The sequence below is a fragment of the Diospyros lotus genome, chromosome 13 (assembly GCF_014633365.1).
Source record: "Diospyros lotus cultivar Yz01 chromosome 13, ASM1463336v1, whole genome shotgun sequence".
NCBI classification, from domain to species: Eukaryota; Viridiplantae; Streptophyta; class Magnoliopsida; order Ericales; family Ebenaceae; genus Diospyros; species Diospyros lotus.
Window position 1 is genome coordinate 14,458,617 of NC_068350.1, and position 144,179 is coordinate 14,602,795.

At 38.3% G+C, this 144,179-nt stretch overlaps 2 protein-coding genes across 11 annotated transcripts; one reads left to right on the top strand and one right to left on the bottom strand.

Moving 5' to 3' along the window:
• Positions 1-2,014: 2,014 nt before the first annotated feature.
• On the top strand, positions 2,015-5,610 carry LOC127789349 (uncharacterized). Its single transcript, XM_052318313.1, has 5 exons — positions 2,015-2,499; positions 3,300-3,333; positions 3,418-3,578; positions 3,758-4,411; positions 5,016-5,610. Exons 1-5 carry the CDS (start codon positions 2,287-2,289, stop codon positions 5,268-5,270), a joined length of 1,317 nt encoding a protein of 438 aa, XP_052174273.1. The 5' UTR covers positions 2,015-2,286; the 3' UTR covers positions 5,271-5,610.
• A 32,264-nt stretch (positions 5,611-37,874) lies between these two features.
• Positions 37,875-93,508, bottom strand: LOC127788400 (RNA polymerase II C-terminal domain phosphatase-like 2). 10 transcript variants are annotated; one of them, XM_052316603.1, is made up of 18 exons: positions 93,047-93,508; positions 92,485-92,955; positions 91,126-91,336; positions 90,671-90,828; positions 90,500-90,570; positions 90,297-90,402; positions 90,123-90,212; positions 89,779-89,923; positions 89,311-89,675; positions 89,088-89,130; positions 84,111-84,244; positions 83,975-84,028; positions 71,941-72,037; positions 49,968-50,147; positions 49,737-49,807; positions 49,019-49,095; positions 39,346-39,435; positions 37,875-38,318 (listed from the first exon to the last, which is right to left on the bottom strand). In XM_052316603.1, the coding sequence occupies exons 1-17, from the start codon at positions 93,314-93,316 to the stop codon at positions 39,363-39,365; spliced, it is 2,616 nt and encodes an 871-aa protein (XP_052172563.1). In that variant the 5' UTR covers positions 93,317-93,508; the 3' UTR covers positions 37,875-38,318; positions 39,346-39,362. The 10 variants fall into 10 exon arrangements, 5 of the variants coding, with proteins under 5 accessions (XP_052172563.1, XP_052172565.1, XP_052172562.1 ...); XM_052316605.1 differs by lacking the exon at positions 49,737-49,807 and having other exon boundaries at positions 49,987-50,147; positions 93,047-93,507; XM_052316602.1 differs by lacking the exon at positions 39,346-39,435 and having other exon boundaries at positions 93,047-93,507.
• Positions 93,509-144,179: the final 50,671 nt, after the last annotated feature.

The window sequence follows — 144,179 nt, forward strand, 5'->3', positions numbered from 1 at the left end:
TGTTTTAAATATAAGATTTAAAAAGTTTTGCTCATAAATTTATATATATCATCTAAACAAAAAATATGTTTATATATGTTTTAAAAATATATTTATTTTTAAAATATAACTATATTTTATATATATATATATTTATGCTTTTGGGAGGAGAGTAGCAACAAGCAGCAGCTAGCAGCAAGCAACCAACCAACAACAGCAGCGGCAGCGGGAATCGGACCTGACCCAAAACTGACTATTGCATTTGAATAGATTAAAGGATTAATTTATGTTCTCCGAGTTCTCGAAGAAGGATAAAAAGATTAAAATATCTTTGTTTACTTTGTAAATTTGCAAAGTCTGTTATTGGCTGTTGCTCTCTCTTCTCTCTTTTCATGAATGTCAATGCAAACTCTGCTTTCGCCTTGCTTTGCTGTCTCGTCTCGTCAATTGTCGCTGCATTTTTCTTTCATTGAGGATGTAGTAGTGATTGCCGAGGCGAGACGACGGCAACGACGAGAAGGCAATGATGAGGCGACGGTTGCATCGAAAACCATGGGAAGGGAGAGGAGATAGTAATGGGTAGTAACACACTTTGCAAATTTGTAAAATAGGTGAGGGTATTTTGATCTTTTTATAACCTTTCAATAAGTGCCTCTTTCAATCTTTTGAGCAAATTAACATTGCCCTAGAGTAAAAGCTAAATTATTGCGTACGTATGTTGTTCATTTCCCTTTCCAGATGAAGTCCACTGATGGCTTCTTCAATGATGGATGGTAATTGGGCTGAGGATTCAAATTTGGGCCTGAACGTTCGGGCCAGAAGCCATTTGGTTGAAATCCCCTTTGAAATTTACATATTTTTGGATCTCATTTTGATAAGCCATTTGGGCCTTCAGATATATAACATTAAATCTCTTGAACTTTCTATTACTCAAAAATTAAAAAATTGAAAAAAAAAATGGTGACTATAAATGAGTAATGTTAACAATTATCTTACGAGTAATGGCTAAATTTTGATAAATACATATTATTCTTAGATAAGATGTACTAATTTTAATTTAAAATAATTTTATTAATTGAAAATAAATACATTTTTATAATATTTTATTAATTAATAAAATTATTTTAAAACTAAAAATAAAACAAGTTACTAAAAAATAAAATATATTTATTGAGACTCAGTAATAAATTCACTGCTGAAAAGGTTCCCTTCCCACAATAGTGTTATCTTATTTCTGTCAGTGGGAAAATAATAAATCTCGAAAAGCTAAATGGTGGCTTGAGATTCCAACATCCAAAAGATTCAACGCCTGGTGATTCGCACTCTGCCACCTGTTTTCCCCCCAAATTCATATATTGAATCAAAAATTAAAAAAAAAAAAATCATGGTATAGTGTTTAAAAATTAATTATTATTTAAAAATGATGAATTTAAATTTCATTTTTTAAACAAGATAGATACTAAGGTTATGGGTTAATTATACCAATAATCACTTAACTTTACATTCTGTTACTATTTGCTCACTGAACTTTAAAATATTACCAATTAGTTACTAATATTTCAAAAGAGCTATTATTTAGTCACTGAACTTTAAAATGTTATCTATTAGTCATTAATATTTTAAATTTGTTTCTCATCTATCACTCATGAAATTAAAATTCAGTAACTAACTAGTGACGAGTGAGAAACGATTTTAAAATATTAATAACTAGTAGGTAACATTTTAAAATTCAGTGATTAAACAATAATTGTTTTGAAATATTAGTGACTAACAAGTAATATTTTAAAATATAGTGACTAGTAACAGAACGTAGAGTTGAGTGATTATTGGTGTAATTAACCCTAAAGTTAATGTAGTTAATTTTTTTTATATAATAAATATTAAACATAAAAAATTAAATTATACTAAAATCTTTTAAATCCAAACTTGTTCTCTTAATAATAAAATAAATTGACACGACCTCCGTCAGCAGCGACAGCACAACACCACACCACACCCTGGGCGACACATACTGATTTAACTCCACCGATGTGAAGAAGAAGCCATACAAATCACTGGCCATGAATGAATTATGAAGAGTCCCAGAGCAATCACGCCCACCCGTATTAGATCACAATATATATATATATATACACACACACATACATACAATACAACAATAATGACAGAAAATCATGAAACAAGCGATGATTCCACAATCGTTGAGAGCTCATTTGCCCTGTTTTCTGCGTCTGCTTTTCTAGAACACTAAAACTTCAATTCAACCCAACTGTACCTGCAATCAATCGTTGTATAGAGGTAACTCCGATGGGGTCGGCGGCGCCGGCGAACTGCAGATGCAGAGGAGAGCTGATAAGATTTTACTATCCGAGAGAGGTTCTGGGGAGGTCAGAAATTCGTTTCTTCTTCTCCTATCCTAAGAAGCTCGTCGGTGTCAGATACTCTCAGTCGATTTCTCTGCCGCACAGAAAGATTCAACCCGTTTCCTTATCTTCTTCTCCATCATCGTCTCAGACCCAGGTCTCTCTCTCTCTCTCTCTCTCTCTCTCTCTCTCTCTCTCTCTCTCATATGTGTGTACATACACGTGTTCATATGCATAGAAATCTTAGTTTTCACATGAGATGGATTCTTTTTCAGATGTGTGGTTGCTCTCTAGTTTGATCCCTGAGAAAAGAGAGGAAATGGAAGTAGTCTGTTTTCTTCCGCCCTTCGTGGTTTTGTTTTCTGTTTCATGGTTGTTCTTGTTTGCAGAACCAATAGTGGTAACAATTTTTAGAAAACCCCCATTTTGTTTCAAATAATTTCTGCAGAAATAGATTGCCAAATCAGTTCATTGGGGTGGATTCTCCCAATTTTGTTTTTGGTTTGTGTTTTTATTTGATTAAGTACGGTTATACCACTTGCGACCTAGTCAAGGAATAACTCAAGCTTATAAGAATCAACTTCGAAATCTTGGGCTCATCAATGCTATCATCTACCACTAGATTACAATTCTAATTATTTGATTCTTCCTTTATGCATTCTTGGTTGTGTATACGCTTCTTATGAGTAGCTTTCTAACCCAAACAAAATGTTCTTTGCGGATCATTTTCTTTTCTTTCTTTTGCCTCCACAAGCTTCAAGTTCCAACTGTAGTTATCCTTTCCCCCCCTCAAAAAAACACAATTAGAGACCAGAATTTGCTTCTAAAAATTATGATCCTTCAAATGTTAATCATTGGTATCGATAATATAGTGACTGTGATGATGAAGTCCAACAGCCCAGTGTTCAAACTTCAACGATTTATATTTTGATATAATCTACATTTGCAACTTTGCAGAAACTTATGCTGAATGAGGAAACTCAAAATCAAGGTAAATTCTAGTGAATATGCTTAAATTAGCCGGGCATATATTAATTTCGGTGCATTGTCTCAATATATTGCTTTTGCTGCGTAGATGCATCAAGAACTGTTCATGTCAAATTCCGGATGCAGAGACGGTGTGCTTTCGGGGAGCAATTTCACATAGTTGGAGATGATCCTATATTTGGTTCTTGGGACCCTTCAAGCGCGACACCATTGGATTGGTCAGAGGGACATATATGGACTGTCGAGCTGGTGAGGAGGATTTATCCGAGTAGTACTAAAGGAGTTTAAATGACTAGCAAGTTAAAATTCATGTAGCGGATACCACTAATGGAATAAAGGCTCAACATATTGTTCTTGTTGTAGTATTGAAGGAGTTTATGCGCTTAATGTGAGATAAGAGTAGTGAAATGTGTTATCTATTTGCACAGGATTTGCCCGCTGGGAAGACAATCCAGTTCAAGTTCATAGTAAAAGGAACCACCGGGAATATCTTGTGGCAGCCAGGGCCAAATCGGATTCTTCAGACATGGGAAACAAATAACACGATCTCAGTTTCCGAGGATTGGGACAATGCTGAACTTCAAATGATCATGGAGGAAGAACCAACTTCTAGTGAACAGCCAGAGTCCACTAACTCAATTGCGGAAAATTTGGCTCAGCCAAGAGCGGGACTGACTGCTGCTGCAGAGAGTGAGTCGCCTAGTACTGAAGTGATTGTTAGTCCTCTGGCGAAGCCACTGCCAGAAAGTCCTATGCCTGTTGTTGCAGAAAATATCGCTGATCTGGTGGGAGAGCCCCAGAGGGATTCAAATGAAGAGTCTATGGATTTGAGAATTGTGGCTAATGATGACAAAAAACTTGTTCCTGATTCGAACAAGGACATAACTTCAGAAGAAAACATTTTCGAGGACAATGGCCGAACTGTGACTCTCAAGACTTGGGCCAGCACAAAAGAAGAGGGAAACCTTGTTTTCTATGAAGGTGATCCGCTGCTAGTACCGGGCTTGCCTCCATTGACAACAGTGGACAACGACAAAACAATCACATCTGAAGCTACAAATGACAACGGGCCAGGGCCAGAGGTAAATGCTTGACCCGCATCTTTCCTGCTCTTCTTTTATCCTGGCAAGAAATGATTCTCCACTTCATTTCCATGAAGTAGGGTCCTTAAACCTGTGGAGATTCTCTACTGGAATAGCTTCTATCTTTGGCTTGTTTCATCTTGAATCATATGTTCAGTAGCGATAAAGATGGACTTTATGTTTGCATATCGTGAGCTGGGAGATTCCAGCAAGGAGAGGGTGATCTCGTGAACTTGTTCATTTGTCGTGCACATAGCAATCGAATGAATAGTCAGATCATCTTTACGGGAAGAAGTCTGCATCTAAGATCTGTAATACAACTCATGATATTCACAACTTAGAACAGGGGCACGATAGGTTTGATTTAATCGTTCTTAATTCACTGCTCTTCCCGAAATCCAAATTTAGAACTTTGATCTGCCTTTTGAAATATGGAACAAACGGCATTTCCAATGCGTGAGACTCCCCAATTTGCAATATAAATGTGCACCTACGAGTACCATGTCTTTCATGAAATAAGCATTCACTGCATCCTCCAAATGTATAGTTCCTTCATCACAAGAAGTTAATGATGTTCTTCAATTTTTGTTATTTTGCCATGTAGTGTAACCAAATAATCCAGCCAGTTTTGAAGAAAGAGCTCAAAGATGAGTCCCCACATTCCAGAGATTCAGCTGAAATGATGTCTATCGAAGAGGAGGAAGCACATGGCAACCAGAATCAAGTAGAAAATCCAGATTCAGTCAAGGAACAAAACCAGGGCAACTCAAAGCCCGTTGAAGACAATGTCCTGGAAAGCGACATTCAATGGGGGCGGCGAACTCTGCAGAAACTTCTTACTAGTTTCGGCTTCCTTTAGAACAAACAAGATGGAGGACAAAGACCCCAAATTGGGAAAATCTCTTAATGGGTTGAAGCCTCTACTTGCCTCTACTTGATATGCTGATCCTTGGTGGAACTAATGCATAGCGTGGAGATAGAGACGATTCGATGGTGGCCTATATTTTGATCTTGATATGAATTTGGCTTCAGTAAAATCTTCATCTTTGCTGTTTGTTGGGTTGTATCTCAGGGGTTGCGTGGGTTTTTGTCGTCCCCTGTTATTTGATGCATATGTAAGGCCTCTTAGCGTCAGGAGTTGAAATTCCTTATTATTTGTAGACCTGTTAAACTGTACACTGGTGAGAGCTAAAGTAAAATATCTATTAATTTCTTTTCTTCGTTTATATAAAGTGAAGAATCTTATGCATTGTATAAAATTATTTTATAATAATAACATCACTTGATCATTTTTAATACGATAGTGAAACCATCCTTAATGGTCTTAATAGTTCTCTAACTTGTACTAATAAATTATATGATATGACACCATTGCCACCCCAAAGAGAAATAATACAACTCGAATTCCACAATGTCATGCATGCAAAAGTGATGTATCTATCTACCTGACTTGATCTGATCACTAAAGTCAAGACCAGAGGTCCAGAATGCAGGATAAGACAGGAAAAGAGGGAGCATCAGTCGAGCAGAGTTTGTGGAAGGTGTTTGGATTGACGATGGGCGGTGATGCATCCATCGCCATCATTATCCAATAATAGTAATTAAGACTCAGAGAAGCCACGCCCAAGCTTGCGCACTTTCCAACGCCATCTCATTTTCACTTGGACCCTTTAAATTAAAAAAAGTATTTTCGTAACATTTTAAATTAGAAAATATATTTTGTGTTTATACCTAATAACGAGCCTAACTATGATAAAATGGGCCCACAGTAGGTTGGGTAAGCCTATTGCGAGTCAGAATGATGGGAGAGGAAAAGCAGGGCTGAATGTTTACGTGAAGGGTGAGGGACGAAAGTCAAAAGCAGGGTGCAATCAAACAGTAGTAGTGATAGGCCATTACCTAAAATTATAAGAATATCTCTACGTACTAGTAGTCTCGTTCGTTATCATGTGAATTGTTCGAAAAACTAATACATGGTAATTCAACAATTCGATGTGGAGTCCAAAAAGTTCGGATTCAACCGCAAGACCCGTTTCAGCTTGATTGGGGTCCTCGGGAGTCGTGCCCGCCCATCTCGAGTTTATCTCAGGTATCCCATAACGGCTCCGCCTATAAAAAATAGAGGTTCTCATCAGGTATGGACAAGCTCTCCAACTCTTACATTTATTACTACTTGCATTTACTTTATTGATTTGAGCGTTGGAGTCCACCCCGGGGGACCCTAACCCCGTCACTCTGTTATTTTGCAGGTTTTATCACCGGGGTTTGACATCGCCAAGTCCGAGGTTCTATTCTCGAGGTCCATTCGCAGAGGTGGGATGTGGTGGTCGGTCCCAAAAGTCATCATCATTTGGCGCCCACCGTGGGGCCGACGTCTATACTCGCCAACCTCTTATTTCCTTACTTTGTGCTTCAGACTATTACTCCTCACCTCGGACCTCGTTCTTTCCACGAGTGTTAACGACTTTTGCTCCTTGCCATAACTAATTACATGGCTCCCCGAAGAGACATGACTCGTAGCCAGGCTAGTGCCAATCTAGAGGTCTCACCGCAGGAGGAGAATCCACCACCTCCGGCCAATCCAACGCTAGAAGACCGACTCGTCAGGCTGGAAAATCAGGTCCAACAGTTAATTGAGTTGTTGACTGGTTATCTACACCAGAATGAACAACATCGTCCATGCGTGCCCTCTCAGTGGGAGGAGCACCAGTCACCTCCTCCTACTCGGGAGCCTCGTCAATCCTGCCAATCAGGCCAGGAAATCCATCCCTTTGAGGCGGTAGGATCTATTTCTTCCCTCTCACGAGAATGAGGGACTTCGTAGGAAAGGCAGTTGCATTTCTTGGAGAGGCAAGTCCAGGAACTCAAGAAAGGGAAAGGAAGAGCTGCCGCACCTTGGCTCTAACCAACCCCTGAGCAAGGGCATCATGGCAGAGGTTCCACCAGGGAGGTTTCGTATCCCATCCATCAAGCTCTATGACCGAAACGCAGACCCCTATAATCATGTAGAGCTTTTCTCCTCTCACATGCTGGTGCAACCGGGGTCAAACGTGATGTGGTACCGGGCCTTTTCGGCTACTTTGGGAGGTCATGCTCGGACTTGGTACTCCTGCCCCGTCAGTTGATGAGTTTCCTGGATGCATTTCAAGGGTACCATCAAATCCCACTACACCATGAAGATCAGGAAAAAACTGCCTTTATCATAGATAAGGCCACCTATTGTTATCAAGACATGCCCTTTGGGCTGAAGAACACTGGAGCTACATATCAGAGGTTGGTCAACAAGCTGTTTAAGGCTCAGCTCGGTCGAAACATGGAACATGGATGATATGTTAGTCAAGAGTCTCTTGGCTGAGCAGTATCCGGATGACTTGGAGGAGTGCCTTCGAACCTTGTGCCAGTATCAGATGAAGCTCAACCAGGACAAGTGTGCCTTCGGGGTTATAGTTGGTAAATTCTTGGGGTTTATGGTGCATTACCGGGGAATTGAGGTCAACCCCTCGAAGATAAAGGCCATTCTCGAAATGCCTCATCCTTGGAGTATTAAGGAGGTACAGAGACTAACTGGGACGATGACAGCATTAGGAAGGTTCTTATCAAGATCAGCGAAAAAGCAATTGCCATTTTTTAAGGCCTTGACTCAAGTCCGGGATTTTGCATGGACAGAAGAAGCCAAGAGACGTTTGAGCAGTTGAAGCAGTGTCTAGTCTCCCCTCGAGTCTGACTAAGCCACAGTCGGGAGAGTCACTGTATATTTATTTGGCTGCTTTGAATGAGGCTGTTAGTTCAGTTTTGGTACGGAAGGAGGACAAAGTTCAAAAGCCAGTCTACTATGTGAGCAAGAGGTTGGCTGGAGTTAAGATTCGCTACACTCTAACAGAGAAGCTAGCCTATGCCCTAGTCATCTCCGCTCGAAAGTTGAGGCCCTACTTTGAGACACACCACATTATCGTCCTATCAAGTCAGTCATTGAGGCAAGTGTTGGGAAAGCTGATTTGTCGGGGAGGATGCTCAAATAGGCGATGGAGCTAAGTGCTTTCGACATCGACTATCGACCTCAGCTGGCCATCAAGGCGTAAGCTCTTGCTGACTTCATCGTGGAGGGCACCCTACTAGAGGAAGCAGATGGAGGGGTTTCCCAAACCTGGACTCTCTCTATGGATGGCAGCTCCAGTGTTGGAGGCAATGGTGCTGGATTACTGCTCCAGGGCCCCGATGGCCAGGTTTAGCTATATGCCCTCCACTTTGAGTTTAGTGCCTCTAACAATGAGGCAAAGTACGAGGTGCTCATTGCCAGCCTCAGACTAGCGGAACAGATGGGAGTTAGGGATTTGGAGGTATATTCTGACTCGAATTTAATTATGCAGCAGGTTACAGGGGAGTTCGAGGCCCGGGAGGACGCTATGGCCCAGTACTTGGTGATAGCCAAGGATCTTATGGCACGGTTTCGAGCGCGAAAATCAATTATGTCCCACGTGCACAGAATGCAGTGGCGGATGCTCTCTCGAGGATAACTGCTTCATCCTTCCCCAGGAATTCCCGAGCTATCTACATAGAGTCGTTATCCCAGAGGAGCATAGAGACAGAAAAAGAGCAACTTTGTGTGGAAGGGGTAGAAAATTGGATGGATCCCATCATTGCACATCTGACCAAGGGATGGCTATCAGAGGAGGAACAAGAGAGTCAGAAACTCAAGTGCCAGGCTGCCAAGTTTCTACTGGTCGAATCAGACCTTTACAAGAAATCCTTCACTTAGCCGCTGCTGAAGTGTATTGGGCCTGTCGAGGCTGACTACATCTTAAGGGAGATTCACTAGGGGATTTGCGGTAGTCACATCGGAGTTCGGTCTCTTTCCTAGAAGGCATTTCGTTAGGGGTATTACTAGCCGATAATGATGAGCAACGCTGTGTAATTGGTCCAAACTTGTGAGAGATGCCAAAGAACTTCCAACCTAGTTCACACCCTGGCAGCTGAACTTACCCACCTGGCTTCGCCTTGTCCATTTGTCAAGTGGGGAGTCGACATCCTTGGGCCCTTTCCACTAGCGGCTGGACAGAACAAGTACTTGATAGCAGCCATCGACTACTCCATTAAGTGGGTGGAGGCCGAGCTTGCGACGACTATTACCTGTCGGAGGGTAAAATAATTCCTTTGGAAATCCATCATCTGCCGGTTCGATATTCTAAGGGTGATAATAACGGATAATGGCACCCAATTTAAAGATCGATCTGTGCAAAAATGGTGCCATCAGTTGGGGATTAAGCATCATTTTACCTCGGTGGCCCATCCTCAAGCTAATGGGCAAGTGGAGCTAACAAACAGGACCATTCTGCAAGGATTCTAAGCTCGGGTTGAGAAGGCTAACAGTCGATGGGTAGATGAGCTCCCCAGTATACTATGATCCTATCGAACCACATCGTGAACGGCTATAAGAGAATGCCCTTTGACATTATGTTATGGCTCGGAGGCTCTTATCCATGTCGAGATTGGGGTGGTGAGCTACCAAGTGGAGCATTTCGATCTTGAGGTTAACGAGCAAGGGATAAGATGCAACTTGGATTTGAGGGATGAGCTCCAAGACCTGGCGTGAATTTGACAAGCCGCGTATAATCTGCGCATTGCTAGGTATTACAATCGACAAGTCCAAGCTAGGAGTTTCATTCCAGGAGATCTTGTATTGCGATGGTTCGACGTGAGTCATCCTCAAGACACGAATAAACTAACTTCGAATTGGGAAGGACCGTACCGGGTGGTGGAATCCTCAAGTCTAGGGGCATATCGACTAGAAGACATGGAAGGCAAGCCCTTGAAGCATACATGAAATGTGCAGAACTTAAGGAAGTTTTATTAATGAGCAGGGGAATTCCCCGATCCTCTTTGTACTCTTTTTACGACTAATGGCAAGATTTTGGATTCTCTCCATCTAATAGCAATTTCACAAGGGATAACACTTCGTCAAAGAAAAATCCAAGGGTCACGAGCCCTAACCCGTCCCCAAAGGTGGACTAATGGCCATGAAAAAATTCAACCAAGGGTCATGAGCCTTAGGCTGTCCTCAAAAGTGGACTAATGGCCACGGAAAAACTCAACCAAGGGTCACGAGTCCTAGGCCATCCCCAAAAGTGGACTAATGGCCACGGAAAAACTCAACCAAGGGTCACGACCCCTAGGTCGTCCCCAAAAGTGGACTAATGGCCACGAAAAAACGCAACCAAGGGTCACGAGCCCTAGGCCGTCCCCAAAAGTGGACTAATGGCTACGAAAAAACTCATCCAAGGGTCACGAGCCTTAAGCCGTCCCCAAAAGTGGACTAATGGCTAAGAAAAAACTCTAGCCCAACACCCATCTCCGCGAGGGAGTGGCTAAAATCTAAGGGTCACAATCCCTAAGCTGTCTCCAAAGGTGAACTAATAGCCAAGAAAAAACTTTAGCCCAACACCCTTCTCTGCGAGGGAGTGGCTAAAATCCAAGTCACGAGCCCTAGGCTGTCCCCAATGGTGGACTAATGGCCAAGAAAAAACTCTACCCCAATGGCTGCACTCCCACCCTGCAATTAAAACACAAAACAAAACACAATAAAAATTTTATATTTTTTTCTTTATTTAGGTGAGAGGTTTATACTCGTCAGTGTACGAGTGCAGTTGTAGTCCAAACTTAAATTTATATTTTCTGAATGAGTCCAGGTCGTCCACTGAGAGATTTATTTATGGCAAAATAAAAAGAATGTCACACAAGCACACACGCATTTGGACAAATTGGCAACAAGGTTTTTTTATGGTTTTTTAAACAATAGATACTAGGAAATAAATTAAGGCAGTAATTGAAATAAATACTTTGAGTGAGAATATAAAATTGGATAGTACTTGAGTTAAGACAATTTCAGTGCCAACCCGTTGATTCCCAAATTTTAACAAATAAGGTTAGTAACATTAATTTAATTTCAGATATGAGGGTTTGTTATTAAATGCAATTAGAGATTATGATAGTTCTAGTTTAAGCAATCCCCATACATGATATTTGAGATTCTAATTTAAGCAACTACCATAAATCCAATTACAATTAATATACAAGACAACTAAATTAATCATCCGGGTTTGGGTATGATAGCGTTTCCAATTCTAGTAACTCTCATGCGTGACATGAAAGCTCTAAGTTAGGCTTACGCTCCAATCCAAACCTAGTGATTTCTCAATAATTAAGATACACTCATACTGAAATTTAAATTAATGTTACTCATTTAAAGCGTAGCTTTCTTTGGGAATCATTGGCGTTGGACACTGTTCTTGCCTTAACCCAAAATTAGATTTAGCTACTCATTTCCATTTAAAAGTTAATTGACATGAATTTAAACGACGTAATTTAAATAATAGAAATTAAAATAGCAGAAACTAACCGGCCATTTAGACGGTGGATAATTAAAAGACAAGAATTAAAATTACAAAAATTTAAAGGCATAAACTAACCGGCCATTTAGGTGGTGAATAATTAAATAACAAGAATTAAAATTACAGAAATTTAAAGGCATAAACTAACCGGCCATTTAGGCGGTGAATAATAAAGTAATAATAAATGACATAAGAATTTAAAAGAAAAAAGGAAGAAATAAGATCACAAGAGAAAAAACTAAAGAAAATGAGAGAGAACAAAAGCAATTCTCAAAGAGAGAATTCTAAGGAAATAACTAAACTTTGATTCAAGAATAATAATCACACTTACAAATGCAATCAAGTGAGCTATTTATAGGCCACAAGATGCAATACAAATCACACAATTTTAATTATTCAATTAGACATAATTATATCTAATGGACACTCACACACTTAAAGTTAAATGGATTTTAGCTATAATACACACTTAATATTAAATGGATTTTAGCTAAAATACATATCTAATAAAGCACTCATAAAGTTAAATAGATTTTAGCTATAATATCCACCTAATAATTAAATGGATTTTAGCTAAAAAACACACCTAATAAAGCTCTCACATAAAAAATAAAAATAGATTTCTATAAATTGGTTTTTTAATCTTCATTAGGATTAAAAATAATCCTTGGGTCTTCTCCAAATAATATCTTCTATGGGTTGCTCAAATTGGGCCTTAATTCTTCATGGGCTTGAATTCTTCATGGGTTTGATTTCTTCATGGGTTTGATTTCTTCATGGACTTTAAGTCTTCATGGGTTTGATTTCTTCATGCCTAAAAAAAAAAATAATAATAATTTAATGTTATTAATAAATTATATATTATATATATTACACATGGCACACACATATATATTAGATTATATTATATATATATTACATGCATGCATATAATAATGTATATGTATTATATATAATTTTATATATTATTATTATTTACTTTAGAACTTCATTTCATTCATCTTTCAATTTAAACTTGCATATAACCATAAAATATATATTAATATCTAATTTAAGCCATTTTTAAGATCAAAAGAAGGGTATAATTATAACAAATTTTTTACAAAATTAACCACTAATCATACCCCACAACTTAAACATTGCTAGTCCCTTAGCAATCAGACTATACACATGCCAAGCTTTAATAACTGTATGAATGTAAAAATTTCAAATTCGAAACCGAAATGCATAAAATTAAATAAATAATTTAGCATTCTAAATCAGATTTTTTTTGTTAAAGGTCATACAATCTCAAGAATAGCAATTAGGATAACCAACACACAGATTTACTCCCTCAAAATTTTGACTTCAAACCTTACTATGGATTTTCCCTCCGATAAAAAGGATTCCTCAGGTGTACACACAAGGGGGTGCACCATTATAAGAGTAAATGCAGAACAAGTTCAAAACTCGGTGTCATCCCAAATACAAGGAACGTATTTTCATGAAAGAACAAGGAAATTGACATAGCTTCATGATTGGAATAATGCTCTAGATGAGTAACTTCTGAATTTAAACATGATTCCCTACTCCAAACTCGAATTCTGAGATCACATGATTTATAGCATCAAAAGGGACCAGATTGGGTTGTAATAGGGTTATGAGGTTAATATGGGTTGTCAAAGAAAAGGTAGATTGTGCAAAGGGTGTATCGAGATATATATATATATATATTTAGCATTTATTTTGAAACAATTATGCTGAATAGCTAAGAGAATTTGCCCATTTTTTTTTCACTTTTTTTTTCTTTTTTTTTCTTTTTCTTTTTTTTTTCTTTTTTTTTTCTTTTCTCTTTTTTTTCTTTTTTTTTTCTCTTTAAATATGAAAATAGATAGACAGATTAATTCTCAAAAACACACCAGGTTGGTCAAAATACATATGGTTTTGGGTAAAACGAGGGTAGCGAAGGAAGTTGTACTACAAATGGCTCAAATGGGCTACCAAAGGAGGTTAATTTAAATAAAGAAAAAGGTTTAATAAGCTCAAAATGAAAGAAATTGATCCCTCTATCATGCTTCTACAAAACAATGATACTTAGTCATCTAATTCAGAGTTTGAAACTAGTTAAACTTATCCGCTATCATACTAGACATTCAAAGCAAATTGATGTTTTGAAGCCATTGAAAAGATAAGATAAACAATAAAGCATATTTAGAGTAAGTGTTATTTCACTTAGAATTAACGGTTATTAGGCTCAAACACTCACTTGGGTAATAGTCTCCACTTCTGTTGAGGGATCATACAGTGTACTAATCAGCTAATTACTGTTACCTTTGACTTTATAACCGATAACCAATTTTTAAATTTTGAATCCCCGATGAATGCAAATTACTTATTCTAATGCATATACGTTTTCAAATAAGAAATCAATGCATTCATGTTTCGTATTGCAAACTTAACTGGCTATCAGTGCATAACTTCAAAACTTTAGGAATAACGTTATTTAAAATATATATATTTTTTAATAAGAGCAGATAAAGATAATCAATTCACACAAGACTACAAACTAGCAATAGCAAACTCACAGTTAAATATGAACCAGATAATTCATAACTAAACCTTACACCCCCCAACTTGAATTGCAGTAATAAATTAGGGTTGTTAGGAATACCTGTAACTCCACAAGTCCATAGATTTGCTGTGAACTGCTAAAACTTAAACAACAAATGAACATACCATATAGATATATATTTATATTTTCAAACCAAAATAAAAATTTCATGCAAGTCATAAGATAAAAAAATGTGTCTCAAGAGTACAAAAAGTACTCCTTACTCAGCCATCTTATCAAAGACTTTGCCCAACAACATTCCACAGTTTTTTTTTTTTTTAAGAACACAACCAAGAAAAATCCTGCAAGTTGTACAATAACTAGATGCGTCTCAAGAGTACAAAAAGTACTCCTTACTCAGCCATCTTAATAAAGAGTATTTCTCACAGTGATAAATCTAAATTAATCGGACCCCTTTGGCGCTTGTTATTAATTGCCTTAGACTAGTCTATCTGAGGCTCATGAGGATCGTACTGTGGAACATAAGCGTGTAATTTCTCTAGCAGCTTATCAATGGTGGATGCAGAAATGAGAATCTTTCTTGCTGAACGAGTGCAGTTGTAGTACAAACTTAAATTTATATTTTCTGAATGAGTCCAGGTCGTCCACTGAGAGATTTATTTATGGCAAAATAAAACGAATGTCACACAAGCACACACGCATTTGAACAAATTGGCAACAAGGTTTTTTTATGGTTTTTAAACAACAGATACTAGGAAATAAATTAAGGCAGTAATTGAAATAAATACTTTGAGTGAGAATATAAAATTGGATAGTACTTGAGTTAAGACAATTTCAGTGCCAACCCGTTGATTCCCAAATTTTAACAGATAAGGTTAGTAACATTAATTTAATTTCAGATATGAGGGTTTGTTATTAAATGCAATTAGAGATTATGATAGTTCTAGTTTAAGCAATCCCCATACATGATATGTGAGATTCTAATTTAAGCAACTACCATAAATCCAATTACAATTAATATACAAGACAACTAAATTAATCATCCGGGTTTGGGTATGATAGCGTTTCCAGTTCTAGTAACTCTCATGCGTGACATGAAAGCTCTAAGTTAGGCTTACGCTCCAATCCAAACCTAGTGATTTCTCAATAATTAAGATACACTCATACTAAATTTAAATTAATGTTACTCATTTAAAGCGCAGCTTTCTTTGGGAATCATTGGCGTTGGACACTGTCCTTGCCTTAACCCAAGATTAAATTTAGCTACTCATTTCCATTTAAAAGTTAATTGACATGAATTTAAACGACGTAATTTAAATAACAGAATTTAAATGACAAGAATTAAAATAGCAGAAACTAACCGGCCATTTAGGTGGTGGATAATTAAAAGACAAGAATTAAAATTGTAAAAATTTAAAGGCATAAACTAACCGGCCATTTAGGCGGTGAATAATTAAATGACAAGAATTAAAATTACAGAAATTTAAAGGCATAAACTAACCGGCCATTTAGGCGGTGAATAATAAAGTAATAATAAATGATATAAGAATTTAAAAGAAGAAAGGAAGAAATAAGATCACAAGAGAAAAAACTAAAGAAAATGAGAGAGAACAAAAGCAATTCTCAAAGAGAGAATTCTAAGGAAATAACTAAACTTTGATTCAAGAATAATAATCACACTTACAAATGCAATCAAGTGAGCTATTTATAGGCCACAAGATTCAATATAAACCACACAATTTCAATTATTCAATTAGACATAATTATATCTAATGGGCACTCACACACTTAAAGTTAAATGGATTTTAGCTATAATACACACCTAATATTAAATGGATTTTAGCTAAAATACATATCTAATAAAGCACTCATAAAGTTAAATGGATTTTAGCTATAATATCCACCTAATAGTTAAATGGATTTTAGCTAAAAAACACACCTAATAAAGCTCTCACATAAAAAATAAAAATAGATTTCTATAAATTGGTTTTTTAATCTTCATTAGGATTAAAAATAATCCTTGGGCCTTCTCCAAATAATATCTTCTATGGGTTGCTCAAATTGGGCCTTAATTCTTCATGGGCTTGAATTCTTCATGGGTTTGATTTCTTCATGGGTTTGATTTCTTCATGGACTTTAAGTCTTCATGGGCTTGAATTCTTCATGCCTAAAAAAAAAAATAATAATTTAATGTTATTAATAAATTATATATTATATATATTACACATGGCACACACATATATATTAGATTATATTATATATATATTATATGCATGCATATAATAATGTATATGTATTATATATAATTGTATATAGTATTATTATTTACTTTAGAACTTCATTTCATTCATCTTTCAATTTAAACTTGCATATAACCATAAAATATATATTAATATCTAATTTAAGCCATTTTTAAGATCAAAAGAAGGGTATAATTATAACAAATTTTTTACAAAATTAACCACTAATCACCCAACACCCTCCTCCACGAGGGAGTGGCTAAAATCCAAGGGTCACGAGCCCTAGGATGTCCCCAAAGGTGGACTAATAGACAAGAAAAAACTCCAGTTCAACATCCGCGAGGGAGAGGCTAAAATCCAAGGGTTACGAGCCCTAGGCCATCCCCAAAGGTGGACTAATGGCCAAGGAAAAATTCTAACCCAACACCCTCCTCCGCAAAGGAGTGGCTAAAATCTAGAGGTCCAAAACCCCAGACCGTCATTTCCTATTTGTCGACTAAGGGAGCGCCAAGGGTCGAATTAGCCCTCTTCAACTATGTAATGGATCGGGGTTCAACTAGTCCTAGCCCATATGTCCGCAATAAAAAAATGAGGAGTCAAAATAAAATTATATAAAAGCAAGATGGTCTAATACATGGTGATAAAGGAAGTACGAAAAGTCCTAGCCTAGAATAGAGGAAAAACTCAAGTATCAGGAGGAGCATCGTTGTTATCGGCCATCTCCGAGTCCTCCATCTCGGCCATAATTTCTTCAACAGACCGAACATTGGACATGTCCAAGTCCGGATGAGCTCGTAACACCTTAGTCGCATGAGCTTGAAATCCCTTTGTCCAAGCTTCCTGCAAGTTATGTTGGATGAACTCCTTCACCTCAGGAAGTTTGATGGGCTCGACATACTTGCGCTCGTACTTACGAATGAGTAAGTGTGCCTGGGACAACCCTGAGTTTGCCTAGGTAGCTCTTCCTTAAGCTCCTAAATGCGTAGGCCCAAAGATTGTCACTCAAAGGACAACTCATCCAGGTTCTTCCTCTGGCTCTCTACCAACTCGTCTTTCTTATGCAACTGTGAGTCTAGTTCTAGGGTCTTTTTAGAAGCTTGGGCAAAGTGTTCAAAGAAGTTTGAAAGATGAGTAAGGGCAACATAGCTAAGCCTGAAAGATGCTGATAAAGTAAAAAGGATTACCTGGGCCAAATGCTTGCACAAGGCGGCCTCTACTGCCTCCGAGGACTGTTCACCTAGCACTTGACGGTCGGTAGGGGTGGCGAAGTGGTGAATCATGCATCTCACTACCTGATTATTTCGACTAAGGTTGTTTTCCTTCACTCCCTAGTCAAGAACATGGTTTGAATAGTGTGGGGGAGACTCAGGGGCTGGCATGAGCTGTGTCGGAGGTTGGGAAGTCCTCTTCCTCCTACTGCGGTTAGCCTCCCCTTCCCCAGCCGGAGGGGGATCCAGGGCAGCCTTTCCTCTCGTGGGAGTAGGGGCACCCTCATCCTCCACGAGTCTCCATTTGTTCTTTCCCCAGATGAAAACCGTACTCACCATCTCAGCTGCAAATGCATAGGCAAGATATTAGTGGCAAGAAAAACAAGTCAAAAAAGTTAGAAAATGGTGGGAAAATAACTACCCAGAGTGACATCGGGCTCGAAGCAAGTGTGAGTGGATAAACCCCCCAAGTACAAGGTACAGTCACATATCAAGGCCCGAGCGCTAATAGGGTTTAACTCCCTCAAGATCTGAATATTATAAAGCTCATCCTGCTTGATCTCGCGACTACGGATCTTCGAGGGCTGGAAAACCCACTCAACTGGCACCCCGAAGCTGACACCCTTGTCCTTCAGACCAACAAAGAAAAATCTACTCTTCCACCATTTTACGGATGTGGGATTATTGACTATGAACTGACGTTGGTTGAGGGGAGAGAAGGCAAATCGAGGTTCGATTATACTAATGGGGATTACCTTGAATATCCTAAAGAACAGTTGGGCAGTGGGCTCAATATATCGAGCTCGACAATAGAGAACGAAGGAAACTAGGCACCTCCAGCCATTAAGGGTCAACTGAGAGGGACATAACCCCACGACGGAGAATACCTCGACTACAGGAGCCGCGAGGGAAAACCTAAGGCCAACAGCAAGGGCTTGCTCATATACGGTGATACAACCATGGGGGGCCAGGTGAGCTTTTAGACCTCGGGGTTCACTATACCAATACTCATAAAAAATAAGGTGGTATTTTCTAAGGAGGGGAAATAACTATCTCTCGGTTATAGTGGAATGGTTCATGGTCAAATCCTTAGGTAGGTTCTCTAGGTTGGGGTCACTACTCACACGAGACTCCGAAGAGGGATGTGGAGAAACTCTTTCAAACCTCCTAAGCTTTTTGGGGCTACAAAGGGGGCCATGGGAAGGGCTGGATAACTCGATGTTCAATTACTCACTACTAGAGCTAGTACTAGAGGTTTCTGAATCTAAAGAGGAAGATGAAGAAGACATGCAAAAAATGAATAAGAATAGCCAAGAAGAAATCACTAACTAGGAGAAGGAAGGTAGAGGTCAAAGAGGGAAAACCACAGCTGGGCATGAGCCAAAGGGAGCTTAGTAGGTGAGGCTTAACTTGGGAAATCTCGAACTATGCTTGCGACAAAGAAAATCCAGATAAACGGGTTAGTCAATCAAGTTAAGGCTTATTTTGTTGGTTATTAACAATATATATATATATATATTGAATAAAAAAATGGGGGGGCAGAGCCCCAAAGTCAGCCATGGCCGACCTCAGCATGAATATATATAGATTTACATTAAAGCACATATATATATTTATATATTAAAAAAAAAGCAAGTAAAGCGAGCAGGAGGCCGGCTATGGCCGATCTCGGCTAGGTCGGTCTTAGCCGCGCCTCAGCCAGGCTAAGGAGCTCGACCCCACTAAGATTTGGCGAGGCCGAGCTCTGCCAAGGCCACCCTCAGCCAAGCAGACCTCTACCTGGCTGAGGAGGAAGATGTAATTTTAAAAAAAAAAATCAAACAGAAAAAATAGACGAGCAATAAAAGCAATGTAAAAAGAAAAGCAAAGTGTAACGACTCGTTAGTGGGTCTAGAAGTTTATTAATATTTTAATTGTGAAGATATGGAGATTTGCCCTAATAAATTGTGTTGGAAAATATTTTTAAGTGTCAAAATTTATGTATTTAAATTCATGAATTGGGTTGCCCATTTGGGCCAAGTGTTTAGGGTCAATGAATGTGATGGGTTTAGAGAAATCCCATAGGCCTAAAATGAATTGGGCAATTAGTAAAGTGGGCATGGGCATTATATATATTTATATATATATGTGTGTATATCTTTATGTGGAAAAATTTATATAAATAAATGATGTATTAAATTAATGGATTGGTCTTTGGAAACTTGGGTTGAGCCCAAGGGGAGATTTTGTATATTGCAAGTAGTATGGTTGTGAAGCCCATTGGGCTTAATGTTATGTTGAGGCCCTTTTGGTGGGCTAATGGAAATGGGCCATTATAATTAATTGAGCCAATGAGTTGGGTTTGGGCCTATGTAAGGGTATGAGTGGATTTTTGAATTGGGCTTAGGCCCATGTGTAAAATGTGAGAGATGGAATTTAATAAATTAAATTATATATATATAATTGTATTTTGTAGATTAAAAGAAAAGAAGAAAAGAATTGTAAAATGCAAAGTGACCAAATGGTCCTTGCTTTATTGAAAAAGGTAAGGGCAATTAGGGAATTTCATAAATGGTTATTATTACAAATGAATTTATAGATATTATGGAGTAGAAAGGAAAATGAAAAAGAAAAGAAAAAGAGGTAAATGACCAAAAGGGGTTTAATGAGTTGTGGATTGTGCTTAAAAGAAATGGGCAAAATGGTAATTTGGCCAAGGGGAGTGGTTGGAAATCTAATGGGCGGCCATCCCTCCCCCATGCTCCTTTCATTTCCTTGTTCTTTTTTCTCTTTTCTCTTTCCCTCTTCTCCCGATCAATCTTCTTCTTCTTCCATTTTCAATCTCCATTGAAGCTTCAAATGTGAAGTTGCAGCTGGGTGCATTCTTCTCCATTGGGTTTTCTTCATCAAAGGCAAGTTCTTCTTGCATTTCTCTTTTTGGTTATGCAAGTTATTATTTCTTCTATGTTTGTTTCGTTGCAAGATTATGTTGATCTTCCTTGTTAATAAAGCCTTGGGCCCTTTTCTCATGGGTCAAGTTGGTTTCCTTCTTGGTTTCCCTTGTCTTCAAATCTTCTATTTTATTAGAAGATCAAATCATGAGTTTATATTGATCGGTGGATTATTTTCTCATTTCTTTAACTCTTGTGTTTTATCATTGATGGGTCTTTTTGTGAGTTTTCATTAGGGTTTAGTTCACCCTAAATTCTCAAAGGAATAACACTTGATTGATTAGGAATGTTAGAGGAGCAAGATTTGGTGTATCTTGCTTGGGATGTTGATTTTTGTGGGTTGTCGTAATGATTTTTAAGTTTCAGGCCTCTGTTGGTCGACCAAGTGTTTCTGTCGGTCGACCAAGTATGTGTTTTATTCTTCAGTTGGTCGACCAAACATTTTTATCGGTCGACCAAGTAAGTGTTTTGTTCTCTGATTGGTCGACCAAGTGTTTTAGTCGGTTGACCAAGTAACAATTTAAGCTTCTGTTAGTCGACCAAGTATTTCAGTCGGTCGACCAAGTGTTTTAGTCGGTTGACCAAGTGGGCTGTTAGTCGACCAAGTGATTTCAGTCGGTCGACCAAGTGATAATATAAGCCTCTATTAGTCGACCAAGTGTTCAGTCGGTCGACCAAGTGACAATTTAAGCTTCTGTTAGTCGACCAAGTGTTTTTACTCGATCGACCAAGTCCCTATTTAGTCGACTAACTCTCCTTCATCGGTTGACTAAGTCCTCAGTCGGTTGACTAACTCTTTTATTCAGTCAACCAGCAGAATGCATTGATTCTTTCTTTTTGGTCCGATTCTTTTCTAATGCTTGAAATTCTTCCCCAAAGCTCTTGTGATGTTTTAGTTGGCTTCAAAAATCATCTCGTGGATATGTAAGTGTTCCAAAAATGGGGAGGTTATTTAATGGTGGGAATTAAAAAAATGAAAATCATGAGTTTTAATGGTGAATTCATGTAATCAATTTATTTGACCTTGGAAAATGGGTATGAAAAAGAATTCCAATGAATAATGCCAAATCATATGATAAAAATATCATTAGCTCATGTGAAGATATAACCTTCATGAGCACTTCATGACATTATCATTTATGGTATGGAAATGAATCTCAATGAATGATGCCAAATCATGTGATGAAAATACCATTGGCTCATGTGAGGAGATAACCCTGAAATGGCTAAATGTGCATAATGATTATGAGGAAAACATTGCTAATAATGTAGCATGTTTGATATGCTTACTTGAAACCTACATGATCATTGCATGGTATTATTATTTGCGCACTTATTATTTTGCGCGGCGGTTACGTACCGCGGGTTGAGAAAAAGGATATCCTAAAAAGCGCCTGACGCGGGAAAGGTGGCCATAGACCCGGTCGGTGATGCTCAAGCCAAATGAATGGCTAAATGATTTTTCTATGTATATGTATGCATGCATGTGAATGAAAGGCCTTGAGGGCCGATATGCTGCATGAAATGATGCATAAAATGCATAATGCCAATGGCATGGAAATGATCATAATGATTGAGAAATGAAATGATGCATAAAATGCATAATGCCAATGGCATGGAAATGATCATAATGATTGAGAAATGAAATGATGCATGAATTGCATAATGCCAATAGCATGAAAATGATCATAATGTTTGAGAAATGAAATGATGCATGAAATGTATAATGCCAATGGCATGGAAATGATGATAATGATTAAGCAATGAAATGATGCATAAAATGCATAATGACAATGGCATGGGAATGATAATAATAATGGGAATCTAATGGGAAATGTTACTCGTACTTGGGGAGTCGGGTCTATTCCATTTTGGGTTTATCCATGCCTTGACTCTATTGTCTTTATTTGTTGCAATATATATATATATATATATATACTTGCTGAGCCTTGTGGCTCACCTTGCTTATTCCTGTCATTCCAGGTAAGGGATAACCTATTGTTGAGGGTGAGTCCAATGAGGCTAGAGCCTGGTTTTAGTTGTGTACAGGGATGTCCCAGCCTCAAGATCTATGAGTGTAATATTGAGGGCAGGAAATAGAGGGTTCAAATTGTTGTTAGAACCTTAGTGCCCTTTTATTTGAAAAATGTATGGGCGGTAAGCTCCAGATGATAATGTAAAGAGTGTGTAATATTTATTTTGAGCTCCTATTGATAGTGAGCAAATGTGAAGATGTTTTATTTTGGCTCTTGATGATTAGTGAGCAAGTAAAAGAAAAAAAAAAGAAGAAATAATATGGTGTTTATTTTGAGTTTATTGTTCTTGTATCCATTTTGTGATGACCTCATTTCAGATTTCCTTTGCTAGCGGGATGTTCGAGAGAGGGCCGCTACACAAAGGAAGGAGGAAAAGACTAACCTCAAAGAGTTAGGAGCTTGTCTTGAAAGGATAATTAAGGGGTGGGGCCTTAGGGCTTATATAGAGGGACCCAAGCCCTCCAGCCAAATACCCTTTAAAAGTTCAAAATAACGAATGTTTCCCTCAAACAAATGTTTTCCTCCAATCAAAGACCCTTTATAATTTTAAGGTAATAGACGGGGTTTGTTAAACATTAATCTTGTGCTTAAAAACACTCATGTGCATTCTGGGAAAATCTACAGTCAAATAGCCTCAGAAATTAAGCTACTCCTCGACCTAGCATGATTTTCAGCTCAGCTCAAGGAATGGGCGGCAAGTGATGTGGCACTACCTAAAATTACAAGAATATCTCTATGCGCTAGTAGTCTCACTCGCCACATGAATTTTTTGAGAGATTGACACGTGGCAAGTCAACAATCCGGTGCAGAGTCCAAAAATCCGGACCGGATCCCAAGACCCATTCTAGCTTGACTGAGGTCCTCGGGAGTGGTGCCCGCCATCTCAGGTTTATCTCGAGTACCCCATAATGGGTCCGCCTATAAAAAACAGAGGTCCTCATCAAGTATGGACAAGCTCTCTAACTCTTACATTTATTACTACTTGCATTTACTCTACTGATTTGAGTTTCAGAGTCCATCCCGGGGGATTCTAGCCCCGTCACTCCATTGTTTTGCAGGTTCTATCACCGAGGTCCAACATCGCCAAGTCTGAGGTTCTATTCTCGAGGTCCATTCGCAGAGGTGGCACATGGTGTTCGGTCCCAAAAACCATCATCAAGTAGGCCAGGCATGAGTTGTATTAGAGGGCTAGAAAACTTCACCGAAAGACTTATAGAATGAAGTTGAAAAGACTAAAATATCCTCGTCTAAAATATAAATTTGCAAGAGATGCCATTGCCCAGGCTTCGCCTCTCTCCTTTCTCCCTTCTCCCATGGTTGCGCGATGGCCGATGCTGTGGCCTGGCCTCGCCACCATCACATCGTCGCCTCTTTGCCATCACCTCACCTTGCTGACCATCGGAGGATGCAACGACGGTCGGCGAGGCGATGGTAGAGAGGCGACGATGCGATGGTATCAAGGCGAGGTGATAGCATCGATAGTCGCGCGGCCATGGGAGAAAGAAAAGAGGCGAAGGTTGGGCAAGGGCATTTGTAACATCCTGCATCGAGCGATAGGAAGGAACGGAACAACTTACCCTGATGGGCTTACGCAAACTCCCAGAAGGTCACCCATCCTTGAGCTTCCCCAGCTCAAGCATGCTTAACCCGGGAGTTCTTTGCCTACATTCAGCCTAAAAGATATCCAGCTGGTGTTGTTTACTTCCTTACTTATCCTCGATATATACTACCCTTCTCTAGGCTCCTTGGGTATTACATTATTCCCCCTTGATCACATTATGTCCTTATCAAGTGACCTTACAACTTGTCTCAGATCTTCCCCCATTTGTATAGTTAATGTGGGATTTTCCTAAGGTGCCTACACGCACCCCACCTTAGGGACTCAGCGTCTTTGCTGAGGTTTGCCCCACCATCGCACTCAGAGACTCGGGGGTCGACTCTGATATCACCTTTAACATCCCACATCTAGCAATAGAAAGGATCGGAACAACTTACTCTGATGGGTTTACGCGAACTTCCCAGGGGGTCACCCATCCTTGAGCTTTCTCAGCTCAAACACGCTTAATCTGGGAGTTCCTTGCCTACATTCAGCCCAAAAGATATCCAACTGGTGTTGTTTCCTTCCTTACTTATCTTCAATATACACTGCCCTTCTCTAGGTTCCTTGGGGTATTACAGCATTTAGGTCTTTTTGACCCTATTCGGTAAGCCCATCTGTAAGCCCATCAGGCAAAGTAGAATAATTCAGCTAGGCATTGCAAGCAAGTAGCAGCCACATGACTTGGCATATGGGCAACAAGCGCACCCAAGAGTTAAATGGCCATGTGGTTGGGTGAGGCCACACAGCTAGGCGGGGACCTAAAGGCCCGTGTATCACGTGGCCACACGAGAACAATCAAAAGATTCTCTCAATTATGAGGTTGTGCGCAAGGCACTGAGAAATTCTCTTGGTCATGCGATCGCACGCTTGACACCAAGAGACTATGCGGCGTGTTGCATGCACCAACTGCCCTGCAGCCATGTTGTGAGAGACCTGCATTATGCAACCATGTGGCTTCCTAGCCGAGATCCATCTAGCTTGATCGAGGGCCATGCAACCATGCCACACGAAAGACTTGCTGAAGGCCATGTCACGCGTTGAACCAATCAAGCTGACCTTTGAGATGCCCATCGAAAATTATGGGTTTCCTACCACTTGTTAGTCTCATGTCTCTCTATAAATAAGAGAGCCATCCTTCTTGTTCAAGTACACCTACTACACCGTTAAAACTCTAATTCCTCTTTAAGCATGAGATTGGCTTAAGCATCAAAGGGTTCTTAGGTGACTTCACTTGTGCCCCTAATTTTTTTCTTTCTTAGCAGGTCTCTCATTACTAAGGAGGTCATGTGACTGAGGGTCAATCGCACCTCATCAAGACGATCCCCTACACCTCAAAATTAATTGTTATATCTTGTTGAGAAATTTGGTTTTTTGATTTAATGAGAAATAAATTTTGTAATTTGGTTCAATGATGATAACTAAAACATTTGAATTTTTTTTTTTTGAGTTTGGCAAAGTTTTATTTGAGTAATTCGGCCAAGATAATCGAATAATGAGCTTGGAAGAATTAAGTATTTGAATGATTTTATAGGCTTAAGCAAACTTTCCATTAATTGAGTAAGTCATGAGTGTAATAGAGTAATATTTAGCGTATTTTAAAAATATCAATTACAAATAAAGGAGTAATCAAGTAAAGATAGGAAGTACTCAACTAACTAAACTCTTGTACTCGAGTATGTAATGCATTTCTCTGTTATCTTCAAATTAATCGAGTAAAGTACTTTTTGTAATCGAGTAATAATCAATTTGTAGTCGAGTGAATCTTCTTTGTAATCGAGTAATTCTAAATGAATTTTATAGTCGAGTAATTTATACTCGAGTAGATATCCTTTGTAATTGAGTAAACATCAATTGAAAATGGGCTAAGTATCTGGACTTAATATTTAATTGAGTAAATATTACTTTGTAATCGAGTAGATAATGTATTTTTTCTGTAACTTAGAAATAATCAAGTAATGGTTTCATCATACTCGAGTAAGCATAAAAAGTAATCGATTATATAATTCATATAGTCGAGTAAAGATCAAACTTAGTCAAGCAATGACTAATTTATACTCGAGTAATGCCTATAAGATTTTGAAAAATATAGCCATTACATTGCATTTAACGAGTCTGTCTTCACTTTTCAGTGCATTAAATGTTATTTAAACAATATATGCATATTTTATGAATTGTTAACAGTTTGTTTGAGATTTATGGACAAAAAAGTGGCAATTATAACACAAATAAACATTCCATTTGTTTAATGCAAAGTCAACTGCATTCAAGGCAAAAAGCCTATAAATAGGAGAAGGAGCCTAAAGAAAAAGGTTACAAGACAATACACAAGCATGCATGATCAAATCCTCATGAATTTTTCTAAAGAGAGAGTGTTTTAATCTTTATATTCTGTAACTCTCTTTCAAGAGAAAAATTTGTTCTTTCTGTAATATCTTTATTTTTCTCCTAGGAAATATTTTTGACATTATTTGTGAAACTTTTAAAGGTTAAGCTTAGACCTATAAAAGGCATCAATTGTGGCTGATCCAAGTGTTAAGAAGCTATCTTATAAAGGTTAATAGTCGTGTTTGCTTAAAAGTTACAAAGGTAAAACTATGTTTGCCAAAATTCTTAGTGGGGAACCTAGGAAGTGGATTAAGATTTTAAAGTTAAACCACTATAAATCATTTATACTGCATTTTTACTTTGTTTATGTTCTTTAAATTTTTTTTAAAGGTTGAAAAAACTTAATTCACCCCTTCTTAAGTTAATTGTTTCATCACATCTTGACAACAACAAAACTTTATCAAAAAGTCACGAGGCCAATTTGTGATGGCCATCACAAGGAGAAACCAACAAACGTCTCTGGATGTTGAGACTTAGCCTCTTGCATACACACCCTAGAAGAATTAAGTATGTGAATGATTTTATAAGCTTAAGCAATCTTTCCATTAATCGAGTAAGCCATGAGTGTAATTGAGTAATGCTCAGTGTATTTTAAGAATAATCAATTATAAATAAAGGAGTGATTGGGTAAAGATAGGAAGAACTCGACTAACTAAACCCTTGTACTCAAGTATGTAATGCATTTATCTGTTATCTTCAAATTAATCGAGTAAAGTGTTTTTTGTAATCAAGTAATAATCAGTTTGTACTTGAGTGAATCTTCTTTGTAATCAAGTAATTTTGAATGAATTTTATAATCGAGTAATGCTTTTTTTTTATACTCGAGTAGATATCATTTGTAATTAAGTAAACATTGATTGAAAATAGGCTAAGTATCTGGACTTAATATTTAATCGAGTAATAATTTTTGTACTCAAGTAAGGATCATACTTAATCGAGTAAATATTGCTTTGTAATATAGTATATAATGCATTTTTCTATGGCTCGAAAATAATCGAGTAATGGTTTCATCATACTTGAGTAAGCATAAAAAGTAATTGATTATATAATTCATATAATCAAGTAAAGATCAAGTTTAGTTGAGTAATGGCTAATTTATATTCGAGTAATGTTTGTTGGATTTTGAAAAATATAGCCATTATACTTCATTCAATGAGTCTGTTTTCACTTTTCAGTGCATTAAATGTTCTTCAAACAACATATGCATATTTTATGAATTGTTAACAGTTTGTTTGAGGTTTATAGACAAAAAAAAAAAAAAGTGGCAATTGTAACACAAATAAACATTGCGTTTGTTTAATGCTATAAAGGTAAAATTGTGTTTGTCAAAATTCTTGGTGGGGAACTGAGGAAGTGGATTAAGCTTTTAAAGTTAAACCACTGTAAATCATTTATGCTGCATTTTTACTTTGCTTTTGTTCTTTAAAGTTTTTTTAAAGGATAAAAAACTTAATTCACCCCCTCTTAAGTTAACTGTTTCATCATATCTTGGCAACAACAATTTGCATGTTTTATGGGAAACTTTATCAAAAAGTCACGAGGCCAATTTGTGATGGCCATCATAAGGAGCAACCAACAAACTTCTCTAGACATTGAGACTCAACCTCTTGCACACTCACCCAGGCGAGAGAACTTCTCTTGTGTAGCAGGACACCCTCACTCACAAGAGACTCATTCAGAGGCATCCACTCATGTGAGGGTCAGCCACAACATCTTGGACACCCTCACCCATGTGAGACTCAACCACCCTCGCAAGACATTCAGCTTCAAAACTCATGAGAGACTTACCCAACAAGGACCCATCTCTAAGTCTCCTGAGAGACTCTCTCCCATATCCCCCAGGAGACTTACCCCTTTGGTCACCCTAGCTTATCTGAACCAGGTTCGTCAATGATCCCATGGGCGAAGTATGAAACCTTACAACAACACCATATCGAAGGAATCCAGGCACTTTGGGAATTGGGTGGGGTATTGCGAAACATGGTCCCTCACACTACACTGCCACTTGTTTTTTAAAAAAATTCTACCTAAATTAGCTCCCCCATAGAAGGGCTTTAGAAGCAGTGCCAGAAGACAACTCTTATCAAGAAGCTACACTAGAGACTTAATCGGCGTCATCTCCTTCTTGAAAGACTCAATTGAGGTCTCCCCCTAAAAGGGTGTGCTCTCAAGCTTCCTCTTCTTGACAAATTCCAAATTGAGAGAGAAAGAGATAAAGGGGGACCACTGAGCATAGAGAGATGATAGATGAAGCCCTCAAAAAGGGAAGCACCCAAAAATCGTGGTTAATACATCCACAGAAGAAGACCAAATTCCACCAAGGGGTTTACCAAGGAAGAATAATGAAATAGAAAATCCTTCGGTGGTTAATGCTTGAGAAATGATTGATGCGAAGAAAGTAATTAAAGAGATCCTGCATCACAAAAGGTTATTACCCACCTTAGAAGATTACCCTCGAAGAAGAATCCCTTTTCCCCAAGCTATACGGGATAGACCCCTACCAAGAAAATTTAAAATGTCGTAGCTTTCTACGTACTCGGCTAAAGGCGACCCTCACAATCACATTTAGAACTATGAGTCCTTGATGCTGATTTATGGATGGGAGGATGCAATTATGTGTTGGGATTTTCCTCTAACCTTAACAAATCATGCCATTGCCTGGTTCAATGGTTTTGCTAAGGGATCCATCTATTCTTTCAACTATTTGAGGGCATAATTAATCAAGGCCTTCATTATTAACAACCTTAGAAAGAAGGACTACGCATATCTACTCAGTAAACAACAAAGTGGAAAAAAAACCCTTAGACAATATGTTGATTATTTTAGAAATGCAACATTGGAAGTACAAGATTTACAAATGGGATTGGCAACCGCTACGATACTCCAAGGGACAACATCGGTACCACTACAAGAATCCTTAGCCCTGCATCAACCTACCTACGTCATTTCTAGACTTGTTTGCTCGAGTCAACAAGTATATATTACAAGCTAAAGTAATGCAAATAGTCAGAGGGAACAAAGATAGGGACAAGAAGAGAAAAGGAAAAGGCTCTGATACATGGACAAGCCAAAGGAAAGAAAAAGCCATAAGATATGATGATACTTCTTGACTCCAATTCAAAGCATATACCCCCACTCACACAATCATGTTCCAGTATTGTGGCAACCATTAAAGGATTAGGCCTTATTAAATTCCCTAAGAAGACTGACAAGCTTATGGGGAGGAAAAATGGATGCATTTTGCCAATTCCACAGTACTCATGCCACTCCATTAGAAAATGCCAAGACTTAATGAATCAAATAAAGGCTTTTATCAAGAAAGGGGAACTAGCAAAATTTGTGCACACAAAAGCCTAGAACAAAGAATAGGCTAACTACCCTAGAGACCAAGGGTATAATTTGAGGCGAAAAGAGCAATAAAAGAATAAAAGCTTTTCCAAGAAGCATGTTTCATCACTCGAAAGCCTAAAGCCCACAAAAGAATTTTGAATCCATATGTATGCTTAAGGGAAATATCTTAGGCAAGATTAAAAGTCTTTAACATTTATATATGTCATTCAATAATGCATGAATATAGTGACATTTTATCTTCTCGCAATTCCCTTTTTGTGTATTTTGTTTTTTAGGACAATGAATGCACTAAAAAATGCCAAAACTCCGATAAAAAAGTGAAACCTAGTATCAAAGCGTGGAATATGTGAGAATAATCTAGGGCTCATTATTTAACTCCTAGTATTGAAGCTTAGAATGTGTGAGAACAATATAGGGACTTATTATTTAAAACACCAAATTGAAAAAATGTGAGAATGGTCTAAAAATTGAATCACAAAAGCTTGAGAACGATCTAAAAATTGAAGTGTGAAAGTATAAGAATTGTCTAAAAATCAAAGAGTAAAAACGTAAGAACGGTCTAAAAATTAAAAACGCAAGAACCGCTAGAGTGATAGAGGGAAAACCTAGCATCATAAGTGCAAGATGCGTGAGATTGAATTAAAAACCAAAAGTGCAAAAGCACAAAGATGATCTAGAACAACCCAAAATCAAAAGCGATAAATGTGTAAGAATAACCTAAAATCAAGAGCACAAAATTCATGGGACCGGGTTAAAACTGAAAATGCAAAAGCATGAGAATGATTTAAGGCATATCATCAACAAAGAATTGAGGTGCAAGCATAATACCTGTCCATTATTCACAAAGGCCTATGGAGCAAGCACAATACCCTTCTTTTAAGTGAAAGAAAAGTATAAATGGTAAAAGTTTTGAAATATTTATGATTCAAAAGCTAAACTACAAAATTTTATATACTTTGTGAGTTATTAACATGTTACAGAGAAAATCAAACACAAGCTTAGAATCAGAAGCGCACAAAGCCTAAGAATTGCATGGAAAGACAAAAGCGAAAGCAAAAGCAATGATCTAAGGCAAACCAGACATCAAAAGTGCGAGAACACACAAACATGATATGGGGACTATCATCTAAGACAAAAAAAAAAAAAAAAGTCAAAAGGACCGATGGGTTACATAAAGCAAATACCCTCCAAAAGTACAAAGTTTGGGGATCCTTTGATAGAGAGAAGTCATCTCAAATTATTGGGGAGAAAAACCTGACTTCGGAGGGGAAGGACGCTAGAAGAAATAAGGAAGAACGTTATCTTGCAACATCCAAAGCAAAAAACCCAAAAGCTTACTCAGCTGGGCAAGAATTCCACAAATGGGATTATTGTATCAATATTATCTCTATTATCTCTTGAAAAGTAATCAAGTTCAATTTCTCATCAACTAGCAAAGATCCTCAACATTTAAATTTGTCAGTCATTTCAAAGCTCCTTTAGCCACTTGAGCAGAAAATGAGTGGAAGGTCCTTGCGATGGAGAGGGATGGTGTTAATGAAAAACCCTTGGGACAAATCTGCAAGGGAAGACAGGTCGATGATTACTCTTTCCATTGGGGAACTCAGATTAAAGAGTGGAGAAAAATTATTATGCCCAACAAAGAGCCCAAGTATGATAAAATGGGCCCATGGTACGTTGGGTAAGCCTATTGCGAAGCAAAATCAAGTGAATGGAAAAAAATGGGCTGAATGGCTAAAAGGAAGGCGAGGGACTAAAGCTGCAGTAGGGCGCAAGCAAGTAGAGGTCCAGGTGTTGCAAACAGGGAACAATTGCATGACTTGGCACACGGGTAGTAGGTGCACATAGCAGGTGTTGACAGGAGGTCACGCAGCTGGGTAAGGCTGCGTGGCTAGGCGTAGACTAAGAAATCCCCGTGACACGCGACCATGTGGGAACAATTAAGAGACTCTGTTGGTCATGCAACCGAACACATGGCACCGAGAGACTGTGCCGCGTGCCGCACGCACTGAGTACCCTGCAGCCATGCCTCTGAGAGACTTGCGCTATGCAGCCATGCAGTTAACTAGCCGAGTGCCATCCAGCTTGATCGAGGGCCATGCAGCCACGTCGCGTGAGTTTCCTCCTTTTCTATAAAAGGTTCATGGGTGACCTCACCCGAACTCCTAACTTGTTATTTTCTTAGCAGGTCTCTCGTCACTAAGTAGGTCTCTTTTCACTAAAGAGATCTCTTGTTACCTAGTTTCCTGTCATCAAGTCACGGAACTTAGGGTTACTCACACCTAAAATTAATTGTTATATTTTAGTAACAACGCTTATATTAGTAATATTTTAAATTAATTATATATTTATAAAAAAATTAAATTAATTAATATATTTGTAAAATTTATATTAGTCTTTATAATTTTTTTAAATTATGAATATAATGTAGATCTTAAAAGTATAATCAAATAATGTAAAATAAAACATCACAAAAACATTTGTATTTGATTTTAGTTTTACTCCATCACAAAAACATTCGTATTCAATTACCTATTTGAGATCAAAGACTTAGAATTTTCTTTGTAAATTATTATTTGATTGCATTTTTTTAATTTTAATCGAGTATGTTTTAACATTTACTTGATTACAAATTTGCGAATCGATTACATTGAAAGTCAAGAGATTTGACAATTCTTGGGAATTAATACTTGATTACAATTTGCATTTAATCGAGTATGTTGAGATATTCATGTGATTACTCTTGCCACTCTAAAGACTTGACATATATATTTCTTGTGAATTAATACTAGATTACAAAATAGATTCAATTGAGTATCCATTCCTATTTACTCGAATACAATTTAACTTATAATTGATTACCTTTTTATGTAAAAATGATTTACTTAAATATAACATAATTTTACTCTACTGACTAACAGGTGTACTTAATTGTATTTGATTAACTTTACTTGCTTACTCAAGTGAGTTTATGCTTACTTACAAAATTATTACTTGAGTAAAGTAATATTTTACTCAATTACAAGATAGAGTATATGAGATATACTTGATTACAATGGGTTTTTCACTCGATTAATATGATGAGTATAGAGACTTAATTACCTAATCAATATATTTTTCGAGTAACATTGAATTTCTATTTAATTAATATTTTGATATATTTGAGACAAAAACGATCTGCATTACCATGTTTTACTCAATTATACCTTTATTAACTTTCATCTTTAACATATTGTTTTGTATATCATCATCAAAATCATTTTCTCATCAACATCAAAACCTAATATATGACTTAACAACCTCAATCTGGTCTAGTCCACTCCCTTAACTTCTTATTAAGAATTTCAAAATTTACTAAAACCTCTTACTTGAAATCAAATAAACCTTGTAGCAATCAGCTAAGTAAATACAATCTCCTACTTGCACCCAAGTAGGCCTTCTAGCAAAACTACTAAAAAATACATAGAGATTACAATTGAGAATATATAAGAGTTAAATCTCTCAGTTACAATATTTCTTTAAAATATACAACAAGTCTTGAATATAGTATAACAAATGCATTATAGCTTTGGTTGAGAGAAAAATTAAAAATTTGGGCACTTGAATGAAGGATGAGATCACTTGAAATTTGTATATGCTTGATAACCTTCTTCAATGCATCCGTGGGCTAGTATTTATAAGTTTCTTCCCTGCTTTGAATTAATTAGTGATTTCAGGAGCCGTTGGGAGCATTTAATGCTACAAAAACTAGTTGTTTTAACATGTTAGTGAAGAAATCGTTGACAAATATTTAAATCGGTCTACTGTTTCCATCGAGAATTTGAAAACCTCTTATGACTTGGGGCAAATTTTCAACATCTTTAGAAAAATGGTTGACTTCTTTAAAAGTTCTATTGACAAATTACGCAACCTATCGACAGTTTCATGCAAATGGTTGACTTTTTTTTATCAAATAGGTCAACATTTTTGAGAAACTTTCGACATATTACAATGATGGTCGACATTTTTTGAACTTACAAGAAAATTACACAGAGTGTGAAAAATGCTCTATCGATAGTTCACTAGAATGGTCGACTATTTTTGCTCTCAGGCTAAAGACAATTGACTCTTTTGACAAAGAGATTGATAATTTTTGCTTGATTTATCAACCCATCTTCTAAAGCACAAAACGATTAACAGTTTCTCCGACAGAGTTGATAGTTTTGCTTTTGTGTTTTAAACGAGTCTGTATGATTTTGAAAGAATTTTAACACTTCTCTAAAATTTGTTTAATTTCAAAATAAATATTCTTTAATACCATAATATAAGCTTCCAAGTTGAAAATTTATGCAACAAAGGGATTTTTGCATATATTGAAAGTACATTAAAAATAAATCTATCATTTGATGTTATTTGGATTTTTCATTTTCTATTTCAAAGATATAAAATATATTTCATTTTCAAAATAAAAAAATATAAATTTTTTCATCATAAAAGCATAACAACATTAGTCAATTCTTTCTTTTCTCTCTCTCTCTCTCTCACACACACACACACACATAATATGTACTATTTACACATCTATGCATACATAGGTATATATGTGTACATATACTTTCATATATTTATCTAAGTACGCACATATAAATGTATGTATGTATTACATATATATATAATATACGTAAACATGCATAATATTAATATGTGGAAAATATTTTTTTGACAAGATGTGACAAATATTTAAGCATATTCTTTTTAGTTTTATTTTTATTCTTTTCACATTTTCTTTTCATTGATTAGAATGATTCTCATGCCTAATAGTTATTCAAACACTTAAATTTCAAAAAATGTCAAAGCATTTCAAATTTTGTATTTTAAATAATATTATTTAAAATCCCTACATCCAAATCCGCAGTGTAAGAAAAATTTTGGTGACCCCTTTGCCTTAACTACCATGTGGCTAGGGTTTGGCGATGATGTCTTTATTGTGAGTTTGTTAGAAGATTTTTTTTTTTTTTTTTGTTAATGCATCATTACCAGCGCCCCCGTTGTTCGGTCCCATAATATCAGTAGGAGATGTAAATCAAATGATTCAACGGCCAGTTCGATCCATATTCCTGTCGTAAATATAAGGGTGACAAACAGTTTTCAACTTTTAAAATCGCTCTAACTGTTGAGTTTCCCCCTTAAATAAGGTTGAGTACTGAATCTGGGAGCCAAAGAGCATCACCCCAAGGTGCACTTTCTTTACTAGTGAAGCTATGCCCTTGGGGGCGTTAAAAAGATATCTTTGGTCTTGTTAGATCTTGTATTTATACTGTGGTCAACACTAAGGTCCGAATGACATTCTTTGCAACGAAATCAAAGTGATTGATTGTATTAGACAACAAAGAGGTTGCCTTTTCTAACTAGGAAAGGATCATTCTGGTAAGTGATGGAGGTGCTAAGTCTATTTGCGAATGCGAGGGGAATAAGATGAAGCATCAAGCAAAGAGATATTACGAAGAGGAAATGAGAAAGCTCCATCTTCAATTCGAAACTAATTAAAATATTTGGGTCAGTCTCCTTAACTTTCCAAAACCACTATCCAATTTGATTACCCAACAGATCTGAATAGACAAATCCATCTCTAAAATCGATTAAGTTCAAGATTCATTTAAAATAAAACCTACAAGAATATATTACACCACATATGTAATCTATATTATATATAAGTATAAATTTCACGTGGAACCCCTGAGGTTTGGTTAAAAGACACTAACCATCCCTATTTTTTAAAAAATATCACTGATCTCCCTTGATATTAAGCACATCACATACCCTCCTCCGTCAAAAAACAATGGTTAATTTTTTTAAAATTCTAAAAATGCCTCCCATTTCTCTACTCTTTTTCTCTATTTTCTAAATGTTAAAAAAATAACTCAAAAAAATTATCCATTCGTAAACTCACTTGACGTTCGTGATCGAATCAAAACCCATTAATTGTCTAGGTTTCATTGAGGAATCCATATCTAACGAGTTGACAATATTGTTGAAACTCATCGATCATGGTCCATTGTTGATGGCAAGTGATGAATAACCCTTCATTGGTCATCGGTAACATGGAGAGCTGAGAAAAAAATGGATGAGAGGATAGGGAAAGAAACAAATTATATAAACATTTGTTTTGATTTGTTAACAAAAGAGGTGTATGCTTTCTTTTAAAACACAGGGGTGGTTAGTACCTTCTAGCTAAACTTCAAAGGTTTTGCATGAAATTTATCTTATTTTTAATGCATTATAATATATAGTATATATAACATACCTTGTATTATATATAATGTTTATATATTATAGATTATGTATGAGATATTATGGATTATTACATAAATGTATTTTATGCATAAAAGATAGTATAATATATTTAATTTTAATCGAGTCTAGTTCTAAATAATTTGGTCGAAAATAAAAGATTCTTATCTTATCCATTTATGATATATGTAATTGAATTGAAACTATACCTAATACTAAACCCACTTAAAACAAATTAGATCTAAATCTAGTCAGACTGCAAGTCCGGACCTGATCTTCTTATAAGCATAGATTGTGAATCGCTGTAAGACCTATAAAATTAAGGGCGCTCGAAAGGATTGGGTGTGCGACTCACGAATTGAAGAAGCTAAATCAAAAAGGGAACCCAGCGAGGCAGTCAAGGCTGAAAGTCCAACCAACCATGCCTTTCCAGCACGTAGCATTGTGTTCATCATCATCACCCCCAACGATGAATTGAAGAAGCTATAAATCAACAAGGCAACCCAGCGTGGCAGTCAAGGTTGAAAGTCCAACCAACCATGCCTTTCCAGAATGTAGCATTGTGTTCATCATCACCCCCAACGATGCTGGGTCCAGATCATGAACCCACTCCTCAAGAGGGATAGAACAAGGGCGGACATTTTTATTATTTTAAAAAATGTAATTAAGACTAAATAACTACAAAGAGGTTGGTTTATGCAACACAGTTTGTTAGTTGTAATTTTTAAAATCTAAATGATAAAAGAGTCATTAAATAACACTACGAAATGGTTAATGCAACACAATTTGTTCTGATTTTTGAAACCTTAATGACATCGTCTACAAGTGGACCGGTACTGTACATATTTCTTCCTAAAAAATTTGTATTAGCAAAAACAATAAATGCTCTTAGGAAGCACAAGTGTTTGATCAACAATCGCACTTGTCAAGCATTCTAGCTTCCCATATTGGATTGGTAATTAATATATCCATCTTATACTATTTTAGTAATTTTTTAAAAAAATAATATTAATTAAAAAAAAAAAAACCTCAATAGACATGGAACCAAATCGATTTCAATGTAGAGAAATTAGAGAAAGAGCAATACGCCAATACTCTGCTTCCACCCCAAGAGAATGCCTCTCTTCCATCTCTAAGAGGAGAACCCCCAGGGCGCGTGGAGCCTAATCTCCTGCAAATCCATCTGGTTATAATAACCAAGTACTTGAGATTCCTTAATGCAAAATGTGAAATCTCTCACCTTAAGAACCCCCCTCACACTGCCTCACGCACGTGGGAGGAGTTAATCACGGAACACGACGGCCCCCAAGATAGGAGGCACAGAACATAATGCCCACAAAGAACTACCCCGCGAGAGGATAAAATTCTCACATTGCATCTGTCATGACTCAAACCTACAATCTTGAGTGCAATCTTCTACCCTGTAAACCATCCGTGCTATGCCCGTGGAGACAATTACTTGATATTCCTAGTTGGACCAGAGGTACATAGAGCACACACGCATTAATTAAAATACCATCAAAGAAGAGAAACACTAGAAAGCCTCCTCTATCCCTTATGATTCAGATTTGGGGATATCTACCATAGATTGATTGCTAACCACAATGCTAAATACAGAAAAATTACAAACAGCAACAGACTACTATCTACCCTTATCATCCATGAACGAAAAAGGGGGCATGAACAAAAAATTTGCCCGCTTTTCTGAAAGAGAAACTAAGACAAAAAAAAAAAAAAAAAAAGGAGAATATTAACTTAACCGGCCGGACACTGTAAAACTCTTTATCGTGCAAAAATTCTGGTGTGAGAACTAAGGCTGTTTCATCCTTCTACAGTTTTCATAATTTTTCATGAAACACAATTCCCATTCTTTGGCTGTGACAAGCATGACAGACCTTGTGAACTGGGCACTTCTTCCTTTTGCCGTTTACTTGCAACGGACTGCGACAACCTGAAAATGACCAAAATAACAAACTGTGAGTGCCAACTCTAATTACCAAGAGAAGCATGTCCTCACTAGTGTATCAAGTGAAATAAAAGCGAGCGAATTAATCACATGAAATCTAAACATCAGCCGTTAAAAAGTCAATGATGAAAGAACAGGTTCTTCATAGTGTACACGATAGAACATGAAACAATTTTTGATATATATTATCAGCTTCACATGCCGCCTCCATTTCCACATTTATAAGTGAGCCCTAAAAGGCATTAAAAAAAAAAGGATAAAAACAAACACCCTCGAAAGATCACTCACCATCCCTATGGTTTGGTCAACTTGCCCGGACCACCCCTTGAAAATGCCACCAACCTCCCTCCCTATTAACAGGTTTAGTTAATTGACCATTTTCCCCAATATTTAAACTATTTTTCTCCTTTTATCTCCTCTCTCTTCTCCCACATCTCATCTCCCTTGAAATAATCAGCCAATTTATGCATATGATCCGAAGGAAGACCATCTACAGATTGTTAACCGCATCCTACATTACTTAAAGGCAACTCAAGGAAGATGAATCATGTTTCGAAACAATGGTGGCATGACTCTAGAAGCCTATTTTGACCCTAACTATGCAGGGTTACTATGGACAGACGACCCACATCAGGCTATTGTACATTTCTAGGAGAAAACTTGGTCACATGGAGGAGTAAAAAGCAAAGTGTGGTTGCGAGATCAAGTGTCGAGGCAGAGCTTAGAACTATGGCTCATGGAGTATGTAAACTTCTGTGACTGAGGATTATTTTAAATGACCTCACGAGCAAACCAGAAGAAACAATGAAATTGTATTGTGAAAATAAGTCTGCTATCAGTATTACTTATAATCTAATCCAGCATGATCATGCCAAACATATAGAGGTTGATAGATATTTCATCAAGGAAAAAATGGACAGTGGTTTAATTATTACTCCTTATATGCCAATAGAAAATCATTAGCAAACATCCTAACTAAAGGTCTTCTACCGACAAGATTTCAAGAGATTACATGCAAGCTGAGAATGGTCAACATATACTCGCCAGCTTGAAGGGGGTGTTGGAGAAACTGATTTGATTAGTAGACATCCCAATCAATGTCCTGCATGTGAGATTGATTGTTAGAATCTTTCCATGTTTATTAGTTGCCTTTTGTACATAATTGATTAGGTTTAGTTTCCTTGTTGTAATCTTTCCTACTTTGTAAGTTTCTACGTGTATATAGGGTGATTTACCCTATGAGAAATACAATTACAACTTTTCTTACATATTCCAATAGTAGTTAATTTCTATCCAGGATAAAAGGATCTCTCTCTCTCACCATTATTCAATCTGGATTCATCTTCCCCATCTTTGATCATAGGCAATGACAAAATTCTATAATTTCTTTCTCATTTTTTTATTTGTGAGATTTTAGAAAAAGGTAGAGAAAGGGAAGGGTATTTTGGGGATTTCTACACAATTAACTACCATTAATTAATGAAAGGGGGGGTATGGGTTGCACAATAATTAATCAAGGGAGGATGGCGCCATTATGGAAACACACGAGTGAAAGATGCAATTTAAGCAAACCTCAACAATTGTTTGTGAAATTGTCACATGCCAGGGGAGCTATATATTAAGCCCCAGTTGTAGGATGGAGGCATGTTTAGTAATGAATTGATATTCTATGTATCTCTATCTCTATCTCTATTATCTTCTCTCCCTTTCTCTCAAATATTCTTCACCTTGTTGTTTCTCTCCCTCCCATCTAATCTCCCCCTCCAAATTCTTCTCTTAATCTTCCCAATTGCCTTTTCATACCCTAGCTCAACCCTAGGGTGTGACAGTTGGTATTAGAGTGGGAGGTCTTGGTAGTCGAATAGAGGCGATGTGAACAGACAAGCGTTCGCGATTGGTGCGAGAGTCCATCGAAGGTGGTGATGCAGATAGCTAGGAATTTCGCGATTGGAGCAGACAACTGGTGTGGAAATTCCGAAGTGATTGCGACTCTATCGAAGGTGGTGACACAAATAGCTCAGAGGTTCACGACTGGAGTGGACAACCGGCGTAGGAGGTTTGAAGTGATCATGATTGTTGTAGTGGGTTTTTGGCAATCGCGATTGGGTCAAACGAGGAAGTGGGTGCCATGGCTGTTGTCAATTGTAGTCAATGATTAGGTAAGACCAGAGTCAGTAATTAGGCAGAACCAGAGGAAGGATTTGAGGTGAGGTGTGGTGGAAGGCACATAGATGAAACAACTAGAGTCGAGGTTGGATGCCTTGGAATTGGGCCTTTGACAGAACCATGAGCAAGTAGACGAGAGGCTAGAGATGATTGAATCAGGAATCCGACACACCTAGGAGGAAGTCAGCCACATTCGAGCAGATGTGTCAATGATGGAGAGGAACATTCGGGAAGAGTTTCCGAGGTTGAGCCAGCAGTTGTGTGCTGCCCTCGCCATGTTTTCCTGACAGCCCAACGTAAGCCTACCAGTGGATTTCCCTCCCTAAGCCATAGCAACACCCACCTTTCCCGAACCAAGGGGTCGGCCAGTAGTGGATGAATAAACAGAGTATGCTGCTGAAGGGTCTCCTCGAGGACCCCTAATGAACCTATATAATCCTCCTACATCGAGACTCGAAATCCAGATGTTTGAAGAGGATAAACCCCGATGGTGGATTGGACGATGTGAATGTTCTTTTTACCACTACTAAATAGTAGAAGAGAACAAGGTAAACACGGTAGCTGCCTATCTGAATGATGTGACAAATTCACGATTTCAAGGGTGGAGCAAACAGAGAATGGAATGGACATGGCTTGAGTTTGTAAAGGAATTTTACGCTCATTTCGGGGAACGAAACCTAACTGATATTGTGGAAGAATTAACAAATTGAAGCAAGAAGGAACAATGGAAGAGTATCTAGTAAGGTTTGAGGAGTTTTAAGTCAATAATAAGACAAGTTCACCCGACCTTGGATGAGCATTATTTTGTGTCTAACTTTCTCAGGGGATTGAGTTGAGCTAAGGCTGATGGTCAAAATATTGCAACCTACTTCGGTAAGACAAGAGGCTAAGAAGGCCCGTTTGCATGAATTATCATTGGAAGCGTTTGTTAAGAAGCACGAAATTGTAACAAAAGAGCATCCTCATGCAGCCAATTCTCCTATTATGGAGTCTCGAAGGAGACTCAAATTATGCTTTAAATGCGGGGACAAATTCAATCCCAACCACCTATGCAGAAGACAATTTGTATGGAAGGTTTAGAGGAAGACAATGAAGTAAGGGAGCCAGCTAGAATTGGATAAAGAAACAATAGATTGATGGTAATAAGTTTCTTAGGGATAAGAAACATTTCAAGGGGGAAAAATTTGTCACATGCCAAGGGTAGCTATTGTAATTTTAGTTTTTATTTTCTGTTAGGGTTATTTGTCCTGTAGTTAGAGATAATTAGAATTTGAGGTGTATTGCACATGGGTGCATGTGTATGGCTGTGAGGTTATATATTAAGCCACAGTTGTAGAATGGAGTCATGTTGAGTAATGAATTGATATTCTGTGTATCTTTCTTTGTTATCTTCTCTTCCTTTCTCTCAAATATTCTTCACCTTTTTGCTGTTTCTCTCCCTCCAAATTCTACTCTTAATCTTCCCAATTCCCTTTTCATTCCCTAGCTCAACCCCAGGGGTGTGACAAAAATTTACCCAAAGATTTATTACCAGCTCTTTCCTATGTCTTTATATTTGCATAGGAAAAATAGTTGGTCTCATCATTACAATGTGTTAGGGTAAACTAATCATTGAACTTCAGACTATTCACAATGGTTGACCAAAAACTTTAGGGTACAATTTCATTTATTAAAGCATGAGCTCCTATCAAAAGCTCAAATAAAAGCCCTTCCCAAGTGAAATTTTTATCCACCAAAAAGTAGAACTCGAAAGTGTCTACAATCATAGTCCCTAGGTTGTCTATGGGGAGAAATAAAAGCCTATCACAATATTATCAAATTGGCCATGAACATCTGATAAAAAAGATCTAAGGTTCCAGCTATAAAGCACAGACACTCCTTAACCGTTGTCGTACCGATGTTCCTAGCATGCTGAACATGCCTTCGATGCTTGTGGGACATGCCCACATGGCATGCTTGACACTTTCTTAAAATTTTTTAAAGGATACAATCGCGCACACATGACTCTCGTGTCTCCTATGCAAACACTTCAAAGACTAAAAGATAAGGGTTCTCGTGTGTCTGTTTTGATTGCACGATCATTCAATTTTTATACCCTTCATACTTCTATTTTTTAGCTCTTTAAACATCAACTAGATTATGAGGGATGAAGATGACTGGAATGTGAGTTGATTGGCAATTAGATTAGAGTTATTCATTTGAAATTTTGCCTTATGAATTTTAAATGCATATTTATGAGTTTGGAATAGCTTTTTGATACTTTATTATGCCATTAAAAGTATAAAAAATTATTCTATTAATTAATATATCTCAACCATGTCGTCTCTTAACTGTAAATTCTCCAGAATTGACAAGGGTCAGATTTGGTATATTCAGACTTAGAGAAGATGAGAGAGAGAGAGAGAGAGTAATAGAATTAGAGAGAGAGAAAAAGAGAATATTCATTCATCACATGCCCAAATTTGTGGTGGCAGCCATATATATATATATATAGCCCATAGCTGGGAGTAACTAACCGAGAATGTACACCCAGTGGAGCATGGTTGCTCATAACAGACTTGGTACAACCCTCATAACATAAAGAAGAAAATGATATTGACTATCCTACCCTTAGGAATGTGACAAACACCCCCCCCTCCCGCCGGGAAACATTTCTTGTCCTCAAGAAATTACAAAAGTTGGGCGACTCAGAAAAATTGTTTGAGAAGATCGGGTAGGTATTCCCAAATTGTGTGATCAGGGTGCAGGTGACTCCACTGCACCAAGACTTGGGTAAGGGGTAAAGAATTTTGGTGGATGACTCTTTTCCAGCACTGCAAGTGGCTCCTCCCTTGTTGCTGCATCCTCTTCCATGTGGGGCAGGTTCAAGCTAGTTCATTCCGTAGGACCCATGGACTTTTTTAACAATGACACGTGGAAAACGTGGTGAATCTTCACTCGTTCTGATAATTGCAGCTTGTATGCCACCTTCCCGATCTTGGCTAAGATAGGAAGAGACCCATAATACTTGGGACTTTAACTTTGATGTAGGGGTCATAGAAAAAACGTTGTTGCTAAAACCTTTTAACCTTCAAATAAACCATGTCGCCCACCTCGAAAGTTCTCTCACTCCTCCTCCTATTTGCCATTTGCTTCATTTGATTTTGTGCTACTGTTAACTCCTCCTTTATCACCTTCAATGCTTCTTGTTGTTGCTACGAATACTGGTTTGCAGCTGTTTCAATTCTAGAATATTGCATAACAACAGGAATTAAAGGTGGCTTATAACCAAAGAGGGCATCAAATGGGGATCTCTTTAAGGATTGGTGGAAGTTTGAATTATACCACCATTGGGCTAGTGGCAGCCACCTGTTCCAACTCTTGGGCTTAGGAAAGCAGATTCATCTTAGGTAAGTCTCGAGGCATTGATTCACCCTTTCGGTTTGTTCGTCAGTTTCGGGATGGCATGCCCTTGACATGTGCAACCCCACTCCCAATTGTTTGAACAACTCTCTCCAAAAGTTGCTGCTGATGAATACTTTGTCCTTATCCGAGATGATGGATAGGGGTAGCCCATGTATCTTCACCACAGAATCCAACAACGACCTTGCTACCTCGAGGGTTGTATAGGGGGGAGCCATGCTTATGAAATGGCCAAATTTAGTCAGCTTGTCGACTACCACTAACACAATACTCTTCCCTTCTGATTTAGGCAAACCTTCCATAAAATCTGAGGGTTGTATAGGGGGGAGCCATGCTTATGAAATGGCCAAATTTAGTCAGCTTGTCGACTACCACTAACACAACACTCTTCCTTTCTGATTTAGGCAGACCTTCCATAAAATCTATAGAGATTTGCTGCCATACCTACTCTGTAATGTCCTGTGGCTGAGGCAGGCCTGGATATGGAACCTGCTCAGGAGAGCGATTTTGTTCACCCCCTTTAACGGGGGGTGACCATCACCCTCACTATTCATGTGAGGGTGAAAAGCAACGGAATGGCAATCAAAAACTATTCCAGGTCGTTCCGTTGTTTTTCACCCTCACATGAATAGTGAGGGTGATGGTCACCCCCGTTAAAGGGGGTGAACAAAATCGCACTCACCTGCTCATGCTTGTAATGCTGACAGACCAGACACTCCAACACATATTTGGTTACATCTCTTTTCTGTCCAGGCCAATAAAACAAGTGCCTTACCTTGTGATAAGTAACATTTAAGCCCAAATGACCCCCAATAGGTGAGTGGTGCAAGGATTGTAGGACCCTTCTCTTTAGCTGTTCATCTTCTCCTATTACCAATCTCCCTTTGAACCTCAATAACCTGGATGACAAGGTGTAACTATCTCGATTAAGGGATTGAGTTGCAAGTTGAGCCACAAGATCCTTGGCCCATGCAGTTTGTTCATAACTTGTTGTGATCTCCTTCACCCAATCAGGCACTACAGGCAAAATAGCTTGGTAACTCCCTTGTTCCTCCTCCTTTGACAGTATATCTTCCACGGTGTTTTCTTTCCCTTTTCTGTATTGTATGGTATAGTCTAGCCCTAGCAGCTTAGTAACTCATTTTCTTTGCAACTGAGTGTGCAGCCTTTGTTGCAATAGGAATTTGAGGCTCATGGTCAGTCTTTATCACAAACCAGTTCCCCTGCAGATAGTATCTCCATTTGTCTATTGCCATTAACACTATAATAAGTTCCTTGTCATAAATGCTTAGTCCCAAATGCTTTGGGGCTAAAGCTTAGCTGAGAAAAGCCAAGGGTCTTCCCTCTTGTACCAACATTGCACCGACCCCCATTTCGCATGCACCCATCTCCAAAATAAAGGGCTTAGTAAAATCTGGTAGGGCTAGTATAGGGGCCTATGTCATGCCATTCTTTAATGTGTGGAAGGCTGCCTCTGCCCTTGGATTCCCTCCAAAACTGTTCTTTTTGAGTAATTTAGTTAATTGTTTGCTTATAACTCCGTAATCTTTGATGAATCTCCTATAATGCCCTGTTAAGTCTAGGAATCCTCTTAGGTTTTTGACCATGTTAAGCCTCGGCCACTCCACCATCACAACAATCTTACTCGGGTCTGTACTTACTCATTCAGCAGTAATTATGTGGCCTAAATACTCCACCTTCCTCTTAGCAAAGGTACACTTAGATCGCTTTATTTGATTAAATCTAAGGATTTTGAAAGTTGTTTCTAAGTGGCTCAAATGTTAGTCAAGAGATGGGCTATAAATGAGAATATCAACAAAAAAGACAAGTATGAATTTGCTCAGATAGGGGTTAAAAATGTGGTCCATTAAGGTTTGGAAGGTGGCAACGACATTACTAAAAACTCATATAGGCCTTGATGAGTCCTAAAGGCATTCTTGGAAATATCTGTTAGACTCATCCGAATCTGGTGATACCTTGATCTTAAGCCAAGCTTGGAGAAAACAGTGGCACCTGCCGATTCATCTAGGAGATTCTCTATTATTGGAATTGAGAATTTGTTCTTGATGGTTAGGGAATTCAATTGGCGGTAGTCAACACAAAACCACCAAGAGCCATCTTTTTTCTTGACTAGAGGAACGGGGGAAGCAAAAGGACTTTTGACTCGGCTAAATTATGGATTTCGTCATCATTTCTTTGATCAGTCTTTCCATTTTCAGCCTTTTGAAAAGAAGAATACCTATAGGACCAAACATTTACAGTCTCCATATTTGGTTTCAAATGGATAGAGGGGGTAGGCTAGAAGGTTCAGCAAACAAATCCTCAAACTTAATCAACAAGGAATGTAAAGGGTCACTAGGATGTACTTCGTTGAGCAGATGTAAAGTGGCAGTCATTTTAAGGCCTGAGTGGTCCACTCTTTCTGTTGCTGCCTTTCCTCCTGCATCTTCTTCCTCAACCCCCAACTCCATTGCATATAGGGGATGTAGCTGGGCAATGGCAGCTTCCCCATACTGAAACAAATTCTGCATCCTTCGCCCTGTCACCAGTTTACATTCCCCCTCTTCCCAACTCCCTGTCAACATGATCTTCTTCCCTGCCAATCCGAAAGTTACTTCCAGTTTAATGAAATCAAAAATCAAGGGGCTCACCGTTTTCATCCAATCCACCTCTAGCACAATGTTGCAGCCTCCTAACTTTAAAATTCACAAATCTGTAGTGAATTCATGACCTTGCATCAGCCACCTAAATTATGGACATTTGAACTACTTACCATTTGGCTGCCATTTGCAACCATTACCGCCAAGGGAAGAGTTTCTTGCATGTGACACTGTAAGTTTAAGGTGGTATCCTCATCTAGGAAGCTGTGGTGCTTCTTCATCACTCTCCTCTTCCCCACTGATCCCTTCACTTTAATTATCTTCTCGGATGGGCAGCCCTCCAAGGCATGTAAGGATATCTCTCCACCTTCTTCCCCAACAGTTCCATCCCCCACAGCCTCCAATTGACAAGCTTCTTCTGCTCCTTCTTCTTCATCTTCTTCTTGGCCTTCCATTTGCAGAAGTTGCTTTCTACATTGATGACCAGGGGAATACCTCTCCCTACAGCGGAAGCACAACCCAAGTTTCCCTTTTTGTTCCATCGAAAGGGACTTCACCAAAACTGCATTAGGATGATTCTTCGGAAGCAGATTCCCTTTATGCCCTTTTTGCTGCCCGGATTTAATTACAACTCCTCCCCCATGCTGCAGGCTGCCCCCTGCATACCCTTTAGCTGCATCCCTCTGCTTTTTAAACACCGCTTCTAATGCCAACTCCTGCAGCTGAGCCTTTTCAGGCACTTGTTCTACAGTAACTGGCTGCCGCATTTTCACCATGGGTCGAAGTTCATTGCTCAACCCGCTGATGAAACTCGAAACAAAATCTGGCTCATCCAAAGTAGGTCGGGAAATCATTAATAACAATTTCAGTTCCTCGAATCAAGTCTGATATTCTTCCACTGAACCAACCTGCCTTAGCTTGCTAAATTCCTCCACTACGTCAGCCATGGTTTTCTCCCCAAAAGGACACAAAAAGGTGCCACAAACTCCTCCCAAACCAGAACAACCCTCCTGCTACTCCAGCTTTGGAACCACGAGTCCACTGCGTCATTCAAGTAAGCGGCAACCAGATTTACCTTTTGGCTGTCCTCCACTCGATAGTGATGGAAGAATCACTCACAACGCCAGACCCACCAGCGCGGTTTGCTCCCTTTGAATGTCGGAATTTCTAACTTCGGCATCGGGGGATGGTTCAAGGTCACAGGAAGACCTCTTTGACAATTCTCCAGCCGCTCCTCCATGCCCATTGGGTTGGTGATTTGGGGCCTGTCCCTTGCTCTAGTCAATATTGGGGCCGTGGTTTGCCTTGAAGGAAAGTCCACCGGAAGGCTAGCATTTGGCAACCGTGATAATAAACTCAACACGGTGCTCAACTACTGTCCAATTCTAGCGACTTCTTCCTGAAGGCCCTGGATGCCCCCTCTAAGGTTGGTGACTTCCTCTCGTGCGGCCGCACCCTTAGCTCTAGTCCGACCCAACTCCCCCTGGGTCTGTTGAAGGCCCACGTCCATCATATCCATCTTATCATCGAGCAATTCTTGGTGTAGTCGAATTCCCTACTCCAGAGTGTCCAAACACATCTCAAATTGCTTCATCCTCGTCCCTTCTGCCATCGTTGAGCCTCCTAGTTGCCTTGATCAGAGTCACCTCTCTAGAACGGGTCGAAATCTCCTTCCGATCAAGGTGGGCAATTCTCAATGGCACACTGGTTCGCCTCACCAGTATGGGTCGGAACTTTCAATCAGAGTGGGCAGCTATCAGCGGCACACAGGTGGCTGAAAACTGGCTCTGTTACCAATTGTCAATTTTCTAGAATTGACAAGGGTCAGATTTGGTATATTCAGACTTAGAGAAAATACGCGCGAGAGAGAGAGAGAGAGAATAACATAATTAGAGAGAGAAAAATAGAATATTCATTCATCACATGCCCAAATCTGTGGCGGTGGGCATATATATATAGCCCACAGTTGGAAGTAACTAACCAAGAATGTACACCCAGTGGATCATGGTTACTTATAACAGACTCGGTACAATCCTAAGAAAATGATATTAACTATCCTACCCTTAGGAATGTGACATTAACTTTTTGAAAAATGTCATGTCTTGGTATCCCATGTCACCATGTCCCCGTATCCATGTTCGAGTCCACGCTTGTGCTTCATAGATTCTAGCAGAAACACAAATTTGGCAATCATTAATTCAAACACCATATCTACTGGCTTGGAGAAGACCGCCAAACATTTTTCAAGACTGCAAATTTGACACCACACACAAGAACCATTCTTAACATTTAAGGTCCAGTCTTCACACTTCCATCTATTTAACTTCCAACGTCATCCAGCTGGTGGACAGCTCCTAACTGTAATAGTTATGGCATCAGGTCTCCTTTCAAATTGTTGGGGTGGGGTTTCATGGAGCACCAGATCCTCTTTTTCTTAATAAGCAGTTAAGCAACTCTTTCTATCATGTCAATGGTGGCATTAAATATGGCACAGGATCTTTATTTATCATAGCTTACCCGGTAGAATTTGAATGCTTTTGTACTCGCTGGCTTGCCCCTTGAGAGGAAGTGTTGGCAAGTGCCTCTTCAGGAACCTGTAAGCATTTTTTGTTGATAAAGAGGATTAAATCCAGTTTGTGTGATAAATAAATGAATAAATAAATAGTATGAAGCTATTTATGTTTTCTTATGCTGAAAATGGAGAGGCATATGGGCTTAACTTGTAAACATATCGAGCAACTAGTTTTCTTTTGTCCAATGTTGTCTTTCAAGGTTATCCATTGGGTTCCTAGTGAAATTGTCCTAATTAAAAATTCTACCTGTATCAGCCTGAACTTACTAAAAATGGAAACATGATCCAAATCACAGGAATGAAAACCTAGAAGACATTTACAGAAAAAAAAAAAAGAAAAAAAAGAAAAACCTAGAAGATGCCAAAGTAGTCCCCAGGACTACACATAACAGATGAACTTGTAGCATTGACCAATTGACTCATATCAATGTGAAAGTCTCTTGAACTGTATTAGGAACCAGGATTTGTGGAAGTAAATGGAAAATAAAAAAAAAATTAATATCCTCATATGCATGTAAGAGTACATGCACTTAAGTAGTTTTATTATCATTTCATTTCCCTTCTGTCAAAAAATTTGGAAAATCCTAGGCCCGAACATAGCCGTATATACCACAGGAGTACTTGGACAATGGGTAGAGACTAGGTCCAACCACTGGTACTTACCTCTAAAGACAGGAACTGAGAACAGGGTGAAGGCAGCAGTAGTGAACAAGACCAGCTCACTCCACCTTTTCCTGTTTTTGTGTTCACACCTTAAGTGCAATGCAAAATTCAAAAGAGAAGTTGTTTATCTCCCAATAACCACAATCCCACATCCAAATCTCTTGCCCACATACCCTTTATCCGAGCATCACCTACGTTCTCAAGAAATGAAATGAAATCAATGACAGGTACCTTTATCACAAGTCCCCACCTCAGAAGAGCTTTCTTTAGCCAACCCATCTTCCAATACGGGTTTGTCTGATCCAGGACTGCTTATATCCCATAAAAATCCATTTTCACTTGCAAGGGAAGGCTTATGAAAATCTCCGTCCATGGCTCCAGAACAAGGTTCAATATATGATATGTATCTATCTGAAACACAATCAAAAGCATCTTGCATCAACATATTTTGCCTTAAAACAATAATGTGTGGTTCACTGAAACATAAATACTCTTATTTCCCTTTTCTTTTAGGAATTAAGTAAAATGAATTGAATATTTTACATTTTTATTTATCATTCAAGTTAGTGAACTAAACTAGAGAATTATATGAAAGGGTTTACAAACTTGCAGTCAAATATTCGCCACCATGAGTAACAGAAACAATAAATAAGAAAATGAATCAAATCATTAACACTCCAGGATATGAATCTTAACCAAAAAAAGCAAGTTCATCACCTCCAATTAGCAAAATCTAGAGAATATGCAAGACAAAAACAATAATGGTCACAATAAATGTAGCAATAAAGTCAGAAAACTTTGCACAATTATTCAGAGAAACATAAATGCTTGCAGCAACTTAGTGAAGAAAGACACTGCCGAAAGCGCAACAAGAATGGTAAGTACATCTCTACAAAACACAACTGTGTTGAATGCTTCATGCCAAAATCCCTCATAAGAACAATGGAGAAAAGAATAACCTGCCATTTGTTTACTTGACAAAATAATAAGAATAGTAATAGTTTTATATTATAGGGGAAGTTCATGTTTTATAAACATATATTTGTTGAAATAAAATAATGCAAGCTATGAAAAAGATGAAGAATAGTAAAGCAATTGGACCAAATGATATTTCAATAGAAGCATGGAAATAAATGGGAGAGCATTTTTTGGTCGAGCAAAATTATTTAATGTGATCCTTAAATCAAAGCAGGTATCATAAGTGGAGAAAGAGCACTTTAATGCCTATTTAGAAAAATAAGAAAGATTTTCAATGTTGTGAAAATTATAAAGGGATCAAGCTAACAAGTCACACTATAAAACATTGAGAGAAGATAAACGAGCAAAGATTAAGGAGAGAAACTTCAGTCTACGAAAACTTATTTGGTTTTAGGCTTGGTTGGTCAATGATTGTAAGTTATCTACTTAATGAGATGTCTAATGAAAGATTCAGCAATAAACAGGAAAAGAAATTGCAAATGGACTGTTAAAAGCCATATAGAAGGTTAGAGAAAGGGGTCCAGATTGCTCATATAGAAGTTGGAAAAATCGGGAAGATGAGATGGCCGAAAATTAAGAGTTAGGGTTGTTAGGATATTTCAAAGTTAAAAGGAGATAAGAGATAAAGAATAAAGAGTTAGGGTTGTTAGGATATTTCAAAGTTAAAAGGAGATAAGAGATAAAGAATAAAGAGTTAGGGTTGTTAGGATATTTCAAAGTTAAAAGGAGATAAGAGATAAAGAATAAAGCTTGGTTTGTGATCAGGTTGTTGAGGATAAAGTTTTAAAGTTAAAAGAGATAAAGAGATGAGAAGATAAAGCACCAAGCAGGAAGGAGATCATATAGATAATCCTATCAAAAAAATCAAGTTCAAAGTTGTTTGATTTCATTTATCATGTATTCCTGTATTTTAGGAAGAGATTAGATTTACTCATGTATAAATACCTCACTTGAGACCAAGTCTCCTCCCTACTTGTTCTAAGCTCTCGGGTACAACATTTACAGGTACCCAAGCACAATTTTTCAACCTCAAGTTATTTTTGTTCATGGTATCAGAGTAGACGATGGTTGGAGCTGATCGAACTACGACCAACTCCTCTTCATCCACATCTCACAAGGAAAACCCTTCATCCACTCCAAACTCTGTCCAGCCCTCCTCTCTTGATAATCATTCCCTCCGTATCACTCTTAACATAAGTTAAATGGAACCAATTTCAGAGAGTGTTCCAGTCTGTTTTCTTTATGCTCAAAGGGAAAGGCAAGGCCGGGTATGTCATTGGTGCCATTCCAAAGCTTGCCTCAACAACCCCGACTTATGAGGCTCGGGATGCAGAAAATTCTATTATGAGGCATGGTTGATCAACTCAATGGAACCTAAGATCAGGAGAGCCTACTTATTCCACAAAACAGCCAAAGACATTTGGGAGGCTGTCCAAGAGATCTACTCTAACTTGAAAAACACTTCACAATGTTTTGAAGTGTGATTCAAAATTCGAGATACTTGACAAGGCTATAAATCAATCACTGAATACTATAATTCATTGACTGAATTATGGCAGGAGATGGACTTGTTTTACAATATAGATTGGAATTGTCTTGAAGACGGTGTCAAGTTCACATAGCTGCTTGAAAAAGAGTGGATTTTTGAATTCCTTCTCGGATTAAACAAGGACTTGGACGAGGTACGTGGTAGGTTATTAAATACTAAGCCATTTCCTAATATTTGTGAAGTCTTTGCAGAGGTTAGAAGAGAAGAGAGTTGGAGAAGAGTGATGCTTACCAGCTCCTCTACTGAATTGGACACCACTTTATCTACCTTGACAACCCATCAAAATAGGCCACTAGCATCACATCAACGCAATCAGAAAGCTGGAAAGGAACAACAATGGTGTAGTCATTGTAATAAGCCCAACCATACCAAGCAGACATGTTGAAAACTACATGGCAAACCAGCTGACTAGAAACCACATAACCAACAAGAGACAAATCGTGAGCCCAATCGTGCCCTTACCACAGAATCAACCAATCAAAACCTACTTAAAGAAGCAGATGTTGCATCCTCGATGGCAACTATTGCTCATAAAGGTAATACTAGAATTTTGTGTCTTACAAATGGTTATATCGATGAAGGGTGGATTATTGATACTAGTGCATCAGATCATATGATCGGAAACCAAACTAATTTTTTAACCTATGAAAAATGTGATGATGATATTGAAATCACATTGGCGGATGGCACAATTTCAAAAGCAATGGGTCGAGGTTCTATTGATGTATCTTGCTTAAGATTAAATTTCGCCCTTCCTGTTCCAAAATTGAACTGCAACCTTGTGTCTATTAGTAAGCTCTCAAGAGACCAAAAATGTCCAGTAATCTTCTTTCCTTCTCTTTGTGTGTTTCAAGCCTTGTCTTCAGGATGGACGATTGGCAATGCTACGGAGAAAAATGGTCTCTACATTATCAACGGTGCTAGTTCTACTTCTATTCCATTACTTGGAAATACCTCCTTGTCAGTTTCTTCTCATTTCGAAATAATGCTTTGACATAAACACCTTGGGCATCCTAGTTTTGTTTACCTTAAATCATTATATCCAAAATTACTTAGCAATAAAGATCCTTCTTTATCTCAGTGTGAACATTGTAAAAGCACTTATCCTCCTCATCCATATCACATATCAAAACCATTTCATCTCATACATAGTGACATTTGGGGTCCTCGTTCTTCTTCCTTAACAGGTTCTAAATGGTTTATTACCTTTATTGATGACTATACTCGTGTATGTTGGGTGTACCTTGTGAAAAAAAAAAAAAATATGAGGCCACCACATTGTCAAGCAATTTCACAAACATGTTATCAATGTCTTTCAAACCAACATCCAAATCTTGCGCACTGACAATGGGAGAGAATATTTTACAAATGACTTGAACCAATACCTTACTGATCAAGGTATATTTCATCAAAACTCTTGCCCTTACACACCCCAACAAAACAATGTGGCTGAAAGAAAGAATAGACACTTGCTAGAAGTAGCCTGATCCCTTATGTTTGCTAGCCATGTACCTAATTCATTTTGGGGGAAACAGTTCTAACTGTGGCCTATCTTATCAGCCGATTACCCTAAAAAACCCTTAACCTCTGTACTTCTCTTAGCTGCCTACTTGATGCCTTCCCTCACATCTAGTTGCATAACTCATTATCTCCACGAATTTTTGGTTGTACTCTCTATGTTCATAACCAAAAGCATCAAAAGGGAAAATTTGATCCTAGTCATTAAATGTGTGTTTGTGGGATATTCACCAACTACCAAAGGGTACAAATGCTATAACCCTTCCTCAAACAAATTATATGTTACATAAGATGTTACCTTGTGTGAAAACCAAACCCTTTTTTCCCCATAGTTCTCTTTAGAGGGAGAAGGTAAGTGAAGATAACTACTAGGATCCTTCTATCTCTCTACCCATTTTGCTTCCATCTCATTCTTCTCCCTACCAAAATTCTCCTATTGTTCAAAATTCACCTTCACCTTCCCATGGCCCAACTTCTAAAGTTCTAGCACATGATCAAGAATTGACTAGAGAGGGAGAACCTAGTACTAATAAACCAACCAAGGTTTATTTGAGGAGACCAAAAGATCCACAGTTGTACAATCGTTTGAACCAAGGCATAGTCCAGAACCCACAAACAAGGAAATGATGGTTGAAGATTTAAACCTCCCAATTGCTCTCAGGAAAGGAATAAGGTCATGCACTCAATATCCTATATCAAATCATTTGACCTACTCTAAATTTTCTAATTAGTACGAGGCATTTGTTGCAAGTATGGATAGTGTGGAGATTCCAAAGAAAATTTAGGAAGCCCTACAAGATCCCAAGTGGAAAGCTATTGTGGATGAAGGAGATGAGCACTTTTGGAAAATAAAACATGGGAAATGGTTGATTTTCTCCAAGGGCAGAAAATTGTGAGTTGTAAATGGATATTATGTGTAAAGTTCAAGCCTAATGGGGAGATTGAGAGATACAAAGCAAGATTGGTGGCTCAAGGGTACACCCAAACATATGGGATTGACTATGAAGAAAAGTTTGCACCGGTAGCCAAGATGAATTCAATTAAGGTACTTTTATCTGTAGTAGTTAATTTGGACTAGGAACTTTATCAAATGGACATCAAGAATGCATTTATAAATGGAAACCAAGAGAAAGAAGTGTTTATGAGAATGCCCCCTAGATTTGAAGAGGGTGATAACAAGCTTAAGAAATCACTCTATGGATTAAAACAATCTCTTAAGAGCATGGTTTACTAGATTCAGTACTACATTAAAGGGCTTTGAATATATTCAGAGACAAGCTGATCACACATTGCTCACAAAACAATCAACAAATAAGAAAAGAACTATCCTAATTGTATACATGGATGACATTGTAATTACAGGTGATGATTATCAGGAAATTATGGCATTAAAGGCTCTCTTGAAAAATGAATCTCATGTGAAAGATTTTGGTACTCTTAAATATTTTCTCAGTATAGAAATAGCTCAGAACAAACATGGAATATTTGTTACTCAAGGGAAGTGTGTCCTAGATTTGCTAAATAAAGCAAGGAAACTTGGATGCAAACCATCCAACACTCATTTGGAGAGAAATTGGAGGCAAAAGGCCACTAAAAATGATCCACAAATAGACTGTAAACAGTACCAACGATTGGTGTCCTCATTGTGATTGAGGATACATATTGTTGGATTTGTTCCTAAACTAGCACAATGTGGTACCCCTCTCCCAGCTAGTTTCACTTTCAGGGGCATCATTTCATTTGACCAAGTAGGTTGTCCTCCTCTTTAGTGAAAAGGACAAAAGGTCTTGTGCATAAGAATTACCTAAACTTCTTGATCAAATTGCATTAAAAAAATTGGAACCTGCTGTGTAACATCCAAAAATTATTAGAAAATTTCTAAAGAAATAAGAAAGTCTAAGAAATAAGGTCAAAGGGTATTTTAATAATTTTGTCAAAGACTATAACCCTTAAGGGTATTTTGGTAATGTTCCCAAAGATTAAAACCTAACAGGGACAATTTGGGAAAATTTTTAAAGGGCATAATACAAGAACTTTCATGAAAATAGGGTGGTTGTGCCATTTTTCAAAGATCATTGGGGGGTTGGTATAATTTTTAGAACTTATTTCAGGCAGAAGTAAGAACCAAGAATGACAAGGGACATTCATCATATTCTCTAAAAGATGTGAACCAATCTGCAAGGACCAAACTGAAAGAGAAAAAGAAGTAGAGGGAGTCGAAGTGAAATTTTCAAAAAAATTGAAAATTTCACAATGCAACAATTAATCATCGCACTACCATTGTTGGACTTCGTCTCTGGCAATGGGATAGGGTTAGAAGCTACAAGGATAAGCAATGATTGGCCTAAACAGCCTTAAGAGAGAAGGCTGTAGATTGGAGGATTTAGGCGATGAATCAGACACATTGGATAGGAAGATCTCGCCGGAGACTTGCAACTTGATTTGCCATGATGAAACCTAAAATTTGGTTATGGATTTGGTAGATTCAACCTACAATTGAGCCTTGGGGAGAAAGAAAATCTCTTACTGGTCATAATTGGAGGTTTGGGCAGTTGGAATCAGCTATAAGAAAAGGCCATGGCCAAGGTTAGGGCATGAGTTTAAAGTGGGGAGAGACTACCAAGAAAAATTAAGAAAGGGCTTTGAATGGAGAAGTCCTGAGGATTTTAAAGGTGGTTTGGGAGTGATTTGGTAAGGAATGGAGAAGTTATTAGAGTGCTGATGTGAAATCGGGTATTGCCAGAAAACTCAGTCTGGTGGTCAAATTCTGGGCAAGATTTAGGCTGGGGAAGGAAGAGGAAAGGAAAGGAAAGAAGAAAAGAGAGTAGAAAGAAGAAGAAAACAGCAGAGGAAGCTATCAAAAGTGATCGATGATGCTGGGTGATCGGAGAAGGTGATCAAAGCTGACGCGTGGCATGAAGTGAGTGGTGCAAGTGCATGAGCAAGGCGTCTGCATTAAGTGAAAATTCAAGAAAACTGGGGCAAATAGGGAAAAAAAAATTCTGGATAAATTTATAACATTAACTTTGGGGAAAACATGTTGTCCAGGGGATAATTTGAATTCTATGAGCATCTCGGTCTAAACTTATGAGGTTAGCACCTTTCACGAAAAGCCCTAAAATTTATGAAAATCAAAGTGAATGGTTCTCCCCAAAAACCATATTTCATTCATGTGTATCATGTATCATGATCGTTGCATTTATTTAATGTTGATCTATCAAATTGGTTGTTTATTTGCAATGAGCATACGATTATTTGGCATAATCACATTTATGTCATCATTTGATCATAGCGAGAATGGGAAGTTAATTTAGAGGATTAATTGCATTATCCCCCAGAGCAACAATTAATGGTATGACTACCACAGTTGCATCTTAACCAAGGATAAATGCTTAGATGTTGAACCTCTAGAATAGTTTAGGAACCACCTCTACAGAGCATACCTTAGGGGTTAGGGCCAACACCTCAATATTTAAAGAACCTATCAATCACCCCCATTAGCAAAGCCATGCCATTGCCCAATGGAAAGCTAGTGATGAAATCCATGGAGACCGACATGCACAACCTTTCAACAATAGAAAAAGGTTGTAGCAACCTAGCTACTCTTACCTATCAAGCTTGTCCTATTGGAAGATCAACCATGTCTTGACATACATTTTAATGCTATCCTATCATGGGCCAATAGTAGCTCCTGCCTGGTAGGGTAAGCATCCATTCCTTCCTAGATGGCCTGACCAAGTAGGGTCACGTGTCTCCCTTAGAAGCTGATTCTGAAGCCCACTACTCTATGGAACACAAACTCTATTGCCTTTGGCATGTAGAAAGACATTGTCAAGCTAAAACCTATGGACCATACCCTCAGCTACTTGTTGCACGAATGGTGGTATGTCAAGTCTTGCTAGTTGTTCCAACTTCCTTACTCCCACAGAGCCTAATTCTTTTTGTGATTGATGGCTGCCACCATTTATTGGACTTACTTCTGGCTCAATGCATTAACCATCCAAAATTATGCTTTCTCATATTATACTCCGAATCAAAGTCATACTCGATCAAAATTCTTACCATCGAGTATACTTAGCAAACATCTCCTTGTAGGTCTTACCAAGTCTCCTGCACAAAAACTTACTGCCTAGAAAATTCACCTGCCAAACTTGTAGGTAACGCACCAGCGCCAACATTTCCCTCTCATGAGCAACAAAACACGATGGAGTGGCACTCCTGTTCCAACACCCCAACTATGGTATGGTCTAAGCATTAGTGTCCATTACAAAGGGCAGCTAGAAATTTATGCAACTGTATAATAGGTTCCTGCCACACTGCAGCCTTAAGCTTCTCAAAAGCACCTTGGCATGCATATGTCCATATCCAAGGGGCATCCTTTTTAAGATGTCTATCATCAAGGCCGCTATTTTAGCATACCCTTTACAAACTAGGTATTTCTCTATTTCTTAAAATACATAATATGTTGATTCTCTTTTCTCTGAGAATAATACAAAAGGAAAGAGGAATATATACAGAATATACATAGCTTCTAAAAATACAAAAAATATTCTATATAAAAAAATACTTCTATTTCTACCATCCCCCTCAAGCTGGCTTGAAAATATCTTCCATGGCAAGCTTGCTCACAAGTTTCTCAAACTGAGTTTTGTGTAATCCCTTTGTAAGAATATCAACCACTTGGTCAACTGTTGGGATGTAGGACATACAAATTACTCCATTATCAATTTTTTCTTTGATAAAATGTTTATCCACCTCTACATACTTTGTCCTGTCATGGAGAACTAAATTATGAGCAATAGAGATTGCAGCTTTATTATCACAATAAACTTTAGCTGGTAAAGAAGTAGAGACCCCCAAGTCTAATAGAAGCCTCTTTATCCACATGACCTCACAAATACCATGGGCAACTGCACGATATTCAGCTTCAGCACTGCTTCTGGCCACCACATTTTGTTTCTTACTCCTCCATGTAACAAGATTGCCTCCCACAAAGGTGCAGTACCTTGATGTAGATCTTCTGTCAGTTACACTGCCTGCCCAATCTGCATCTGTATAAGCCTCTATATGAAAGTGTCCACGTTTTTTTAAAAGTAGACCATTCCCAGAGGTTCCTTTAAGTACCGCAGAATTTTGTAGGTAGCTTCAAAATATTATGAACCAGGTGAGTGTATAAATTGACTTACAACACTCACAACAAAGGCTATGTCTGAACGAGTATGGGATAGATAGATAAGTCTACCCACAAGCCTTTGATATTTCTCCTTTTCTACCACATTCTTGGCCTCAATAGGTTGAAGTTTTAAGTTGGATTCTATGAGAGTTCCAGCTACCTTACACCCAAGCATTCTTGTTTCACTAAGTAAGTCTAGAATATACTTACGTTGGTTGACAAAGATCCCCTCCTTAGATCTTGCAAACTCCATCCCAAGAAAATACTTTAGAGGACCCAAGTCCTTGATCTCGAACTCATGAGATAATCTACTCTTAAGCTCTTCAATCTCTCCATTGTCATCACCAGTCATTATTATATCATCCACATAGACAATTAAAATTGCTTTCTTACCGTCACTAGCACGTTTGAAGAACAGTGTGTGATCTGCTTGACTCTGAATGTACCCATAGCTTTTCACCGCCTTTCCAAATCTTTCAAACCATGCTCTTGGAGACTGTTTTAGACCATACAAGGATTTTTTAAAACGACATACCTTGTTTGTACCAAAGCTCTTCTCAAATCCTGGTGGGAGATCCATAAACACTTCTTCTTCTAAATCACCATTTAAGAAAACATTCTTTACATCAAATTGGTGAAGTGACCAATCGAAATTCACTGCAAGGGAGAGGAGAACTCGGATGAAGTTTATTTTAGCTACTGGAGCAAATGTTTCTTGATAGTCGATGATGTATGTTTGGGTGAATCCCTTAGCAACCAGCCTTGCTTTGTATCTTTCTATGCTCCCATCTGCCTTACATTTTACAGTAAATACCCACTTACAGCCTACCGTTGTTTTGTCTTCTGGTTTGTTCACAATCTCCCAAGTTCCATTCTTTCTAAGAGCACTCATTTCCTCCTGCTAACTTCCAATCTAGGTCACCAAGGGCATCCTGAATTGTTCTTGGGACATGCAGGTTAGAAATATTTGAAAGAAAGGCCTTATGATAATTAGACAATTTTTGGTATGACAGGTATTTGGCAATCGGGTGTTTGGTACAAGATCTCACTCCTTTCCTAGTAGCAATAGGGATATCAAGATCGGACACGTCAAATGAAGAATAATCTGAGGGAGTGAGTTTAGAGTTACCATGAGAAGAAAAAGTACTGTCAGAAGACCCATCATTCGGAGACATCGATTGTTCAATTGTCATAGGAATATTCGGAGTATTCTTCAAGGTTTGTCTTCTTGTATAAAACTGAAGCTCCGGTTTTGGAATATTTTGATTCGTTTGTGGTAATTCTCCCCCTGGTTCCAATCCCATCATGCTAGGCACCTGTGAACCAGACACACCCTGTTCCACAACGTTTGGAACATTTATATCCTTGAGTTGTTTATCAGAGTGGATGGGAGTACCAATCATGGTAAGACGAGAGTCATAGAGTTTCAAGGAATTATCCTTCTCAAAATTAGAATTCAAAAAATTATCTTCTTTCTCAATATGCTTCCCCTGAAGATGATTTGTGGTAAAGTAAGGTTGAGTTTCGAGGAAAGACACATCCATACTAATATAAGTTTTTTTGGTGACATGATTAAAGCATTTGTACCCTTTCTTATTTGGTGCATAGCCCAGAAAGACACATTGTTCAGCTGTGGGATCCAATTTGGAACGAAATATTTGAGGAACATAAACGAAGCAAGTGCATCTAAAAACTTTTAAGGGTAACTCAGAATATATACGACATAGAGGAAAGAGTTGTTTTAAAGAGTGTAAGGGAGTTTGAAATTGTAAAACACGAGTGGGCATACGATTGATGAGATAGAAAGCAATTAAAATTGCATCACCCTAGAGATATTTAGGGACATTCATAGAAAACATGATGGCCCTAGCAACCTCTAGGAGGTGTCAATTTTTTCGTTCAGCAATACCATTTTGTTGGGGAGTTTCTCGACAAGTGGTTTGACGTAAAATCCCTTTTTCATTTAAAAAAAACCCCCCAAGGATTTATTAAAATATTCAGTACCATTATCAGATCGAAGAATACAGATTTTGTGTTAAATTGAACTTCAATCATATGGAAAAAATCCTTGAAAAATCTAAACACATCTGATTTTTTTGTAAGTAAATCCAACAAACTCGAATGTTGGCTCAGAATGTTGGGCAGTCAAATACCAGCATGAGCAAAAGACGAGTGTAGCGGAGATGAGGATGTTAAGATGGATGTGTGGACATACAAGAAAGGATAAAATTAGAAATGAAGTTATTCGTAATAAGGTAGGAGTAGTGCCAATCGAGGAGAAGATGAGAGAGACTAGACTAAAATGGTTTGGTCATGTGAGAAAGAGAGTAAGAGACGCACCTGTGAGGAGAGTTGATGAAATGGAACAATTAATCACAAAAAGAGATAGAGGTAGACCCAAGAAAACTTTGGGAGAGACATTAAAATTTGATATGAAATATATGGATCTAAATGAGAATATGACAAAAGACATAAATACATGGAAGTCTAGAATTCATGTAGCCGACCCCACATAGTGGGATAAAGGCTGGATATGTTGTTGTTGTTGTTTTTAAATCCAACAAACTCGAGTATGATAATCAATAAAAGTAACAAACCATTTTTTACCAGACAAAGTAGATACCTTAGAAGGGCCCCAAACATCACTGTGTATCAAATAGAATGGTTTTGAAGGACAATAGGGTTTTGGATGAAATTTAACACGATGATCTTTGGATAAATGACAACTCTCGCATTAAAACATAGAAGGATCCACTCCTTTAAACAACGTAAGAAATAAATACTTCAAGTAAGAAAACTGGGATGGCTTAGCCTAAGATGCCATTGCATTATTTGATTAGAAACAGAACTGTTGTGACCCACGAATCTGGACCTAGTAGTGACCCACGGATCTGGGCACACCAGTAGTGACCCACGATCTGGGCGCTTGGATCTAGATGCCTAATCTGAACAATAACTGAACTGGGCGCTTGGATCTGGGCACTTCAGAGGATGAGAGAGACTCTGATGTGCGAACAGGGGTGGCTCACAAACGGCGACCAGGGATGGTGCTGAACGGTGGATGGGAGCGGATCTGATGTGCGGACAGGAGCGGCTTTTGATTCACGATGCCGAGGCAACAAGAGCAGCGATAGGTCTAACGAATGGAGGCCAACTTTCGCGAGGGGCTAGGAGACCGCGGTGGCGACAGCAACAAGGATGTCGGATCGCAGAGGCGGCGGTCAGTGTAAGGGCGACGGCAGCCTGAGGATTGAGCGATGATTGGCGACAGATCTTGGGTAAGCAAAGGAATAGGAGAAGCTAGGGTTTCACAGTGGACGGCAGTGATTTAATCCCTAATTCCCGCTCTGATACCATATAAACTAAGTATTTCTCTATTTCTTAAGATACATAATATGTTGATTCTCTTTTCTCTTTATAGAGGAAGAGAATAATACAAAAGGAAAGAAGAATATACACAGAATATACATAGCTTCTAAAAATACAAAGAATATTCTACATCAAAAAATACTTCTATTTCTACACCCTTGGATAAACTTATGATGATAATTGGGTAATCCTCAATTCTATAATTTTGGTAGGGGATGGCCAATGGACAATAGCCCATCCTTTTGCTCTGCTCTACTATAGCTCACTAAGTGACCCAAAAACCTCACTTCCCAACAATCAAATTCACACTTTTACTTCTTAACAAAAAGAATATTCTCCCACAATTGGTCAAGAACTTTCCACAATGACATCATCGAGGTACCCCATAACAAAATCACTAACATATTCATTCAAACCAATGTTCATCAATTCACATAAAGCAACAAGGGCATTGGTTAACTCAAATGACATGACCAAAAACTCATAAACCTTGTACTTTCTTACACAGGTTGTTTTCCCCTAATTCTCACCTATCAATAGCCCAAACAAAAATCTATCTTATTGAAGGTGGCATGACTTAGCCTATTGCACAAGTCTACAATGAATAGGATTGGATACTTGTTTTTCACCATGACCTAGTTCAAAACTCTATGGTCAACACACATACGTAGTCATTCAACCTTCTTCATCCAAAGCAACACCAATGCACCATAAGGAGCCTTCAAAGGCTAGATCAAGCCTGCATTCAATAACTCCATCAGTTGTCTCTGCAACTCTAGTAGTTCCAATGGAGGTATGCAACATAGGGCACAAGCTAGAGGCTCCATATTCAACAGCAAAACAATGTGATTGTTCAAAGCACATCTAGGCAGTAGACTCCTAGGGAGTTCTAAAGGCATCATGTCTACATAATCCTCTAGCAAGTTCACAATCTCAGCCAACCTCTATTCTCCCTACTTGGCTCTTTCTCCAAAAGTGCGCCAAGTATGTTAGCTCACCACATTTCAACCCATTCTTCACTTGGATGGTCAAAAGTAAACCACATCCTTCCTTGTTCCATTGATTCGGAACATTCACCCCCAAAATGAAGCAAGGATTTGCCTCATCTATGATGAATATGTCACCCATATGGGATCAATGCTAAGGATGATATCAAACTCATGCAAAGGCAAAACCATGAAACTTAGCCTACCAAATCACAAGCCAATGATGGATTGAACATTTGCAGCCATCCTAGCACATTTTGAACAGTAGAGTTCATTGCCTTTATCTGTCTTGGGCACTTAGCTAGCTTCAACCCCAGCACTGTTACCATTCTTCAAAGCTGTGGGTCACCTTCTTGTCCAACACGGTCAGGCAATCAACATTGTTCACTCATAGTTTTACATGAATCAAGCTGCTCATTATGCAAAGCAGTCAACAACTGAAAGTTTACCCAAACAGAGTTAGCCATGTCCTGACCTTCTGCCTCCTCTCTTACAACAATGTCTTACTGTTTTTCATGCTTGAGATAATCTCAATCTCGATGAAGAACATCATAGATGAAGCACCCAATATTGCTTTTATTTTTGCTCTTTTCCCAACTAATGACTTTACCCTTCACTTTTGCACTATCTTTACCTAGTTTTTCCTTCTTGCCATCTTATTTTCAATTGCCCTTGTCCTTGGGGTTATTGTCTCTCCTTCTAAAGACTTGCTAAATCAAAAATCAACAAGCCCATCTATTGCAACCATGGCAGGAGAAAGTTTGAACTCCCGGCCTATGAAGCTCAAGTTAAGCCCATGGTTGCAAACCTAACATAAAAATAGAAGAACTTATCCTCCTCTTAACATATTCTTGATGTCAAACATCAATGACCTGAACTTCTTGACATGGTCTCCCACTGTGCCCCTCTATCTCAACCTTTTAAAGGCATCCCACCTGTTGAGTTGTATATAGAGAGTTAGCATAATGTCATGGCTTATGTCATGGGGTAGCATGATGTCATGATAGTTGTATATATATGTGTTCCATCTCTTAGTTTGAAAATAATAGAGATACTCTCTACACGATCTCTCTCTCTCTCTAAATTCTCACATAGTATCAAAGACACTAGTGAGAAAATCATAAGCCGCCGCTATGTATCCTTCTCCAGTGGCCTCCAAACCCTAAACTTACTTCTTTTCTCTCTCCTCACTGCCTCTATCAAGATCAAACCTCCACTGTCCAATCATCATTTGCCAACACCACTGCCACCACAGTGTTCGCCATCATCATATTAGCCCAATCCCGCTGCCACGCGCCGTCACGAGTTTTCTACCCATCTTTCACGTGTTGCCCATTAACCCACTTTCCGACCACCATCTGCTCATGCCACTGCCACTGTTGCATCGCTAGCCCCAGATCGGCCCAATCCTAGAGCCGCACCGTTGCCGTCGCTGCCATGTGTCACCCATCAGATTTGCCAGATTTGAACCATCAACACGTGCACCCACTTTCGCCCACCCCCGTTGCATCACCGACCTCAAATCGGCCTAGCCCTGGAGCCTGGCTATCGCCACGCGCTGCCCAACAGATCTGTTTGTTGAGATGTTTTTGCCCCAATCTCTCTCCAGTGCTCCAATCGCGACGTCGTCACCACCATTGGACTCATCTCCCTAAGTCCATCCAAATCTTAGTGGTTTCGTCGCTGCTGTCCATTGCCACTGAATAGTCTAGTTCTAATTGTGTGTAGCACCGGGGTACGGGGGAGGCCGGGGGGGGGGGATGATTGGTGTCGGGCATGAGTCATGAGGCCACTATCATCTTGTTGTGCCTAGTTTGCCAATAGCCTGCACTAGTGCGACTTCCCTAGATCTCCTCCACTCTCGTCTCGATCATCCTAGCATCCCCAAACTAAAGAAATTAGTTCTAGTTTGTCATCATTATCCACCGTTAATTGTGAGTCATGTTAGCATGGTAAACACGCTTGTAGTTCTTTTCCTAGTCACGTCCATAATAGGGTTGAGGCTGCCTTTTCCCTTGTACACTCTAATGTATGGGGGGCCAGTTGAGTCAACTCTATTCTAGGTTTTTCATATTTCGTTACTTTTATTAATGACCTTTCTCGTTGCACTTGGTTGTTTCTCATAAAAAAATCGGTCCGAATTGTTTTTTATCTTTCAAACATTTACTGCTGAAATAAAAACACAATTTGGAGTTTCTATACATGCTTTCCGTGGTGATAATGCCATTGAGTACTTTTCCTCTCAATTTACTACCTTCATGACTACTAATGGCATCTTACATCAATTTTCTTGTTCTTACACACCTCAACAAAATGGTGTTACTGAGCAAAAAAATCATCATCTCATTGAAACTGCATGAACACTACTTTTACATGTCAATCTTCCCACCAAATTTTGAGGTGATGTTGTTCTTACTGCTTGTTATCTGATCAATCGCATGTCATCTTCCGTGCGACCAAATTCCTCATTCTCTTTTGTTCCCTAAACAACCACTTTATTCTATTCCCCTTCATGTATTTGGATGTATTTATTTTGTGCTTTTTTTTTTTACCTGGATAGGATAAACTTGCTACCAAATCTCTCAAATGTATCTTTCTAAGCGACTCCTGATTGCAAAAAAGGCTATAAGTGTTACTCTCTTGAGTTGAACCACTATCTTATATCTGCTGATATCACCTTCTTTGAACAACATTCTTTCTTCTCAGTTGTTCAACCCAATTCACAGTGTCTTAACCAGGTATTGCCTATTCCTTTTTCTTCTCTTTCATTACCCTCTCCGGGTCCATCTGTCTCCTCCTCTGTAGACCCCCACCCCCCCATTGCTATCTTCAAGTCTACACTCCACAGATCCTCCACTTCTTACATATCATCGTCGTCCTTAGCCTATTGTCGACGCCAACATTCCTTCGGAACAGGACTCTTCTGACTCACTCTCTTCGTTAGTGGTTCCTCCTGCCACGGATCCTGCGCTAGCTAGCCTTTTTGTTGCTCTCTGCAAAGGTACACTGTCCACTCGTAATCCACGCCCTCTTTATAACTTTTTGTGCTATGAGCATTTCACTTGCTTTTAGTGCCTTTGTTTTGAGTATTTCCTTTGTTTATGTTTCTAAAACCATAGGTGAAGCTTTGTTGCATCTAGGTCAGCGCCAAGCTATGTTCGATAAGATTGAAGCCTTACACTCAAATGGTACTTGAGATTCGGTGCCTCTACCACCAAGAAAGACCCCCGTTGGTTGCCAGTGAGTGTTCACCCCAAAACTAGGCCCCGATAGACAGGTGAATCGTCTTAAGGCTCGCTTGATTACTAAAAGTTTTACACAGATCTATGGGCTAGATTATAGTGATACCTTCTCTCCTATTGCTAAAATGGCCTTTGTTCACCTATCTCTCTATGGCTGCTATGCGTCATTGACTGCTCTATCAATTGGATATTAAAAACAACTTCCTCCATGGTGATCTACAAAAGGAGGTTTATATGGAGCAACCATCTAGTTTTGTTGCTTAGGGGGAGTTTAATGTAGTCTGCAAACTCAAAAAGTTTCTCTATGGTCTAAAACAATCTCCACAAGCGTAGTTCGGAAGGTTCAAAACTGTAGTTTAAACCTTTGATCTCACCTGGAATGAAGCTAATCATTCAGTCTTCTATCGACACTCCTCTTTTTTATGCATCTACCTTATTTATAAGAATGATATTGTTATCGCAGGGAGTGATCAAGTTGGCATACAAAAGTTGAAGAAACATCTATATCAATACTTTTAGACCAAAGACCTAGGCAGACTCCGGCATTTATTGGGTATTGAGGTCGAACCATCAATAGATGGTATCTCAATTTCTCAGAGGAAGTATGCCCTTGACATCTTAGAAGAAACTGGCATGGTGAACTATAAATCGGATGACACTCCAATGGACCCAAATATCAAACACTTGCTAGGACTGGGGGAGCCCCTTTTAGATCTTGAAAGGTATCGAAGACTGCTAGGCAAGCTGAACTATCTCACCATCACTTATCCTGACATTGCTTTTGTTGTGACTGTAGTTAGTTAGTTCCTTAGTTCTCCATATGATTCTCATTGGGATGCTGTTATCCAGATTCTGAGATATATCGAAAGAGCATCAGGTAAAGAGCTACTCTATGAGGATAAGGAACACAAAAATTTGTTGTTATGCAGATGCGGATTGGGCAAGATCTCCTTTTGATCTTAGGTCAACTTCTGGGTATTGTGTTCTTATGGGAGGAAATCTAATTTCTTGGAAAAGTAAGAAACAAAATGTAGCAGCTAGATCACGTGCAGAGACAGAGTATCAAGATATGGCTAATGCAACTTGTAAGCTCATCTGGCTTAAGCAACTCCTGCAGGAACTTAAGTTTTGTGAAGTGTCCCTTATGAAGCTTGTTTGTGAAAATTAGGTTGCCTTGCACATTGCTTCCAATCCAGTGTTCCATGAACGAACCAAACATGACTGTCACTTTATTAGAGAAAAGTTGGTTGAAGGTGTTATTTATAGAGTTTGTTAACTCCAATGATCAACTTGCAGATGTCTTCACCAAGTCTCTGAAGAGTCATCGGGAAGAATATATTTGTAACAAGCTTGGTGCATATGATATCTATGCTCCAGCTTGAGGTGGAGTGTTGAGTTGTATATAGAGATAGTTAGCATGATGTCATGGGGTAGCATGATGTAATGGCTTATGTCATGATAATGTCATGATTGTTGTATATATATGTGTTTCATATCTTAGTTTGAAAATAATAGAGATACTCTTCAAACGACCTCTCTCTCTCTCTCTCTCTCTAAATTCTCACAAGTACCTTTAGTACCTTTTCCAACTCATCCTAAGTCAAGACCACAAGTTTTTGCCTATCCTTGCCATCCTCCAACAACATATCCAACCGTGTCGTCCACCATAGTTTCTCATCCCTAGCAAGATATATTATGGTGATTTCTACCTTCTCATTTTCTAGCACTCAAGCAACCTTGAATACTACTCTATATCCTAAAAGAAACTCTCCAACATTTTTACATATCAAACACCCCCGAAAGACTTAAGACTTAGGAATTCAAATCTTGGAAGATGTTGCCTCACCAATACTGCCAATGGATTGAGTCGCAACAAGCCATCTCAACCTTTTAACTTGTTCCAAGGTCACTTCTTTCATTGACAGCTAGGGACAACTTTTTGAAATCCTCTTACAGCTTCTCAAATGACTTGATTGCCTCAAGCATGTGAGCAATCAAAGATTGTACCTGCTCTGCACTAGGATCTAGCAAACCCACAAGGTCATTCAACTTGGCAACTAGATCTTTCAAGGACTCTTGATGTCCACCAACCCTAGTGATAAATCTTCTCAAAAGAGCACAACCAGGCTTTGTAACCATGACAGGGCCAAAGTTACAACAAATTTTTTACCTTGTGATGGCACCAAGTCATGCGCTTGGTCTCAGCCAAATAGGTTAAGACAGTAGGGCTAAGCCACAAAGGCACACAAGCACAAGTAACAAAGGCACAAAAACAAAAAGATGTTTGGTTCAACACCCTCCTTTATTACTCCTGCCAAAAAGAACAAAGGAAACTCAAGGCCTTCTCATGTTACATTCTCTAACCAACCAAAATCAACCTACCATGATCCATTTATAACCAACCACCGAGCAAGGCTTTGGCAGTTGACACTTGCCAAAGGGAAACCCACTAAGCTGAAACTCCCCACAAACCTACTTTGCCCATGGCTAGCAATTTCTGTCCACAACTAAGTAACTGCCCCCATCTGTAACACCCATTCATGCAAATTCCTATATGGAGTTGCCCCATGTATATAACTACCTATGGTGATTGTCTCAGCTACAACTACTCAAGGAAGAGACAACATATGCAATCACCCAACACATGACTTATGCACGCAACAAGCTCTAAGAAGCTAGGAGCACTCCTGCATAACCCTCACTCAAGCTAGCTTGCATAGCTCATTTTCATGTCACACTTGCCTTCCTACTGTCTATTGCCTTCTTGCCTGTTGCTTGCCAGCAACCTTCTTGCCTACTGCTTGCCTTTGCACACTAGGGTACAGCTTGTCCAACTTCTACATCCACCTTGGTGTGTGCCTCCCTCATGCCTGTGGTTGGCTTGTCCTCAAGGTGCAATGCAGCCATGCATGTCTAAATGTCAAGGCACTAACAGTTAGCAATTAAATCATATACTTATAATGCACACCAAAGGAAGACTAGTCTAAACATAAGTTACATTGCAAGTTGTCATCTTTTTTCCACTTCATAAGTTTTATTTTTCTTTCGCTTTCATTAGATCATAAGAGATCATGATAAAGTAAATGTACCAAGATAGCCTCATGTTGGAACCCAAACAAAACAAATACACATGAGAGCCTAACAAGAACATAAAGACCTACAAAACCAAACAGAATGAGAGCCCCGACACTAAAACAAGACAACAACCATGACTCTCCAACCAAGCTCTAGTGTAAACAAATTACAAAACCAAACCAGAGCCTCAAACAACCAAATCAAAGCAAATTTAAAACCTTTAATGGCTCTTCCTCGAAAGTATGATGCACCGTGTCAATCTTCATCATTATCCTACAGCCACCAAACATCCAACCCTCATAACCAATCCATACCCGAAAACCACATTTAACATCCATGGTCACAACAGAGAATGGGTTCCCTCTACAAGTTAATGTGAAGACAAAGAGCAATGTCTATTAGCAATTGCCCAAATTCCATGGCCAATGTCGCAATATAGACCCCATTACTTTCAACAAGGAAAGTACAATAGTCTCAACTTCAGCAAAAAGACAAGCAAGGACCAAAAACCCAGGGGGTTCATGAGAAGAGGGGGATCCAGTGCAAGAAAGTGGAATGGACAATGAGTGGTGGGATTGAGATACCAATAAGCATGAAAGAGGGATGGAGAAGATCAAAACCTAAGCAAAAAACTAGGGTATGATAGACAAATTTGTAAAAAGGCAAAGCAATTGTGGGGGACAAAAGAAGCAACGAGTGGAGGGCATGAAGAGAAACAAATGCTGGGAATAATACCCACATGTTGAAGTTGATGTCAATGAGGCTATGGGAGAGACAAAAAGGCAAGCAAGACCAAAATGAGAAGGGAAGGGAAAGAAAATAGAGAAGTGCTAAGAAAGAACCTAAGGCGTTAGAATTGGAGGCCAACAACAGTGAATAGCCAAACAAATGCTGATGGCGGCAAAACACCACTCCACTCCCCAAAGAACACTAGAGAGAGAGAGAGCCCTCCACTGCATGCAAGTCAAGTGTATGCATTTATTTACATCTATGATCCCTACGCTCTTCGCTTTCAGATGATGGTGGTCTCACTTCATCAAGCTATTTTACCTTATAAAGGTTTTTCTCCACCTCTCCTAATAATTCTACCACTGAATGCATGCATTCTATTTATCAGTAGATTTCATAATAGTTCATTAAAAATCTCATCAATTACAAAATATTGCGATATAGCTCACCCAATATGAAACATCAAAGACTAAAGTTTCATCTTTCTTGCACCTCAATTAACAATAAGTCCTACACTAGAACACTTATCCTCAACAAATAAAGAATGGGTGATCAGGATAATAGTTATCAACATCATTAGCAAGTGAGTTTTTCTTAATTGAAGTAAAGCATTATTGGAAAATGGAGAGAGAGCTAAGACTAAGCCAATACCTACCACCAATTTTGAAGGTGAAGATACCGTATAGGCCTTATTTCATTTTCTTTTTCTTGGATCAATCATCCAAAAGAATGTGGAGATTAAGGAGGATACTACCAATAAAATTAAGGCAAAATGGTTAAAAAAGGAAATTCCTTCCAACATTTTATGTGATAATAAGATTCCATTAAAGTTCAAAGGAAAATCTTTATAAGATGGCTCTAAAACCAGCTTTGTTGCATGGCACCAAACATTGGTTAGTAAAACACCAGCATGTGCAAAATATGAATGGAAGATGTTAGGATGAATGTGTGACTATATAAGAAAAGATAAAATTTGTAACAAGGTTGGAGTGGCCATTATTGGAGATAAGATGTATGGGGCATGATTAACATAATTTGATCATATGAGAAAAAGACCAATAGAGGCTCTAGTGAAGGGAGTGGATGGAATGAAACAAGTCTTTAGGAAAAGAGGTAAGAAAGGCCAAAAAGAACTTGGTCAAAGACTCTTGGGTATGACATAAGTTATAAGGGATATATAGAAGATTAGACCAAAGACAGCAATGATTAGACATTTAGAATCCTGTACCAACCGCACAAAAAATGAATTCAGACTTCATATGTTGTTGTTTTTAAAGTATTTTGCTATGTATTGGTTTTTCTCCAAAAAAAAAAAATTGTTGATTCAAAACACAAAAATGAAAAAAGAAATGCAAATAAGAAAGATCTGTTCAGTTTAATACATTATAGATAGAAACTGCATCAGACAAACTTGAATATTCATGTCTATGCCACATCATACCAGCTCTGGCCATAACAACCATCTAAAATATAAGACATCAAAATTTATTAGAACTGCCGCCACATCAATCACAAGTAACAAGATAATAAAAAGCCCATTTTATGACAAACCTAAATAGGAAAGTTAAGATGGAGGATGTCTTACCAGCCAGGCTGTGGAGGGCATTCTCAGCAGCCTGTTGCTGGGCATCCTTCCTTGTCTTGCCCATCCCAAACCCAATCTTTTCACCAGTGAACAAAACCTACAACATTAAGTAAGCTCTTCAAAGTCCAAATTGCACGCCTTATGCTTTCTAAATTTGGAGAAGGCAAGACAGAGATTCAACACAACAAAGCACATGATTTCAACCTCCTCCTCAAAGCAAACTCATATTTCTGAAGTAATTCCTATGCCATTAGCCTTAATCGTGTACCCAAGTTAACTGTTGACAATCACTCCATTCCAAGCTTGTCCACAGTTCAATATTTGAAACCAAGGATAGAAATGCACGACTCTAGTAATAAGATGCACATTAAGGCAGCATATATGGTGCAAGGTATTTCTGCAGCAGCATAAAAGCATTTGCTCTTATTAGCTTCAAGTTTGAAGCATTTAAATGTCCCAAACAAACATTTAAGTGCGTGGATCTGTAGTATTTTACAGTTAGTATTTCAAATGAAAAGTTTATTCTATGTTTCAAATTATAAGGCCACTCTTTGTGCGATATTTTGAATTTAATGGTTAAAGAATAGGAAGAAGCAAATGTGAACCTGAAGCAATCGCCAATATTACTTTCTGGGAACATGAGCTTCTGAAATTAAATGCCTCCTCATTTACTTGGACCATTAAGTGGCAAGTCATTCTTTGGCTCCAGCAAGTTGAAATCAAATGAGAGAATAATGCAGGACTTTAGGAGGACACATGAAGTTCCAACTCCAAAGAAGAATATCAACCAAACTAGAGAAACTTTGCATTGTAAGGCTGTATGTGTTAGAATTATTAGCATAATTATATATATTGTAATTATTGTATGTGTGTGTTTTATTTGTAATTAGATTAAACTCATAGGTTAAACCCGTAGATGTTTAAAGCTCGTTATGCCTATTATAAATAACAAGATAAGAGAAACTAATCTCTTAAGTTTTTCTCTCATAATTATTTTCTCATATGGTATCAGAGCCACTGGTGAGAAAAACCTAGCCGTCGTTGTATATCTTTTTCCAGCGACATTCAAACCCTAGCCACTGTTACTACCCATGCTAGATTACCACTGTTCGGCCACCACTTGCTAACACCGCCATCACCCTAGGGTTCGCCGCCATCAGATTGACCGACCGCCAAAAACCCCTCGCCAACGGACCACCCATGCGCCTTCGTCATGAGCTACCTCTACCTCCACATGCCGGCGTGTGACAGTGCGTCCTCCGGTCGTTTCTCTCTGGCTTCTCCAAATCTAATCTCCGACGACCCCTCAAGCTGTTTCCGGTGTCAAAAGTTCTCGCTATGTCTGATCCCAGTGACATGGTTTCTGCCGATGCTACTCCCGCTCCGGCATCTAGTGTCTCTCAATCCTTTACTGTCTCCAATCTTGGGACAACCAATATTACCACTGTCAAGTTGATAGGATCTGCCAATTATCTCTCATGGGCAGTCTCTGTCAAAATGTGGTTCAAAGGGCAAGGCCAAGCGGATCATCTTACCACAAAGGCTAAAAGTGTGCCAGAAGCTAATCAGGCTAAATGGGAACAAGTTGATGCCCAGTTATGTAGCCTCCTCTGGCAGTCTATTGATCTGTCCACATGCAGCTCTTTCGCCCCTTTGAAACTTATGTTGATGTGTGGAAGGAAGCTGAAGAGTGTTATACAAACAACATCCAACGTTTGTACACTGTGGTCTTTAATATCAAGAATCTCAAGCAGGAGTTGCCATGAAATCTTATTTGGGGCAAGTTCGGCCTCTCATGTAAGAATTTGATGCTCTTCTTCCTCTTACTACGACCCGCACTAAACAGATTGCTCAATGAAAGAAGTTTTTATGATTATTGCTCTCTCCAGCCTAAAACCAGAGTTTGACGCCATCAAACATCAAATCTTGACCAACTCCGCTAGTCTTACCATGAAGAACACTCTTTTAAAAGGTTGTTGAATATAACAGGTGCGCATGGTATGTCCACTTCTTATCATGTTGTTCCTACAGCCGAATCTTCAGCTCTTGTGTCTCAGGCTTCCACCTTAGGAGGAAATAGAGGACACAATAATAGTCACCCACGTCCACAGTATACATTTTGTAAGAAACTAGGTCATCTTGAGGACAAATGCTGAAAAAAACATGGTCGGCTAGCTGCTTCACTTGCATCATCTACCAATGCAGCTCATGTATTTCAGAGCGATCATAGTCCTACTCAATCTCCACTAGGTTCGCAATTAGTACCTATGTTTGCAGCTAAGTATGATGCTTTCTTGTTGCTCAATGTCAAATCCTAAATCTGACAATGAGAATTCTCTTTGATTAAGAGAAAAACTTGTGGGAAGTAAGAAGGAAGATAGAGTCAAAAATTTGGAGGGAAAAGTTAGAGAGAAAGAGAAAACGAAAGAGAGTTGAAAAGGAACTAATACTGATTTGAATATCCAGAAGTGATTACAATTGGGCTGAAGCAGGGTAGTTATACTGCTCAGCTGGGGAATAGGCACCAAAACGGTTGCCCAAATCCCTTCTAGAATCAGCAACTTGCCTACCCACTTGTAGGCGTTAGCTTTGCCGCACATGCTGCCAGCAAGCTCAATCCTCTCCTAATCAACGAAATAGCTACGACTATAGCTACTAATTATTACAATATATCCCATGTAGTAGCTAGGTACGTGACATCTTCTCCCCCCTTCAAACATTTCTTGTCCTCAAGAAATGTGCAATAGGCTGGCTGTGTTTGGGAATTGCTTCAGTAAATCTGGGAGGTACTCCCGTGTGTTATTGTTCGAGTGTAGAGAGGACCATTTTACCAACACTTGGATGATAGGAGCCCCTTGCTTGTAGATGACACACCTATCCAGGATAGCCATAGGAACTGTTGACTCTACTTCTTCATAGAGACTAGACGGAAGGGAAGGATTGGTGACTTGTGACCCCACACCTTTCTTGAGAAGAGAGACATGGAAGACCGGATGCATTTGGGTTCCCTCCGGTAGTTGTAGGCTGCCACTGGCCTTGCCTTTGCCAGCACTGGAAATGGACCGTAGAATTTGGGGCTCAATTTCGATACTGGTTGGCAAGAGAGAGCTTTGAGGTGTTGATGGCTAAGTTTCAAGTACACCTCCTCCCCTTCTGAGAATTCCCTCTCACTTCTTCTTCTTCTGTTCACCATCTGTTTCATCCTATTCTGGGCCTTGGTCAATTCTGTCGTCAGTAGCCTTAGGATTTCTTGTCTTTGTTGCATGTAGGCTTCCATTGCCACCACTGCTATTGGTTCTTCCACCGCTGGCAATAATACTGGCTTATAACCGTATAGGGCCTCAAAAGGAGTCATGTTAATAGAGCTGTGGTGGCATGAATTGTACCACCATTGAGTCACGTCTAACCACTTGCGCCACCCCTTTTGCCTTAGGAAACAGAGGCACCTTAGATAAGACTCAAGGCACTGGTTTACTCGTTCAGATTGTCCATCCATTTGAGGATGGTAAGCAGTTGACATATGTAGCTTAGTAACCAAAGATTTCATTACCTCCTTCCAAAATAAGCTAGTGAATATCTTGTCTCTGTCAGATACAATGGACTGTGGCACTCCATGAAACTTCACCCATGTTATCCAAAAACATTCTTGCAACCTCTTGGGCTGTGAAAGGGCGGGATAAACCAAGGAAATGACTGAACTTAGTGAATCTGTTGACCACCACTAAGATGCAATCATTTCCTTCTGATTTTGGTAACCTTTCAATGAAATCCATGATAACATTGGTCCAAGCCTTTTCGGGAATGGCCAAAGGATGGAGTAACCCTAGTTGGGGCACCGTTTCGTGTTTGCATCTTCAGCAAATATCACATTTCATCACATACTCCATCACAAACTTCTTAAGCTGCGGCCAATAGAAAATTTGCTTAACTCTTCTATAGGTATTCTAAATTCCGAAATGGCCTCCAAGCGGGGAGTTATGTAAGGATTGCAATATCTAATTCTTTAAGGCTTCACTCTCTCCAATCACTAGTCTACCCTTGTATCTCATTAACCCGTTGGACAACGTATAATCAGGCATGCAGTTCCCATTTATACTTAGTTGCTCTAGAAGCTCTCTTGCCCATGTTCCTTGGTTATAACTATCAGTTACTTCCTATAACAAATCAGGCACCATCGATGTTATAGCAGCTAGCACCCCTCATTCTTAGCAGCAAGATAAAGCATTTGCTGCCACATTCTCCTTTCCTCTTCTAAATTGAATGACATAGTCCTGCCCCATTAACTTTGTCGTTCCTTTCTTATGTAAGTGGGAGTGCAGTTTCTGTTGTAGAGAAACTTGAGGCTTTCATGGTCCATTTTGATAATGAACCTGCCCCTTTCCAAGTAATGCTGCCACTTGTCCACTGCTATAAGTTCTGCTAGCAGTTCCTTGTCGTATATGCTGAGCCCTTGGTGTCTGGGGCTCAAAGCCTAGCTAAGGAAGGCTATAGGTCTACCTTCTTAAGATAGGACTGCTCCTATTCCCTCCCCACTTGTATCCGTTTCCAGTGTAAAAGGTTTGTTGAAGTTAGGCATTCCAAGCACTAGTACCTCACTCATGGCCTTCTTGAGTAGTTCAAATGCTTCATCTGCCTTCTGATCCCACCTAAACCCTTCCTTCTTCAACTGTTCTGTTAATGGCTTGTTGATCTGACTGTAATTCCTTACAAACTGACTGTAATTCCTTATAAACTTTCTATAATATCTTGTAAATCCCAAGAATCCCCGTAGTGATCTGACATTATTGGGCTTCAGCCAAGCTGTGATGGCCTCAATCTTGTTGGAATCAGTAACTACACCCTCCTTAGATATAATGTGCCCCAAGCATTCAATCTGAGTTTGTGCAAAAGCACACTTGGACCTTTTGAGGTACAACTGCTTGAATCGCAAGACCTTAAAAGTAGTCCTAAGGTGTTCTATGTGAAGGTTAAATGTAGGATTGTATATTAGAATATCATCAAAGAATACTAGCACAAATTTTTAGAGATAGGGTTCAAATATTTGGTTCATCAAAGCTTGAAAAGTGGCTAGGGCATTAGTAAGGCCAAATGGCATAACAGTGAACTCGTAGTGGCCATGATGGGTTCTAAAGGCGATTTTGGCAATGTCTGTTAGGTCCATTCTTATTTGATAGTACCCAGATCTTAAGTCTAATTTGGAGAAAATAGAGGCATCTTTGAGTTCATCGAGAAGGTCTTCAATAATGGGTATGGGAAATTTATGTTTGATGGTGATGGCGTTTAGTTGTCTATAATAAATACAAAAACACCATGTTCCATCTTTCTTTTTTACCAAGAGGACAGGGGATGCAAATGGGTTGCGGTTGGGTCTTATGATAGATTGGGATAGCATGTCTTTCAGCAATCTTTCAATTTTTATTTTTAGCTTTGGAGGATATCTGTAAGACCTGATATTAACAGGTTCAGCTTGAGGTATAAATGGCATAGAATGGTCTAGGGATCTTTGAGGAGGTAAGGACTTAGGCTCTACAAATAGGTCTTCATATTCAATCAGTAATAACTCAAGTAAGGCCAACTCAGATACTTGCCATGGGTTGTGAGAATGCTGGTGGTTGAATTTTGAGCTATCTTCCTCCAATTCCCCATAGGTTGCTCCCATCTCCCTAGTCTCAATGGCAAAGAGATGAGCCACTTGAGACATTTTCTTTAGGAACAGTTGGCGCAGCTTCTTACCTCTTATCAGTTTGCATGATCCCGTCTCCAAATTACCTTGGAGAACTACCCTCCTTCCTTCTTTCTCTAGGGAGACCTCAATTTTATTAAAATCAAAACTGATTGGACTTACTACCTTCATCCAATCTACCCAAGTACTATCTGGAAGCCACCCAATTTCAATAACCTCATATCAGCTTCAAATAATTCACCTTGCATTTCCTAACAGAATCCTAAGCAAGCGAATTTGCTTATCACTTTTCTCTATTGTCCACTGTAACTGACAGTGGTTGTGTGTTGGACAAAGGATACTTCATCTTCTTGGTTGTACCCTCGTCAATGAAGTTATGGGTACTCCCACTATCGATTAGCACCATCAAGGTCCCCTCCTGAGCTTGACCCTCTACCTTTATTATCTTGCTACTAGCCACTCCTTTGATGGAATGCAGCAAAATTGCTCCATTGTCCTCTTTTTGCACCTCAGCTATGATTGCCATATCCTCTTCCTCTTCCTCTTCTCCTCCTTCCAACAACAATAGTTGCTTCTTACATTGATGTCCCACTGGATACTTGTCTCCACATTTGAAACACAACCCTATCAATCTCCTTTGTTCCAACAATTTCTCTCTATTTTGAAAATTTTGGAAAACTGGGGGTAGCGTGGGATACCTTACTCCTAGTCCAGTCCTCATGAGTTCCTTGCCCGTAAGCCTTCCCCCATATGGCATTGCTTTGGTCATAACTCCTTTGTTCTATCCTATTTGCTTCTTCAGTAGTGCTTCAAATGTCATCTCTTGTAGGAAGGCCTCTTTTGATGCCTCTTGCATTGTCCTTGGTCGAAGAGCTTGCACCGCCGTCCTCAATTCATCGTTTAGTCCCCCTATGAAGCTTGACACGAAATATTCTTCTGTCAAGAAGGGGTTCTTGTTCAACATTGGGAATTTAAGCTCCTCAAACTTCGCCTGGTATTCCGACACCGTTCCCTCCTGCCTCAGACGGTTGAATTCTTGCACCACATCCCACCTGCTTCGTTCACCAAATCTTTCGCACAGCCCTTGTGCGAAATCCTCCCAATTATAAGTTTTCCTTACCCTGGACCACCTTTGGAACCACCCATCTCCTGCATCATGGAGGTAGGCCGAGGCTAGTGACATCCTCTGCCTCTCGGCCACTTGCTGAATTTCAAATAGCTTCTCGCACCTCCACACCCACCACCTAGGTTTGGTTCCCTCAAATACAGGCAGGGGCGGATTCAAAAATTTATGTAGGGGGAGGCTAAAAATTTTTTTTAAGGTATAAAATTACACATCACAAATTTTGGGGTGGGCTGAAAATTTTTTTGACTGAATTATTAGTAAAATTTATTATTTTTTATATTAAAAAAATAATTTTAATTGTGAGTTGCCCTGGGCTTCAGCCCAGCTGCCCAGGGCAGCTCATGCCTGCATCCGCTCCTGAATACAGGTAGTTCCAGCTTGGGAACTGGAAATTCGGATTGATGTGAGCGATTCAGTACCTCTTGTCTCCTTTTCGGTACAAAGTCTCCTTCCATGGCCGGATCTCCTTCCAATCCCGACAAACCAGCATGATGGTTACTAGCACCAATTCCTGGAAGAATTGGCTCCGATCTTTCTCTCAATGGAAAATCAAGCGAAATTCTCACCTGAGTTTGACCCGAGAACATCAACATAAACTATTGTAGTTGATTGCGCAACATGTTTCCATGCCCCCTCACCTCCTGCATCTCCTCCCTAATCTGTAGGCGCATATCTCTCCTAAGTCGTTCTACCAACGCATCCAACTTTCGATCTACCACCACCCCAACCTTCTCCTCTATCGTATCCACCCGCCCTTGGACCTCTGCCATTAACGCGGATACTTGTTGCAATTGCATCTCCATTTGCCTCATCCTTGTCCCATCCGCCATTGCTCTGTTACTTCAGCCCAAGAATTGCTCTGATACCAAGATGTTAGATCCTAAATCTGATAGAAAGAATTATCCCTAATTAAGAGAGAAACTCACGAGAAGTAAGAAGGAAGATAGAGTCAAGAATTTGGAGGGAAAAATTAGAGAGAAAGAGAGAGAACGAAAGAGAGTTGAGACAGAAATAATACTGATTTGAATATCCAAAAGTGATTGTAATTGGGCTGAAGCAGAATAGTTATACAGATCAACCGGGGAATAGGTGCCAAAAGAATTGCCCAAATCCCTTCTAGAATCAACAACTTGCCTACCCACTTGTAGGCGTTAGCTTTGCCACACATGCTGCCTGCAAGCTCAATCCTCTCCTAATCAATGAAATAGCTATATGACTATAGCTACTAATTATTACAATATATCCTATGTAGCAGCTAGGTACATGACACTCAAGGCTCATTTGTTGGTCCTTAAATTATAGATTCTGATGCCACTGACCATATGTGTGGTAATGAACTTCTTTTCTCTTCACTTACCTATTCTGATACTATCTACTGTTACCCTGGCTGATGGTATCAAAATTGCAATTAAAAGGGTCGGTCAAATCACACCCACCTTGTCTTTCTCATTAAATTATGTTTTATATGTTCCTGATAGTCCTTTTAATTTGATTTCAATTAACTAACTCACCAAAACCCTTAACTGTTATGTTCTCTTTACTCCTACCTCTTTTTGTATTCAGGACCAAGGTATGGGGCAGACGATTGGCGTTGGGCATGAGTAACAGGGTCACTATCATCTTACTGTGCCTAGTTTGCCAATAGCTTGCACCAATGCCGCTTCTCCAGATCTTCTCGTCTCGGTCATCCCAACCTCTCCAAACTAAAGAAATTAGTTTCTACTTTGTTGTCATTGTCCATGTTTAATTGAGTCGTGTCAGCGTGGTAAACACACTCGTAATTCTTTTTCTAGCCAGGTCAATAATAGAGCTGAGACTCATTTTTCCCTTATGCACTCTAATGTTTGAGGTCCTAGTCGTGTCAATTCTACTCTTGGTTTTTCATATTTCGTTACTTTTATTAATGATTTTTCTCGTTGCACCTGGTTGTTTCTTATGAAGAGTCAATCTGAGTTGTTTTCTATCCTTCAAACATTTACTGCTAAAATAAAAATACAGTTTAGAGTTTCTATACATGTCTTACGTAGTGATAATGCTCTTGAGTATTTTTCTTCTCAATTTACTATCTTTTACGACTACTAATGGCATCTTGTATCAATCCTCTTGTCCTTACACACCTCAACAAAATGGTGTTGTTGAACGTAAAAATCGTCATCTTATTGAGACTGCACGGACGCCCTTTTTACATGCCAATCTTCCCACCAAATTTTGGAAAAATGTTATTCTAACTGCATGTTATTTAATCAATCACATGCCATCTTTAGCATTACATGACCAAATTCATCATTCCCTTTTGTTCCCTACACAATCGCTTTATTCTATTCCTCTTCGTGTTTTTTGATGTATCTATTTTGTGCATTATTTTTCATCTGGACAGGATAAGCTTGCTACAAAATCTCTCAAGTGTATTTTCCTCGGCTATTCCCGATTGTAGAAAGGCTATAAGTGTTACTCTCCTGAGCTGAACTGCTATCTTATGTCTGCTAATGTCACATTCTTTGAACAACAGTCTTTCTTTTCGGTAGCTCACAGCCTGATTCACAAAGTCTTCACCAGGTTTTGCCTATTACTTTTTCCTTTCTTCCGCTGTCCTCATCGGGTCCATCTGTCTCCTCCTTTGTGGCGCCAACCCTACCATTTTCTGGTTCATCTTCCACAGCTCCTCCACTTCTTACATATCACCGTCATCCTCGTCCCGCTACTGGTGCCAGCATTCCTCCAGCCCAGGACTCTCCTAACTCGCTCTCTCCGTTTGTGGTCCCTCTTGCCCCGGATCCTGAGCCCGACAATCTCCCTGTTGCTCTACGCAAAGGTACACGGTCTACTCGTAATCCCCATTATATTTATAACTTTTTATGCTATGACCATTTGTCTCCTTCTTATAGTGCCTTTGTTTCGAATCTTTCCTCTGTTTCTATTCCTAAAACCACAAGTGAAGCTCTGTCCCATCCTGGTTAGCATCAGGCTATGGTAGATGAGATTGACAACTTACATTCGAATGGTACTTGGGATTTGGTGCCTTTACCACCAAGAAAGACTTCCGTTAGTTGCCGGTGGGTATTCACTCCCAAAGTGGGTGAACAGATGGAACATCTTAAGGCCCACTTGGTTGCCAAAGGCTTTACACAGATCTATGGGTTGGATTACAGTGATACCTTCTCTCCTGTTGCAAAAATAGCCTCTGTTCGCCTCTTTCTCTCTCTGGTTGCCACACGTCAATGGCCACTCTATTAGCTCGATATTAAAAATGTCTTTCTTCATGGTTATTTGCAGGAAGAGGTATATATGGAGTAACCATCTAGTTTTGTTGCTCCGATGGAGTCCAATGTAGTTTGCAAACTCAAGAAGTCTCTCTAAGATCTGAAACAATCTCCACAGGCGTGATTTGGCAGGTTCAGCACTGCGATTCAAGCCTTTGATCTCACTCGAAGTGAAGCTCATCATTCAATTTTCTATCACCATTCTTCTTCCTTATGTATCTACCTTGTCGTTTATGTAGATGACATTATTATCAAATGGAGTGATTAGGTTGAAATACATAAGCTGAAGGAACATCTACATCAGCACTTTCAGACCAAAAACCTAGGCCAACTTCGGTATTTCTTATGTATTGATGTTGCTTAATTAGGGTAAGCTGAAGGAACATCTACATTAGCACTTTCAGACCAAAAACCTAGGCCGACTTCGGTATTTCTTAGGTATTGATGTTGCTCAATTTCTCAAAGGAAGTATGCTCTTGACATCTTAGAAAAAACTGGTATAATGAACTGCAAACAAGTTGACACCCCAATAGATCCGAATGTTCGACTCTTGCTAGGACAGAGGGAGCTTTATTCAGATCCTGGTAGGTATAGGAGACTAGTAAGCAAGTTGAACTATCTCACAGTTACTCATCCCAACATTGCTTTTATTGTGAGTGTAGTTAGTCAGTTCCTCAGTTCTCCATGTGATTCTCACTAGGATGCTATTATCCGAATTTTGAGATATATCAAAAAGAGTACTAGGTAAAGGACTACTCTATGAGGATAAAGGACACACAGATATTGGTTGTCATACAGATACAGATTGGGCAGGATCTCCTTTTGATCGTCGGTCAACCTCCGGGTATTGTGTTCTTATGGGAAGAAATATGGTTTCTTGGAAAAGTTAGAAACAAAATGTAAAAACTAAATCTAATGCAGAGGCAGAGTATAGGGCTATGGCTAATGCAACTTGTGAGCTCATCTGGCTTAAACAACTCTTGCAGAAACTCAAGTTTTGTGAAATGTCCCCTATGAAGCTTGTTTGTGATAATCAGGTTGCCTTGCATATTGCTTCCAATCCAGTGTTCCATGAGCGGATTAAGCATATTGAAATCAACTGTCACTTTATTAGAGAAAAGCTAGTTGAAAGTGTTATTGTTACAAAATTTGTTAACTCCAATGATCAACTCGCAGATGTCTTCACCAAATCTCTAAAGGGTCCTCGAGTGGAATATATTTGTAACAAATTTGGTGCATATGATATCTATGCTCCAACTTGAGGGGAAGTGTTAAAATTATTAACATAATCGTATATATTGTAATTATTGTATGTATGTTTTATTTGTAATTAGATTAAACTCGTAAGTTAAGTCCGTAACTGTTTAAGGCCCGTTATGCATATTATAAATAACAAGCTAAGAGAGGCTAATTTCTTAGGTTTCTCTCTCATAATTATTTTCTCACAGTATGTAACTAATACAAGACAAGAAAACTACTATTCTTTATGGTTCATTTAGGCAAGGGAAACTTTCAAGTCCAAAAGCTAGAAGTTGAGGCTGGAAGACAAGCCATAGAATTTCTAGATTAGAAAGAAACAAAATGTCTTAATTTAATAATAAATTGCTGTGTGTACCAAATTCTTAACATGCTCCACAAAAGTTTTACATTTTCCTATCTGTGATTTTTGCAACCTCTAAATTAGTAGTATGTTCATTAGCATATTATGCGGGCTTGACCTACTCAACTTATTTATCAAATCAGCCATTTTCATAATTCCATGGAAGGAGAAAGCTCCAGTTATGGGTGAAACAAAGGCCACTTGCTAAGAACATTTCTGCATCAAGAATTCAATGAGTATGACCTTGTCCACCATATTGGATGTAATAATCAACAATCTACTTGAAAAAACTACCAAAAGAAAAAAGAATAAGGAGAAGATGTTCAAGATGCCAATTGAATGAATGCATGCATGCATGTACTCACCTCAACAGAAAATTGTAAATCTTTACTGGTGCTCACAACAGACCTGAACTCAACCTGCATACCATGAAACTAAAGTAGTCAACACATACGAGTAAGAAACAATGGTGTGATCCGCAGTACAACCAATTAACCACACCTTTGAGCTGCATCTTCTTCCAATTTCCTGTAAAACTCCAATACAAAAAGCAGATGATAGCGAGTTCATTTTTCCACCTTCAGTTAGAAGTTCTCTACCATTGGAGGATAGTTGATTTGGAGGTACACTACCATCTACAACCCAAGGAAATAAACAAAAAGATCAGTGTCTGGATAAAACACTGTGAAGATAAAAAGAACATATATTGGAAGCCAAAGAAAAGGAAAACAATCTTCTGCTGATTTTAATGTGTTGACCAGAGAGATACAAATGTCCTACTAGCTAAGAAACACTTTGACTGCCAAACAATTCCCATTTGTCACACCAGACTAGTATAGATACTGTGGGTTTGCATGATCCCACTAACCATTGCATTAATCTAATCAACTCCCTCCCTCTCTCCCTTTGGTTGTTCGGTCACTTCACAATATGTCGTCCTAATTATGGATTAAGGCTTTAGATAATTTGGATATTGGCATGTCACATAACTCAACAACACAGATGTATTGATATGTGAACTCATAAGTAGAACAATGGCCAGTGCAAGGGCAAAGCAAGAAACAATAATGAAATCCACAAAAACATGGAAGGCCACAACTTCAAATGCATTACTATGTAATTGTTATTTTATACAGTAGCATGACATGACAAAGAACAAAATGTTCTTTTTTGTTTCATAAAAACAGTTGAAAGGTTGCACGGGAAACCAACATGATACAGGGGAAAATCAATACCCAAGAGTTCCACTCAGTTGCACAAAGCCACCAAAACACTATGAAACATTGCAAAAACAAATCAACATCATAGCCAAACTCTTTCTCACCCCTATCAACATGTTACATCAGGTTTTTTCTTTTTTTTAGGCTGAGTAAACTTCATATGTTAACCGAGGATTTGATAAAGCTAGTGAGAATTTTATATAGAAATCAGTCAAAAACCTTGTCTTTTGTTCATTATTCATGACTCTCTTATGCCTTCCATTTCATGATATTCCCTCTAGTTCCTTTTCTCCATACATCTTGATTTACAAGATAATTTATAACCAAAGGGAGATGGAGAACATGATTTTCTCTATTTCTATCTCAAACTGATACATGGGTTCCCCTTTGGTTTTATAGAGGAAGAGAACAACATGAAAGAAAAGGATAAAAAAGGAAAGAAGAATATGCCTAAGAATATGTCTAACATATACTCTTATCAATAAAATATTTCTACACTCCCCCTCAAGCAGGCTTGAAGATATCTTTCATGACAAGGTTGCTCACTAATTTTTCAAACTAATTTTTGTATAACCCCTTTGTAAGAACATTGGCCACTTGATCAACTATTGGAATGTAGGGCATACAAATTACCCCATTATCAATTTTCTCCTTAATAAAGTGTTTATCCACCTCTACATACTTAGTCCTATCATGGAGTACAAGATTATGGGCAATGGAAATCGCAGCTTTATTATCACAATAAACCTTAGCCAGTAAGAGAGCTGAGACCCATAAGTCCTCTAGTAGTCCCTTTATCTACATGACCTCACAAATCCCATGGGCAATTGAACAAAATCCAACTTCTGCATTACTTTTGGTCACCACATTTTGTTTCTTGCTCCTCCAAGTGACAAGATTACCTCCCACAAAAGTGTAGTAGCCCGATGTAGATCTTCAATCAGTAACACTGCTTGCCCAAACTACGTCTGTATAAGACTCTATGTGAAAATGTCCATATTCTTTGAAGAGCAAACCTTTTCCAAGAGTTCCCTTTAGCTATCTTAGAATTCTATAGGCAACTTCAAAATGCTGTGAACCTGGTGAGTGCATAAATTGGCTTGCTATATCAGGTCGAGTATGGGACAGATAGATGAGTATGTCCACAAGCCTTTGATATTTCTCCCTTTCTACCACATCTTTGGCTTCAACGGGTTATAGCTTCAAATTAGGTTCGATGGAGTTTCAGATGTCTTACACCCAAGCATTCATGTTTCATTGAGTAAATCCAAAACATGTTTACGTTGGTTAACAAAAATTTCCTCCTTAGATCTTGCAAACTCCATCCCAAGGAAATACTTTAGGGGTCCCAAGTCCTTGGCCTCAAACTCGTGTATTAGTTTCCTTTTAAGTTCTTCAATCTCTCCCTTGTTATTACCAATCATTATTATATCATCCACATAAACAATTAAAATAGGTCACCATAGTGCTTGAAGAACATTGTGTGGCCTGCTTGGCTCTGAGTATAATCATAACTTTTTACTGCCTTTCCAAACCTTTCAAACCACACTCTTGGAGACTGTTTCAGACCATACAAGGTCGTTGGAACCTTTTGGTGGGGGTGGTTTGTGATGTCTCCAACAAGCTTATCAACGAGCTTCTGGCACCAGTAAGGCATGTTGGCACGAGGGTGGCGTGCCAAGGCGGGATGTTAGTGGCAAACAGCTCAAGTGTTAGATGGCACAAGGCTACCGTGCCAAGGTGGTAGCAAGCATGCAGGAGAATGGGCCTCAAGGGCTGAAGCACTCGCGAACAAGTCAGTGTGTGGCATGGTTGTGGCACACGGATGCGGGCACATGTGGGCGAATGGTCGAGGAATGCGGAAGCCACGGGGCAAGCCCCGAAACATGGGACACGAAGGTGGGCTGAGTAGGCCGACATGTACGAGACACAGGGGCAATTCACGTAGCCTTAACAGGGTCAAGGGCAGCAAATGGGAATGATTGCAGCACCCACGCAATATGCGATGCACATCTGCACGATGCTTGCCCACAAAGCCCATGCATGCACAAAGCCGAGGCAGTTAGGCCAGGTGGCCGCCTGGCGAGCCGTGTGATGCACAAAGACAATTTCCCCACGTGATGCATGCGCCCCTACTAAGTTTGATGTGACGGTTATGTGTGATAACCGCTTGTACTTTTGTAGCCTATATATATATGGCTAGATGGGCATTTTTGGTAGCTAAGATAGAGCATAAACTAAGCCATTTTCTTTGTATTCTCGAAGTTGGATATAAAGTTGGGAGTTTTCCTGTATTTCTTTGTGCGTGCTTCCGTTTATACTGTGCTTAACCCCGTAGGGTTGTTAGCTAACATAAGAAGAGGACTTAGGGCCATCACAAGTTCGCCGGCTAGATTCTAGTAAGGATAGTCTTGTGACAGTGTGTATGTTACGTGGTAATTAATCTCAAGAGACGTTAGTGGCATTTTTGAAAAGATAGGGGTGGTCAGTGCCTTTTAGCCAAACCTCATAGGTGCTATGCGAAATTTACCCTTATGAAAAAAAATGAGGAATGTACAAGAGTTTGCAAATGGCATGACAAGGCTTATTTTAACATGGTCCATCACATGCATTCACCCTATTAAAAATAGTTTGTGGCATGTGTGGTATGTATGTTAAGTGTCACTTAAGGCATACCCACTGGACACATCATTTGGAAAAAGAGAGAGAAAGAGATTAAGGAGGGAAATTTGGAGATTTTCACAAAATTAACTATCATTACTTAGTGGCAAGGGTGTAAGTGTTACATAGTAATTAACCTCAAGGGGTGTTAATGGCATTTTTGAAAACAAGGGGGTGGTCGGTGCCTTATAGCCAAACATTAGGCGTGTTGCGTGAAAATTTACCCAATAAAAAATCTAAAAACAAATTACACGTGGGTTTTGAATGCCCGTGGGTTTTCATATAGAACCCATAGGTGTTGGCTCCAAATTGGAACAAACCAGCGTGGGTCAGAACCCATGTCAATGAGTTCTAATCAAGCCACAATCGTCAATGATGAGTCTTTTCCATCACCAATGGAGATATAGATATATGTATATATATATATATAGAGAGAGAGAGAGAGGAACCCACAACGTGGGTTTGCTGTAGGTTCTAACGAACTACAAACCCTAATGAAATTGAATAGTGTGGGTTCCATGATAGAAAGAGAGAGGAGAGAACTTACCATTTCATTGTCAGAGAAAAAGGATTGCCAATGATAGCATGATCCATGGAGAGAAGAAATGGAAGACAAAAGGAAGGGTGGTGAGAAACTATGGGTGTAGCATGAAATAAGGGAAAAATAGTCAATTTGCAACGTTAATAAACCTCAAGATCAAAGGGTGGTTGGTGCCTTTTAGCCAAACCTTAAGGGTGTAGCATGAAATTCACCCTTATCATAAAAGAGCCATGAAAGCCCACTTAGCCAAGGGCTAAATACTTGGGATTGACTAAGACACACCCCCTCACAACCTGACGCCACCACCTAAGCCATCCCAAATTTAGCCTATGCACCAAATCTATCACTGCATTAGTAATTAATTTTTTGTGATAAAATGATAAATAATGGTAGAATCACTTGTATATAAAATGATATTTGAATTTGAGAATTTAATAGCAACTTTCATGTTAAATTGATGCAGTACTTTGGAGCTATTATTTTATAGATTTAGCTGATAAAATATATATAAATTTGACCTTTTTTGTTAATATCCTCCACATATCTGTATCCTCATATGTCCATCACTATACCCTATATCTGTATTCATATTTATATCCATGCTCTCTTGTATCCACATCTATAAATTCACACAATATTCTTGTAAGCCTTCTGCTTATCAAAAGGAATTGTGGTAATTCTACTTACTCTGAAAAAGGGATCAGCTAAGTGTATTTTTAGCAGCCCGCTATCTAACATATTATCTTTCAAGTAAAGTGTGGTAGTAAATTTTTAACAAATTTTGCCAAATACCCAGATTCTGTTTTTTCCACTAAAGCATGCAAAACGCATGCCAAACATGAGACATGTATGCTAATGGTCAAGAAATATGACTGTCCAACATATCTCTAACACAGATTACAGAGCTTTGTGCTTCTTTATACTTAAATGTTTGAATGCATCAGACTAGTTTTAAAATATAATCAGGCACAACATCAAAGAAAATGGATTTAATCAAAATGTGAACTTTTTAACAAGCAATCATTGCACTAAACAATATATCACCAGAAAGCTGACCTGCTGAAGGATTCTGCCTTTGTATTTCCCGTCCTGGATATCCCTGTATGTTTGTAATGCCAAACAGTAAATTATAATAATAAAACAAAATAGCAAGCCTTATTGGGACTGGCAACATGGATTCTAGTTAACCAATCATTTCAATAGATGGTCATATATTCTATAAGGCCCTTGTAACCCCATAAGTCATACTAAAAAACAAATTAAATGATTCAGAACAAACCTCTTTTCCCTTCACTTCAGACATGTGTGATAATAATCCTGCAGAAGTAGAACTCGCTGTTCCAAGATGAGATGGAGTTTGACAAGTTCGCTGTTTATCAGTTTTTAATGCATCAGACTCTTGAACAGGATTTCTGTTAGTCAAATGTCCTCTATTATTATCTTCTTCAACTAACCAGCCTCCCTGTGGTTGGGCAGGAGTAATTGGTAGTTGTGTAGGCAATCTAGACAGCAGATGAGGTTCGCCTGAGACTGTATAACGTTTATCTTGAGAAGGGTTCACTATGAGGAATCTTCTCTTTGACTCAGGATCAGATTCAGAAAAGGCACCATCTCGTCTGAAAGGAGCTCCAAGCAGACTAGGCTCTACATTGTCAACAGAACAAAGAATATGACTAGACAAATCACAACAAATAAAGTCATGCTGCATGGCTTCCAGAAACTTGAAAATTGTTAATAAGGTACATACTCTCTGAAGGTACCAATGTTCTGAAAGATGGTGAAGTAAAAAAAGTTGGAACATTTGACATGGGCAGCTTGGAGGCTTCAGATCTAAGCTCTGGATTATTTGTCATAGGATGACAAAAAGAATCTGCTGCCACAATCTTATCATCCTAAAATCAAATCTCCAACAATGAGAAGGGAAATTAACAAAATGTACTCATGTCACTCAAACAAATCAAATGTTAAAAAAGCAAACAAAATCATAAGAAGAAGATTACATCTTGCCAAATGCCAATTAGATATTCATTCAAATAGGAACACTGAAATACCCAGGGGAAAATATATAGATAGATAGCTAGTTACACCTACCGGCTGGTTCAGTCTCTGGGCAACTTCAGGACCATTCATTCCCTCAGCAATTGGGGCGTTAGTATTGCCATTTTGTAGGAAAGTATAATCCTGATATATGCCAAGTGAAAAAAATATATAGTAACTTGCATCAACAAATTGCACCATCGAGAGGCAATAATTTTACTAACATACCTCGGAGATCAAGTAGTTGCTCACATCAGGAGCAGCAGGCAAATTTACCACCTCATCTTCAAAGAACTGCTCAGAGATTCTTCTTAATATGCTCTCGTCAAACTCTCTAGTCAATATAACAGGAAAACATACCATAAGCTACATAAAACATACACCCAACAAACTAAATTGACAAGCCAACCACATAATGGAACTGCTCTTACTTGAAGAAACCACCTCTAACATTGCATGCAACATTCCTTGCCACACATAGGACTGGAACAGGATGTGCTGTCTATTTCAGAAAATAATAGTTTTGCTTCAGTTTCTGATATCAAGAAAAAGTAAATCTAATGACAAGGTTATAAAGTGCAGAACAGTGCAGAACGCCACACCTCCGCCTGAGGAGCATAATAAGGAGCAAAAGCAGGTACTACATGAACTCGAGGTTGATCCCTATCTTCCCAAACCTTCAGGCGGTCATCAATCACCATTGCCATCTTTGGAAGGCAGTTTCCATCTTGGAAGACACTGAACAAAGATTTCCTTGCACCTGCATCATATAAAGTGTGAGCAGATTAACAAATCATACCAAAAAAAAGTCAGGCAAGAGGCCCCACATATCGAGGGAAATAACAGCATCTCTAACCAAAAAACACAAAGCCAAACTACATCAAGTGGACTGAAAATTTAAACAAAAAGCAAAATTCTGTTAATCCTTCAGTCACAGGTGAAAAAGCAAACTTGTAAGTAGGAGATTTGACACTATCATTCGTTATAGAGGGTAAATAAAAAAGAATTAATACTTTTGGATGGCCAGTAGCGAAAATATTCAGTATATGGTCCTTGCCTGATTTGACACATATGACTCGATCCAATAACTGCTTTGCACTTATCAAATGGGCCTCTGGATCTAGCAGCCTCCACATCTCTAGGGCATAATCTCTTTCAGCCATGGTACAAACATAAACTTCAAATCTTTTCCGTCCTTTTGCAGTTAAATAACTTCTCAAATCCTCCCAGGCAGGTCTTAACCTAACCAGCACACTAGTATCACGAATCTGTGAATGAACACAACCAGTAATTACAAGAAATGGCAAAGGCTGTCTACCTCAGGAAAACAACTAACTTGAATCAAACAAAAAGGAGAACGACACGTCATTTATCATTCAAGTCCAATAGTATTATAAGACACAAATATCAGCAAATCATTCAAAAATACTCTAATTTGCACCATAAGTTCCAAAGACTGAAAATTCAGCAGGTGAAATACAATCAAATTTGAAGGGAAACAGCAAAACAATAAAATAACATTGCAACAACAGAAAAATTCGAGGCCAGACCTTCATTGTGCATCCAACAGACCATCAAAAAAGTACTCCACATTTTCCAACACCAACACAATCAGGCTGAGACCATGAGCTGGTGACAATACAACAATTACAGAAAGACAACATTTCTGTCTTGACTTCTAAATGAGGACTAGAAACTTCATCATGCAAACTAACATCCATAAAATGAAATGTACATTCAGCGCATCACTTTAACCCAGCCTAGCTTCATTTTTCTCTTGGACCAAACATTGATGGTATGTGAGACCAGGTCAGCAACTAAAATCTTAAAATGCTGCCCTGTATTGAATATGTGGTTTTAAGCAAGGGATAAAATTTTAATTGAAGCATTGACATCAAATCCTCATATCATTTACTTGTTGATGACATGCCATTTAACAGAACAACCATTTTATCATAGTCACAAAGGACAAGTAATGAACTATGAGACATAATAGCTATGGCCATGCAAACATGATGCCCTTTCTCGAACACAAGTTACACAACCTTCAAAAAGGAATATAGACTTTCCTAAGGCACATTTCATATACACGTTTGACTAATGTAAATCAAAAACTTGATCAAAATTATGATATAGAACATCTAAGGAAGATCTTTTAATACCCATCAACCACAGGCCTAGAAATCCATGGCATGGACTGCTTATATTAAGATGAAGATATTGACAAAACCAAGTTTAAGCAACAAGAATGCAAAAAATTGAGACGGTGAAGAAAGTTAAAACATCAATCAACATAAATTCGAGATGCATAAATCATCGCACAAGACCCAGTCGTCAATAAAGTGAGTTAAAACTATTTACACAACAGCCAGTCGTTGATTGCCTATAACTTCAGTAAAACGACAATAACTCTAACCTCCGGATTAATGCGCGTAAGGACTATATTCTTTTCAGGCAATCTTATAACCGGGCGGACGATTTTCTCCTGACTATCTGATAATGGAAGAACTTCCTCAAATTGAACCTTAAACATCTTGCCATTATCCAAAATGTAATCAGACTCTGCATACTGCTTCAACAAAGCTCGATCATCCGTGTACCGTTTCAATTCAGCCGTCATTCCTGAAACACGAACTGAATCCGTTTCGCGGGCCATCCAAACACGCAACAGCTCAATTCTGTCCTCGAATGACTTCATCGTATTCGCAACAATCAGAGTTTCATCAAGATCGAACACAATGGCGAGACACCGCAAATTCAACATCCCCAGACAAGCAGGGTACAAGCCGGATGGAACAGCATAGCACCAAAAGCACGGAAATTTCTTCAGCTTACTCGGCATTGCGACCAAGTGAAGCTCCTCGTCGCCAATCAGCACCACCGCCGTCTACAAAACCCACTCAAAACATCACTTCACATAAAATCAGACCTATATACACCATTACACATGCAAATTAGTGCGATTGAGAATTTGAGACCTGGAGTTCGTGGAAGCAAGAGGCGTGAAGATTGATCAGGTGAGGCTGTTCAATTGGCGACGACGATTCGAGCTTGCACCGGACGGAGAACGGGGAAATCGTTTGAAGGATTGAGAGGGGAGGGCATCGTTCGCTGACTGGAGACAGGTGGTGAATTCGAATCTCGTTGTTCGGGAATTGGAAATTCTGGTCCTTGACTGGCAGTGCGTCCAACTCTCCCAGACAAGAGTCGCCATGGTAGACCACGGATTTGAACCCTAAACGACTCATGAGAAATAAAAATCCAAGAACAAACAAACAGCGAATTGAGCCACAGAACAGCACAAAGACCTTCCCTGACTCTCACTTTCTCTAGCACTTCCCCTCACTTTCTTTCTTTCTTCCTTCCTCCCTTCCTCTCTCTCCCTCTTACCCCTCCCTCCCTCTCTCTGGCCACCGCTTCAAACAATGATGCAGCGGTCGGTTATATATAGAGGAGCCATGGGGCGTTCAGTTATATAGAGCGTTGATCTTGGTTGAATTTACGGAGCTGCCACTCCTGTCCGTACGGATTGTTCGGCCAGCGAAAAAACCAAGGATCACGCTTCTCGTGAGGCACCGGTACACGTGGCGCTTGCTGGGAACTTGATCTTGTAAGGGATATTTACCAATCGTGGATAAAAGACCGTGATCCAACGGTGAAGAGTAAAAGGTACAGGTACGGGTAAGTGAAAGAATTGGATATTTTTTTTGTAAGAAACCCTAGTAGTCGATACTTTCCTTATCGGATATTGAATATTTTCCCGATTATTTGCGTGAAAGATAAAGGTGAACGTGCTTTTAGCCTAAACGATGCTGGTTTACAGATCAGCCAAAATGGAAAATGGAGGTCAAAGGGAGAAAATTCTCATTTTGCCCTTCGCATTATTTTATCTATATCTATAGATTATATTTTCTTATTATATAAATAAATATTATATTTTTAGTATTATAAAATTCTCGTTTAATAAAATATTATTTATCTTGTTTAAAAATATAAATTAATTATATTAAAAATAATTAAATTCATGATTTTTAAATAATAATTCATTTATCAAATAATTTTATTGTTCTACAAATATTTATTTTTTAATTTTTTAAAAATATTTAAAATATAATTATAATTGTCAAATATCACTTAACAAATTTTTATTTAAATTTTTAATATATGTATAACAATAACCGTCTAAAATAATAAAAAAATAAAAGTATACTCTCACCATCTTAACTCAACATTCATAATCAATAAAATACATACATCTAGTTTACTTGTACTTAAATAAACTCATCAAAATATTTGCATAAGAACTCATAGCTTATGCACATTAAATAAACAATAATTTTCCTTTTTTTTTTTTAGAAAAAGTCAATGTTTGGAAGTATTAGTGATATAAAACTCAACCTATATTGGGTCACATTTACACCAATTCATTGAATTTTTGTATATTCAGTATATATATTTACAGTCATATTTAAGGTGAATTTTATCATCTTTATAAAAAAGCTATTAATCTGTCTTCTAAAAAAACTAACTATTATAGAAATATAAACAATTAAGAAATTAACTAATTAAATAGTTGATTGTACATTCTGTATTTACATTAGGAAACATAAGGGCCTGTTCTCTTTCCCGTTTTCGAGCCGTTTTCTATTTTCAATTTTTCAAAACACTCAAAATGTGTTCTTTTTGTTATTTTCAAAAACGTATTTTCAAAAACAAGTAAAAATTTTGTACAGAAAATCCAAAACAACAAAAACTCATTTTGGCTGTTTTCAGCCAAAACACGCGTAAAAGATCAAAACACGGAAAACAGATGCGTTTCTTCTCACGCAGTGCAAACGCTCCCCCCTCCCCTAGCCCCGGCCCCAACCCCAGCCTCCATTCTCTCTCTCTCTCTCTCTCTCTCTCTCTCTCTCTCTCTCTCTCGCCTCGGCCAAACATCGCGAACGCCATCTCCGTCGTTGCCAGAGCCGCCGTCGACCTTGCGCGTCATCTCCATCGCTGCCAGAGCCGCCGTCGACCTTACGCGCCACTGCCGAAAGCCGCCATCGACCCACCCCTCTCTCCCCAAATCTGGCGTACCCTATCCATTCTCTCTTTCTCCTCTCTTTTCTCCAAAACACTGAAAAATCACAAACCCAAAACACACAGCACCGCCTCTGCCACCGCCGTCGACCGCGCCCGCCACCGGCAGTGCAAGCCGCCGTCTACTGCCCACCGTCACTCCCTTTGCATCGCATCCACCATCATCGCCTCCCTTCGTGCGAGACCCCATCCATTCTGTCTTTTGAATTCTTTTTTGATTTGATTTTTTGTTTTGTTTTGTTTTATTTGAATAGGAATATGTAATATAATTTTTTGTATTAATTTTTTTAATAATTTATAATTTATTAATAATTGTTTATAATTTATTTTAAATTAAATTTATTGAATAAAATATTATAAAATGATGTTTTTCAAATTTTCAAAACAAACGCGTTTTCTAGTTTTTTTGTTTTAAAAAACAGTTTTTCAATTTAACAAAAAAAAACATGTTTTCAAAATTTTCAAAACGGACACTTAAAACACAAAACTAAAAATGAATTGAAAACTCAAAACTCAAAACTGAAACACAAAAAGAACACCACCTAATCTTCTGCATTCCTTTTGTAATATTCTAGATTTTCAATAGGGTTCAAGAGTAATTTTAACACGAGTCATAAGTGAAATTATCAAAAGATTAAGAATTTAAATATAATTTCTTACAATTATCAGTACCGAATCAACTACAAGGAATGTCCTGAAGTATAAATGTCTAAGGAAATTAATATGGTATTGTCGAGCATTTCAAGATGTGATTTATGAAGCTAAAAATGGTCAGATTGGAGACAGTTTTCGGTACAACTGTGTTTCAAACTGAAAAATCAAATGATCGAATGGAACCTCTAGAAAGCTGAGAGGACCCTAAGAGTGGTCCGATTTTGCCAGTGAGGCAACCCTGAAGTATTTTCAAATGAAGAAAAGGTCTCGTGTAGGCGTAGGGACTGTAACACCCCACTTTCTTAGGAATGTTATAAACTAGGACAATTCTGGGATAATAAATTTTTTCTATTTAAAACTATAACTAAACCATATAATTGCTCTTATCCATCCCCAAAATTTTCATACATTTATCTCAAAAGAGAATCATCATATACATCAAATACAGAAGCTAGAATCGAACATAACATCTTAACATTAATCATAAACCAACTCTTACATCACCACTTCTCGAACTTAATCCCCAATATAAGGCTACTCATCAATGGAACATAACATCTCAACATAACTTAATACATAACATAAGTTCTTAAATAACATTAACCCTAAATAGGGTTATACATTATCATTCCTTAAACATCAATTATAAATCATATATTACATCATGGACTTTCAAAACGTTCAGAGTACAAAATAACAGAACTTAAATACATGAGTTACATAACATCATTCAATTCATCATTCATTCATCATGCATGTTGCTAAGTGTCATTTCATATCTCATTCATTCTTGTATCTGCTACAATCTTTATCTAGAATGATTGAATATTCCAAGGACATTACTCGGGTTAGATGATGAATCATCTAAATAAGCATTCATTTATAAATTTGCATGCATGAGTGCCAAATACAACAATGTCCTTTACCACTTGATTGTTTGAGCCAACAAAACCTTAACAACTTTCATATCGGCTTGAGCCAACGTTGCTTATCCGTATTCTCAAGCATATGCAATGCATGATGGATGGTAATGTTTATGTATGTATGCATCTCAACATAACATGTCAATACACCTACGTGAAAACACATCGAAACATAACATGTCAACATGCTAAAACATACTTTGAAGCATACATCATATCAATATATAGTCATATTATTTCAAAGGCTTAATACATTCTTTCGTCCCTAAACTAATCAAAAAAATAGTTTTAAGGATCTGTACTAAAAAGTGCTCACTATTCATCCCTAAACTAAATTAATTTGTACACTTTTCGTCCCTAACTTAATAGTCATTAATAGAGACGTTAAATTTGCCTAGTCAGCATTGCCACATCACGCTTATTATCCTTGTCACTGGCATGTCTCTTTCTCTCTCTCTTGCCCAGATCTGTTCCCCAACCTCTAGGGGTCGGGGAAACCTGGGTTGAGGGTCGGGGACCAAGGTTCAGGGGTTCCCCGACCCCTAATAGCCAGCACCCATGGTCAAAGAAACTAGTGGCCATGGTCGAGAAGCCCAGCCATGGCTGCAGCCGTGGCCCTCAGTGACCGTTGGGTTCTCGGACCCAGCCACGATTGGGCTCCATGGTCACGGTCAGGGAGCCTAGTTGTGGCATTGGGCATGGCTGGGTGTATGCGTATATATATATATATGTTAGTGACAGTGCTGACAAAAATAATAAAAGTGACGTGACAATGCTGACGAGGCAAATTTAACGTCTCTATTGACGACTGTTAAGTCAGGGACGAAAAATGTATAAATTAATTTAGTCTAGGGATGAATAGTGAGCACCTTTTAGTGCAGGTCCTTAAAGCCATTTTTTTGATTAGTTCAGGGACGAAAGAATGTATTAAGCCTATTTCAAACAATAGGGCACGTTTTTAGAAAATACGTTTCATAAATAAATTAAATTTGAGAAAACTAACTTACCTTTGAAATTTGCTTAAGCCTCGAGAAGCGTGCTTTTAACCTCAAGTTAGCGAGTGCCTCGATTTACATGCATCATCTCGATTTGCGTGTCAATCTCAAAATTCGCACAAATCACTTCAACTTAAATCTCAAAGCACCATAATCATCATATTTATTTAAATAAGTGTTAAAACCTATTTTTTCATAATTTCTTGCATTTTCTTTATATTTTTTCCTTTTTTTCCTCAATAAATCCAAACTAAATATTTCTCAATTATTTTCTCAAATATTTCACTATGATAATACAAAAAATAATATTTTTGAATTTTTAGAATTTTTTAGAGAATTTTACTTACTTTATTTTAGCCTCTCAAACTGCCTCAATTTTCGTGTCCGACCTCGAAATGGGTACCCAAACCATTTTTCTCGCCAAAATATCTGAAATATTACTGAAACATAATCCCCTATTTTTCTAGAATCTTCTAACATTTTTTCAAAATTTTTCTTTATTTTCTTCCCTTTACTTTTCTTTTCTTTTCTTCACTTTTCTTTCTTTTTCTTTTTCTTTCACTTCGTTTTCTTCCTTCTACCTCCCCTGTTCCCGCCTGCGCGCATGGCGCCTACTGCCACCAGCTGGGCCTCCACCGGCCCCGCTTTCGCCATCGCCGGCCTGTAACAACAGCCACGCAACCACCGGAACCGATCACCGCAAGCCATCGTGGCCCCCTCTGCTCGCACGACGCCACTGCTGCCCAGCTCCATTTCGCCCGGCCATGGCTGATTGTAATGGCAGCTCCGTTGCTGCCATGGCCTCCTCCAGCCGCCCATGATCGGTCGCTCCAGCTGCTTCGCCACCACCGCGCGCCACCGCGCCTGCTCCGCCCTTCATCACGGCTGCCATGGCCGATCGAGCTTGCTGCTCGCGGCCATGGCCGCTGCCCACTCTCACGCTTGGCTGATTTTGGCCACTAACTCGGCCACCCCTCCGGCCCACTCTCTCTTTCGATCTTGCTCTCTCTTGCATTTCTCTTTTTCATTGATTTACTCGGCCAGGCTCTCTGCCAGGCGCCCACAGATCTCTCACACACACACACATATATATACATATATATATATTATACATTTGCCATCTCATCTCAGATTTCTTAGGATTTTCCTCAAATTTTGCTACCCAATCTCCCTACAAATTTCCTTCAAATCTTGGCAAATCTCGGCCGCCTCACACGCCTCCATTACGCAGCCTTTTTGCTCCTCCTTGTCATCTCACGAGCGCACACACGCACAGCTAATATACATAAATATATATATATATAACATTATATATTACACCAACTTATAAAAAAAAATTACACATTTAACTCCTAAAATTCATCTTTATTTTACTTAGGCGATTCTCTAATTGCACTTATATCCTCAAACGACAAATTAATTTGTGTTACTATAAATTAAATCCTAAATTAATAATTTCAAATTTACTTGATAAGGACAATTTCGTTCATGTGTCATCACCGGATATTTGTTTTATCCTAAAACTACTTCAGAGTTGATTGTTATGAAAAATCGAAGCTCTCTTAGGATTTCGTTGACTTCCCAAAAATCTCCTACGATGATTTGATTTTTCAAACTAAATCATAGCTGTAATTTTGCAGTATCGAAAACCATCTCAATTTCGATTTCTTTTAATACCATAAATTCTATATTGGAATGCTCATCGAGATCATATTATTTTCTATAACCAATTTCACTTCGGGGCATTCCCTATAGTCGATTTGGCAATTTATTTTGCTATCTAGCCAATTTTTCGATATTTTAATTTCACTGAAATTACGTGGCAACCTTATGCCTAAACAAGGTTTTACATTCTCCCATTCTTATAAAAATTTTCTCATCGAAATTTGTTACATATTCTAAATCTCAAAATTGTATTATCGAAATTAACACCTGACTGATCAATAACTAAGGAAGATCCTACCTCATTACCTTATTTCAAATAATCATTATGTAGCTCTTTATAAGTGATCTCATCTCTAGGAGAAACTATGCTGTCTATAATAATCTCTGGCACGTATATCCTATTTGAAACTCGAGAATACCATCATGTATCTCAGAACCCTTAAGCTGACTATGCTCATCAACCCATAGGCAAGTACACTTGCCTTTCTAATTTTTCTTTCAAAGCCCACAACCACATAACTAGGTCCTTGAGGCACGAGTCTCAACTCGAGCTCCTATCCAAGTCAGTACACACATCATTATGATGAGCCCACGGCTCTCATATCCACATCATCAATTTTCAATTTGTTTTTCACTCAATCATCCAATCGACATCCTTATTCATGATACTTCTCTAGTGTCATTTCTCTTGTACTTAATACTTTTCCAATCTTAACACAAAAGTCATTGATCTTGATACATCTTGACTTCTATCGAATTGACCCTCAATTGATCACTCGACAAGTTAATTTCATGGTAGTTAAGATCTTTTCTCCTGCCTACAACGTTGGGGCGTTCCTTCATTAATGCTATGAGAGCCGTCATTTCCCCGGGATATTTGTTAATGAAATTCCCTATGCCCTAGGGGGTAGGCCAGGTAAGAGGTAATCAGAAACAAGCCAGAGTGTGTTACGTGAGCTTTACACGAAGCACCAAGGGGAAAGAGAAAACAATGACTGAAAACACTTTAATGATCAGTGAACAAGCCTCATCCAGTAAAAATGCTTGAAGCCATCCCTCTAAGCCCCAATGATAGCAAAAGACAAATGTGTGTGGGGAGCCAACTAGAGGGTCCGGAGAAAGATGATGTCATTAGCTGTCTACGGTCCTACGAGGACATATTTGCTTGGACGCTTGCCAACATGGCTGGAATTAGTCCAGAGATCATATCTCACCGACTGAATGTCTGTTCGGAGGCCCAACCAGTCAAGTAGAAGAAAAGACACATCGCCCTAGAGAGATTGAGGTACTTAGAAGAAGAAATAGACAAACTCCTCAAGGCGAGATTCATTAAGGAGGTCCAATATCCTGAATGGCTAGAAAATGTTGTGATGGTACCTAAGGCCAATTGGAAATGAAGAGTATGTATTGATTTTACCAATCTAAATAAGGCTTACCCAAAGAACTCCTATCCGCTCCTTCGGATAAACAGGCTGGTTGATGATACCTCAGGATATGCTGTGTTGAGTTTCCTAGATGCCTTCTTGGGTTACCACCAAATCAGCATGTATCCACCCGACGCTGAGAAAACGGCATTCATCACAGGAAAAAGGGACATACTACTATCAGGTGATGCCTTTCGGCTTAAAGAATGCAAGAGCCATGTATCAAAGGATGGTCAACAAAGTATTCAAAGACCTACTGGGGGAAGTAATGAAGGCTTACGTGGATGACATGATAGTAAAAAGCAAGCAGGGTAAGTCACACGCTAGACAACTTGAGAAAGTTTTTGCTGTGTTTAGGAAAAATAATATGTGCTTGAATCTGGACAAATGCACGTTCGGGGTGAAGTCCGAAAAATTCTTGGGATACATGATTATCCACAAGGGGATAGAGGCTAACCCAGAAAAAGTGCAAGCAGTAATCGACATGGAGTCCCCCTCCTCAATAAAGGAGGTTCAGATTTTGATAGGTCTTCTAACGGCCTTAGGCAGATTTCTCTAGAAGTATGCTGAATGCAACCTTCCTTTCCTTAAGGTCTTAAAAAGGGGCAAGAACTTTCAATGGACCCTTGAGTGTGAGAAAGCCTTTCGAGAATTGAAGAAGTACCTAAAGAAGATTCTCCTGCTGACCCGACCAAAAACTGGAGAAAAGCTATACCTATATTTGGGAGTCAGTCATCAGGGGGTAAGAGATTAGTGATTAGTGATTAGTGATTTTAAATTGATTTAATTGAATAGTTATGTGTAATATAATATAATATATTATAATAAACATGTAAATATAATATATATTATAACATAATACATATACTCAATAGAGTGCATGCGTGGAACATCTATATAATATATAGATATATAATATACAATATAATATATCATATAAATATATATAATATATAATTTAATAATACATATATTGAATTTCATGCTTGTAGTGTGAAGCAGCCACGCATGAAGTCCAAATCATGGGCAATTAAAGTTTGAGCAATGTTAATTAAAGCCCATGGAAGCCCAGCCATATGTCAAATCAATTGAAGCCCAACTTGAGTAGCCTATAAAAGACATCATTTGGAAAAACCCCAAGCATTTTTAATCTTAATGAAGACCCAAGTATTTTTAATCCTGATGAAGACCAAAAACCCAATTGTAAAAATCTATTTTTATTTTTAAATATATGTTTTATGAGTGCTTTATTAGGTGTGTTTTTTTAGCTAAAATCCATTTAACTTTAGGTGTGTGAGTGCCCATTAGATATAATTATGTCTAATTGAATAATTGAAATTGTGTGTTTTGTATTGCATCTTGTGGGTTATAAATAGCTCACTTGATTGCATTTGTAAGGGGTGATTATTATTCTTGAATCAAAACTTAGTTGTTTTCTTAAATATTCTTTTTGAGAATTGCTCTTGTTCTTTCTTCTTTTCTCTATTGTTTTTTCTTGAGATCTTACTTTATTTCTTTCTTCTCTTGAATTCTTGTGTCCTTTATTGTTACTTTATCATCCACCACCTAAATGGCCGGTTAATTTCTACTATTTTAATTCTTGTCATTTAAATTTTGTTATTTAAATTACGCCATTTAAATTCCTATTAATTAACTTTTAAATGGAGATGAATAGATAAATCCAATCTTGGGTTAAGGTAAGAACAATGTTCAACGCCAATGATTCTCAAAGAAAGCTGCGCTTTAAATGAGTGACATTAATTTAAATTTCAGTATGAGTGTGTATTAATTATTTAGAAATCACTAGGTTTGAATTGGAGCATAAGCCTAACTTCGAGCTTTCATGCCACGCATGAGAGTTACTAGAACTGGAAACGCTATCATACCCAAACCCGGATGATTAATTTAGTTGTTTTGTGTATTAATTGTAATTGGATTTATGGTAGTTGCTTAAATTAGAATCCCGCATATCATGTATGAGATTGGTTAAACTATAACTATCATCATCTCTAATTACATTTAATAACAAACCCTTATATCTTAAATTAAATTAATGTTGCTAATCTTGTCTGGTAAAATTTGGTAATCAACGTGTTGGTGCTGAAATTGTCTTAACTCAAGTGTTATCTAATTTCATATTCTTACCTTTAGCGTTTATTTCAACTTCTGTCTTGCTTTATTTCCTAGTATCTGTTATCTAAAAATTCATAAAAAAATCTTGTTGCCAATTCATCCAAATGCGTGTGCGTGTGTGTGATATTCTTTTTCTTTTGCCATAAATAAATCTCTCAGTGGACGACCTAGATTCATCCAGAAAATACAAATTCAAATTTGGACTACAACTGCACTCGTACACTGATGAGTATAAACCTCTCACCAAAATAAAGAAAAAAATATAAAAGTTTTATTGTGTTTTAATTGCAGGGTGAGAGTGTAGCCAAATTTTGGCGCCGTTGCCGGGGTGATTAAGGAAAAAACAAAAAGGAAAAAAAAATAAGAATAAGCATTTCTTGATAAATCTGGTAACTTTGTTTCTTTTTACTTTATTTTTGAACATGGTGTATAAAACTTAGGTCAGATAGAATTTTAGAATATCAATCACTCATGTCTCAACACAACGAGAACATGTCACTTGCACATAACATGTCTGCACATGGTAGTGACCACTGTGACCCTGATCCCATTGATCAGGAAATGATCAGACCCCTTAGGGAGTATCTTCATCCTCCTCGGCATATAACTCCCTCATGCATTATTCTTCTCATCAACCATCATAGGTTTAATTTCAAGAGCAACACCATCCAACTGTTGCCAACTTTCCATGGCATGGATTCTGAAAACCCATACACCTATATGAAAGAGTTTGAGGAAATGTGTAGCACCTGTATGGATCATACAGTGAATGAAGATGTCATAAGATTGAAGCTCTTCCCATTTTCACTCAAGGATAAGGCTAAGATATGGTTGAGCACTCTTCCACCTAGGTCCATAGAAACCTAGAGGGAAATGCAAACGATATTTTTGAAAAAATATTTCCTAGCCAATAGGACTGCCACCCTTCAGAGGCAAATTATGAATTTTGTGTGCAAACCTAATGAAAACTTTGCTCAAACTTGGGAGAGATTTAAGGACCTTCTCCATGCTTACCCACACCATGCTTTTGAACAATGGAGAGTGGTCAGTTTCTTTCATGATGCTCTTAGTCCTCAATTGAAAATGTTAGTGTCCACCATGTGTAATAGTGAGTTTTATGATAAAACTCCAGATGAAGCATTCTAGTTCTTTAATACCTTAGCAGAAAATACTAGAAACTAAGAGGTTAGACCAATATCTTCTAATGACTCAAGAGAAAATCCACAGTCTAGAGGTAGGTACCAACTGAGTGAGAGTGATGATCAGAATGCTAGGATAGCTGCCTTGACAAGAAAGATTGAAAATCTGGAAACCAAGAGAACACAGTCTGTTAATCAAGTGGAAGTAAAATGTGCAGTTTGTGACACAACAGAGCACAAGACTGAGGAATGTCCTACATTACTTGCTTTCAAAGAGGTATTGTATGGACAAACAAATAATGCACATACACACAATTTTGAGGGTAGGCACAACCAAAATTAAGGGGGAAACTATTACGGGTATAACCAAAACTACAACTCATATCTCCCAACAATAGAAATCACCTAAATTTTTCTTGGAGAAATGATTCTGCAAGTTATTCTCAGGCACCCTTCCCTACTCAACAATCTTTTCAACCAAATCAAGGTTCCTCATCCAACACTTACCAGCCACCTCATAAAAGACCTTTAGAGGACACTCTGCATCAATTCATCCAAAGCCAAACAGGAATCAATAATCAAGTTGCCAAAACTCAGATGCAAACAAACAAAGCCATAGAAGACATTAGGAGCCAATTGACCAAGTTATCACAAACATTGAGTGTGAGAGAACCCAAAAGGTTTCCATCCCAAACTAATCCTAATCCAATTAGGCAAACCAACTAGGTAGAAGCTTCAAATAGTGAAACCAACACTCATGAACAAGTGCAAGCAGTGACTACCTTAAGAAGTAGAAGAATAATTGAAAAACCAACTGATCCTAGGATAAACCAACATGTTGTTGAAGAGGAAGAACCAAAAAATCATGAACCCACCGTGGAGAAAAATGAAAAAAATGAAAAACAAAAAGAATATGGGAAAGGTAATAACATTTCAGGAAAATAAATTCAATACAGACCCAAACCACATTTTCCACAAAGGTTAAATCATTTGAAAAAGGAGCAACAAAATACAGATATATATGAAGTGTTTAAGCAAGTGAGAATCAACATCTCGCTGTTGGATGCAATCAAACAAACACCTTCATATGCAAAATTTTTGAAAGATCTGTGCACTGTCAAAAGAAAAACAAATGTGCATGAAAAGGCATTCTTGACCGAACAAGTCAGCGCCATTCTCCAATTGAAAACTTCTCCCAAATACAAAGATCCAGGCTGTCCAACCATTACATGCATCATAGGAAGTCAAAAGGTTGATCGGACACTCTTGGATTTAGGAGCTAGTGTCAATTGTTGCCATATAGTGTGTATCAACAATTGGGATTAGGTGAGCTCAAACCCACTAGAGTGACCCTTCACCTGGATGATCGATTAGTTAAAGTTCCATGAGGAATTGTGGAGGATGTTCTAGTACAAATCGATAAGTTTTACTTTTCGGTGGACTTCATCGTTTTGGACACCAAGCCACATCAGGGGCCTCAACCTCCTGTGCCAGTCATCTTAGGTCGACCATTCATTGCCACATCAAATGCCATCATCAACTATAGGAATGGTGTATTGAAGCTATCTTTTGGGAACATGACTGTAGAAATGAATATCTTCAGGGTAGCCAAACATCAGGACACTGAGAGTGAAGTGGAGGAGGTAGACTTGATCCAAACACTGACCAATGATTATTTTGAAGAGTTCATGAGAAGACCCAAAGAAGGAAATCAAAATCTTGAGGAAATAAGAGAAGTGGAAGTCATAGGCAAAGAAAGTAAGAAGCCTACATGGATGCCTAGTTTAGAGCCATTAGGGAACTTGAATAGTAAACTCACGGCTTCTGATAGCCATCAATCCAGGCTTGAGAGAAAGCCATTGCCCAGTGATTTGAAGTATGTCTTTCTAGGAGAAGGGGAAGTATTCCCAGTGGTGATCTCTTCTAGTTTGACACCTTAGCAAGAGCAACAACTGATAGAAGTTCTGAAAGCACACATGAAGTCATTAGGATTGACCATTTCAAATTTGCAAGGTATTATCCCTTTGATTTGTACTTATAAGATATTCTTGGAAGAATGAGCAAAATTAGTTAGGCAAATGCAAAGGAGATTAAATCTCAACATGAAAGAAGTTGTTAGAAAAGAAGTGCTTAAGCTGTTGGATGCTGGAATAATTTACCCAATCTCTGATTCTAAGTGGGTAAGTCTAACATAGGTAGTACCAAAAAAGTCTGGAGTCACTGTTGTAAAAAATGAGAATAATGAGTTGATTCCCACGTGCATCTAGACAGGATGGCGTATGTGCATTGATTATAGAAAGGTCAATTCTGTGACAATGAAAGATCATTTTTCTTTACCTTTCTTGGATTAAGTTCTGGAGAGAATAGTAGGCCAAGCCTACTATTATTTCTTAGATGGGTACTTAGGGTATAATCAGATAGAAATTGCATTAGAAGATCAGGAGAAGACTACTTTCACATGTCCATTTGGGACATTTGCATACAGGCGCATGCTATTTGGGTTATGCAATGCTCCAGCCACCTTTCAAAGGTGTATGATGAGTATTTTTTGTGAAATGGTTGAGCAGATTGTTGAAGTATTCATGGATGACTTTTCTATTTATGGAAGTAACTTTAAGACATGTTTGGAGAATCTGAAAAAGGTTTTAGCAAGATGTAAGGAAACAAATCTGATACTCAACTGGGAAAAGTGTCACTTCATGGTGAAACAGGGCATAGTCTTAGGGCATATCGTTTCATCTAGGGGATGGAGGTAGACAGGTCAAAAATTGAAACCATTCAAAAACTCCCCACCCCTAGGAATGTGAAAGACATCAGAAGTTTTTTAGGACATGTAGGGTTTTATAGGAGATTCATTGCTTCCTTTAGCACCATAACAAGGCTCTTGTGCCATTTGTTATCTTAGGATGTTCCGTTTGAATGGACTCTTGCCTATCAAAATGCTTTTGATAAATTAAAAGATGCACTCATTTCAACACCTATCATTCAGTCCCCTGATTGGTTCCTCCCATTTGAATTTATGTGCGATGCTTGTGATTACGTGGTAGGAGCTGTGTTAGGGCAGAGGAAGGATAATAAATCTCATGTGATATACTATGCTAGCAAAACTCTTATTGAGGCGCAAAAGAATTATACCACTATAGAGAAAGAGTTACTAGCAGTTGTCTTTGCCCTTGACAAGTTTCGATCTTACCTCGTAGGGTCATTAGTGATCATTTTTATCGATCACGCTGCTTTGAAGTATTTATTCACAAATCAAGATGCAAAACTCCATCTCCTCCGATGGATCTTACTCTTCCAAGAGTTCAACATTGAAATCAGAGACAAGAAATGAGTAGAGAATTTGGTGGTTGATCATTTGTCAATGATTCCAGGTTAAGATCTCACACAATTTAATGAACCAATCCATGACAATTTCCTTGATGAGCAACTGTTTGAAGTGAATATTATTCCTGCATCATTTGTTGTCCCTTGGTATGCTGACATTGCGAACTACCTAGCAACTGGTTTGATCATAGACCATTGGAGTAAGCTAGATAGGCATAAATTCTTCAGAAAAGTCAGAACCTTCTTTCGGTATGAGCTCTACCTCTTCAAGTATTATCCTGACTAAATCATCCGTAGATGCATACCCAATCATGAGCAACAGAGTGTCATTAATTTTTGTCACACTCTTACATGTGGAGGCCATTTTTCTGTCTAGAAAACAGTTACAAAAATTTTTCAGAGTGGATTTTATTGGCCGACACTATTCAAGGATGTGTATAAGTTTTGTTCAAGTTACGATCAATGTCAAATGTTAGGAAGTTTGTCGAGAAAAAACATGATGACATTACATCCAATCCAAGTGTTAGAAGTCTTTGACTGTTGGGGTATGGATTTTATGGGCCCATTTGTCAATTCATTTGGTCATGAATACATCTTACTTGCTGTTGACTATGTGTCCAAATGGGTCGAAGCGATCCCGGCCAGAACAAATGACCATAGGATTGTAGTGAAATTTTTTAAAGAAAACATATTCAATCGATTTGGGATGCCACGAGCAATCATCAGTCATGGGGGTTCTCATTTTTGTAATAAAGTTGTGGCAGAATTAATGAAGAAATATGGTGTACTACACAAGGTTGCAACACCATACCATCCCCAAACTAATGGTTAAGCCGAGTTAACCAATAGGGAGATTAAGAGCATATTGGAAAAGACTGTTGCTGCTAATCATAAGGATTGATCCTTAAGACTAGTAGACGCTCTTTGGGTGTACAAGACAACGTACAAAATAATTTTAGGAATGTCTCCCTACAGGCTAGTATACAGTAAATCTTGTCATCTGCCGGTGAAAATTAAGCATAGAGCATATTGGGCAATTCAAAAGATCAATAAGAGTCTAACTGAAGCAGGCATATCTAGGAAGCTCCAATTGAATGAGCTCAAGGAAATTCGAAATGAGGCATTTGAAAATGCACTATTGGCCAAGGTTCGCATGAAAGAGTTGCATGATCGGCACATCATTCGAAAAAGCTTTCAAGTAGGGCAACAAGTATTCTTGTACGATTCTCAATTGCATCTATTCCCAGGAAAATTGAAGTCTCGATGGGTCGGCCCCTTTTTAATCAAGTCCATCTCAGAATATGGGGCATTTTAGATAGAAAATCCGGAGTTAGGACAACTTCTTATAGTCAATGGTTATAGGTTGAAACCATACTAGGGTAGTCTTGAGGAGAATGAAGGAGTTGTGGATTTCGATGATCCACCATCATCTGATGAGTAAGGAAAGTTTCATATCATCTGGGAATTTAACGTTAAAAGACCACATTTCCATTTAGGTTAAATGAATGTCTCTAGATCTGGGACATTAAAAAAAAAAAGTATATATATATATATATATATAAGTTGTTCCTTTTCTGCATTACTTAATTAACTTTGACTTAAATAGTGTTTCTCTGTGTGCAGTCTAAATAAAATTTTTGCATACGAGTTCATGCATTGAAGAGCGCCAAGTATGCCTATCTTCTATCATTTTATTGTCGATTGAGGGCAATGCGCAATTGTCGATTGAGGACAATACGCAATTCAAGTTGGGGGGTAAGATGTACTTAAGAATTGATTTATTGGTATTTGAAATTGATCCATTGTGCAAATAATTTTGGTTGACTTGATAATATTGTCTTGTGTGGTATATATTATTTTATAGGGCCCCTAAAAATTGAAAATTATAATAATAATAAAAAAATTAGAAATTAAAAAAATAGTTTTGGAATTCGTAATGGCAGTGAGGAAATTAAGACCCTACTTCCAGGCCCACGCCGTGGCAGTATGAATGGATCAACCATTAAGACAGATTCTACAAAAGCACGAATATTCAGGAAGGCTAACCAAATGGGCTATCGAACTCAATGAGTATGATATTAGCTTCGAGCCTAGAAGGGCGATAAATGGACAAGCATTGGCAGATTTCATAGTCGAGTGCACTCACCCGCCCATAGTAGAAGGAGCTCACGATAATGGATGGATGTTTGTTGATGAGGCCTCAAATGCTAAAGGGAGTGGGGCAGGTGTTGATTTCCCCGGAACAGGAAATCTTGGAATACTCGCTCAGCTTCACCTTCCCCAGCACAAACAACGTAACAGAATACGAGGCCTTGCTGGTCGGAATGACGTTGGCAGAAAAACTAGAAGTGAAAAACTTGACAACCCATAGTGACTCTCAGCTGGTGGTACAACAGTTCCAAGGTACTTACGAAGTGAGGGAGCTGGTGCTGGTCCGCTATCTGCAGAAGGCGAAAGAGCTCGCCCATAGGTTTGGGCATTTCGAACTAATTCAGATTAATAGATCCCTTAATCAGCACGCAGACACACTATCAAAATTAGCCTCTGCCCGAGACACTCCCAGATGCCTAATCCACATGGAAGTCTTCCACCAGCCCATTGTAGGAGAGGAAGACGTCGCGGTGCATTGCATTATAGAGATTGAAGATTTGAGAAGCCCAATACTAAAATACTTGCTTGGTTAAGAACTGCTAGCCACCCTCGTTAAAGCAAGGAGATTAAAAACCAGCGCGGCTCGTTTCATAGTGATTGGCCAAAAACTATACAAAAGAGGGTATTCCATACCGTTGTTAAATTACCTCAGGCCCAGGGAAGCGCAATAGGCCCTGGAAGAAGTGCATGAGGGAGATTGTGGTGAACACGTAGGAGGAAGGGCATTAGCTGGGAAGATTTTGCGAGCCAATTTTTTTTGGCCCACACTACGGCAAAACGCTGCCACAAAGGTTCGAACTTGTGACAAGTGTCAGAAACATGTTCCCCTAACAGTAAAGCCTCCTGCCCCCATCCATATGATATTCTAGCCTCTACCGTTCGCGCAATAGGGTCTAGACATACTAGGGCCATTCCCAATGGCATCTGCTCAACGAAAATTCTTGCTGGTGGCTACGGATTACTTCACGAAGCGAGTGGAAGCTGAACCTTTGGCAATCATCACTGAAAAGAAAGTGGAAGGGATGGTATGGAAAGACATGGAACACATACTCAATGCAGATCATGGAACACAGTTCGACTCGGATTCGTTCAAAGCTTTTTGTCATCGATGGGGAATCAGTCTGAGAATGGCATTCGTAGCATACCCACAAGCGAACGGATAAGCTGAAGAAAGCAACAAAACCATACTGCACGGCTTAAAAACCCAATTGGAGAAGGCAAAAGGCGGATGGGCCGATGAGCTCCCTAGCATCTTGTGGGCATATCACACTGCTAGTCGGGTACCTATTGGGGAAACACCTTTTAGCTTGGCATATGGGACTGATGCACTTATCCCTGTAGAAGTAGACCTTAGCTCACCCCGAGTCATGGCCTTTAGGGAAGAAGATAATTCGGATCGTCTATGAGAGAATTTGGACTTGTTGGATGAATTGAGGGAAAAAGCGGCGGTACAGTTGGCAACTTATTAGAGGAGAGTCTCTAACTACTACAATGAGAGGGTTCACCCTCACAAACTTGAAGACAGAGATTTGGTACTTAGAAAGATGGCCATCACCAAGGCTCTTAGAGAAGAAGGGAAACTCAGGCCTAATTGGGAAAGACCTTACAGAATCTAGAAAATGTTGGGACCTAACACATGCATACTACAGACGCTACAAGGCGAGACAATGGGCAAAACTTGGAACACCATGCACCTCAAAAGGTACTTCCCGGCCCTACCAAGCATGAACTCTAGGGAAGAAGGTGAAGCATGAGATGCAGGACCAAGCCTCTCACCAGAGGGTTTGCTCGATCTAGTCGACTGTCGGGATTCTCTCTAATTTTTTATTGTAATAACATTCCCCAAATGAATAAAAGAATATACCCCCTATATTCCCGTGGAGTAGGCTAAACTATAAGCCGAACCATGTAAAATCTCCGTGTGCCCAACTATTTGTATGTGTCATGGAATGTAATGCAGGTACAACGGCTCAAGCACCACCCACTCCTAAAGGTCAAGTCGCTTAATGGAAACCTGGTGTCTATGGCCATGAGCTAGCCTGGGATTGCCAGAAAATCCGACTTCTATGCCCGCAGACTCACCCAGATCCCTCCTTTAAGTTCGGTGCTAGGCATTTTTGGCTAGACCCAACTCCTTGGATGATCTGGCACCTAGGTCTCTCAGCAAACTCAAATGTCTGGTAGGAATCCCACGCTGGATCACAGGCCAAACCTAGATTCCCTAAGGTAAACCGACCTTAAGAAGGAGCAAAAAAAAAAAAAAAAAAAATAGATGAAATGGCCACGTGATAATTCTGGCATGATTATGTTTATCGGAGTTGAGTCACCCAGTTGCAATCTGGTGTGGATGACCATGAGCTGGCCCGGGATCCCTCGAAAATCCGACGCCTATGCTCGCAGACTCATCCGGATCCCTCATTTGAGTTTAGTGTTATGCCTTTTTGGCTAAACCTGACTCCTTGGTTGATCTGACGCCTAGATCTCCTAACAAACTTGGATGTCTGGTAGGAATCTCGCACTAGATCACTAGCCAAACCAAGATTCCCTGAGGTGGACCGACCCCAAAAGATGGAGGCGGAGGACACAACAACAAATGAGCTACGAGCTATCCCGGGATCACCAAACGTTCCGAAACCTATGCTCGGAGACTCACCTAGATCCTTCGTTTGAGTCCGGCGCTATGCCTCCAAACTAGACCCGACTCCTCGATTGATCCGATGCCTCCTGGAAAACTCGGATGCCTAGTAGGAATCCCGCAACGAACCTTATCCTCAAGGGCCTAGTCGCCTAGAGATAATCTGGTGCCTATGACCCCGGATCGACATAGGATCTTTAGGTATTCCGACACTTATGCTGCAGGCTCACTTGGATCCCTTGTTTGAGTCCGGTCTATGCTCCTAAGCTAGACTCGACTCCTTGGTCGATCAGGCGCTTAGACCTCCCGGCAAACTCGGATGCCTAACAAGGATTCTGTATCGGACCCGGGGCCAATCCTAGATTGCCTATGGCAGATAAGCCCGTAAGAGGAAAGCAGGCACCTCCAAGAGGGTTCCCCACACAGAGAATACATGTTGGCTCTTAAGACGACTTAGGAAGGCCCGATGGTGAGGCATCCAAATCGAAATGACAAGGAAAACCTAGGGTCGCAATGCGGATCCCACAAGCGTAAGCTGGAGACACTACGCCCACCCTCAATCCTTGTAATTCATGATTCTTGAACATGAGGCGTGAGAAAGAACAGGACACGTCCCGACACAAGAATAATCAAAGAAAAATTTAAACTTAAAATGCCATGACAAGTAAGCAAACATGTGCAAAAGATATTGAAAGGAAATATATATATATAAATATATATATATAATAAGCGATAACAACACATGTGTAAGCATGACAAACAAGCACGTCTAAACTTTCGTACATAGGAATAATGGCCCGAAAGCCCGGCATCCATAAAAAAGGGGCTGCCATTTTACATAACCAAAATAGGGATTCAACAAAATAAAAGCACATGGTCTAATCATCTCTGCGAGAATGGAGGTGTTCCAGCTCTGGAGGAAGCGGACTCAAGGGGGCACCATCAGGTTCATCCAACCTGTGCCTAATCGTTTGCAGGACCTCTATAATCCCGAAAGTAGCCTCTGGATCAAGTACATAAGGATTCCATGGTTCAGACAAGTTGGCCAGGTCATCTGCTAAGGCTGTCCTTATATATTGGTCGGGGTCACATGAGTCGGGCTCGTACTTCCGCCAATCAGGAGGATCAAGTGAAGTTGTTTCCAAAAACACCATTTTAGGAAACGACTCTCTAGGACGCCTGGACTCTAGGAGGCTGTGGCCAAGGTAAAAGCCTAGCTTGGAGAAGTAACTAGCGTAGGCTTCCTTCCATTGAAAGCAATCATTAGAAAGTCGGTACTCTTTCACTGCCTCTCGTGCGGCCTCATTGATCTCTCGATGCCTGCTTTCACTAAGACTGGATATCTCTTGACGAGCCTGTGCCACCTGATCCTCGGAGTTGGTGAGAGACCTCCAAAGTTGAACAATCTTCTCCCAAGCAATAGAAAATGAAGACGCTATATCTTCGTATGCTTGGCCTTGCTCCACGAATTTCTCCTTCCTTTTTTGGGCCTTTGATTTTGCTGCTTGGCATCTCGTAGTAAGACCCTGAAGTTGGGTTTGGAGGCCTTCGACTTGCATGTGAAGGCTCAAACTATCGGACTCTAAGTGTCTGATATTCATGTTCAGTACTTGCTTTTCCTCACTCCATTGCCAAGACTTGTTCATCCATTGAGCGATCTCTGGCTTAGCACGAGCAATGCGCACCCGATTCATCGCGTTTCTCACCACGGCTCCTTGAGCACCCTACCATAAGAAAATTTAAACAGGCAACCTTCAAAAAACTATTAAAAAAAAAAAAAAAAAAAGAGGGGGCTTACAATGGCCAGGTGGCGCTCAAAATCATCCATGTAATTAGGGGGGTTTCAAAAATAGCGATCCTCATCTCGAGGAAGAATGGTGGAATACAACAAGCGTGCTCCAACCCCGCGCATGTTTATGGAATCCGTATCCAAAACCCCCGGGTGCATTGTAAATTCCTCACCTCGCAGCCGTTAGCCCTCTTTAAGATCTAGGGCGCCTTTAGCTGGTGGAGGGAGCTCGGTAAATTTGGGCTCTAAACCTCGGAGACATAACCTCTCTTCATTGTGTAGGACTTGATGCTCAAAACGTTGTGGGTTAACTACCCCTTTGCGAAGTTGCCCATGACCAGCAGCATAGGCTGCGTTAATGCCCTCTTGGTCAAGGGAAGAGGTAACCTCGATCTCTTGTCCACCAGGAACCCCCGAAGTTGCATCGTAATGAACAATGTACCCCGTACCATCAGGGGCCTTGCTCATGACAATCGAGTGGTACCCTTCATAGGGGAGTTCACTGGGCTCAAGGGGATAGGCAGCCGAGGGAGGAGCTAATGGGGTGCCCTCAGGAGGTCTCATAGGAGTAGGGGCGACGATCGGTTGGGAAGTGGGTGGACGTACCTCCCTCTGCTAACGCCAACTCCTTTTGTGATGAAGTCGCACCTCACCAGTTTCCCCTGTCCCCTCAACAACATGAGTCTCTAGAATGGCAGCAACACCTTCAGGGGGGAAGGACGTAGGTTGAGAAGGCTCGTCACGCGTCACGCCCTCGATCGACCTCTGGCGAGAAGCTTGCATTGCTCGCCTCATACCTATCAAAAAGTAAAAAGATTTGTGAATTAAGATCAGTAAAGATAAATAAGTACAGAAGGAAAGAGCGTGAGAGGGAAAAGAAGGCCTAGGCACCTAGAAAAAGGTAGGAAGAAAAGCAATCGGAAGGATCCAAACCAAACCCTCAGGAGTAGACTGCTCTCGAAGAGTGACGGCTCCTCCTTCTACTTGGACATCAGTTGCTGGAGGAGTTGGGGGTTGTAGGGGTAGCGTCGAAGGGGCCATGCGCCTCGATGGTTCTCCTGCATGGAGTACCCAGCTAGCCCTCCTCAACCGATCCTTAGAGAAAAGGTCTAGGAGGCTAACTGGACCTCCACGCAAGAGTTAATGATGCTCATCGTTGTATCGCTCCCGAAGTTCGGGGACGGATAAAGAAAGAATCAACTTAGCCACTCGATCATCATAACGTTAGCCTCGGGAGGCATACTACGTACTCGGTGGAGGATCTATTACGAACCAACGAGTGTCGAAGTAGTGAGCCTTGGGTAGAATGCCCTCGAACAAGCGATCCTTGACATGCTTCCTATAAAGCGTATACAAATGATAATGAGATTGCCCTAGCCAGAAATGGTAAAAGGAAAGAAGAAGATTGATAGTGGGAGACACCCCCATCTCGTGACATAAGACAAAAAAACCTGCCAATAGGGCCCAGCCATTGGGATGCAGTTGAGTTGGAGCTAGAAAGCTCTGACGGAGAAGCTCTACCCCGAAGGGGTGGAGCGGAAGATGAAATCCTAAACGAAAACTTATTTCATGAACTGCCATACATCCCTTTGTGACGGTAGCAGCACAAGATTCGCTTGGTTCAGGCAACCTAGCACGATAGGAGAGGGGAATGCGGTAGTTGCGCACTAATTGGGCAAGATCGTTAACTGTCAAAGAGGAACGCTTACCCATAAGAAATCGATAGGGGTGTCCCTTAAGATCTTGGGTTTGAAAGTATACACTTCTAGATGCCATGATCTTTGGAAGACAAGACTTGAAAAAAGAAAATAGACCTAAGGGACTTAAAGAAAGGAAACAAGAAGTGAAGAAGCTAGAGGCAACATGGCTCATGGGAAAAACTTGCAAACAAGTAAAGATCGTGGCGAAGCTAGTGGCCACAAAAGCTAGTGGCAAAAGGCTGGTGGCAAAGGCTAACAACAGGCTTTCGAAGGGCTTGCGACAAGTAAAGAGCTTAAGGGTAACTTGTGAATTTAAAGATGGAAGGCCTTGCAGCAACAAGAAGGCCTCGCGACAAAGCCAAGAACCCTCGCGGCAAGCGCTTCGCACGTCGCGATAAAGTGCAGTGAAGCTTCGCGGTAATAGCTTGTAGCCTCGCTACAAGAACTTGAGACCTTGCGGTAATTGCTTGGAAGCTCGCTGTGAGTGATTGGATTCTCACGGTAAGAGCGCGAAAGCTTGCGGCAAAGGGCAAGTACAAGAAAGCTTCGCGGCAACACCTTGCAGGCTTGCGGCAAGAACTTGAGACCTCGCGGCAACTGCTTGGAAGCTTGCCGCAACTGATTGGAAGCTAGCGACAAGAGCACAGGGGCTTGCGGCAAAGTGTAAGCACAAGGAAGCCTCGCGACAACTACTTAGGACCTCACGGTAGAGGCTTTGACGAGTCGCAACAATGAAAAGATCAACAAAAAGCTTACGGTAGAAAAGCCAATATTCGGGGTAAAGGCACAATAAATCCCTGCAATAAGAGGTATTTATAGAAGTGTTGTAAGACCAGTGGGCGGGAAGGAAAATTACCTTGCAGGTAAAGACCAAGCTAGTAGCGGTGTGCTCCTATTTTATTAATTTTTTTACTCTTTCGTTTTGCCTATAGACAAAATAAAAGAGTAGGGGCAATAATTGTGCCAAAGGAATTGGGGGAATAAATTAAAATATTTTTTAGGCAAAACTCATGGTAGTGAGCCGCAATTTCGCGGTACACTGCCACAAGCCCCTACAGCGTGGGCTCGCAACAATGCATTGTGCCGTAAGCTCGCGACACACTACCACAAGCCCCTCACGGGCAGGGGATCACGGCTATATGCTGTGCTGCGAGCTTGCGGCGCATTTCCACAAGCCCCAATGGCGGGGGCTCACGGTAATATGGTTTTCCATGAGCTCGCAGCTCATGGCTCACTACTGCAAGCCCCCAACGGTGGGGGCTCACGGCAATATGGTTTGCCTCGAGCTTGTGGCTCACAACACACTGCCTAGACCCCTCAGGCTCGCCGAAGCCTTGCGACAAACCCAAAGGCTTCGCAGCAACTTGCGGTAGTATGCGCCTTCCGGGAAAACCAAGAGCTCCAACCAGTAGAGGCCACATGTCGGCACTAGGTACCCTTGAAAATCGCGCCCTATAAATACCCAGCTAGAAGACAGTGAGCAAGACTTTGAACTTCGATAAAATTTAGACATTTTGAATGCATCTTTACGGTTTTTGTGGATAAACATTGAGATTCGAGTCTGACTTTGGCATCGGAGAGTCTTCATGAGGGAAGATTCACGCGAGCCTTCTAACCTATTTTTTGAGCATCAACATGACCAAATCCTTGCGGCGAAGCTTGTGGAGAAGCCTTGTGGCAAGAGCTAGTGGCAAAACCTAGTGGCGAAACCTTGCGACGAAGCTTGTCGCGAAGCCTTGTGGCAAGAGCTAGCGACGAAGCTTGTGGAGAAACCTTGTGGTGAAAGAGCTAGTGGCGAAGCCTTGTGGCAAGAGTTAGTGGCGAAACCTTGTGGCGAAGCTTGTGGAGAAACCTCGTGGCAAAAGAGCTAGTGGCGAAGCCTTGTGGCAAGAGCTAGTGGCGAAACTTTGCGGCGAAACTTGTGGCGAAACCTCATGGCGAAAGAGCTAGTGGTGAAACCTTGTGGCAAAAAGGCAAGTGGCAAAATCCTTGTGACAAGCATCCTAGCGACAAACTCCTTCGAGGCGACCTCTCTTACAACAACCTAACTTCACCCCGGCATCGAGTTCGAGTGGACCCCATATCATAAATTTTAATTGTTGTATTTTGGAAACAACAATGAGTCTTGTGAATATGAACAAAAGTAACACAACCAAATACTTTTGGAGACATATTTCTAGTAGATACAATGTTTGGAAAGTGGATGGACAGAGTATGTATGGGACTATATTGGTTAGGACTTTAGAAGGAAAATGATTTATGAGATAAGTAGCTGTTATAATTGCTTCCCCCCATAGGAATTTGGGAGTATTTGACTGAAAAAGAAAGGTAGAAGTGACTTCTAAGAGATGATTTTTCTATTCAGCCACCCCATTTTATTGTGGGGATTCAACACAAGAAGATTCATGCACAATACCCTCTTTGATAAAAAAGAAAAAGAAAAAAAGAAAGAGAGTTTGATTGAAATAATCCTGGGCTTTATCTGAGCGAAACCTTTTTATTCTTACTACAAATAGAGTAAAAGTCATTTTTTGAAATTGAGGAAGCAGCGAACTAACTTTAGATTTGTCTTTCATTAAAAACAATCAAGTAGTCCCAGTGCAATCGTAAATAAAAAGTAACAAACCACCTAGCCCCATGAATATCAAAAATCTTTACAGGCCCCCAAATATCAGAATGTATCAAAGTAAATGGCTAACTGCATTTCATTGAATTGATAGGGAAGGAAGTATGACAATGTTTATCAAATTAACACACTTCAAATTGAAAATCTGACATAACTAGACCATTAAACAATAATGGAAACATATGTTTTAAGAGAAGGAACGGTGGATGACCAAGACGAAGATGATGTGCCCAAATCATTTGTTTCTTTGTTGTGGCTACAAGGGCTTGGGAGAAAGGAGATTGGGTTTCTTTTATTTGACCACTATCAAGATCCTCAAGGTAATACAACTCGTCACACTTTCTAGCAAATCTAATCATATCTTTCTCGAGACTTGATCCTAAAACACGCAATGAGAGTAAAAAAATGTTAGTTTGTAATGAAGTTCTTTAGTAATTTTTTGGATAGAGATAAGATTAGTTGAAATGAGAGGGATATGAAGAACATTTATAAGAGATATGGAAGGAGTAAGATGTAGACTTCCTTGTCCAACAATGTTAGTAGGAGAGCCATTACCTATAATATTTTTTGGTTTCCTTGAGTTGGTTTATAGGAATCAAAGAGAGAGATATCATAAGTCATATGATTAGTAGCCCCGGAATCTACAATCCATGTACCTATTTTAGTATATGATGCTTTAAAAGAATTAGTCATAAGACATATACCACTTTTGGCAAGAGAACAAATACTTGTAGATTTGTCAAGCAATAACAAACAATCAGTTAAAATTAATATATAAGATACTCACTGATCACAGTTTTGATTACAGGATAACTGTACTCGGTGATCAACTTAGTCGGTATCCACTGGGTTAGATGGAGTTGGATCAACATTCTGTGCATGTGGTGTCGGTATAAATGAGTATGTGTATGGACCTCCTAGTGGATGAAAAGTCGACCTGTGAGATGGGATAGATTGTGGTGCAGTCTCAGGTGGGTGGGATGTGGGTAGGATTATACTATAACCCGTAGGATATGGCATCCCAACAAATGACTATTGGAACTGAGTAATGGGAACAAAAGCATATGGGTGCGATGACTGAGGATATAAAGGAGTAGATGTGACAACATGTGTGGAGACAGAATGAGAAGATTGTGAACCAGCACTACTAGGACTTGGGAAATGTGTGTCTTTATAGGATAGATGTCTTCCTCAACCCCTACTACCCCTACTCCTGCTTGGTTCGGGAGATGAATGTCCTAACATCTATTTTTGAGAATTACATGAAACATATAAACATGGTATAAAGTATAAGGTCACAGACATTCAAAAATACAAAAGAAATTATATCATAACATATATGAGTGAATTAACATATTCAAAAATAAATCAATCTTCTTCTACATATTCATTACTAACTATGTCATCAGACAATAACTCTTTCTCGTCGTCTTCTGATATAGATTCTTCCTCTATATCACCATCTTCTTCTTGTTGAACAACATTTGAAATATCAATTTCATTAACTATTCCATCTAAATCTTGTAAAGTACCTCTAAGGTCATCATTTTGATAAATTTGCAGGAGTTCTGGTATATCATCCTCCTGGAAAGGTTCTTCCACGTTAGTTTCTGGAGCAATAATTGTACCTCATGCATTTGTTTTAATAACAACTATCCAATTATATTTATCATGGTAAGTGTCGGGGTACGATGCGTAATACACTTGTTCACCTTGTTGGAGAAATATGAAAGGATCATATTTCCTATGCCTTCTTGATGATCGAACCTCCACAATACCATACTTATCATAGATTTTGGTTCCCTGAGGTCTTGGATCGTACCATTCACATTTAAACAGAACTACCATTTTGATTGGTAGACTTACATATTCCAACTTAATAATGTCTTTAATTTTTCCGTAATAACAGGTTTCTAAGGATCTAACCCCTATCCTTGTCACGCAAACACTAAAATTTTCGGTAGATCTACTATTACTCCATTCAACTGTATGAAATTTATATCCATTCATGAAATACATTAGTCAATACCGCACGTTTGGAGTTGGTCCCCATCCTATGTTCTGAATTAATGGATCTATAATAACTTGAGTACTCGAATTAACCTGATAAAACGTTTTAATCACTTAATGTATAACTAAAATTCAATTTAAAAATAATCTAGTATAAAGTAACATACTTGATGATGTAACCACTTAGGAAAATGTTCTTTGATTTGTTTGTCTATTTCTGCGTCTATGATATTTGAACATAGCCGACGCAATAGATTGGTGTACATGCTGAAAAATTAAAATGATGTATCAACCAAATAATATGAACTAAGTATAAACTTATAAATATATTCATTTAAATTTTAATTCTTACTCGATATAAGGTTCGATCTTCGGAGTATTCAACAACACATATAATTTGGCGACTTCAAACTCTTTCCTATCCATCTACCTGATTTTCACTACTCCCACAGCACGACCTGGATAATTTAAGACAAAAATTTATGGATATAAAGAATCTCCCTCATCATCATTTTAAGGGACTCTCATCCTTCTTGATTGAACATTTGATGTAAAATAATATGAACCAAATATGGACGTCTCCTTAATTAAATATGCCTCACATATAGATCCTTCTACATGAGCTTTATTGCAGATTTTCTTCTTTAAATTGTTGAGGAACCTAAATCATTCGAAGATCTCCTCAATATTCAAAAATTTTATTTTCTTTAAAAATAAACAATTCAAATTATATCAGACGTACCGTTCAAAGAGATACATCCATATGTATTGTATTGGTCCCCCCACCTTTGCTTCGTAAACTAAGTGCATTGGGAGATACTCCATTGGGTTAAACCATCCAAGAGGAAATACACATTCTAACTTGCATAAAATGATGGGTATGTTTTGTTCCATGACATCTAAGTGTTTAATTCTCAATACTATTAAGCTAATGTCTTTGAAAAACTAGCATAACTCAGTGACTCGATTCCAAATTCAATCTAGTAATGCTAAAAATGCCATTAGAAGTAATCCCTCCATGAGAACATGATAATCATGATTTTTTAACCCAAATAACTTTGTGTTTCTCATATCAATGCATTTACCAAATCTGAAAGCATAACCATTAAGGAGGTTAAGTTCTTTTATCCACATCAAAACACTTAACTTTTGTTCCCTTGTGAACATGTATTGGGCCTTGGGTTTCCAATACCTACCACCACCATGGTCTATTAGTTCAAGTTCTTTCTACCTACAATATTCTTTAAGGTCCATTCTAATCTTGGTATTATCTTTACTTTTACCTTTCAAATCCATTATTGTATTGAAAAGGTTGTTAAAAATATTTTTCTCAATATTCATGACATCTAAATTATGTCGGATTATATTATTTGTCCAGTATGGCAATTCCCAAAAAATGTTCCATTTCATCCAAATGTGTTTCACATCATACCCAGGCATCGCACAATCTTGTAGCTGCAAGATAGATGAAAAATTAGACTCTTTGAAAAACGTTATCCCTAGTTAATCGTGGTGGTGGAGAAGAATTCTCAACTTTGTTTTTTCTAAATGCACTCGTATTTCTCTGAAATGCATGATCCATTGGCAAGAATTACTTCTAACAGTCAAAAAATGACTTATTTCCACCATACTTGTGGTTGAAAGCTATAGTTTTCTCCATACAATATGGACATGCTAATCTACCCGATGTCATCCAACCAGATAACATTTCATATGCAGGAAAATCATTGACGGTCTACAATAGAGCAGTCTTCATCAAAAAATTATTCTTTATTGATATATCATAAGTCAGAACACATTTGTATCACAACAATTTAAGTTCATCAATTAGAGTCTGTAAGAACACATCTATTTTGTTTTTCGGATTTGATGGACCTGGAATAATAACAGTCAGAAAAAGAAACTCTATTTTCAAACATAATCTAGGAGACAAGTTATATGGAGTTACAATGATAGACCAACAAGAATATGAGCGACTCGATTTACCATACGGAGTGAATCCATCTGCACAAAGACCAAGTTTCACATTTTTAGGATCGGCAGAGTTAGGATATTTTTGATCAAAATGTTTCCATGCTTCCTCGTTTGACAAGTGAGACAATACACCGAGCTCTCTCCGACTTTCATGATGCCATCTTATGCTCGCAGCTGTAACCGTAGAAGCATATATTCTCTGTAGTTTTGGTATGAAAGGCAAATACCACATGTTTTTATAAGAAATTTATTTAAATTTTCCTTTCCCACTTCTTACGAGTTTGAAACGAGTAATACCGCAAAACATACAACTCATCTCAGATTCGTCATCCTTATAATATAACATACACCTATTTAAACAACAATCAATTTTTTTATTTTTAAATCTAAATAAAAAATATAAATTTTATTTAAAATTTATTATTAAAACACCACCCCCCAAAAAACCCCTCTTGAACCGCCGCCCCTTCCCTCTTCTGTTATTTAATTTTTATTTTTTTATAATTAAAACTAAATAAAAATTTAAAAAATTATTATTTAACCCCCCACCAAAGAACCCCCATTCGGCCGGCTGCCCCCTCTCTAAATCCCATTGCGATTATTAATAATTTTGTTTTAATTATATATTATTATCTAATTTTATTAAAATTTATTTTAATTAAATTTATAATTAAAATATCTCAATTGGTGTAAAATAATTTTCTTTTTACCTACAAAAATTATTTAACAACTATATTATTACTATTAATAACATATTATTAATTTATAAATTTTATTTTAAATTTATTATTAAAACACCTATCCCAAACAACCCCCCAAACCGCCACCCCCCTCCCCCTTCTGTTATTTAATTTTAATTTTTTTAATTAAAACTAAATACAAAATTAAATTTTAATTTAAAATTTGTTTAGGCTCCCCAGCCAAACAACCCCCTCCCCCACTGTGAGGTTTGAACCAAACCCCCAACACTGAAACCTTTTAACCCGTCTACTCTTTTGAATTTAATTTTTTTAAAATCACATAATACACAATAATAATATATACAAAATATGTAATAATGACATATATAAAATAAATAATAATAAACATACAATAAATATAAATAACAGAAATATTAAAATTAACAGTTAATCAATAAACAAATATATTAATGAAGTAATAAATAACCATTTATTACTTAATAATTAATCAAATAATATCTATTATGTAAGAAACATTCAATATTGTATTTTAAAATTAAAATGATTAACATCTAAAAAATAAAATATATAAAAAATTAAATACCTTTACTTGTTGATGATGTGTCTCTGCTGAATGATTTGCTATGAAAGAGATAGAAAAATAGAGAAGAATGAGAAGGGGAAAATTTGATAAGAAGAGAGAAAGTGAAAAAGAAACAAACGAGAGAGAAGGCGTTTAAGTAGGAGAGGGGAGGGGGACACGTGGTACGAAAAGGGGAGAGGGGTTGCTGGGGTAAGGGCACATGGTACGAGAAAGGGAGGGGGTGGGTGGGGTGGCTGGCACTAGCCCCCTCCCTAATGTCATTCAGCAATCGGTAGGTGCATGTAGCTAAATGAATCCCCCTTCTCAATGTGCATTAGGGAAGGGGCGAGTGGCAGGTGCCCTCATTTAGTAACGGGCAAGTGCCCGTTGCTAATTTAAATATATTATATATTTTTTAAATTTATTCTCTGAATTAATAAATATATATTTTAAATTAATATATAATTTGTTTAAATAAATATATATTTATTAACTATTTTAAAATATAATTGATTTATAAATATTTAATTTTATGATATTAAACTAATTAGGAAAAAAAATTTAAGAGATAAAGAGAAAAGAAAAAAATAAAAATAAATAAATTACAGTACTTAAATGATTAATAATTTTTATGTTATAAATAATAATAATTATATAAAATATTTTACTAATTAATTTATAATTTTAAATTATATATATTCTTTATACTAAAAATTATAAGTCACTTAAGAGAAAAGAAAAATCAACAATCAATTAGAAAACATAAGTAGAAGAGATAAAGAAAGAGGGAAAAAATTAAAACAAATATGTAATACAAATAAAATACTAAGTGTACTTGAAGAACAATGAAGAATGAAATAAATTATTTTTTTATTAAAATATCTTTTAATAGTATGCAAGTTTATTCTTAATTATAAAATGGGAGGTTAATATTAATCTTTTATTTTATAAATGATCAATAGTTTTTATGTTATAAATAATAATAATTATATAAATTATTTGACTAATTAATTTCTAATTTTAAATTATATATTCTTTAAACTAAAAATTATTTTTAACAAGTCTATTATTTAATGCAACTCAACCGTCCCCAACGGCTCAATTTTTTGCATTTTTCGCCCTGAACTATAAAATCTTGGTTGGTGCAACATTTATGGGGTTAGAGAACATTCATTACAAGTGTCCAAGTGTTCTAACTTACAAGCTCATATTTTCTCTCTCATGTTTTAAATTGAAACAATTTTACTCAAGGCTATTCTTGCATTCATTGTTATTATTTATTTTCTAAGTCTTGTATCAATTAAGAGGTATCAATTGAGAGATATTGTAACTGAGAAGTTTAATTCTCATATTCTCTCTTTTGATTTAAGCTATTTTTTTGGTATTACTTATAAGTGCTACAGGCCCTACAAATATTGTAGGAGGTTGTATCATTTAACATTTTTCCTAGAAAGCCTATCTTGTGGATAGTATAAGTCTTTTAAGAGGAAAAAAAAATCAACAATCATTTATTTAAAAGTGTTATTTGAGATAAAGTTGAATATTTTTTCATTGATTAAAGAATAAAATTTTATATTATTGTTCAAATAAGTAAAACAATATAGATATAATATAGTAGTAAAAAAAGACTTTGTAGTCTTGCTTTTAAATTTTTCACTAAAAATACTATCATAAATTATTATTCATCTCAATTATACAATTATTGGAGTGTAGCATAGTAAAAACTTTAGTTAGCTAATTAAATATATAATTTTGAGTATGATATTACAATTAAAAATATGTATTCGCTAATGGACACTTTCTACTCCACTATTACTAAAAATATATACCTACTCCCAGGAATTATTTTCCTAGCGAGCGAGTTGCATGCACGACCAACTGATCTAAATATCTCCTCAATTTATTATGCGCATAAAATATTTTTGTTATATTTTTATTTAAACTTTTCAGAATTACATTTGCAAACCACTATATTTTTGAAACTTATTTTCAAAATATGTTTGAAAACTTATTTTGAATTTATTTTTTAATTTCATATTTTATTAATTAGCAACCTAAAAACAGAATATTCCATCACTAATTTTGAATTTAATTGAAATTTTTATAAATTTTATATTTAACTATGAAAATTTTCATTTTCAAATCAAATTTTAAATTTAATTTAAATGTTTTATGAATTTCACATTAAATTCTTATAAATGTTTTGTTAAAGGTTAATTTCAGTAACATTACTAAGTTCTTGTGTAAACTCCTGAATTATATAACGTCACATCATATAATTAATGATGAAATTTAAAATAAGTAAAACGTATCATTTGAACATCATGGATATTATTTTTATTCTATCTCATATTATTCAATTAAAATGATGGGTATCCGCTAAAGAATAACTGTAACGACCCGTTAGGGGGTCTAGGCGTTTCGGGTATTTTATTTTGGACTCAAAATTTTTTTGCTTTAATTAATTGAGGATTGAAAATGTGTATATATATATATATATTATGGAATAAAGTGTAAGTGGAAATAAGAATTTGATAGCTTATCCGAATGGAATTCAAAAATGTGGGAAAAGTCCAAAAGAATTGGGCCATTGAGATGTGTTTAAAATTTTAATTATATTATGAATGGGTCTAGAAGTTTTATTACTTAATGTCAGGTTGATAGCATTTTAAATGTGGGTCTAAGTATTTTAATATTTATGATAAACTGCTTTGATGGCATAGAAATAGTTTTGATTTTAAAATTTGATTTTATGGTTCATGTGATTGTGAAAATAAGTGTATGGATCTAATTTTTAAGAATTGAGAAATAATATAATGGGCCACAATTAATTAGTTAATGAGTCCATGAGTTTATCAGATGGGCTATATAATTGTTGGATTGGGATTGGGCCCAATGATAAAGGAATTTAAAATTTTATGTGAATAAGGAAAAGAAAAAAATAAAAATGAGAATAAGTGTCAAATATCATAAATGCCACAAAAAGTTGTTTGTTATCAGAAAAAGTAGGGGCGATTGAGTCTTTGAAGAACTGGCGAACAAAGATGGTGTCGCAGCCTCTTTCCTTCTGCACACTATGCTTGTTTCTATTTTAGGGTCGATTTGCATATCTTCCTTGCCCCCCACTGCTGCATTGCCCTTCAACTTCTTCTCCATCCATTCTTCTTCTTCATATCCTTCATCTTCTTCTCCCACTATTTGTTTTGCATCTGAAGCTTCATCAAAGGATTCTCTATTTACCAGGCAAGTTCTTCTCCTCACCACTCTTTTATGTTCATTTCATTCTTCCATTCGAGAGTTATTTCGATCATAAGAGTATGCATTTAGATGATTAGATGAACTAATCTTCTTCTTTCCTCTCTGTAAATTTACTGTTCACATATATATATATATACATATATACACTCAGTTATATATTTCCTTCTAATCTAGCGTTGATTCATTCCAGATTTTCATTTCTTTCTATTGGGATTGTTTTCCCAATCTTCTTTCAGAATGGTGTAGCCATAAGTATTGCTTGTTATATACACATATATAGGTATGAATCATTATCTGCGTAAGTAAGTTGCAGAATCGTTTTGCAGTCATCCGAATAGGCAATGGTTTATCCGAATGAATCTTGGAAGTCCATGTGAGTAACATCCGGATGAGTGTGTGTCTCATCCGGATATATATGTACCCATCCGAATGTTACCCTCCAAAGATAGCTAAATTTGGATAGATTACCATGATAGCAACTTCAAGCCCATTTTTGACCTTTATACAGCCCGATTCTTTGAAAACTTAAAACACAAAAGTTGTATATCTTTCTCTTTTCTTTTCATAGCATCTTCAAACATCTCAATTAGAGTTCAAAGGAGAGAGATATGTCCAGAATACCAAACGCTGTCGAACTATATATTCACATTCGAATATAATACAATAGTAGCAAACCTCAAGCCAAATTTAGACCCCCATTAAACCCTAATATTTGAAATATAAAAACATAAAAGTTGTAGATATTTTTATTTTCTTTCCATACCATTTTTAATTATCTCAATCGGAGTTTAGACGAGAAAGTTATGCCCAAAATACGAAACCTTGTCGAAGTTGAATTTCTGAAACATGGTGCATCCGGATGTCTTAGCCCATATCTGGATATCCATCCGGATGCGCTACTGTAGCATTCAGATATCACTCATATTCTTGATTTCTAACATCTGGATGTATCACCCCACATCTAGATATCACTCACAATCACTTCCAGAGACATCCGAATATGCCTCCAGCCATCCTGATATCACTCAATGCTCCTCCAACATATCTGAATAGGCCATAACCCATCCGAATACACTTTCCCATATTTGAATATATATGCTAAAATCCTAATACCCTCTTTAATTTTCCAAAATACATATCAATGTCAATTTAGCATAATTATTAAATGAATCATTGAAGATTATTATGATGGGAAAAATAGCATATTAAATCTATATTACTCCTCAAATGGTGAATCAAGATTTAACCTTAAATAACATCTCCCAAAATTATTTATGCGTTATAATTTACATCTTGATCGCGATAAATATTATGAAGTAAGATATGTTGAATTATTTGATGATGGTAAAATACTTGGTATGGGTAAATGGTGTTGAAAGTATGAATGTTGAGAAACAAAAATTTAAATACATGTGGTTGGAAAATGTAAACATGATGCATACATATACATGTTACATATATATATATATATGTTTTGCACACCTATTATTTTGCGCGGAGGGAGAAAGGGTACCCTAGAGCACCTGACGCGAGACGAGGTGGCCATAGCCTGGCAGGTTGGCTCCATATTTATTTGTGAGATTTTATGGAACTTATGCACCTTTGTATGCATCGATTTATGGCTTGAGAGCCGAAAAAATTGATATTGATAATGAAATAATGCACTCTTGCATATATTGATTGATGGCTTGCGAGCCTGTGAGAATTGATGATGATATTGGAATTTTATGCACATTTGCATAGTGATACATGGTGACATGATATATTAAGTTAAATTGATAAATTCATGAATTATGAATCTTGTGTATAATTGTGGAGTCCTTGATTACTCTTCTTGGTGTCATCGTGTTTTTGGATCCTATATATTATCCATTGTTTCTCGAACTTGCTGAGCCTTGTGGCTCATTTGATCTTCTTTGCCATTCGAGGTAAAAGAAAGACTATTATTGGGGGCAAGTCCAGTAGGACTGCAAGTCCAGGGATAGTGGTGTACGGAGACGCGTCATAACTTCAAAGATTCTAGTTAGTGATTTGGTTAGGTTTTATAGTGATGAGAATCTATTATGTTTATTGGCATTTGAGCCTCTTATTATTTTGTATGGCCATCGAACCTAGGGTTATGAGATTCTGAAAATATAATTGAACCTTAATTTAATTTCCACTGGTAGAAATGAAATGAGTTTAATTGAGTTCAATTTTGTTCTATATCATCATGTAAGGACCTTCTTTCGAATATTCTATGTTAAATAGGAATATTCGAAGCGGGCCTTATAATAACATATTACTCAATAATGAAGATCAATATCTTTAAAAAATGTATGCATGTGCGGGGCACATCTAGATTTTTATTTATGTACTGTTACGTTTTTTTTGGTATAGTCATTTGAATTTTTTGTTTTTTAATTACATTTATTTATTTATATATTTAAGTTAAATTTATTTTTATATCTGTATTTTTAATTCAATTTAACCACTTTACTTTAATGTATATATATAAAAAAGATAAATACAAGTACATAGATGTAATCAAAATAACGAAAAGTTTCAGTTATCACAATTAAAAAAAGTATATTTAATTAAATTAGTCAAAAATATAAATTTAGTTACTAAAATGTGAAATTAAACTTTGAATTTCACATTTTCTAAAATTTTTACACATTTTTTAAAGTGTAAAAATTAAAGTATGAAATTATGAATTTTTTAATTTATTTTTATTAGCGATGGAATTATTCCATCGCTAAAAAAAGAATTATTTTTTTTCTTTTTTTAGCGATGGAATAAATTCGTCACTTAAGTTTTAAATTTTCTTTATTTTATTCTTTTTTTGGCAACAAATTTATTCCATTGCTAAATTGTTTATTTTTTATTTTTTTTTACTTCTTTAGCGACGGACATTTTCCATCGCTAAATTTTTTTTTTTTAATTTTATATTTTTGCACTTTTTTAGCTACAAACGTTTTTTGTCACTAAATATTTAAATTTTATTTTATTTTTTTAATTTTTTTGTGACGAAAATTTTCGTTGCTAATTTTTTTACTTTTTTAGCGACGGACATTTTTCGTCGCTAAATATTTAAATTTTATTTTATTTTTTTATTTTTTTGTGATGGGTATCATGTCGTTAATTCTGTCACTAAATTCAAAACAATTTAGGAACAGAAATAGGCATCGCAAATCCGTTGCTAATTAGGCACGAATTTTGTTTTGTTGTTAATTTCGTCACTAAATTGTGTATTTCTTATAGTGTATCCAAAGAGCCAACATTCGTCCACAGAAATCCTTACAACATCTTAGCTATCTATCCTAATCGAGTGCTAACAACAATTCGATTGTAAAGATCTAGAAAATAATAATAATAATAATTTAATTCTAAAAAAATAATAAATAATAAATAAGTAAAATAATATATATATATATAAATAAGAGAAAAGAAAAATATAAAAGGAAAGGGGGAGGCGCGCGAGTAGCCCCCCCGATATTGGATCTCTCTCTCTTTTTCTCTCTCGAATTTTTGTCGATTTCAAGTGATTGAGTCATTCGATCTTCGATCCGACTTCATTTTCACCATTTAAGCACCTTCGATCTTCAAGCAGGTAAGTGTTGTTCTGTGATCTTTGTTGGTTTTTTGTTGTTTCATGGGAGGTATGTATTTAGACGCGATGTGGGTTTTGGCCGATTGTTTAAGGTCAGATCTACGAAGATCCGACCATTGGATTTTGTTGGTTTTGGGATATGTTAGTCTGATTTCTTGAGGGTGTCGGATGGTGGTCTCAGATCGCCGGACATCACTGGCCACAGTGGCTAGTGGCGTTGGTAATGGGTTTTGCTCTTTTTGGCCGAAAATTAAATCTTAGATCTACGAAAATCTAGCCGTATGATCTTTCTCATTTTTGGGTATGTTGGTCCCCTTGGTGCTGCGCACCTCGTGGTAGCCTCCGATCGTTGAAACATTGTCGACGGTCAGCGATGGCCATAATTCGTCCTTGCATTGGCCGAAAATTTATTTTTAGATCTGTAAAGATCCACCCATTCGATGGTTCTCATTTTGGGATATGTCGATGTTTGTGGCGAGGGCTTCGATTTGGTATGTTGGCTGGCCATGTTTCGTCGGTCGGCGATGGTTGCCGGAGGCGACAAAATGTCGGTAGAAAAAAAAGGAAAGAAGAAAAGAAAAGAAAAGAAAAAGAAGAAAAGAGAAGAAAAGGAAATAAATGAAAATAGAAGAAGAAAAAGAAAATAGGGCTCTTGGGGTTGGGCAGGTTGGGTTAGGTTTTGGCCTAGGATGGCGGGACCCGATTTGGTTATAGGATGGCCCAATGTGTTGGGCATGGCTACACCCAATTGTGGCAGCCCTTGGGCTGGCCCATTCGGCTTGTTCTCCCTTCTTATCGCTTGTCCGTGGACTTAGGATGACTTGGTTAGGTTGGTCCTACTCAGGATATCGACATCAGTCTAATTTAGGTTCTCATTAAGTCTCTTGAAATTAGTGATGCGACTAGCGAGTCATTTTGTTGATCGGAGTTATAAGGATGAAGCCCTATTAGATGACTTGAGGCCAAGCAAGATTGACCCCGAGGGCATTCTAGGCTAGCCTATGATAATGACTTGGGTTTTATCCTAAATCCTGATTTCTGATGGATTCATTTTATTATGAGGTTAGTACATTGCAAATCATTTCTTTTAAGCTATTTATTAAATCACTAATTAATTAATTGTTATGTTTTTAAAAGTTTATCATTTGAGTTATAGGCATAAATATATATATGTATTTTTTTAAAAAGGAGAAACTTTAAAAAAATATTATCTATATTAAAAGAAAATTAGTTTATGGGTGAATATAGAAATATATATATATTATTTTTATTGCAGCCTATAAGTGGGTGTGTAGTTTCACTATACACTGACGCATAGTATGCAAGGCGAGGCATGATGACGTAGTCGATGGCTAAGCTTGACGAATTCCATGACACCAAATTTGAATATTGTGCAGGCCAAGGTATAAAATAATCGATTCAGGGTGTTAGGCAATGGTTAGACTTTCGGTAATTTTTATTACGTTGTTACTTTTATTACCCAAATGTGACCACCCCATTCTATTTATTGTAGGCTTGGATTTCTAGGATTTTACTCGATCTTCTCCCCAGACTCGGACTTGAGTTGTCATTTCCCAGGCGAGTAGACATGATATGTTATGTTTACCTTATTCTATGCACGTAAATATATATTATTCCATGCATAACTGGTATATGATTTCTATATGCGAATCACAGAAAAACACTTTGAAATGTTTCTAAATTGTATGAAATATTTTCATCCTACTAGGAGAAATATAAGCAGAAAGATACCTTAACTGATTTCTTATCTTAAGAATGTGAAATATTGAATGATATGGTGTATTTTAGACACCGCATGAAATGATAAATGGTTATGATTTGTGTATTAAGTATGGTATCATTTGAATTATTATTAGAGGACTATCTAGTAGATTCCCTAGTGACTGATAGCAGGAAAAGATCATGGTACTGTGAGGCTTGGCATGCCAAGGCCATGAGAGACATAGATAGTATGTTTCAGCACTGCTATTACGTGGGCTATGATGGTATTATAGTGTGATGATGATGTATAGGCCAGTATATGTACTTGAGTGCATGTGGGTATAGGCGTTAGACCAATTTCTACTAGTGTGTCCTCAGACTCGGTGCATGCATTATATTAAAAGGTATAGGAGACTTAGGTGGTTAGGTGAGAAAGTTATGGGGGTTGTCTCTAGAGACCTATTTTCCTACACTAGGTTTTCCTTTGAACCCCACAGTAATTAAACTTATGATACATATTCTCGTTTTCCATATTATTATAATATTATTGTATCCATGATATTCATCCTAGCATTTTTATTGCATACTCTTCTAGTGGGCATGACATACCTTATACTTGCGAGTCCACAAGACTTACCCCTTTTTTATTAAAATATTTTCAAGGGATTCTTCTTTTGAATATTGGTCAAGCAGATCTTCTGGTATGATGTCAGACCCTCTTTTGATGCCTGATGTGATATAGGATGCTCTGTGGAGACATACACGTATTGTTGAGTCTGTTCTTTTGTCTTTTATTTTTGTAGTACATAATTGTGCCAAAGGCCCAAGATATGGGACTGTATATGTATTTTTGACAATAAGATAATGGATATTCATATTTTTGTGTAACTGCTATATATGAGATATTGAAATATTTTTGTGGAAAATTGAAAAAGAGTTTTACTCCATGTTTCTATATTTTGTCAGTAGTGTTATGCTTTTAGCAAATCAAGCTAGAAAAGAGGCTTACTAATCCATGGTGGGGCCGCTGGGCCTAGGGATTAGTGCCGGTCATGACTTATTAGAATTCGGGTCATGACAGATTGGTATCAGAGCCTAGGTTACTCTTGAGTTAGCTTGTGTCTTTCAGTTTTATTCGATTCTCTAGCCTTGTCTAAGGTCATGTCTCCTTGAGTTCCATAGAGCCATTCTTAGATGGGTTTTAGATCGTAATGTGAACCATGACACATTATTGATCTAGCTTTTGCTAAGGATGTTAGAGTCTAGTATCTTTTGATCTTTTGTTTTCAAATTCTATTGTTACTCTTATTGATCTATCACTACGATGGCGGGGTGATGTCCCGTTAGGATGGACTAAGTTCAAGAGACTCTTTTTGGCTAAGTATGTCTCTAGCACTATGAGATTTTAGAGGCCCCAGCAGTTTGAGGCCCTAAGGCAGACCCCAGATATGAGCATCGAGCGCTATGATGCATTGTTCACTGAGCTTTCACAGTATGCACCTGCCTTAGTTCCTATAGAGTAGGACAGGATTACCCGCTTCGTGTCTCGAATGATTGAATCTTGGTTCAAGAGTTTGCACGCCTCCCATTTTGGGACTTATGAGGAGGCAGTTGATAGTGCCTTAGCTCTTGAGGCACGTGCAATAGAGGAGAGGGCAGCTAGAGATTTGAAGAGGGCTAGAGGCAAGGGTAGTACTGCATCCTCTTTTGGGAAGAAGGGGAAGGGCTTGACAAGTTCCCAATCGTTGGCAGTAGTGCCACTATTTCCACCATTGCCTACGCCTCATTCCCAGAGACAGCAGCAGCAGCAACAACAGCAGTAGTGGCAACAAAGACAAGAAGAGAGGCCCCAAGGTCCGATATGTAAGAAGCGACACTCAGGGGTGTGTAGGTACGCAAAGGCTCCATCTACATACTTTAGATGCAGACAGCCAAGTCACATTCAGAGGGATTGCCCATAGCTAGCGCGAGGCCCTCAAGGACGACAGGCTCCAGCCCAACAGCCGGCACCTAGAGCTCAAAGTAGCGCTTCCTAGTCTCGATGGGGACTTGGCCCACAGAGTCAGCCGAGGGTTTACCATATGACGACTCAGGATGCCCAGGCGTCCAATCAGGTGGTGACAGGTATAGTCCATATTTGCGGTCACAGTGCACAGGTGCTATTCAATCCCGAGGTGACGCATTCATTTGTATCGTAGCAGTTTGCTCCCTGTTTGGGAGTAAGTGCCACTCCTCTGGTCGAGCCCATGTTAGTGGGGACTCCCGTGGGTGATGCCCTACAGGTAGAGTGAGAGTATCGGGCTTGTATTGTTTCTCTCGTTGGTAGGGATACGTTAACAGATCTCATCTTACTCGATCCTATAGAGTTTGATGCCATTTTAGGTATGGATTGGCTAGCTTCGTGCCACGCTAGCCTAGATTGTTGTCCGAAACGAGTTTACTTTGATTTTCCTGGTGAGGATTAGTTTTATATCCAGGGGGATAGGACTCGAGGGGCTAGCATGCTGATATCAGCTATGAAGGCACAACGTATGTTGGCAGAGGTGAGAGAGTGTGAGCGATCAGTTGGGGAGGTTAATGGAGTCCCAGTGGTGTGTTAGTTCCCAGATGTTTTTCCCGAGGAGCTTCCAAGACCACCACCTGATCGAGAGATCGAGTTTTGTATCGACCTAGTACCGGAGGCTCGATCTATTTCGATACCCTCGTATAGGATGGCCCTAGCAGAATTGAAAAATTTAAAGGATCAATTACAAGAACTCTTAGATAAGGGATTTATTAGGCTTAGCACGTCGCCATGGGGTGTGCCGGTACTATTTGTGAGGAAGAAGGATGGGAGTTAGAGACTTTGCATCGATTATCGACAATTAAACAAAGTTACAATTCGTAACCAATATCCGTTGCAATGCATTGATGACCTATTTGATTAGTTGCAAGGCGCGAGGCAATTTTCTAAGATTGATTTGAGATCAGGATACCATCAATTGAGGATTAGGAATCAGGACATTCCAAAGACTACCTTTCACACTTAATATGAACATTACGAGTTTTTGGTGATGTCCTTCGGGTTGATGAATGCCCCGACAGCATTAATCGACTTGATGAACAGGGTATTTCTTTAATACCCAAGAACTTTGGGTTATTATTTTAAGGGAAAAATAGATATTCGAAGAAAAATAGTATTTGAAAAGCCTGAAAAATTTACCGAATCAGTTGAAGGGAAGACCCGGAAGCTTAAATGTCTAAGGAAAAAGGAACGCCTTTAACGAGCATATTGAGACAGGATTTTTAAGACCAAAAGAAATCGAATCAGGAACGATTTTCGGTACAGCAAAAATGTAGCTGGCATTTAGGCTGCAAAAATTGAATCTTTAAAGGAGACTTCCAGGAAGTCAATGGAAGCTTGAGGGGGCTTCAGTTTTTCATAAAGAACAACGCTCAGTGGTTTCAGGAAGAAACGAAGAGGTTTAGGGCCAAACGAAAATTCGGGCCTAAGTGCAGTTCCCTAATATTGCCAGAGGGAGGTCAAAACGATATTTTTTTTAGAATCTTCGGGGTCAAATGGATGTTTTAGGACTTGAGGGTCTCAAATGCAATATTGGAAAGTTAAGGGGTTAAGTAAAAAGGGCCAAAAAGATAAAGGCCAAAAGTTGAGGGGCCAAAATGCAAAAAACTCAAAGATAGCAATAATGGGAAACCGACCAGGCCACGAGAGGAGCTGAAAGCTTCTGGGGTTGCATGGGCAATGGTCAAGGAGGGCCAAGGGGTGATGATGAGCCGACAATGGCCATCGGAGTGGCTGAAATTTCAAGAAAATCGACTAAGAAAGCTGGCAAAAAATGGTGAGACCTACAAATTGCTTTTGTAGGTGAATATCGATGCTTTTAGGTCGATCTTGGGGCGGTGAGAATGCTTAAGGCAATGGGTAAGGCGGCCAAGGTGATTTGGAGCTTCAACATCACCTATAAATAGAGCTCAATGATGGTTAAAAATTTCAAGAAATGAAAGCTCAAATCGAAGCCATTTTCGAACGAATTGAGAGGCAATGATAGAGGGCTTTTGTTGCTCATAAGCTAGAGAGCATTTATGGAGAATTTGGTGAGTAACGGAGTAGAAACGAAGGAGAATCGAAGCTTCGCCGGAACCCTAGGCAGTCCACTTGGACGAATCTTCGAGCTTTAATTTGAGGCACTTCCCAAACCCCTTTCAAGCCGATTCAGATACCCCAATGATCAATTCAACCTATAGTTTAACGAGGTGAAAAAATCTCAATTTTTCGGTGTGTCGTCGTCGGGGAAGATGACTAGCGCGTGAAGCTCACGCGCCAGTCTCACTCGCCCTATCACACGTTGGGCCGTGGGATGTTGTTAATTTTTGAATTTTTTTTAATATTTTTGGAAAATTATTTTAGGATTTTCTATGAAAAAAGATTTGGACAAAAAGTGAGGTAGGTATTTATTTTGGTTTTTTAGAGAGAAATAATTAAAGAAAAATAGAGAAAAAGGTAAGAAAATTAAAGAAAATAGGTTTTATTGATTATTTAAATAAATAAATATCTTGCTTAGGGTGCCTTTGGATTTGAGGTGAAACATTTGGTGCGAATTTCAAAGTTGGCACGCAAATTGAGGTAGTTTGCACGCTTTTCGAGGTATCTCAATTTTTGTGAAATGTGAGTGGTTTTATCTCCATAACCCATATTCGATATGATTACCTTTATATGCATGATAATTACATATGTTATGATCAATTCCATCATATTGGTTCATATACTGTTGTATGAAAAGTTGTGATACTCACAATGTATGATATTATCGTCATATTAAAACTCGTGCATGGGGTTGGGATGTCGCCTTAAGAGTGTAGCTGCAATTCCCCGAGGGCAATTGATAGAACAACATTAGGGTTATCCTACAGAGGTTCAGGATTTTGCCTAGGGTTCTGTGCCAGGCTTGTAGGCTAGGGAAGTTATACTAAGGGTATCTGCTTATAAATGTCCATACATCATTCATTCATTTATGCTTGTCTAACCCTCACTTAGAAGATTTCATCTTTTAATATTGGACTATGTCCCTGGAATATTTCACATTCCAGGCGAGGCAAGCGACCGGAAGGGCGAGAAGGTGATTGAGGCCTGATCGCGACAAAAATTTTGTGGGTCCCATGTGGGGCTAGACCATATGTTTCATTCGGTTGTATTATTTAGATTTTAAATAAATGTGTTGGGTAAATGATGTTGATGAACCCAGGTTATGTTTTTGAGATTTCATGCAGGTTCTAATCTTGCTTCCACTTATGTTTAAATTGTATCATTCTTTTACGATTTTTGGGAGTGTTATTAAATAAAAGTTATGTTGAGGATTTATTGTCAGTTTATGGTAAAAAAAAGAAAAAAAGAAAAAAATTCCTAGCATATATTAATGCCTTGGAAGGCGAGGTGTTACAATTTTGACCCTTCATAGATCAATTCGTCATCGTGTTCATAGATGACATATTAGTGTACTTGAGGAGTGATGTTGAGCATGAACACCATCTTAGGACGGTTTTGCAAGCCCTTTGTGAGCATGAGCTATATGCTAAGTTTTCAAAGTATGAGTTTTGGCTAGAGAGTGTTGGCTTTTTGGGACATGTTGTGTCTAGTCAAGGGATCCAGGTGGATCAAAAGAAGATAGAGGTTGTGGCTCAGTGGCCTAGACCCACTACAGTCACTGAGATACGTACTTTCCTAGGCCTAGCAGGATACTATCATCTCTTTGTGAAGGATTTTTCTAAGATTGCAGCACCGATGACGCGTCTCACCCAAAAGAATGTAAGGTTTGAGTGGTCAGATGCATGCGAGCAAAGCTTCAATGAGTTGAAACGGCGTTTGACTACAGTGCCAGTGTTGACCCTACTGTCAAAGAGTGGGGGTTATGCCGTGCACTGTGGTGCGTCGAGGGTTGGATTAGGATGTGTGTTAATGCAACGTGTGAGAGTTATTGCGTATGCTTCTAGGCAGTTGAAGAAACATGAGCAGAACTATCCTACTCATGACCTCGAGATGGATGTCATAGTTTTGCTCTCAAGATATGGCGGCATTACTTGTACGGTGAGACCTGCAAGGTGTTCACGGATCATAAGAGTTTCAAGTACATTTTTGACCAGAGGGACCTAAATTTGAGGCATCGTAGATGGATGGAACTCCTTAAGGACTATGATGTCCATATTTTGTACCACCCAGGAAAGGCTAACATAGTAGCAGATGCCTTGAGTAGGAAGTCTATGGGCAGCCTTGCTCATATTTCCAATTGGAGGAGACCATTAGTGGAGCAGTTACATAATTTAGAGCGGAGTGGTGCACATCTAGAGATATCTGATTCTCGAGGATTTTTGGCCCATATCGAGCTTAGGTCTGCCTTGATGGAGGAGATTAAGGCGGCTCAAGTTAAAGACTCTAGCCTTGCCAAGATCATTAAGGATGTCAAAGAAGGTAAGGCATTGGTTTTTTCTGTTGACCCTTCTGGAGTGTTGAGATTCAGGACTCGGCTTTGTGTCCTTAAGGTGGACAAGTTGAGGAGTAGGATCCTTAGGGAGGCTCATCACTCTCGATTTGCCATTCACCCAGGGACTATTAAGATGTATCAGGACCTAAAGCAATTGTTTTGGTGGTTGCACCTTAAGAAAGATGTTGCTCGTACGTGTCTAACTTGCCAAGTCTGTTAGCAAGTGAAAGCGGAGTATAAGAGGCTAGGAGGTTTGTTGGAAAGCATCCCAATTCCAAAATGGAAATGGGAGCATATCACCATGGATATGGTTATAGGATTGCCGAAGTCCCCTGCGGGACATGATTCAGTATGGGTAGTAGTAGATTGCCTAACAAAGACAGCTCGTTTTATTGTAGTACGTACATTATTTACTGCCTCTCAGTTAGCCCAAAAGTTTATTCAGGAGATTGTATGGTATCACGGAGTACCGGTTTCTATTATATCTGACCAAGGGTCCATATTTACCTCTCGATATCGGGGCTGTTTTCATGAGGCCTTAGGTACGCAGTTAGCATTGAGTACTGGGTTTCACCCCCAAATGGATGGCCAGTCAGATAGGATTATCCAGATACTTGAGGACATGCTTAGAGTGTGTGCCCTTGATTTCAAGGGTAGTTGGGAAAAGAATTTTCCATATGCCGAATTTGCATATAACAATAGCTATCAATCCAGCATTCAGATAGCACCTTTCGAAGCGTTGTATGGTCGATGATGTAGGTCACCCTTAGGTTGGTTTGAGGTTGGTGAGAGACGACTTATTGGCCTAGATTTGGTTGGCTGAAGTATGGAGATCGTCTAAGTAGTTTGTGATAGGCTTTTGACAGCTCAGAGTCAACAGAAGTTGTATGCAGATCGTAGACGTCGACCCTTAGAGTTCGCAGTTGATGATCTAGTGTACCTTAGAGTATTGCCTATGAAGGGGGTAGTGAGGTTTAGGAGGAAAGGCAAACTCAGTCCCTGGTGTGTTGGACCTTTTCAAGTCCTTAGGCAGATTGTGAGGGTAGCTTATGAGTTAGCACTACCACCGTCGATGGCTGGAGTGCACCCCATATTTCATCTGTCAATGTTACGTGGGGTTATTGGAGATCCCTCTCACGTTTTGCCCCCGATAGCACCCTCTCACGTAGTCGATGGCTAAGCTCGATGAATTCTATGGCGTCAAATTTGAATATTGTGCGGGCCAAGGTATAAAATAACTGATTCAAGGTGTTAGGCAATGGTTAGGATTTTCGGTAATTTTTATTACGTCGTTACTTTTATTACCCAAATGTGACCACCCTATTATATTTATTGTAGGCTTGGATTTACAGATTTTGCTCGATCTTCTCCCTAGACTCGGACTTGAGTTGTCATTTCCCAGGCGAGTAGACAAGATATGTTATGTTTACCTTATTCTATGCACGTAAATATATATTATTCCATGCATAACTTGTATATGATTTCTATATGCGAATAACAGAAAAACACTTTTAAATGTTTCTAAATTGTATGAAATATTTTCATCCTACTAGGAGAAATATAAGCAGAAAGATACCCTAACTAATTTCTCGTCTTAAGAATGTGAAATATTGAATGATATAGTGTATTTTAGACACTGCATGAAATGATAAATGGTTATGAGTTGTGCATTAAGTAGGGTATTATTTGCATTATTATTAGAGGACTATCTAGTAGATTCCCTGGTGACTCACAATAGGAAAAGATCATGGTACTGTGAGGCTTGACATGCCAAGGCCATGAGAGACACAAATAGTATGTTTTAGCACTGCTATCACGTGGGCTATGATGGTATTATAGTGTGATGATGATGTATGTGCCAGTATATGTACTTGTGTACATGTGGGTATAGTCGTTAGGCCAGTTTCTACTAGTGTGTCCTCAGACTCGGTGCATGCATTATATTAAAAGGTATAGGAGACTTGGGTGATTAGGTGAGCAACTTATGGGGGTTGTCTCTAGGCACCTATTTTTCCTACACTAGGTTTTCCTTTGAAACCCACAATAATTAAACTTATGATACATATTCTCATTGTCCATATTATTGTAATATTATTGTATCCATTATGTTCATCTTAACATTTTTATTACATACTCTCCTAGTGGGCATGACATACCTTATACTTGCGAGTCCACAAGACTCACCCATTTTTTATTAAAATATTTTCAGGGGATTCTTCTTTTGAATATTGGTCCAGCAGATCTTCTGATATGATGTCAGACCCCCTTTTGATGCCTGATGTGATATATCTGTGGAGACATACACGTACTGTTGAGTCTGTTCTTTTGTCTTTTATTTTTGTGGTACATAATTGTGCCAAAGGCCCAAGATATGGGACTGTATATGTATTTTTGACAATAGGATAATGGATATTCATATTTTTGTGTAGCTATTGTATATAAGATATTGAAATATTTTTGTGGAAAATTGAAAAGGTGTTTTACTCCATGTTTCTATATTTTGTCAGTAGTGTTATGCTTTTAGCAAATCAAGCTAGAGAAAAGGCTTACTAATCCATGGTGGGGCCGTTGAGCATAGGGATTAGTGCCGGTCATGACTTATTAGAATTCGGGTTGTGACACCGACTCTCAAAAAATGGCACATACAACAAAGCTCACCCAGACTTTCCCCCTTTATAGCTCAAATGGTCGCTTCTCGAGCATTCGACCTGGGGGGCTGTGGATCGTCTTGGCCCAATCTCGGCCACCTTCCATGGCCTAATCTCGACCCATCTCTCTCTCGACCCGATCCTGGCCCTATGCCAGCCTGCAGCAACATCATTACAGCCTCTATTGGGTATCCTCGCATCCACCCTCAATCCCATCCTCATTAATGGCGGATCCCATCCACATTAATGAGGGTCTTGTCGACACCATGCTATCACTTGGGAACCCCTACTGACACCGGATACTCAGTCCCAACACCTACAAACGCATGACGCATGCATGTAGGAGGACGTCTCCTCCTCCTATATCAACCAGCTCTCTCTAGAGCCAAGGTATGTTCTGCCCTCTGACCTACGTATATACTTCCATTTCTTTACTCTCTCACTCACTCGAGTTTCAGAGTACTTGTAGGTGCCAGCTGTCCCTTGGACGGACCCGTCGTCGGAGCCCACTCCCTGCTGTTGCGATCCCGTCTCCAACCGTTCCCTTTAGTCAGGAATGAACAATTTGTTTTTGGAAATCTCCATCAAATATGTTTAAATAGAAAATCATAATTCATTTTGATTGAACAACTCATTTGAACTTGATTTTATTTGAAAATCATATTCTTGAGAAACAACTTAGGGGATAAATCAATTTTATTTTTTATCATCAAAACTAAATATAAGAGTAAAATATCAATCTCCCCATTTTTGTCATAAATCAAAAATTTTATTTTTGAAAATGAAAACTTAGTACTCCCCCATAAATAGAATGTTGGTGAAATGATAAACAATGTTTTTGAGATAACAAACAAGGTTTATTTTCAAGTCATTTATTAGATTGAGCCATTCTTTTAGATATGAAAGAAGGAATGGAAAGTAGAAATAATTTAGCATTCTAAATATAAAGGTTAAAAGAGGACTCCCCCTTAAACAAACACCATAAAGAGGTTGGGTTTGAGGAAGACTTACATTAGATCTTTTGAGCACAAGTTCCCCCTTAAGGTGACATGACCAAAATCGTTAGGGAATCGAAAATTCTTAAGCACACAATTCATACATATGTGTTATTCATGAGTGGTCATAATAATATCAAAATAGTTCAAAAGATTCGATATCACATCCCATACTCATGATCATATAAGAGCAAAATATCACTCCAAATAATCACTCATATTATAGTTGGTCTAAAATGTCAAAAGATTGGATTTAATTCATATTCATTTATCATATAAGAAACAAAGTAACCAAACCACAAGAGTAAAATATTCCTTTTCTTTAGAAGAGAACTCCCCCTTAACATGACATAAATAAAAATGGGTCATGTTTCTTAAAAAATAATATGTCAATTTTGAAAAATATAGATCATCAACTTTATATGATTCATTTATTCAAAGAATCAATCATTATACTCATATTTCATATATTTGAAAGATAAGTGTTCATTTGTCATACAAAAGCAAACAAGATATGGCTTATTTCATACAAGAAAAATTAAGGATAGGCTTTAAGAACATACTTTTGTCTTTTGATAATCATAGCCATACTTATAATCACAAAACAAGAGCAAAATATACCATTTTGCATTCAAACCATCCTTTTTCTTTCATAGCCATTAAAACAAAAGGGTAATATTTATAGATCCAATATCACAAAAGAGGATATGAGTCGAAGTTCCAAAGAGATTATGAATAAGTTGAGTGTTTATTTCAAATGATTGACCACATAGAGTGGTCCTTTAAATTTTAAAGACAAAGCATAATTTTTTACTCAAGTAATACAAGAACAAATTTTAACTTTTGACAATATAGAGCATAACTCACAAAATTTCTATATATATCTTCAAAGGATATAAGATTTTGTATATCACACACAATTATTAAGCATATTCAATCTTAGTGGAAGAAAGTGCAATGGATTTAGCATAAGCCACTAGCCTGCTTTCTATTTATTTTGCATCTATCATAGTTGGCATTAGCGTAGGTTGCAAAATCAAATTCATTTGATTTAGGATAAAATAATTCTAAATTTGATTATCCTTTAAGATACCTAAAGATTCTTTAATCGTCTTGCTTAATTTGTAATCCTTGAAAATACTTTAACTCTCATCATATTCATCTCAAATTCCCTTTACATTAAAGTTGCAAATTGATCACATAGGAATTTATTTGTAGATCCAAATATATTGTTAACTACATAAATATGAGCTAGTCGAATTTCTTTTCCATGAGTTCTTATAAATAAAGTGGTATCTATTTAATCTCTCTTAAATCTCTTTTTCTAGAAGAGATTTTATAAGCTTTTCATACCATACTCTAGGGACTTGTTTTAGATCACACATTGCCTTTGTAAATTTGAACATATGATTCTCACATTGAGAATTCTAAAAACCAAGAGGTTGTTCTACATATACTTTCTCATTTATATCAATTCAAAAAGACACCTTTAACATTCATTTAAAATAGCTTAAACTTCTTTGACATGCAAATGCTAACAACATTCTTATGGCTTCCAATCTTGCGACAAGAGCATAGGTTTCATTATGATTTATTCCTTTTTCTTGACCATACTCTTGAGATACTAATCTAGCTTTAATTCTAATTTTATTTATAAGTGTCCGCCTATTTCTATCCCACAAGTGGATGGATCGTGACAGGTAATATAGTGATAAGTAGAGTGTCGTACTCACGAGGACTAACTTTTGACGTTTACTCTAACCGATTTAACCTTAACCTAACACACACATTAGTATAGCTATTAACAATGACTTCAACTGTAATGAAAACTAATTTACTAATAAAAGATGCAACTAGAACAATTTCTTTGATTTAAAAACTCACAAGACTAAGGCACTAGGGTTTGTGAATCCATCGTCGGCCTTCTATG

What these genes read in the sequence shown, in the direction of transcription:
- LOC127789349 (XM_052318313.1), top strand. Translation starts at nt 2,287, where the DNA reads ATGGGGTCGGCGGCGCCGGCGAACTGCAGATGCAGAGGAGAGCTGATA. An exon ending in ATATATGGACTGTCGAGCTG is followed by an intron (nt 3,579 to 3,757) that starts GTGAGGAGGATT and finishes CTATTTGCACAG; the next exon opens with GATTTGCCCGCTGGGAAGAC. An exon ending in ACAACGGGCCAGGGCCAGAG is followed by an intron (nt 4,412 to 5,015) that starts GTAAATGCTTGA and finishes TTTGCCATGTAG; the next exon opens with TGTAACCAAATAATCCAGCC.
- LOC127788400 (XM_052316602.1), bottom strand. Translation starts at nt 93,316, where the DNA reads ATGAGTCGTTTAGGGTTCAAATCCGTGGTCTACCATGGCGACTCTTGT. An exon ending in TTACGCGCATTAATCCGGAG is followed by an intron (nt 91,337 to 92,484) that starts GTTAGAGTTATT and finishes GTTCATTCACAG; the next exon opens with ATTCGTGATACTAGTGTGCT. An exon ending in CTGAAGTGAAGGGAAAAGAG is followed by an intron (nt 89,131 to 89,310) that starts GTTTGTTCTGAA and finishes ACAAACATACAG; the next exon opens with GGATATCCAGGACGGGAAAT.